Genomic DNA, 144179 nt, shown 5'->3' with positions numbered 1-144179 from the left:
TTCGGCTGGGTCTTGTTCTGCAGCTCCTAGGGTGACTCGTGCCCCCAAACAGCTCGTTCCTTTGGCAAGGTCGATAGCTAATGCTCCACTTCACGAGGTCCCATAGTTCAGCTGGTCTTCTGCTGTTTTGGTTGCAACTTACAAGGGCCTTTGCACGGGCGTGGCAAAGGTCTCAGCAGAGGAGCCCATGTTTGTTGTTTGTCCCCTACTGTTACAGCTCTGGTTCGTTGTGGTGCCTCAGGAGGGTATGTTATATCATTTGTTTTACTTATTGTTACATGCCTTCAGAACTGTACGATTTTGCGGTTAATATTTTTTTCGTTATGCAGCCTTCTTGGGTCGGCGTGCAGACGAGGAAGTCGTACCATGACTTCGGGGGAAAGTTCGACGCTCTTGTGGACACGGACGTGAGGTGGACTCCGTACACTGCAGCCGATATTTACGCCCGGGCACAGAGCGGTCTTTCTTCCTTATACCTGCGAGACCATGAGTACTGGATGACAAGGAAGCCGATCCTTTGCGACATCCACGTCAAGGAGTACCACGTCAACCGGGTCATGAGGTAGTTCGGTGTCTACCAGCAGACCCCGGTCCCGATTGTGCACTTAGTCGAGCCCCACGTCCGCAGGTATGGAATATATAGTTCTTCTAACAATTCATCTTTTTTTATAACGTACCATTTAGCGTTGATTCGCTAAATATTTGCATTGTAGGTGGACACGTCAGGGGAAGCCATCAGGCTTGCTGTGGGTCGACAAGGTCCGTCCTTACGTCGACACCTGGGCCGCGGCCCTCGACGATGTCGTTTTCGAGGATCGGCCGAACAGCGACGAGGCGTTCGCGGACTACCTACAGTGGTACCTGCCGAGGATGCGCACACGTGTTGTGCACGTTCCACCAGAGGCTCGGATCGAGGCCGCAGCAGTCTCCCAGACATACCCCTTAGTTCGAGACCAGAACTTTGCCATAGCGGTACGTTTCTCTAATTGATTTCGCATTCTACAAAACAGATTTTTGCTTTTCTTACCGTTACTAAATGCCGTTTTTTTTCTTTTCTGCTATTCCATTTTTTGGGTTTCAACTAATTCGTAGTCGTATATGTTTGCATATTCGTATTCATGTACGTTTGCGTATTCACATTCTAGCACATCTGCGTATTCGTATATATTTGTATCTAGCATAAAATTGAATACCTTTATTATAATTACATAAACTTGAAATATTATATGTACCTCTAATATAAATATGTTAATAATAAACTCGGGATTCATAATATATTTCCAAGTCGTCGTGCACATAAGTTTTGTCCAACAAATTTTTACAAGATACTAAGGGTCTTTAGGCGCCTCATCATCGCTGGTGTCCTTATTCGGATCCGCTCGACCCACACTTATCCTAGGATTCGCGTAAAATTCTCCAGTTGGATTGATGACCTCATCTAGGAGGAATCCACAGATTGATTCTTGAATTGCTTTGATTCTTTCCGGTTGGACGAGGGCATTCTCCATGCAAGAAATCTGTCAAGTGCAAACACCAATATTTTGAATTAGTACCTAGACGGAACTAAATGCAAGTAATTGTTAGTAATGTTGTTCTACATATATTTAATTCATTTTGTGATATCGAGCTGCGGCAGCAAAAATCCATCATGTAGTCACAAATGTAGTAGCCACATAGGTTGTTTCCTTCCGCCTGTCTCAAAATCTACACACACACACATACATATATTGATGTGCGATATGAAATATTGATGTTGATTAAAGAAACGACAGTAGATGTGCGATATGTATTCGTACTGGCCAGTTAGTTGTGAATTCTATCGGGGCTGGAGGTGACGATATTCCTATATGTTTTTGGAGGAAGCGAGCCCATGCTTTTTGGATGATGTTTATGAGGTCTTGGTAATAATATGTTGGCTTCCTCAAGGAGTCGTACACCCGAACTCGGCATCTATCGATCTCGATAATAAGAAGGATCCAGTGAAACCTGTTTCATGCACGCGCGCGCGCGCGCGCACACACACACACACACACACACACACACACATATATATATATATATAATAAATGTTGGATATATATACACATATATACAGTGAAGTCAAGAAAAAAGATAAAGAACTCACTCGAAGTTGTATGGAAGCAGAATGAATTGACAAGTATTCTGCTTATGCAAGGCCCTGAGTATGTTGTTTTCGGTCCGATTAGGCCATTTCCTAACACTCTCCTCATGTATATTAAATGGGTCTATGAAGCCGACGTGATATATCCCTTTTCTCTGGCATTCTTGAACCTTCATCCTACACGATTAAAAATGAAGGAAGAGGATGAGAAAACACATAATTAGTAGAGCTATGGTACTATATACAAATGATAGGGCGAAGTACACTTACATACAAAATACACAAAGGAGAGACTTGTCTAGGGCGTCTTGATGGTACAGATCATAAAGATTTTCAAAATAAATCCATATGTCATCCAACCCCCGATGGAAATGCCTATCTTCTATTTGGGCACGAAAACATACATCCTTTGATGCACTTGCTTTCATATACCATGCATGCAACTCACGCATCCTAGTTGGTAGCGTCGGAATCAACTCTTCCCACATAAGAGGTTCCCCCAACACGAAAGGTTTTTTATTTGCCCCTGGGTGAACCTCGATTGGAGCCTCTTCGAGCAGCTAAGCTTTTGTGAGGCCGCTTTCCAGCACAAACTGAGTAGTAGCTGCATCCTGGTCGAAGAGGACTTTGAGCGGGGGTATCGATTGCTTTGACTGTTGTTCGAGCTGGGGAACTTGATTGCGCAGGTGGTTTCTTGGCTTCTCCCCGGACTTTGTGATCTGGCGGTCGTAGTCCGATAGAGGTGCGCTGTACTTCGGTTGGAGTAAAGATCTGAAGTATTTCTTATCTGCCTCTGACCATTGATGCACCGGTGGAGGCTTTTTTGGCACAAAATGAGCTCTGACTTGCTCGCGCACAGTTTCTTCCAATTCCTCCTGTGTCTTATGGTATGCTAACTTCGGTGGTGGAGGCTTTTTTTCTTCTTTTGGGGGTGTTCCTCTTCTTATGAGGCGGCGCGACCTTTGTGCTCTTCCTCACCTTCGGAGGCGGTGGCGGTGGGACCGAAGGCTTTGCGCTCTCCTTCTTCGCCTTTCGAGGCGGTGACGGTGGGACCCAAGGCCCTGAGCTGGCACTTGAGTCCCTTGCATCATCGGGAGCCGGACTAGGACTCTTTTCTGCTGCCGGTGCTGAGCTTGGAGCCGGACTAGGACTCCTTTGTGGTGCCGATGGTGATCTCGGAGCTGGACTGGGACTCTTATGTGCTGCCGGTGGTGATCTCGGAGCTGGACTCTGACTGGGACCTCTTTGGGCTGCTGATGTATCGGTAAATTGTATCCTAGAGGCCAATTGTATGTACCGCTTGTTCCAACAGATCAACTTGTGCACAGCGTGTCCGAGTTCCTCTTCTCCATCGTCTCCAGGGATCTCGAGGTCGAGGTCTTCCCATCCTGGCTCGACTCAATCGACCATGACCCTAGCATATCCTTCTGGAATTGGCCTGCCATGAATTGTCCCACCTTGGACAGGAACTTCAGCAATGCCGTGCGCGACCAGTTTTATCTTTTTCCTATGCTGATACAAAAGCTCGCAGGGTGTCCTCACAGTGATGTCATCCACCGGGTAATGTTCTGACTCGTCCGCAACCACTGTGGGTTGACCTCCGGCTGGGTGCTCCGTGGAAGTGACGCTGCTACGGCGTTGCGAGCCGGGGCTGCTCTCCAAATTGGTGGCTGATCTGGCTTCTTGTTGGTGTGCCTGGCTACTACCTGCCATTACCCCTTCAATTGAAGCTATCCTCTGTTCCAGGGCACGCATCTTATCTTCCTGTTTAGCCTTTTTCCTGGATCTGCTTCGATAGGTCTCAATGTCAGCACTGAAGCCATGCTTCCATGGAACTACACCCATACCTCGCACACGTCCTGTGTGTTCCGGTGTCCCGAGAGCGTATGTCAGCTCATCTTTCTCTCTGTCCGGCTTGAAACTGCCTTCGGACACGACCTTTAGTGCCTCATCCAGCCTGTTGGTCGCTTCTCTTATGGCGTCGCTACTAATAAGCGAGCCATCTTCCGGGTTTAGGGAGCCTCCATGAGCGTAGAAGAAATGCTTTGCTCGCTGTGGCCAGTCAAAATTCGCCGGTACGATTCCCCTCGCAGTGAGGTCGTCTTCCATTTTCTGCCATTTGGGGATCGCCGTCGAATAACCTCCTTGCCCAAGATGATGAAAGTGTATCTTCTTGCTCGCGTTCTCTTCGGCTTGTGCTATCCTTTTATCACTGGTCTCGGACAGTTTAGACTGCACAAATGCATCACAAAATGGACGTTGGTTCTTGAAGTGCTTCTCGAAGTCTGGCACGCGGCCCTTCTTTATGTAGTCTTTGTTCAAGTTCTTCTTGAACGTCTGGAAAGAAATAGCCATCTTCTTCATGACCCAATCCTTAAAGATTTTTTCTTTGTCCTCTGGGAAACTGAAGTGTTGTTTGACATCTGCCCATAGCATTTGCTTCTCTGTTCCAGGGACGATGTTAGCATCATTATCTGTGCTTTTGGTTTTCTTCCAGAGCTTGAAGCTAATGGGGATGTTCTCCCTGACATAACATCCGCACTGATTCACCACAGTCATCTTATCCCCCTTGGGAGACTTGGGTTCCCCATCCGGGTGCCACGAGGTGATCGTGGTACAGCCCTCCATCTTTTTCTTCGAGCCTCGTTTACGTTTTGAGCTCTTCGTTCCGGAAGCCAGAAATTATATATATGTATGTATATATATGTATATATATATATATATATATATAACTACACGTTTGCGATACATAAGTATGTCATATTCTGTGATCGAATTCCATATACCTCGGGGTTGTCATCTTCCACATGCATTTCTTCCCTAGTTTCGGCATCGCCATCACCAGTATCATTGAGATACTAGCTGCCATCATCCTCGTTTTGTTCCTCTTGGAAAGACCCTGCGGCCTCGGTGCCTGCCTGGATCATTTCATGGAGGACGTACTCGTCTTCGAATTCATGTTGAAAGGGATCCATCTCGATCACTATGCAAACATATATAATACGCGGAGTTGCGTGTGATACATGGAGTTATAAATGACGTGGCGTTGTTGTATGGAATTACACGAATTAAACCAACACAAAAAGATAAATTTAGAATTTAAATTTACAAGCTGAATACATCATGAAGTGACACACAATCCAACAACAACAAAATTTACATAAAATATGAAAATTATGTAAACTCATATATAAGTTAAATACATCATAATGCAACAACATGAAAATTATTAAACTCATATATAAGTACATCATATTTTCAACAATAAGTACATGATTCTATGATTTTCCATGTTTGTCCAACAAATTTCAACAATAAAAACATGATTCTACGATTTTCCATCTAATTTCTATGATTTTCCATCTAATTTCTACGATTTTTCATGATTCTCTAACAATTTTCAAAAACAAGTAAATGATTTTATGATTTTCCATAGATTTTCTATGATTTTATAGAAAGTCATACAATTTTTGCATAAATTTCTATAACATTCAAATATTTTCTACAATTGCCTATAGTTTTTCTATCATTTTCTACAATTTCCTAACTATTTCCTACAATTTTCTACAATTTTCTAACTACTTCCTATAATTTTCTACAATTCCCAAACTATTTCCTATAATTTTCTACAATTTTCTATCTAATTCTCTAATTTTCTACCTATTTCATATCTAATTACAACTATTTCTAAAATAATAAAAAATGCTGACATTAGCACTGAGCAGTGCTGACGTCAGCAAAGGGCTTACGTCAGCCCGCGTGTTCTCCTGGCCGGCGGGTCGGGCGGCGGTGTGCGGTGGCCGGCGCGGGTCGGGGCAGGTCAGGGAGGCGGTGGCGGTCGAGCTCGGGCCGGGGAGGCAGTAGGGCGGCGCGGCGGCGGTCGAGGTCGGGCGCCGGCGACGGGCGGCGTGCGGTCGGCGTCCAGGGGGCCGGGGCGGCGTGGTCAGCTGGTCGGCGTCGAGGTCCGGCGCGGGACGACTGCGCTTCGTCGGTCGCGGGACGGCGGCAGTCTTGGACGGCGGCGGCGGCGTCGCGCGGGACAGCAGGTGACGACGGCGGCCGGCGACGTCGACGAGAGCGAGAGAAATCGAGAGGGGACTGAAATCGATCTAAGTCCCAGGCTATTTATAGGGAGGGCAGTTTAGTACCAGTCCGTGGCTTCGCCCGGTACTAAATTGGCTCCTAGGCCATTTAGTACCGGGCGCAACCAAGGCCCGGTACTAAATTGGTAACTTTAGTACCGGGCCAAGGTCCTGCCCCGGTACTAAAGTGCTCCCACTGGCGGAAAGTTTTCGTGGAGACAGGTTAGTACCGGGCCAAGGTCTTGCCCGGTACTAAACCTCCTAAATTATTTATTTCCACCAATTATTTTATTTACGAAATATGCATTTCTATTGTGTAATAAATTGGCAAAGGCATTAAAAAATAGAATGATATAATATTTTGAACATGCAAAACTTTTGTAGGGCACTTTGCATCTTGGAAAATTTTATTGGGTACTTTGCATCTTGGAAAATTATAGAAAATTATTTTATTTACTTTTTAATTGTTTTTGGTGTGTAACATATTTAAAAAAATCATATAAATGCTAATATATGTTACTTATTTATTTAAAAAAATAGGAAAATTACACTAAACGAGTAATCAATACATTGGTAAACAATACTAATCTATATTTTATATGATGACAAAATACAAATAAATATTACAAAGATCACTTCATTAAATGATAATAAAATAAAACATAATGGATACACAATACTATGACTCAACATTATTTAATGGAACATTTACAATTTTCTTTTTGACGAACGTCCCTTGGTCGTGATCGCGACGTAAATAAGGAGTGTCATCTTTGGCTAACAAGATGCTTGGGTCAACATCAACCGAGAGCGGAGGACGGTCATCAAACTGAACAAAGTCTTCTGACTTGTCCGAAATATCCTCAACTCCAATGATTTTTTTGTTTTCCTGGAAGAACTATGTAGCGTTTTGGCTCGTCATCGGACTTGACTGAATTTTTCCTAGGCTTGCTTGACATGTCCTTCACGTAGAACACCTGTGCGACATCCTTGGCTAGGACGAATGGTTCGTCTTTATATCCAATTTTTTTGAAGTCCACAATTGTCATCCCATACCGGTCTATCGTTATGCCGTCTCCAGCTCGGTTCACCCATTGGCACCGAAACAAAGAAATCATCAAAGGCCCATATTCTAGTTCCCATATCTCCTCTATGACTCTGAAGTAGCTATCCTTGTTTCCATCATTGCCTATTGCGTCTATACGCACACCACTATTTTGGTTGGTGCTCTTTTTGTCTTGAGCTCTTGTGTAAAATGTATACCCATTAATCTCGTACCCTTGGTACTGCATGATTGTCATTGATGGGCCCCTTGCCAGCCATTGAAGTTGCTCTGAAATTGTGCCGTCACCCATCAACTTTGCTCTAAGCCAAACAGCAAAGTTATCAATGTGATGCCTAGTAATCTAGGCCTCAGGCTTCCCTGGGTTTTCAGACCTTACGATATTCATGTGCTCATCTATATATGGAGCCACGAGGGATGAATTTTGTAGAACTGTGAAGTTTGCTTTGCGGATTTCACTCTCTGGGATGTGCATATTAGATTTCTTCCCTAGTATGCCATTTCTCTTCAATCTCCCCTCGTGGCGTGACATGGGGACCCCTATTGGATTAATATCATCAATAAAGTCAACACAAAACTCAATGATCTCCTCTATTCCATAGCCCTTGGCGATACAACCTTCTGGTCGAGAACGATTGCGAACATACTTCTTAAGAACTGACATGTATCTCTCGAAAGGGAACATGTTGTGCGGGAATAGAAGTCCCAGAATATTTATCTCTTTGACAATATGAACCAAGAGATGTGTCATAATATTAAAGAACGAATGTGGAAACACCATCTCAAAGCTGACAATGCATTACATAACATCATTCTGTAGTTGTATGAGCTTCTTCGGATCGATTGCCTTCTGTGAAATTTCATTGAGGAAAGCACATAACTTCACGATTGCCAATCTAACATTCTCCGGTAGAATACCCCTCACAACTGGAAGTAATTGTGTCATCAGGACATGACAGTCATGAGACTTTAAATTTGTGAACTTTTTTCCTTCATATTTAATCTTCCTTGTATATTTGACGAGTACCCGGACGGTAACTTTATAATGTTCAAGCAATCAAACATGCTTTGCTTCTCCTCTTTACTGAGAGTGTAGCTAGCAGGACGTAAATAGTGTTGTCCCATCTATCTCTTCTCAGGTTGAAGATCTTCTCATTGTTTCATTTCTTTCAGGTCGCGTCTTGCTTCGAGTGTATCTTTTCCCTGACCATAAGTACCAAGGAAATCTTGTACATTCACGCAAAGATTCTTTGTCAGGTGCATGGCGTCAATTGCGTTGCGGACCTCCAAGACTTCCCAATAAGGTAGCTCCCACAATATAGACTTCTTCTTCCACATCGGTGCATGACCATTTTCATCATTCAGAACTGGTTGGCTGTCGCGACCCTTTCCGAACACTACATGAACATCCTTTATCATCGAAAAAACACGTTTTCCGTCACGAAGCATAGGCTTAGCACGAGTTTGCGGTTCCCCTTTGAAATGTTTCCCTTTTCTTCTCAAGGGGTGTTTGAGGGGAAGAAATCGACGATGGCCAATATAGACGACCTTCCGAGAATTTTTCAGGTACAAGCTGTCGGTTTCATCTAAGCAATGAGTGCAGGCATGATATCCCTTGTTCGACTGTCCGGAAAGATTGCTAAGTGCAGGCCAATCATTGATGGTTACGAAAAGCAATCCTCAGATGTCGAAATTCTCTTGTTTGTACTCGTCCCACACACGTACACCTTCTGGGTTCCACAACAATAAAAGCTCATCAACCAACGGTCTTAGGTACACATCAATATCATTGCCAGGTTGTTTGGGGCCTTGGATAAGTGCCGGCATCAATATATACTTCCTCTTCATGCATAGCCAAGAAGGAAGGTTAAACATACAAAGAGTCACAGGCCATGTACTGTGACTGCTCCCCCACTCACCGAATGGATTCATTCCATCTGTACTTAAACCAAACCTTATGTTCCTTGGGTCCCTATCAAAATCTAGGAATTGTCTATCCATTTTTCTCCCCTGAGACCCATCTGCAGGGTGTCTCATCAGCTGATCTTGCTTACGCTCTTCTTTGTGGCACCGCATCAACTTAGCGTTTGTTTTGTTTCTGAACAAGTGCTTCAAGCGTGGTATTATCGGAAAATACCACATCACCTTAGCCGGTATTTTTTTTCCTTGCGGGCTCACCGTCGACATCACCAGGATCATTTTGCCTGATCTTATACCGCTTTGCGTCACAGACAGGACATGCATCCAGTTCCTCGTATTCACCGCGATAGAGGATTCAATCGTTAGGACATGCGTGAATCTTCTGTACGTCCAACCCAAGAGGGCAAACAACCTTGTTTGCTTCGTAAGTTGTCGGGGGCAGTTCGTTCCCCTCTGGAAGCATCTTCCTTACAAGTCTTAGTAGCTCCTCAAATCCCTTATCTGAAACACCATTAGCTTCCTTCCACTGCAGCATTTTCAGTGTGGTGCCCAATTTTTTTAACCCTTGATTGATATCTGGATACAACATTTTCTTGTAATCCTCCAATATCTTCTCAAACTTCTTTGACTCCTTCAACGTTTCAGCATCTCTGTGTGCATCGACTAAAACCTGACCTAGTTCGTCAGGTGGTTGTTGTTCTTCTGCAGCATTTGCTTCTGCCTCATACATTGGTTCATCTTCAAATACACCCGCTTTATACAAGTGAGCCCAGTCTGGGATGTTATCATCATCATTATTTTCTTCATTGTCTGCCATCGGAACTCCAGGTTCACCGTGCTTGGTCCAAAGAGTATAGTTATCCATGAAACCCTTTTCAAAAAGGTGGACATGTAGAGTATGTCTTCTTGAGAACTTCTTTTGATTTCTGCAAATGCGACATGGACAGAACATGAAACCTTTCGACAACTTGTAGGCCTCAGCAGCATCGAGGAAAGTTTTAAGATCGTTAATCCAATCCATTGTGCAATGATGGTCGTACATCCATTGTCGATCCATCTACAAATAATATATTCTCGTTGGATAAGCAATTTCATTAAGTGAAAAAAAAACTTCACAATTTTGTAATAACAAATATTTTAATTACATCCAACACAATTTATTCCACAATACATACATAAATTCCACAACACATACATTCCACAACGATCACCTCCACCGGCGCCACTCCCTCCAGCTGCTTAAGCCATATTTTACTGGAAAACACTATTATTTTTTACAACATTATAAATTCTTACAATTACAATAAAATCTGAATAAATTAATTAAAATAAATCACATTAATTTGTAAATTGATTGAAAAAACTCTTACAATTACAATGTAAATATGTACATCATTATATCCTCATATTCGAATTGCACAGGTACTTACAATGAAGTCTGAAATGTAATGAAATTAGAGTTGCTATTAAGGCATTAGTCATCATTGTGTGTCGTGCTATGTCACAGCTCTGTCTAAACCCTTATTCTTCGTCGGTCCTGACTTCACCCTAACTACATAATGAAGGGTCTAGAAAGAGCTGTGATAGAGCAGGCACAATGTGACTAATGCCCCAATAGCAACACTACTTCGTTTACATTTCACACTTGCTGGTAAGTGTCTGTGAACTACAATGCAAAATCACATTAATTCTCAATCAGAAAAACCTGAATAAATTAATTGAAAGAAATCTCTAATTATTGAAATAAATCTTTATAACTTCTAATTATTTTGACACCCTTCAGTTCCAGGAGAACACTCTTTTTTTCAATATCCAGAAATCATCTAGAAGAAAAAAAACTTTATTACGGAAAATATATATGTCGGTAACCTCGACCCTGCGGTGATGACACTGCTTTTCGGGGGGACACGGTGCGGTACAAGTACATCACTAATAGGCCAGTCACAACACCAATATTTATAGTTGATAGGAACACAACACTTGGCACAGGCAGCATGCTCATTGATATGCTCTCAATGCAACAACGGCCACGCTGACTGCGCCAAATGCTATGTTCGGATCAACCGCAAATGCTGGTGTTGTGACTAGTCCATTGGCGACGTCCTTATAGCGCATCGTGTATCCCCGAAATGTAGTGCCATTACCGTTGAATAGAGATTAACGACGTATATTTATTTCGAAATAAAGATTTTTTAAGCTTCTAGATGGTTTCAATGTGAACCTGGCTAAATACATCACTAAAGAGTCAAAATAATCCATTCATAATACAAAAAATTCTATTATACTTTTTTTAATAATTCATTATAAAAAAATTACTTTCCATATATGGTCGTATATACAAGTAAATCACATGAACTCTCTAAACTCATTACAAAAATTTCCACTGTCCACGTACATATACTCATCTCATTCGAAAAATTAAAAAATATACTACGATCATTTCTAATATATAGAAAATGATTGAAAAATACCTCTATAAATTATCCACATTCAACATAACCAATAAACCTACTACCACATTCAAATCATCGGTTCTATATATTTCAAATCATTGCATAAATCAAAGAAATGCTCATTGTCACTATTTCTATAAATCTCAAATTTCTCTAACTATGGAGCATAAAATGAAGCATGAAGACTATCAAAGAGGAGATGATGAAGTTGCAAACCTTTGGCGCACTTGAATGAGCGCAAATATCACCAAAAAAAGAATCAAATGGCGGCACCACTCTAATATGAGAGAAGAAACCGAGCTCGAGCTAGCTCTCTGATGAAATGGGCGCTGGCTTGGCTCGGGGATGAAGAAGGCCCGATATATAATGGGAGCATTAGTACCGGCTGGAGCCACCAGCCGGTACTAGCGGTACTAAATGGTCACAAGCCGTTGCAGGTGGCTGTCGGAGACACACTTTAGTGCCGGTTGGAGCCATCAGCTGGTACTAATCGGCTCCCATAGTTACTGTTCATTTGTCCCGGTACTAAATTTGTACGTTATTACCGGCCGAAACCGTGACCGGTACTAACGGCCGCGGACGAATGTGCGTTTTTCCAGTAGTGTTTCTTAATGGCTCCACTGCTCAAGATGATGTACTTACACTTCTAATCAATTAACTGAGCATGATTATCTGCAGGAGTATTTCCGCCATTATTGCAAAGAATGTGATTGCTTGTTCCATCTGCTGAGCTGCTGGATGACCCAAGCGGTAGCCCCCGCCCCCCCGGCCCCGCACCCTTCGAAGACCCGGGGCACCCACACTGTATGAAAAAAATCGAATTGTGGAGGTGAAAAAACAAACTCAGTACATCGTTTTTTTAGCTCGGTTGGCAACTCGCCAGTGCGCGAGGCTGCCGGCCCGTGTTCGACTCCCATCGGGGGCAATGATGGTGTCGCACCGGGAACAATGTTCCCACGGTACTGTAGTATGTGTGATGTGTGTTGCAGTATGGTGCGTTCTGAGATTTCTTTTTAGACAGTCTCGTCTGCGTGGGCGCTTAAAATCTTTCATGACTCCCAGTACTCTGGGTGTTTTAAAAAATAAAAAAAACTCAGTACATAGTGAAAAGGGAACCGTAAATGTCAGACTCAAACTCAACGCGTTGAACCGAGCCGAGTAAAATATGCGCTGCCGCACGGCGAGGACATGCTCAAGACAGAAGCTGAGGTCCAGGATTACACAAGAGCTGACACGTAGACAGAGAAATATTTTCTTAACTGATTTTATATCTCCTCTATTTGGGTGGTGGGTCCATTGTATGAAAGGCCCTGTTTGGTTTCAAGTAGGACAAGTATCATAAAAATTTTGACCAATAATTAGAAATACTAAATAAAAATAATTTTTCAAAACTAACTTCACAACTCTGTGCTACTTCGCGAGACGAACCTAATGAGGTCTTTGACCGCACGATTAGAGGACGGTTACTGTAGCATCATTGTAGCCAATCATCGATTAATTACTGTCATTAGATTCGTCGTGAAAAGTTATACCCATCCGTGAAAAAGTTTTGCAAATAAATTTCGTTTAATACTCCATGCATGTGAGATTCTTTTCTCGGGAATCGTGTGCGATATGTGTGATAGGGAAACCAAACAGGCCCAAAGCTCACACTCCTGTCACCGAACCTTCCGACACGTTTTTTATTGGAAAGTTTGTCTGTGCCACATCCTTAAACGGTGATTTTGTACACAGCACACTCTATTCTTTAATTTTGTGCACAACACACTGTGATTTTGTGTTTTTGTCTCCAACACACCGCAACACATAAAAGGACTTCTTTGCCCTTGCAAAAACCGAGCCCACCCGTCAGCTTTCTCCCTCTCCTCCTTCCTCCTTCCCCTATGAACAAGGCGCGGCGCGCGGGGCTTCGGTAGGAGCGGCGCGCGGCGAGGCAGGCGAGGTGAGCACGGCGCTCGGCGAGGCAGGCCCCTGGCGGCCTCCAGCGAGCCGCAGGGCTGCGCCGCCCCTCTGATCCCTCTCCCCACGAGGCACGCCGGCCTTGGAGCTCGCCGGGGCAGTGGGTGGACGGAAGACGGCCCGCTCCATCCCCCTTCGCCGGCGGCGGATGGCTGCCCGGGGTGTCGGCAAAGCTCGGCGCGGCGTGCAGGGCCCCTTTCTGCGGCACCAGCGAGCGCATGGCCACGAGCGCATCGCCCCTCCTCTGCTCCTCACCCCTCCGCTCCCTCGTGTGCTGGAAGCCGGAGCTGGAGCGCGCGCACGCCGGCCTCGGTGGCGAAGCAGGAGGCCCGCACGCCGGCCGCCGGGCGGAGCTGGAGCAGGCGAGCCGGCGCAGCTCCGGATCTCACCCTCCCCGCAGTGGCCGCCCGAGGGAGGCCAGCAGCGGCGTGTGGGCGTACACTCACCTATGCTCAGGCGCGGGGCAGGCGTCCCCGGGCGGTGCAGCTGGCAGCGGCGGCGCTAGCCCCCTACGCAGCTGGGTGCGGCCCTTGCCTGCTAGCAGGTCAACGCCCTGCAGCAGCAGGGTGCTGCCCACGCGGGCGAGTGGCGGCCTGCCATTGGCTGCGTGGATCTGCGGGCGGCAGCGTGAACGGAGCCGCCTCGGCTGCTCCGCCGCGCCCGGAGCAGGGGCAGTCCGAAGGAGGTGAGGGAGAGAGCTGACGAGTGAGTCCAGTTTTTGAGAGGGCAAATAAGATTTTTTATGTGCTGCGGTGTATTGGAGACAAAAATACAAAATCACAATATGCTGTGCATAAAATTAAAGAATTAAGTGTGTTGTGCACAAAATCACTATTTAAGGATGTGCCACAGACAACTTTCTCTTTTTTATTTGGCAGACCAAAATCGATTTTTAACACTGGACCTGCACAAGATATTTGAGGGCCGAAGTTGCTCCGTCAGAGAGCAATAGTGCAATACACCACATTAATTTGCTGACACCGATACCCCCACCCAACTCCCTCGATGAGTCATCTTCATCTGGTGCGAATGCATGCTCAGCTGGCCAACTCAACATGCACTATTTTTTTTACTTGATTTTGTCTACCGTGTTTGTTTTGGTTGGAGTAGAGCAGGGCCACGTAGCTAGCCGAGTAATAATATAGTACTCCGTCAAGTGCTGGTGGGCGTATTGAAAAGTCGCAAAGCTGCGCACTAGCGTAAGATGGGTTTTAAATCTTGAAAGAGTCCTACGTGATTACACCCAAAGTTAATTTAAAACACGAGAATGGTAAAGAGTCCTAGCTAGTTACAATGGAAGTTATAGATACTTTGAGTCACCGCTATAAAAAAATTTTTGTTAAACTAAACTAGAATATTCTTCTACGTAATTAACTTAAAATGAAAAATAAACTACCGATTCTACGTGTATACACAATCACATGATATCGGATTTACTCAGCTCATCTAGAAAATACTGTCGAATACCTACTTGCATCCTTAGTCTTGGTGTAAAAAAGCAAAAATCAGGCCGATTCAAAGCAAGTGACCCGGTTAACAATGTCACTATACACACCAAGGAGCAAGGAAGCTACTCATCACGTCGTCAATGGACCGTGCAACCTTTCCTAGTTTCCTAGCTCCTTCGTTTGCCACTGGTACTATCAATCTATAAATTATTACAACATTCCGGAATATAGTTGGGTATGAATGCAACAGTAACCTTGGTATTGTCGAGTGTTGACCCCTCGAAAGGACAACAATCTTCATTTGAAAGCAGTGAACTGGGACAAGTTGACTTTTCGTCGTCTCATGGAGTATGACGAGTGAATTCTGCACTAGAATCTTCTCTGGCACGATCTGAAGAACCATATTGATCGAGTCAAACCAATCCGACGGCCTACATCACCCCTCGCTTGCCTCTTTTCTCAGCCAGCCCGCCCCCGCACGAACGACAAAGCCGAAGCAGCAAAGCTTTCCTTCTACTTGCCAACCTCTTCGCCGTTCACAAACTCCCCGTCTCCTCGATCGGCGGCCGCCATGGGTGGCCTCAAGCTCCGGCGCCTCGCGTCCAGCTTGCTCTCCCAGGGCCCAGCAGCCTCCCCGGGCTCGGCAGCCGACGCGCACCAGGCGGTGGCCCGCGCGACGGCGCACCACCCTTCCACGGCCCCGCCGTCCGCGCACCACATGGACGCGCTCCTCGCCTTCGGCCGGGGCTCGCGCCTCTCCGCCGCGGCGCTCGCAGCGGCCTTCGTCGACCGCCTCCGCGCCGCGGCGTCGGGGCAGGGGGACGCCGCCGTGGCGCTCAAGTGCCTTGTCGCGCTCCGGGTCCTCCTCGCGCGCGGCGCCTTCATCCTCCGCGACCAGCTCCTCGCCGCGCTGCTCCGGCACCCGGCGTCAGGGCGCAACCCGCTCGCGCTCGCGGCGTTCCCGCTCGGCCGTTCCTCCTTCGCCGCCGCGTCGTGGGTCCGGTTCTCCGCGCGCCTCCTCGAGCTCGTGCTCCTCCTCCCCGACGACGCCTCCGCCGACGCCGAGTACCTCATCGCGCTCCCCAACCCGCACCTCATCGCCGAGCTCGCCGTCTTCGTGGCCGTCGCCGACGCCGTCCGCCAGGCCCCGCCGCCCCCGTCGTCGGGCCCGCATCCCAACGCGCTCATCTGGGAGGCCGTCCGGCTCGCCGAGGAGGACCGCGTCGCGGCGGAGCGGAACATAGCCGCCCGGGTCAAGGAGATGGGCGAGCGCCTCGACACGCTGTCCCTGGCCGACGCGGTCGAGCTGGTGTGCGTGCTGCGGCGGGTGGAGGAGGGTTCCGCCCCGGCCCCGGAGTGGAAGTGGGCGGGGCTGGACGAGGGCGTCGTGGGCGCGGCGCGGCGGCTCCGCGAGAGAGCGGACGGGGTGGTGCTGCGGAGAACGGTGGAAGAGAGGCGCCTGGTGCGGAGGGACTCAGGTGGCAGCGCGTCCGCGCGCGTCCTCGTGCCGGCGCGCGCCGGCCGCGGCGGCGGCGACGGCGTCCGGTTCGGATCCACACGGTGGGCTGGCACAGTTTCTGCATGCCGGTAGGCAATGTATATGTTTGCAGTTTGCTTGGTGCAAGTATCTTGTAGCTGTAGTGCTCTAGAATCAGTATTTCTGAATTTGAAGTTTTGGCAAGTCTTTTGCTGTGTCGCGGTGTTTGTTTGCTTGTTTGATCGGAAAAGCAGTGGTGTAAATATCATGCGAAACACGATCGAATTGATGTGCTTGTTGATACAAGATGATTGCGCGATTAATTAAACAAAAAAAAATCAGTTCGTTCTTGCTCACTTGTGTTTTCTGAAGGTGAAAGCCCATCAAGACGGAACCATTACTAGAGGCTGAGGTGTCGATATCTTCCACTAGACGCGCGTTGCAAGCCGCCAGCAATTTAACATCCTCATCGATGTCCACCTGCCTGCCTTATCTAAGATATCATATGATCTTTATTAATTTAGGATCTGGTGGCACTTGCGTATCCACGGAACTTTGACTTTGTTGCGCAGCGCTGGTATAGTCGAGTGTCCACGTCGGTAGATGTTCGGGAATCATGAGCTTTTGCGCGCTTCAATTTGGTGACAAGTCTTCGTTGTAAACCATAGACGTCGACGCAACCTCTACGGATCCATTCTTATATAGTTCACGCGACCTCGATGCCTAATTCTAAATATAAAAATACGTTTTTGCAAATCTCTAGAGCATATGGAACTCCTACTGCAATTTAAAAATACGTTTTTGCAAATCTCTAGAACATATGGAACTCCTACTGCTCCCTCTCTTAAGTTAAACTTGGCAAACTTTGTAGAAAAAAATAATAACATTTATAATACCAAATTTGTTTCATTAAATCCACCCTAAAGTATATGTTTATAATGCATATGTTATTGAATAGTATAGTTGTTGCTATATTTTCATAGATTTGATCAAAGTGAGTTAAGTTTAACTTACGATAAATCTAATACATGTAATTAAAAATGGGGGGCAGCAGTAGTTTAATTTAGCGACTTTGTATGCACATTGTGGCGTGATAGATCTGTACTTTGCTGCTACCATTAACCACTAAAATGACACCTTGTTTACATACTAACTAGGCGTATGGCCCGCACATTTGCGTGGCAAGTATTGAAAGTTCAAAAATTTGCATGTCGTTGTATCATCACTATTTTTTAAAAAAATTATGCTATTTGTTACCATACATCACCCTATTCATTATCGTAAATTATATCTTATTATTGGTTAAAACAATTCAAATATGATCTAACTATAATAACAATTTGATTTGTTGAGTTTTAATAATATTATGCATATAATTATTCTTATTTTATTTTTATTTTGATTGATTGTTGTTAGTTTTAATTTTTATTAATAGTATGTTTGTAATAGATCCATAGCTAAATGGTTTTTTATATTTATTTTTTCATAATGGCATTGGTGGATGATTTTTAATTAGTCACACCAGTATTTTAGTCTAATTTTTATCGTAATGGCAGTGGTCCATCATCCTAGTTGAGATCACACTATTAAGAAAGAACTAGACAAAGAGACACACTAGTAAGATCAACTTCTAGTCAACAAGCAAGCAAAGGAAACAACAACAAGTATGATAAAAACTGAATTTAAATGCTTGAAAGAAATAAGTGAGGACACGAGACAACCAAATTTTTTCCCGTGGTATCGAGGAGTTGACGCGCCCCCTAATCCACGTTGGAGCACCCACAAAGGGTTGCACTCCCTTGCATCACGAAGAGCAAGTGATCACTAAGAATGCTCCTTCTCCATCTCCGGAATTGCGAGTTTCACACCGTGTACAATCTCCTTGACTTGGGGCTCCCACAAACTCTAAGAGCTCACCAAGAGCCTCCGATCATCAAGACCGTCTAGGTGCCGTCAAACACCAAGAGTAACAAGTTCCTAAGCCTTCACTTGACTCTCACTAAGTTGGCCCTGAGGTCAAGCACACTTGCCACTCTCAAAAGGATGAATTTTTGATGAAATTGATGAATCTCAAGCTCTGGATTTGTTCTCTCAGCACAAGGGTGCCCTCAGGTGTTCACTGTGTCCAAAAGCATCTCAAATGATCCGGGGAACCACCTTATATAGGGTAGAGAGCCTCCCCTAGCCATTACTAACTTTTTGTAGAAAGTTAGTAGGCGTCGGATCTTCCGATGATGGTGCATCAGATCTTCCGGTCACTCTTACCGCAAATCGTAGCCGTTATAGGTTTGGAAAGTAATGGGTCTGCGTCATCAGTCCGACGGCTTAGACCGGTGGGGCGTCGGATCGTCCGGTGCTTAAGAGATTGCGAGAAACCCCAAAACATGCTCTCTGAGTGAAAGTCCAGAGGTTAGTCCGACGGACTTCGGAACTTCCGGTGCTATAGGCATTTTCAAGACCTGAGAAGCATGCTCTCTGTGTGAAAATCCGATCATTAATCCGTGGCTTTTATTTGGGGAGTTGGACTTTGCGGTGGTACTGAGTTATCCAATTGAATTCCAATTTCACTGAAAATTAGCCCGGTGCTAAGGCATCGGACTTTCCGGTCATGTGGTCATCTGATGGTCCGATGGCCCACCGGAATTTCCTATGGTACTAATTTTTCTATTTTCTGCCCCTTTTGACTTGGATTTGATTCGTTCTTCGATTCTTTCTTCTTCCAAGTGTTCCTCTGGGTTCTTCGGGCTATCTTGAGCTGAACTTGAGCAAGTGTGCATGATTTCTAAGGCCAACTCAAATCGGATCAAGCTACTAACTCATGAACCCCTCTTTATAGAATGGTCACGAACTAAAAACTATAAAACCTGAACTAAATCAAGTGTCCTTCATCTCTTTGTGACACTAGAATCTAGAAAGATCCTTAATCTTGGAAATTTGAGTCTGTGGCTCGTTGATCATGAATTTTGAGCGTCTCCTTTCATATTTCATATGCGACTTAACCGGTATAAGATAATTCCTTCAAAACAATCATTAGTCACATATGGTTGCCACTAATCACCGAAACTTATCATAGAGCATCTATCGGCCTAGATGCTTTCAACTACTCGCACAGGGGCATTTTCAGGTAAAAAAATGATTATGCATTTGCAACAATAGGGACTCATTTTTTACTGAAAAACAAGTATCAGTGGGGCAGGGCTTCACCTTGAGCGCGTGGTTGATCTCCTGGTTGGTGGCGTTGCCCCAGAGCAGCAATATGTCAAAACTTATTGCTTGCTTGATGTTCAACTTGATAAGCTTTACCGACTTTCTTCACCCGGGACCGCACTCTCCCCACAAAGCAAACATAGCTTTTTATCAAGCTCAATCTTTTCCTCCTCATCCTGCCCCTCATCATACTCCACCTCCAGTTGCAGAGGAAAGCCTAGGGCCACTAGGGCCATGGCCCTAGGCGTTGGGATGTATTTCCTGTACTATAACTACTATAGATGTATAGGCCCAGCTAGCCCATCATCTCTACTGAGTGGCCCTAGGCTTGGCCCAAGCCTAGCTCCGCCCCTATCCACCTCCATCTCCTCAGTGGTGGACTCCACCACAAATCCACCCTCCTCAGTATATGGAAGAGTTGGAACATATGAAGCAATGTTTTTTTTGCGGGTATATGAAGCAATGTTAATATTTCTATTGTAGTAAGAGGATTCAAAATGTCTCGCTGGATATACATTCCGTCTTATATGTGTTTTTTGAACTCCCAGATATGAATAAAGCCTGTTGTTCCTCCTGTCGCCAGACACATTGTTGTAATATCCTGCATAAAAAACAACCTTGTCATATAGGCAGATTACTGTTAACAATAAAGTAATGAAACATGCTAGTTTTTACTTCTAGTTGTAACAAATAGCTGTGTAGTCAGCTCCTTTAGCACTGATATGGAGAAGTCCTATAAAAAAATGCCTATATCCTAAAGAGAAACTAAATGTTTTTTTTAAAAAGAATGAACATGTATAGAACAATAGAAAGAAATGTACCTGATGATTGAATTTCATGGATCTGACTTCACCAAAAGTCAAGTTCATCTTACGTGAGCAGATTGGAGTCCACATAAAGTTCATTTTCTCTTTTCAGATCCCTAGGTTTTCCATAGGCAACAAAGGTGTCACCCGATCTCCCACTTGTGACAAGTCTAGCTTTCCTGAAGTTTAAGACTTTTAGTAGATGTTTAATATATAATATGACAATATAAAAATCTTGAGTATCAGGTAGCTTGACTACTGAAAATGATATACACAATAGAACACACATCATCCAAGGAAATCTGAGATACTGGAATATACAGATTCTATGTTGAGGTCTATAGAGCTGAGAGCATATAACTATTGAAGCTACTAGAAGCCATCTGTATTATTATAATATTAATATATACCGATATTTTTAGTAACATAAAGGTCCACCCCACTTTGTGTGCTATTCATAACCCTACAAAACTACAGTGTGGATGGAACAGGGTTAGCTAACCCAAGGTAACCTATCATTCAGGATATTTCCACGAGTTATAAAAAATTATCGGTGCAAATGATATATGAGCTCACGACCCCAGATTGTGCTAAATTCTAGAGAATCAGATAATATAAGAGTCGTTGAAACTTGACTTAATAGGAAAAAATCAGACAGCCAGGAAAGTAACACCTTGTAAATTTCAAGGTTCAAAATAAACTAATGGTTACCATATCTAACAATCATGTTTTAGTCCCTATTATAAAATGTTATTAAAGGATAGAATGCATCCCATACAAAATGAAGCATTGCTAAATATAAATAGTAGCTAGCTAGCTAGCTAGTTAGATAGGGCAACAAAATAAATAAAAGATGGGTGACTGACCATTTTTTTCTTTTTTTTTCAAAACGAGGCTCATCCCCAATTTTATTACCAGAAATGGAATTACAAAGTTATGCATGTTCAGAAACAGGTGGGGGAAGGAACCAAGATGGGGGAGCAAAGCCTAAACTGTTTTCTAGCCTTGACTTTCAAGCTAGAAGAGAGCCGAGACAGACCATAAAACCCAGAGTTTCTATGTGAGGGTCAGCCAGTGACAAAACAATACTTTTAAGAGAGGAAAAACACCAAAAGGACACAACCCCAAAGGTAACCACAGCGCCCACAGGACCTATCAGCAACTTTCCCTCTTTTTACTTTCGCAGCATTAGCCTTCCTGCTCATCTTGTTCTTCAGGCGGTGGAAGCAGCATCCCCATAGGTGGGCTCCGAGCTTGTTGTGCTAGCACCTTGTGGGCACAAGTCAGCAGAGTCTTACCCCTTCCAGCAGCCTCCCTTGGAAGTCCGAGGTGTAAAGGTCTGCCCAATAATTCATGAAAGCACATCAGTGTAGCAAAATCTCGGCCGGATGCCGAGTGAGTTTGGCATCAAAAACTGCTTTATTGCGACACTTCCATATGGCCCAGCACACAGCTGCAAACCCGAAGTGATAAACATTTTGCCCATCGGGCAGCCACTTCTTAATCCACAGTTTATACTGCCGACAATCTCTTGGAATGTTGTTTGAACCAAGGCATTGTCCAATCATAGCGCACAGCTACTGTACACTGAAAAAAGAGATGATCAATTGATTCTAACTGATCACAGAACTTGCAGGAGGGATCCCCTATCCACTTCCACCTAATCATGTTATCCTTTGTAAGGATATCACCTTTTTCCAGCAACCAAGTAAATATCTTTATTTTGTAAGATAGTTTTGACTTCCAGATGTGATTGAAATTATTATTCTCACCAGCACTAGACAAATGATTATATACACATTTCGTGGTGAAAATCTTTTTACGGCTCCAACTACATGAAACAAAGTCATCTCGTGCCTCAAAGTTAAAAGAAAATGTCATTTCGACAATCCTCATCCAATCCTCAAACAAAGAGGGAGGGAGCCATCTGCTAAAGTTCAAACGGCCATTTCTAGTCCACATTTCCTGTACTGTTACCTGTTTGTTTTTGCATAAGTCATAGAGCACAGGATGTTCATTACAAATTGACTTTCCCATTATCCAGCTATCTTCCCAGAAAAGAGTCTTTTTCCCATTTCTTGTGTGGATTCGTCTCCCTCTCAGATAGATCATTCTGATTTTCAGTAGGTCTGTCCAAGTGGGTGAGTCATCTCGTATGTGTTTCACAGAACTAATAAGCCTTCCCTTCAAATATTTGGCTTTAATTATATCCTGCCATAGTCCATCTTCATTCTCCAATCTCCGCCAACATTTGCAAAGCAGGCTAATGTTCATATTGAATATGTCCTTCACACCTAGTCCTCCTTTTTTCTTACTTTTGCAAATTATTTCCCACATTACAAGATGATATTTTCTTTTAGTCCCTCCAATATTCTTCTCTGCTTATCCAATTTAGCAACAATAGTTTTGGGGAGAAGATAGATTGACATATGATAAATAAAGGAGTTAGATAGGCTAGAATTGATTAGCGTTGTTCTACCAGCAATGGATAAGGAACTTCCTCTCCAGGTAGATAACTTCTTTTCATTTTTGTCAATTAGTGGAGTCCAGTCACACACACATGCAGCTTACTAGGGCTCACTGGTACACCCAGGTATTTAATGGGAAACCTGCCCATTTGGCAGTTAAACAGTTCTGCGTATTGCATATATTTCTCTTCGTCCCCATTGATCAAAAGAACTTCACTCTTAGAGAAATTTATTTTGAGAATAGACATCATTTCGTATAGATAAAGGAGAAGCTCCATGTTTCTTGCAGTATCAATATTATCTTTGATACAGACAATTGTGTCGTCAGCGTAGTGGAGAATAGCCACACCTTTATCAATCAGATTATATGCCAAACCACAAATTAGATTATTTTGTTGAGCTTTTCTGACCATCCTAGCCAGCAATCAACAACTAAATTAAACAGGATAGGGGAGAGTGGGACCCCTATCTAACTCCTTTGTGACTAACAAAATATGGACCACAAAGATTATTGATCTCCACACAAACAGTCCCACCTGTGACCACTTATTTAATCCAGGCACACCATTTGTCATTGAATTGTCTCATTCTTAGGTTTTCAAAAAGAAATTCCCAACATACCTTGTCATAAGCTTTCTCAAAGTCCAACTTCAACACAACCCCACACATATTTCTTTTTTTTGTCTCATGTAGCACATCATGCAGAGCCATAATCCCTGACATAATATTCCTACCCTTCATAAAAGCAGTTTGCGTAGGTAGAATGAGTTTCTCTACAACAGTCTCCAATCTCAGTATAAGAACCTTAGTTATCCATTTATAGATGCAATTCAGTAAGCATATGGGTCTATATTGCTGAATTTTTTCAGCATCCAGCACCTTTGGCAAAAGAGTAATAATGTCATAATTATGTCTGCTCACATCTAACTCCAACCTATAAAACTCATCAAACATTTGCACGATGTCATCTTTTACTATTTCCCAACAACTTTGAAAGAATTCAACAGGCATGCTGTCAGGGCCAACAGCCTTATTTTTTTCCATTTGGAATAGAGCTGCTTTGATTTCTTCTTCAAAGAAAGGACATGTCAAAAAGTCATTACCCCCTCGTCTACTAATTCTCCGGGATCCCATAAATCCCCATCCAAAGAAAAAGCAACTTCCTCAGGACCAAAGAGATTCTTATAGAACTCAGTGGCATGGTTTAGCAAGTTGCTGATGGGTGATTGACCATGATGCGGAAAATGACATAAGATCTAAACGCCACTTCATATTCTTCCCCATCACGAGTTGATGTTCATTGATACTAGTAAATGTGACCTGTAAATCTTTTTCCTTCATGAATTTCCAACACTTCCAATGATTGTTACTGTAGAATCATTAAAATTACTATATATTGTAATTAGCATGTTGCAACATTAGCTAACCATAAAAAATAGATTAGTACCTAGTATAAAGAGCATTGGCTGTTAGTTTTGTAATTAAAACAACATAAACCAGAAAGGCACCGTATACTATGGAAACCAAACCTCCTATGCAAACTTTGGAAACTCCAATCAACACCATAGGATCCTCATCCAAGGGCTATGGGTAGAGGTGGGAACATTTTGCAATTAAGCTCCCGCCACGCCCCCACCTTGACGTGCGCGTTTTGCACTAAGCCCCCTCCATCCGATTCCGTCAGTGCCGTCACGCCTCCTCCATTCGTTCTGCTCCACCCAGGATGTGTCGCCCCTGTCCATGCCAGCCTTAGGGCTGCTCCGCCAGCCTCCAGCAGCATCGGCCTTCAGCAGCTCCGCAGGCCTCCAACACCAGCACTGTCGGCCTCCATCTCCATCAGCGCCATCGCCCTTCGTTCTGCCTGGAGTCGCTGCCCTCCTTCTCAAACAAAGACACTGCCCTAGAGGTAGAAGCGAGGCCGCCGCCCTAGGCTAGAAGCGAGGCCGCCGCCGCCCTAGTGCATCTCGCTCGATCGTCAGGTGCGTGTCAGTGCACTCCGCATGTCGATCTCACGTGACACAGGCACTAGTCGATTACGGTCGAGGGTGCTTGCTCCCGTGGCCGTGTTGCTTCCCGTAGGCCTGCACGACTCCATCCGTTCGAGCCTGCGATGGAGGCCGGCAACCCCTTGGACACCGGCGACCCCATGGAGTCCTGCCAAGGTTTGGCTCCCCAGTTTGTGATGGAGTCCGACGTCGCCATGGAGTCCGGCATTGCCATGGAGTCCGGCACACCCGACCTCGTTTCCCTGTTTGCACGCACGAACGCGAACTTCTATGGTGGTAGTGCCAGCCCTTCCTTCATGCCATCGTTCCTTTCTCCTATCTGATCATTACTAACATGCAAGCATGCATGCAGTGGATGATCAAGCTGCAGCCGCCCTTGATTTTGCGCGGGATCATGCTGTCCTGACTGTCGGCACGGGAGTTGGAGCCCACCATGTACATCCAAGCACACCACAACATTTGAGTAGATGAGTAAGTTGCAATATTGTTATCTTCATTGAACAGTTCAATATTTCCTTTTCAGCTTAATACAATGCCAGGCAAGGACTGCTTTTGTTATGTAATCAGATTTTATAGCTATGTTGCCCCTGATCATAAAATTTACAATATAGTTCTGTTGAACTACTTCTGCCTGGTTTGTTGCTCATTCAATTTTACACTTCTGTAGGTTTCTTCTACAAGTGACACAACCAACACAAATTCCAAAGAACATTTGAAGCCAAAAATTGGATTGATCTTTGATACACTCAAAGATGTGGAGAAATTCTACAAGTCATATGCACATGAAGTTGGTATCTCTGTTCGTGTTGGTCAGCACAAGAAGAAGGGAAATGAGGAAATATTATTCAAGAGGCATTATTGTTCAAGGGAAGGGTACAGAAAGGAGAACATAACAAACGTTAGTGATGAATCTGGGAAAAAAAGAAAGACACATAATGTGATGGAAACCAGATGTGGATGCCAGGCACATATTGTTGTCAAGCTTGGCAGCGACCAGAAGTATCGAATAGTTTCAATGGTTGAGGAGCACAACCATGGTTTCGTGTCGCCAGATAAGAGGCACTTGCTAAGATCCAACTGTAGAGTCAGTGAGAGGGCTAAGAGTAAATTGTTCAATTGTCATAAGGCTAGCATTGGCACCTCACAGGTATATCGACTTCTCCATGTCAGTGGGGGTGGTTTTGAGAATGTTGGGTGCATAAAGAGGGATTTGCAAAACTATTACCGTGACCTCAGAACCAAAATCAAGGATGCAGATGCACAAATGTTTGTGGCACAACTCGAGCGAAAGAAGGAAGTTAATCCTGCCTTCTTTTATGACTTTATGGTGGATGAACAAGGACGACTTGTTCGTGTATTTTGGGCAAATGCTTTATGCAGGACGAACATAGTGTTTTTGGGGATGTGGTTTCGGTAGATGCAACATATACCACCAACCAGTATAACATGAAATTTGTGCCATTTACTGGAGTCAATCATCACTTGCAAAGTGTTTTCCTTGGGGCAGCATTCTTAGCAGATGAAAAGATCGAGTCATATGTATGGTTGTTGGCGACCTTTCTTAAGGCTATGGGTGGAGTAGCACCTCATCTAATCACAATAGATGAAGATGCGAGTATGAAAGCTACTATTGCTCAGATTCTACCAAATACAATTCATAGACTTTGCATGTGGCATATCATGGAAAAGGTTCCTGAGAAGGTCGGGCCTTCAATAAGAGAAGATGAAAAGTTTTGGGAAAGACTAAACAAGTGTGTTTGGGGGACCAAGAATTCAGAAGAATTTGTGTCACAATGGAATTCTATCATGGACTAATGGAAAATCATTGGTTTTCCACTAGGTTTGCCATTTGCGAATCATGGATTCCGGTATACTTTTTGGACATACCTCTAGCAGGAATGCTTAGGACTACATCACGATCGGAGAGTGAAAATTCTTTTTTTAACTGTTTCATTCATAGGAAGTTGACCTTGGTTGAGTTCTGGCTAAGGTTTGACACAGCTTTGGAATGTCAGCGCCAAGAGGAGTTGAAAGCCGACAATGCAAGTCTTCACACCACTCCTAAATGGATGACACCTTGGGCCATGGAGAAGCAATGTAGTGTCATATATACACATGAAGTTCTTAGTAAATTTTAGGAACAAATCGTACTTGCAAGAGACCATTGCATTATTCAAAGTATTTCAAAGTGTGAAGATATAAAATGTTTCACCATCAGCAGCCTATCTGGAAAAGATCGAGTTGTTCGGATGAACAAGACAAACATGTTTGGTATCTTCTCTGGTCCTGTAAATTATATGAGCCCTATGGCATCCCCTGTCGTCATAACATACAAGTTCTTCACGCCGAGAAGCAAAATGAGGTACCATTGAATTATATTATGAAGAGATGGGAGAAAAGATGTAAAAGGTGTGTACTATATGTTTTTTGTTTCTATGGCCGTTTTGTTTGCTTCTGTATAGCTCACTTCATGAGCTCTTAATTTTTATAAGGAACTATTCTTTGATGAGGAAGGTAACCTACTAGATGAAAAATCTAAGGATCCTTTGGAGGTGGCAATGCGGAAAAAGATTTCAGAATCATGCAACAAGTTTGGAGATCTTATCCAAATGGCCAAGAACTCTGAACAAAGGGATGGACTTTTTTATTCTAATTTATCCAACTTAGTAGAACCTCTCCAAAATATCACGCCTGCTATGATAGTTGATAAACAGGATGAGTATGAATCTTTCTTGGGTAATAAGATTCCAACTGAAGTCGATATACATCCACCCAACGATATCAAGTCGAAAGGGAGATGCAAAAGAATTAGGAAGAGCAAGGAAAAGAAGGTTAAAAATAAACAGAAGTGTCAGAAATGTAAGCAAGTAGTGGATCATGATGCACGCAATTGCCCAAACAATGTTGTTGGCTGATATTTGTTCTTTGTTGAAAGGATCAATGGTTCAGATCAAATATTTTATTTATCAACATTGTTCATCTTGTACTGCCTTCTTATGGTCATGTTTGAGATATACTATGTAATTCCTACTGTTTGTTTATTGCCATAGGATTTCCCGTGTTCTACCCATTTTCTTTTGTGATGCGTCTTTGCAAAATGTTATATGGAGTCCAAAACTAATCTATTACATGTTCTGTGCACCAATCAGTCAAAACTACTTGGACCCTGGCATCATATCAGTTTGTTAACTTAGCTAAGTCCTTTTGGTCCATGCCTTAAGTTGGCTATGGGAGACTGTTGCGTTCAGTTACAACTGATGCTGACAGCAAGCAACTTTGCTTTCAGACACTTAAGCAAGTCCTTTAGATTGTTAATTTTTTGCATGCTGGCTGCCAGCCTCATCTACTGGAGTCCTCTGATCAAACAATGTTTATTATGATAATAAGAACGTATTGCTCCTCATATTCTGATTTGGAGTTGTACTTTCATTTAGTTTTAGTTTACTCAATGCTCTGCAGACAACGAGCAACCAACACAGCAGACATCCAGTGGCACAGCAGGTTCTTCAATGCACGGCAGCTCAGGTGGCCGCTGCTGCGAGCGCCCTCGGCCAGAGCGGCCAGCGCCAAATCACGGCGGGCGGCCCCGAGATGGACGCCGGGCAGCAGGTTGTTGGTATTTGTTAATGCAAACAGATAAATCCGCAAGCGCACAGATACTGCTGTAGCTTTCACCCGGACTATTCCAAGGTATCGATTTCCACGGGGAACGAGAAGTGAACTAGAAAGGGGCCAAGGTCATCCAAAGAGAAGGTAGAAAGAATGTTTTGTAGGAAGAGAGGGTCTCCTAAGGTATTCCTGGGATTACCAGATGCTAAAGGGTCAGCCTCACTAAACTTCACTTACTTCAGTGCGACGGTTCCTTTCAGATCCTTGAAAGACTGGGAAATGGTGATCGGGGTCAGGCCGCCAACAACCCTACGAAAACAGCAACCCGAACATGGTGGAATACAAAGGCCTGGTCGGAGCTGTCACCTCCGGGGCTACCACAACTATCCGTGGGGTTGGGCGCAAACTCAGGTAAGCACAAGCCTAGACACCACGTCTATGCTGATGATTACTACTCTAACCCGGTACCTGGACTAGAGCACTCAGTCGAGCGGAATTCCCGTAAGTGAAATAAAACAAGAACTGAATTTAGTCAAATAATAAGCTCAGAAATACCGAATGATAACCTGGATGCAACTCGAGTTGAAGCAGATCCGTAGAGGTACAAAAGCTGAGGAGGTTCTGACAAGCCCGACTCCTCCTCCTCTCTTCTACTCTCACTCTCCTCCTCTTTTCTAAATATACAACTAGGTAGAGAACACCTAGAGGGACACTACTACAAGGATATGATGGAGAATTAAAGCTCAAGTGTAGGTGTGTGTTGTGAGGGGTGAGGGAGTGCTCCTTTTATAGCCTTGGAGGTCGGTTCCCGCCATCCCATTACATGGAAACATTGCAAACTGACTTCTAAAGGATAGGAACAATCTTCCTGCCAAGTTGCACCTGGACGGGACCCAGGGGGTTCTGCCGATCCCCCCTTGCAGCTTCTCGCCACCGTCTTCGTGTGGGTCACTGCTAGGTGGGTCCCTTTGTCAAGTACGTCAGTGCCGGGGCTTGGATGGTCGGTTTGCTCTGTAAAGTGGGCCTCTTTTAATTGTGTAACGCAGAACAGGATCTTCTGTGTGTTTCTTCTGTGTTCACTTATGTTTTTCCTTGTATTTCACTCGTGAGTGTCTGCAAGTCACAATTCATCAAAACTCGTGGAATTGATTAGCTATAAGCCCTACAACTAAGTTTGGTGAATGGAAAGTTATGAAATGCTGCAGAAGTTGACGGTCTAATTTTGCATTTAAGGACCGTCAACATAGGTCCATGGCGGCGGCGGTCAGTGCACCTCTAGGGTGGCGGCTGTGTTCGAGAAGGAGGGCGGCGGCTCCAGGCAGAACGAAGGGTGGCGGCGCTGATGGAGAAGGAGGCCAACGACACTGGTGTTGGAGGCCAGCGGAGCTGCTGGAGGCCGGCGGAGCAGCCCTAGGGCCGGCATGGACAGGCGCGACACATCCTGGGCGGAGCGGAACGGACAGAGGAGGCGTGATGGCGCTGACGGAATCGGATGGAGGGGGCTCAGTGCAAAACGCGCACGTCAGGGTGGGGGGAGTGGCGGGCGCTTAATTGCAAAATGTTCCCACCTCTACCCATAGCCCTTGGATGAGGATCCTGTGGTGTTGATTGGAGTTTCCAAAGTTTGCATAGGAGGTCTGGTTTCCATAGGATACGATGCCAACTAGGAAAATGGATTAGACTCCCTTACTGTAGTGAAATTAGTGCGCTAATTGGCTTGCTAAATGATAATGCATTAACATCACTTTCGTAGTTACTGCAAACCATAATGAAATAAGAGTAGAGAATGTAAAACATAGGTGTTGCTCACACTGACATATGTAGTATCTTTGATATTTATGTAAATGTATGTCTTACAAAGTGCGTAAAATATTATAGCCATCATCTTGTATCCCCCACATCTGGATGGCAATGTGAAGAAAACTTAGCATGTGAAGAAAACATAGAACTCTATTTTTACTTCAAATTGATAGAAGCCTTTTCTACAGCCAAGATTACTGATCATAGAAGCCTTGTCACAAGAAGCGAAGAAACAATTCTCAGAAGGCTCTTCTTGTAGAGAAATTACTGATCCATTGGGGATTCCCTCACAATTTCTTTCATACAAATCAACTAGTGAACCATCCGATACAAATCTTTCAGACAAATCCATCAGTGAACCATCTGGTATAAATCTGAAGAATTTAAGAGTTGCTGTGTGAAAAAAAGAGCACACCATGACTTTACCACCTGATATCCAGGCCAATGATGAAAGTCTGAGTTTAGACTGAAAATAAAGAAAGAATTAATTTATATATGGGAGCATTAGGATACAAACAAACTTGAGGAGAAAATATTCACCTGAAACTCATATTTCACCTGAAAATGTAGATGATGTTATAAATGGAAGTTGTGAGTTTTCTATTCATACCATCAATTGGATTTGTTAAACATGCAAGCCTTTACCATTCGGATGCCATCTTAGGCATGAATCAGGTCTATATGGTCTGTGTTGTATGATCTAAATGAGCATTTAAACACAAACAGACTAAAAACACAATGTTTTTATGTTTGCAGTATAGGAGGGGGGTTGTGGAAAGGAGAGGGGGAGGAATTTCTTACAATGGTGGTCCATCTCATGGTTGTTCTCGGGTAATAATAGATGTGCAAGGCAAAACTTGAAATACATGCTAATATTGCTTTGCGTCTTTGGCCCTGCACATGGCAGGCCTTGGATTCCATTCTAAATCATAGATTACCAGGGGAGGACCATCTTGTTCTGCCTAATATGGTAGGTTGATGTTGTGATATGGTAATATTTATTTCTCCTATATATTTATTTCTATGTTTTCTTTTCTTTTCTTTTGACTTTGTTTAACTCATATGTATATCCTATCTATATGTATATATATTGATATATTTATTTGTTTATTTTATTTTTGTCTTCCTTTACTCTCCGTTTTCGCTTTTCTAAATCTCATGTGGGTATATTTTTTATCTTTTGTATGTTAATATGTTCATACCTATTTTTTCCCTTTTCTTTTATTTTATTATCAATTAACCTTATGTTTCACTAATAAAGTTTTCTATTCTTCTTTTATTTGTTTCTAATAATACTTGAATTTTTTATCAGGTACTTAATTGATCTCTATTTATAATTTGTAGTATGTGTTGATATCATATTCTTTATTTTAATTCGATTCTAACAAATATTTACTCTGTTATATTATTTGGAGTTAAAAAATCATTGGTTAGAACACATTTTCAAACTAATTTGATCATTTTTTTAGATTAATATTTTCGGTGATTTTGACTAATTTGTTCGTAATATTCATAGGATTAAATGTTCATGATGTTTAATATTTTGTTCGTTGTATATTATTATTTGATCAGTGTGCTTAAATTTTTTATCCCCAAGATCCAAAATTAATTATGTAGTATTAAAAATATTTTTAGTATTATATAAACTATGGTTCAGTCATAATATAATTTCGGTTATATATTTCAAAATTTATTATATTTTTAGTTTGGAACCCCTTTACAGGTGGGTAATGTCATCAATTTGTCTTCACCTGCATGCATGTATCTTTCTTCTTGCGGGAGGACTACTGGCGATACTATTTTAGCCAATCAAGTTTGTGTGATCGATGAATTAAATAGGCTATGCATCTATTGGTTGGGCTGACAACCCATTAAGTTGTGCATAAAAAGATACTCTTCGGGTGACGGTTGTTGGTTCTATGACCTCTTGCGATATACTATAACCACACTCCGCTCCAGTACGATTGATGACTTGGAGATTTCCAGAGGCAGATTCAAGTTCCATACTGAAATGCCATCAGTTAGACAGAACATAGCAGGGATCTATGCACAGTCGGAAGTCAGACTTCTATTCTATAGCAGCGTGGTGCGTGCTCAGCTAGCGTGTTAGATTTCTTTGTTCCGGTAAATACAAATAAGTCACTTGTTTCAGTCAGGTCAGATAACATTTCCATCGTTTTTTTCTCAAGAAAAGAGAGAACAATTTTCAAATACAAAAATAATCAGCATCATCAACAGCTGTACCAGCATGTATAAACTAAGAAGGACAACATGCTGTTCTAGGAGGACTAAAATGATCTGGGACAACTGTGGATGATAATCCAGGCGGCTACTAAAATGATCTGGGAAAGATGTTAATGATAATCCAGGCGGCTACTAAAATGATCTGGGAAAGATGTTAATGATAATCCAGGCGGCTGTTGGGTTTATAATTTACAATTGAAGGCAATAGTATATTAGCTCTAGAGTGATCTAAATGGTATGTATTAGTTCTTTGCGGTGTTTCCCTAATATTCAGAGGCTGAGGTTCACTTGGAGATGCTCCATCTCTGCATCCGGCTACTAGCTTTCAGTGCCTGCAAAACTAAACCTCTTAGGCAAGCCAGGAAAGCAGAATCATCCGAAGGTTCAAAAATCTTGTCTAGCAAAATGATTTGATAGATCAATGTTGTAGAAGAGAACCAAACCTCTGCATTCCAGTCGCGGCGTAGGGTGATATATGCAAGGATTAGAGTTTGCACCGCCGTGCCACTGATCATTCCAACCCACATTCCCTGCAGAATTGACAACCTAAATAAATGTGGAAATAGCATGCTATTAGTCATCCATGCACTTTGAAGACTTACAAGGACCCCATAGTGGAAACCCCAAGCTAGAAGAACACCGAAAGGGACACCGATCAAGTAGTAACTCCCGATGTTCACATAGGCAACTAGTGCTTGCCACCCTGAGCCAACAGCAACTCCTGCAAATTTAGCAACCAAGAATCATATGTAACTGTTTTCTTTTGGAAATTGACAGGGTGAGAACCTATTGAAGAAATTTTGCTGCACATCATTTGTCAGGTTTGGACGAAAATACCAGAGAGCACAGGTTGGATTCCATTGAGGAGAATGGTGAGGGCCAGTAGGACAGAAAGGCTGTCCACTGCTTGGATCACAGCCTCGCTTGTGGTGAACATTATCGCGAGTTTATCATGGAGAATCAATGCAAGAAAACTAATGAAGAGGCTGATTATGAAGGATGTAGTTGTCGATACGATTGTCGCAAATCTTGCTCCTTTTCCATTGGACGCACCAAGCTCATTTGCTACTCTCACCCTAGTAAAGAATTTGAGGATGCTCAGTTACTTAATTTAATTCTTTCAGAATAGCTAGAGTCAAGCCATTCGGTTTTTTACCCTGTGCCTGCTAAGAATCCCATATGAATCATAAGCTCCCATCCAGCCAAGCTCATGCTGTTCAACGAGGATAACAAATAATTTTGTCACACTTTTTATTATTCCTTATAGTTTTATCAATGAGAGAGGTTTCTTTGAAAGAAAATAATTGTGACTTGTGAGAGATGACGGGCGTACCAGATAGACAATGCATCCACAGCTAATTCGGCGTTCTTCATGTACCCTGTGAGGAAAATCAATACCCGGTAGTACCAGTTCTCCAAGCTACATGCAGTAAAGCAAACAATGCCACACAGAAAAAGGTCACTTTTGGCATGCTCTATCTTATCTTACTATTAGTAATTGGAGGCTCCTTTAACACCTCCACGTGAAGCCACCTAGAATTCTAGGTGGGTGCTCTAAAAAAATAGAGAAATCCTAGAAATTCTCAAAAAAATTAGAAACATTCGGCCATCAATCCAACAACTCTAATCATAATAGTCATCATTAGATTTGTTATCTTTCCTAATAAATTACCACCTCTGACATTATGAAACAGCATAAAGTAAACCCCTAAACATGTATCTAAATTACTCACCTCTGTTATTAAAAAAAATCTAAAGTAACCCCTTAATCTTAGTGTAAATTACCCATATGCTATTATAAAAATAGTGCAAATAACTCCATAAATTTACATATAAATTATCAAATTATATCATTATTAAAAATTAAAGTAACCCCAAAATCTTAATCGAAACTATAAATTATAAAACAAAATATTAAAGTGCATCAATATAAAATTCTAAATTACTAGTTTTATCATTATTAATATGTTATTTATATTATTGTTTACTACACATGATATTTGTCACCATGTATGTATTCGTATATGATAGAAAAGATAAAATACTAATTCACAAACAAATAGATCAATTAAATATATACCAAATACATATGGAGGTGTGATCCAAAATGAAATTTATTATGACTAGATAATAATAAATATATATTCTAAAAAATGTGTTAGAATATTTAATAGATAAAAGAGGATGTGAGATAAATAATTATAATTATTAGCTCTAATTAGTCGAGACGAGAGAACCGAGAGCTGTATAGAAAAATGAGAACACACTCACCGATTCACGACCGAACTAGTTGTTCAAACTAACTAACGTATACATACCACAGCATAACACCCGATGCCGCGGACAACTTGACGAAGTCCTTCAGGTCCACGAATGCCAACGCAGAGAAAAGGAGCGGAGCCAGGATTGAAACATAGAGGGGGCTAATTTACTAATGCTGATAATTAGGAGGGGCCACATCTTGTTAATGAGCAACATTAGCAATGAAATTAGGGGAGTTTATGTGTAGTTACACCAACGTTAGGGGAGCCATGGCCCCTACCCGCCCCCTTGTCTCCGCCCCTGCAGAGAACCCCTTCCACGTCTCCGGGCACCCACCGCCGAGAGCGTAGGCGAGCAGCAGACCCGTGATGAGAGCCCAGGAGATGTTGATCGCCATCGCGGCACCCACGACCCCGAGCTGGAAGTACCGCACCAGCAGCCAGGTCGCCGCGACGTGTACCGGGAACCCTATGGCCGCGGCCGCTGCCGTGACCCAGTTCTTGAGCTGGGATTGCAGGAACTTGTTGAGCGGCAAGAGGATGGCCGTGGTGAAGTGCTGCGGGAGCATGTACATGCTGACCAGCCCCGCCTCGAGCGATAGCTCGGCGGTCTGACCCAGCGCGACGAGCAGCTGCGCGCTGAAGATGAATGTCGGAGCTAGGAGCACGGCGAAGGCAGGAGGATGAGCCATGAGCGCTGCAAGTAGACGCCGAGCATGTGGTACTGCTTCGCACCGTAGGCTTAGCCGCACAACGTCTCAAGTGCGCTTGCCATGCCAAGCTGAGAAATGGCAAACATAAGACACAGATGATTTTTTTACCACATAATATATGTATAATGGGTAAATCTATTATTTATTTTTAGAACAAATCACAATTTCCAAGTGGCTGGAATTTTGTTACTTTTAGCTATTTTCTTGAAAAAATTTGCAATGCCATGTTACTCTGGAATATTGCAGTTTGGAGGTATACTTATAGTTTAAGGTAATGGATATGTAAGTAATTTTTGATACATTTAAATATTTTAAAACACTTTTTATTTGCGGCATTTTTTTTGGAAAAATCCATCAGGTTTTAATGTACCATCCTAAGAGGAATGTTTCCCAAGAGTTACATAAAACGATTTAGGTAGAATGTTCCTAAAAAATAGAGGCATCAGATTTGCAGTGTTCAAATCTAAGAAAAAATGTTTCATTACAGAAATAAAATGGTCCAAAAAATGTTCCAATTTATTTCACTTGTTCAAACTGTCGGATTTTAATCCAATGGTTAGCAAAGTGACATATTTTACTCGTAAAATCTGTCAGCTGCTGATAGATAGATAGCCCCTTAATTTTTTTTCGAAGTATGATAATACAATTCTTTTTTGGAAACACATAATTTCTTCTAGTACTTCTTACCTTGGGCAACTAATGCGTAAAAGCAGCTAAGTTATCTATACTTAAATCAAAAGTTATTTTGATATTGTAAATAACTTTAAAAAAACTACTTTGCATATATATATATATATACATATATATATGTATGTATGTACAAGTTTTTCTTGAAAAATAGATTCATAATTTCATCAATTTATTAGATCTTATAAGCAAATCCTGTTGGAAAATAGTGACCAACATCACACATAAAAAACAGTCGAAAGTAAATACGCTAAATATTTTTGAGCAATGGAATCCTATTTTATTTACTGCATCCCACAATTTTACATGGTTCTTAGGCCTCATAGACTTCCTGACTGTTCCCAACACGCCAACGGGTCACTAAACCTACGGCAGACTGCTCCCATTCAATAGTGAAAAAAGATGGCTGATTTTAACTGATTCAATAATGTTCCATGAGAGAGAATAAGCTGAAATAAACCAAAATAAACCAAAAGCAGCCAAGCCGAATAGGTATGAAACTATCAAGTTCATGGCAGTCTGAAACAAAAACTAGAGCTGGATGGCTTTCTGTCCCCGAGAAGTCAACGCCATCGTGGGAGTGAGGTCCATGCCCATCCTGGAGGCAACTCTCGCAACTTAAAAGGGACCAAGGCGTACCAAGAAGCCAAAGCTGAGGCCACTGACGACGGTGTTGGCGATGGAGAAGGCTGCGAGCTCGCGGTCGCCGAGGTGGCCGACGAAGGCCTGGCTGATCACGCCCATGGTGTAGAGCGCCAGGCGCATGAACACGGCCGGGCCGACGACCTGCCACAGCTTCTTGGACTCCTCCCACACCTGCCTGGACAGCCCCCCCCCCCCCCCCCCCCCCCCCCCCCCCCCCGCAGCTCGGCCGGGACAATGAGCGGGACGTCGCTCTGGTGGCCCTCCATGTTCCGGAGCTAGCCAATGCTTGCTAGCTTAGCCACAGCGACATATTGGTGGGGGGAAGGGTACTTCGTGCGCGGCGAAAGCATGGATGACGGCTTCGAGCCCCATTTGTTTGCAGCGCTGCTGAAGCACGATGGGCAATAGGTTATTGGGATGCCAGAACGGCACCTGTAGTATCTAATTTGTAGGTCATTTCTTGGTATATGATCTAAAAACAAATTGAAATGATCGAGGTCCAAGAAGAGGGTTGAATTGTGATTTTTTCAAATTTCTACATAGTCCTTAACCTAGACTAGTATTGTCCAATCTACAAATTTGAAACCTAATCACTAGAGTACGCTAGCAAAAGGTCCTTAGGTAGGTAAACACACTATCATGATCATTTAGTCTGGATGGAGGCACACTAGCAAGATCAAAACCTAAGCAAGAGATCACACTACCATGCAAGTTTTCCTAGTCAACCTACAAGCAATCAAAAGCAAGAACAACAACAAAAGAATTTAATTGCTTGAAATAAAAGTAATAGACACGAGACAACCGGAATTTTTTCGTGGTATCGAGGAGTTGACGCTCCCACCTAATCCACGTTAGAGCACCCACACAAGGGTATATCTCCCTTGCTTCACCTAGGAACAAGTGATCACTAAGAATGCTTCTTCTCCATCTTCGGAACGGCGAGCTTCACACCGTGTACAAGTTTCTTGTCTTGGGGCTCCCACAAACTCCAAGAGCTCACCAAGAACCTCCCGATCACCGAGACCGGCTAGGTGCCGTCAAACACCAAGAGTAACAAGCTCCTAAGCCTTCACTTGATCTACACTCAGTTGGCCCTAGCTCAAACACACTTGCTACACTTGCAAAGGTTGAATTCTTCAAGGTTGAAGTACAATCAATGTACTAGACCTTCACTCTTTTGCTCAAAGCACTTTCTCTTCTTCTCAATGGTGGCCTCAGGTGTTCAATGTGTCAAAGGCAGTTCAAATGAGCCAGGGGTGCCCTTATATAGAGTGGAGAGGGTCACATAGCCGTTGGAAGTCCACTGTAGAAAAATCGTGACTATCGGAAGAACCGACGGGTAAGAAATTGAAGGCATCGGTCCAACCGGTCTCTCTGTGTCCAAATAATAGCCGTTGGGGGTTCTGACATAGTATCCAGGCTTGCGTCATTGCACCGGTGCATGATCCGTAGGGGCATCGGTTCAACCGGTGCTAAAGAGGTTCACTGATCAACTCAAACAAGCTTTCTGGAACATAGTACATCCAATGCACCGGTGGTTAATTCTGAAGCGTCGGTTCAACCGGTGCTAAAGACGAGTTGAGGTCCACCAAACATGCTCTCTGGAACAAAGTACATCTAATGTACCGGTGCTTTGCTTGGGACCATCGGTTCAACCGGTGATATAGAGTGACTTGACTTGATTTCAGCTTGCTTCCAAGAGAGATAGACCGACAGGGTGTCGGAACTTCCGCCAAGCATCGGATGCTCCGATGATAGGGGCATCGGTTAAACCGGTGCTGCTGTTTTTCTTCATTTTCAACTGAATTGACATGGATTCAAATGTAACTTCGATTGTTTCTTCTTCCAAGTGTTGTGTTGACTTCTATTGACCATATTGGGCTGTTTTTGAGCAAGTGTGCAAGATATCTAAGGCCAACTCAATTTTGGTCAAGCTACTAACTCACGAACCCCTCTTAATAGTACGGTCAAGAACTAGAAACTATAAAACTTAGCTAAATCAAGTGTCATTCATCTCCTTGTGACACTTGAGACTAAAAAGATCCTTAATCTTTCAAATTTAGTCCTTGCCACGCATGATTGTTTTGAATTGAGGAGTCTCCTTTCATATTTCATATGAGACTAATCCAATCATTAATTTTTTCTTCAAAACACACGTTAGTCGCATACGGTTGTCATTAATCACCGAAACTTACCATTAGCATCTATCGGCCTAGATGCCCTTCACAAATCAAGGACGCCCGACGTTACTAGTTCTTTTTATTTGATCTTCATTGTACGCTAAGTCGTCGTCTCGCTCAACGAGCGAGCGGGCAGGAGGGTCGTTGCAGACTTGCAGGTTTAGGTCCAACTGCCCAGTAGGAAGAAAAGTAGCTTTGTTGCCCAGCTGTGCCGGGCCGGTAAATTTTTCCAGCCTCTCCCCGCAGCCCATCCTGGCATCTATCCTGCATCCATCCATTAAAGCACCAAATAAGTTTATCTAAAGCCACCAAACAAAATGCACCCCACTGAGATAGATGGGAAGCACTTCACCCATCAAATTGTACCCAGATTTCCTACTCCATTGAAATCGATGGCTCAAAATTCAACTACCTAAACATCAACGCCATCAAACGGTCCACGTTATATGGATCCGCGGCTTCAATGCTCCATCCCGCGTCCACCCGCGGACCGGCGGACGCAACATCTCTCCAGCCAATGTTCGAACCCCAGCGAACGCAACTAAAAAATTTTTCCTCCCGCGCGCGTCTCCCGAACGAGGGATTATATGTAGTGGAAACTAGGTAATAGATGGGAACCTGGAAACTACCACCGTGGACCATTAGATTGAAAATGAACGGTACAACTACTCGATGATACATTTTGCAATTAGACGCCTGCACCAGCAACAGCTTCTGCTCTTACACCCCTCCGTCGACTCCCAAATGTGCCGCCAGCCCCAGCCTCAATCCCTTGCAAGCCAAGCCATCGCCGTGACAAACGGTGGAGCTCGATCTTGGCGGCGGCAGTTACCAGCTCCGGCCAGCTGCTCTGCTGGTATTCTTCGAACCTTCTCCCCATCTTCTCCATTTGGTTTGCAGGGTGTAGCACTAATGATCTCGGATTTCCCCTCGATTGCAGATGGGCAGGGATTTGGCGCGGTGCAGCGGAGGTCTCCTGTAGCAGGGTGAGAATGTTGGATTCCTGAAAAGGGACTTGCAGAATTACCATAGTGCTTTGAGGGTTTTAATAAAGTCATCAGATGCTCTGATGTTTGTTGATCAGTTGAGTAGAAAGAGCCTTGCAAACCCATGTTTTTATTTCGACTATGTTGTGGATGACCAAGGCAGGTTGGTCCATGTATTCTGGGCTGATGCGACCTGTAGGAAAAATTATGCTCACTTTGGTGAGCTTGTCTCTTTTGACTCTACATACAACACTAATGAGTATGGCATGATTTTTACACCCTTCACTGGTGTGAATCACCACAAGAATAGTGTATTGTTTGGCGCCGCAATGTTATCAAATGAAAAGACTGAGTCATATATTTGGTTGTTTCATACATTTCTGAAAGCAATGGGAGGTGTTGCGCCTAAGCTCATTATTACTGATGAGGCAGCAAGCATAAAGCTTGCAATACAAGATGTTTTTACTACAACTGTTCATAGGTTATGCATGTGGCATATTTTGATGAAAATTGTTGACAAGGTTGGACCGACATTGAAAGAAGATGAAGAATTCCACCAACGTTTGAGCTGGTGTGTTTGGTCCTCCGAGACACCAATAGAATTTGAGGAAAGATGGGGACATATTGTGACCAAGTATGAGCTGCATGGAAATGAATGGTTCACAACAAAGTTTGAACAACGAAAATCATGGGTGCCAGCTTTTTTCAATGACATATATTTGTCAGGTTTTCTGAGGACCACCTCAAGGTCAGAGAGTGAAAATTCTTTCTTCTCTCGTCTGATTGGGTGGAAACTTTCTTTGGTAGAGTTTTGGCTGAGGTTTGATGGAGCTATTGAAGAACAACGGTACAAGGAGCTTGAAATGGATAATGTTACCCTTCACACAACCTGTAATCTAAAGACAGAATGGGGGATAGAGAAGCATGGCAGTGAGGTTTTCACCCATGAAGTTTTCAAGGAGTTTCAGATAGAAGTGATTGCTGCTAGGGACCATTGCCTAATTGATACTGTGCAACAAGACGGTGATGTCAAAATAACTGGTATCATTGAAGATTCTCGGAGACCAAGAGTTGTACACTACAACAGGTCAACCATGGTTGCAACATGCTCCTGTATGCTGTTTGAAACACATGGCATACCATGTCGCCATATCATTCCTGTTCTAAGAGGTGCCAAGCTTAATGAACTCCCAAGTTATTATTTATTGGAAAGGTTTATGCAGGGATGCAAGAAAACACAAGTGTTTGATGCAGATGGCACCTTGTTGGAAGAAAACACTAGCAATAAGAATGATCCAGAGACATAGAAATTGCTTTCAGAGATTTGTAACCAAATGGAAAAACTAGTCCTGGAAGCTAAGCAATCATCTATAGCTATGCGTCTGTTAAGGGATGAATTAATTGCAGTTGGGAAGAAACTCAAGGAGATGGTTGCAGGAAAAGAAGGAAGCCAGGTGGAGGAGTATGAGTCATACCTTGGTTGCTCTATTCCAAATAGAATTGACATCCTCCCACCAAGTGATACACGTTCTAGGGGTAAGATCAAGAGAATCAAAGGGCGTCATGATAAGGGGGCGCAACAAAACAAGAATGAGAAGAAAAAGAAAAATCAAAGGATGCCACGTATGTGCAAGACATGCAAGCAAGTTGTGATACATGATTCCCGTAACTGCCCAAACAAAGCACCACAACAATGATACAAGGTACCTGATCATATAATTCTCAAACAATCGTCTTTGATGTCATGATAGAAATCAAGACTTTTACAAAGTATGCTAAAAATAGCATTTATAAAGTCAAACTGGAACATTTATATGTTTGTATTTTAGGAAGTTGTTATGGGCACATATTTTGACTTTTGAGGATACAATTTTCATGTTGACCACGCTTCTCACATGTTGCTACTGAAGTGCATATTTATTTTTGTTTTGCAGCTAGTTTTCTGGAAGAGTAGAAAGAACCCTTTTATGTGAAGACGACTTTGGCCTGACAAAGATCTTTGCTGGAGGAGTCATGTTGCTGTTGAAGTAGATGCTTGGAACCGTTGCTTGTAATAGCCCGATTGATTGAAGCAGGGTTATATTCTATTTTATATTCTATTTGTTTGATTCCTAGTAGAAGTAGATTTAACTATGTGGTAATCTGGACAGTGCTGTTGATTCAGATTGAACCTTGGTAGTTACAGCTGTAATTTGAATAGAGTGAATGAACATATTTGACAAGATTAAAATAATCCATATTTCAGAGTATCTTGTTTCCAGAATTACGTTTGCCGTGTTGAAACTGATGGATCAGTTTCTTTGTATTGGATGGTGAAATTGACTGCAAAGGATACTAGGTTCTTTTCACAAGTAAATTAGGGTATACAATTAAGATGATAAATTGTATTACATATCAAGGAAATGACACACTTTACATAGAGATGTATCCCTTAAATATTATTCATCATGGTAACATCATGCTCTCTCAGTAGGTTCTATAATAATGCACAACTAAATTGGTGCCTTTAAGACTGCAGCTGTACAGATTGGATCATTTCAACTCTTATAGATCATTCACATTGGTAACATGTTCAAAAGACAGGAGACTAGAGGATTAATATTACACATGGTGTTTATGCAACCTTTGGGCAGCACACAGTGCATACAAATAATCAAGCGTGCATGCCGTTCTGACTACTACTTTTAGCAAGTGCACAAGAATGGTCATGGTCCAACTTATCGAGTAGTAGTGCAGCACGCATTACTCTTCAATTATCCTTCCCTATTGAACTTGCCAAAATCTGCTAAGTACAGTAGCGAGTAAGCAGCCCAAAGGAACTTGGATACTCCACAGCAGCAACAGTAGCAATTTTTTCACCTAGTTCGATCAAAATATGTTGAAAACCTACAAGTATAACAATGTAATCAGTTATTTTGAACTGTTCAGGAGATAAAAAAGGCTGTCAATAGCTTAATTCTCCCTGCTCTCGTTATTTAAGTAAATAGCAAGTAGCAGCTTCTTGGTGGAATTTTGAGTAGCAAACATATGGCTGTAACTAAAATATGAACTTACAGGCCAACACCTCTACAACAAAAGATGGTTGTCTTCAACACAAACATATGCTTCACCTACTTAAGCCTTATTTTATCAGCCATATTTTGTTCTAAGGGCGATAAATTCTATCGGCCGTATCTTGCTTCTTCCTCAAACTGGTAACGAAACAATTTGCTTAAGCCTTCATACTTGCTCCGCTTGCTGTTCCATGGACTCCTTCTTGCGCATTTGTTGCAACCTTCTCTTTTGGGTGTGAGACAAGCCTGAGGGACACCACCTCGGCTGTAAATATTGATTATCTTGCTTCATATCTTTCTCACCATCTTGGTTGCACGTAGGTTTGCTTTTGACTAGATTATCGTTAACAACAATCGGTCTTTGAGAAGCACCATAACTTGGATATGTCGAAAAATATTGAATGAAGTATAGATGCATATGCATTCTACTATAATCCAAAAGTGTGTAATAGTAAGGATATGACCAAAACAATGGAGCAACCGGCTCACCAAATAAATATGGCGCAAAAGCATTATTATCTTGTTGCACATGAGAAGCCGATTGCTCACGATGCTCCGATGATGAATTTATATCTTTAGCTTGATCTGGTCGCTTCTTCTGTTTCTAAGTAGCTCCTTTCTCCTCATACTTGGCCAAGAGTTGCTTGAAACTCCGCCTTTTCTTTTTGGCGTTTCTGGAATTTTTTTCCAGAGCTCTCAGAATGACTGGTCAGACCGGTCTGTACAGACCCGGCACCTTTTTGTTGCTTGTGCCCCCCGAGCGCTGAACTTCCGGATGGACCGGTCAGACAGGTCATCAGACCGGTCAGGCCGGTCTGTACAGACCTGGCGCCCTTTTTCTGATCTTGCCCCCCGAGTGTTGAACTTTTTTACAAGGCTTCGAGAGATTTCTTCTTCTGTTCAGATCTTGGTTCACCAATGACCACATTCTTCCCCTTTGTTGATTCGGCTTGATTTGGCCGAATTAAAAACTTATGATTATGTAATTCAATAGTATGCACAGAGAAAGGATTGTTATCAATTTGCATATGTGGAACAATCAATCGTCCTTCATTAACGGCCAATTGAATTTGCCTTCTAAACACATTGCAATCATTGGTTGCATGAGAGAAAAAATTATGCCATTTGCAATAAGCATGCCGCTTTAATTCCTCAAGCGGAGGAATAGCATGAGACAATTTGATGTATCCTAATTTGGTTAACTCATCAAATATGCGATCACATTTGGATACATCAAAAGTAAACTTAATATTATCTTGCCGATTTTTCTGAATTGGCTTGAGAGAACCACAAGTGCAAGATTTATTATTAGAAGGCCAAGTAAATTCAGCAGCATAAACATTATTGCCTTCATCGTCCGAACAATTTAATTCACAACCAAGAACATAAACAAGACAATTAGGCTTTTCATTGGACTTTTGCAAATTTCTAGCCTCTTTAGCCCGCCTTTCATTAACCAGAGCCTGTTGCAAAATTTGACTAACATCTAGAAATTTTTGTCCATCTAGCTTTTCTTTATGAAAATCAAGTAAACCAGCAAAAGTTAGATCAGCCAAATCTCTATCAGAAATTATTAAACTATAGCATCGGTTTCTAATACTTCTAAATCTTCTAATATATTCAGCAACACCTTTATGTATCATTTGTTTAACCGATATAAGATGTGACAATTTCAATTTAGTTTCAACATTAAAGAAATAATTATGGAATTTCTGCTCTAAATCAGCCCATGTGCGAACTGAATTGTGTGGCAATGAAATAAACCAAGTAAATGCAGCACCCGATAGAAACTAATGAAATAATCTCAATTTGTAAATATCACTAGTACTAGCTTCACCACATTGTATAATAAATTGGCCGATATGCTCTAATGTAGTTCTACTATCATCACCAGTGAATTTAACAAATTCAGAAATTTTAAAACCATGTGGATATGCAACATGCTCATATTCTTCAGGGTATGGTTTTTTATATGATCGGCATCTTCCTTTTGGATCTATACCAAAAGTTTGTCTAAAGATTTTAATCACTTCATCTTTAATGTTGCTAGATCCAAAATCATCGGCCATAGGCCGATTTACAATAGGTGTGCCATGATGTTGAGCAAAGTTCAGCGGTGTAGAATGCTGCAACGAACTTGCTGCTCCATACGGCACATTTGCATGAGGTGCTGAATTATAATTAACTCGGTTATGCTGGTTAGCCGAATTAATCACTAAAGCATTATTAGTTGGACTTTTGCAATTAGCTGAATTATTTGTTGGCTTATCGGTATTAGATGTAGATGTATTAATATCACTACCGATATATTTCATACCAAGATGTGATTCTATTCAGCTAAAGTGGTTATCAAACATGCTATGAATATTTTGACCCACAAAATCCAACTTATTATTCACATGAGGAGAAACACACTATCTATAACATTAGCTATTTCAGAATTATGAACAGACTATTCGTTCTCATCGAATTTTACCTCAAACTGTGAAGCATCGAAGGCGTCATCCGTTGTGACCTTCCCTTGACGGTCGATGGAAAAGTGCGAGATGTACTGCTTCATGGGTTCTTCCACCAGCTTCTGGATCTCCTTCTCCTTTTCTTCTCTGATATTCTGTCGGATGCCAACAAGAACCTTCTGATAATCGGCCGAAAGTTGTTGAACAGTGGGCCTCTGGATGTTGGTGGCATCAACATCACTAGGTTTAGGAATTTTACCTGTCATTGTAGCCGATTGATTCTTCCCCAGCGGAGTCGCCAAAAAGTATGTTGACGCAAATCACGGCCAACACACGGACGCACTCGAACGTGCCTCGAGCAGAGCCGCGCGTTGCAGCGCCGCCGCACAGACCGGTCTCAAGGAGCGGTCAGACCGGTCGCCGCCGGCGAGGTTGGTGACGAAGCCTACGAACATTAGCCCGGGAAGACCCGTCAGGGCAGGCGCACGCAGGGTTGTTCTAGGGTCGGCAGGCCACCTAGAACACCATCAATCGACGTAGAGACGAAAGAGGAACAGCAAATAGTAGATTGGAAAAGTTAGGACAAGATAAAATAAAAAGATAAAAGTTGTAGTGTTTGATCGATTGATACAACTCAATCGGTCGTGACCCTTTATATTTATAGGGTGGGGTGGACTTATCTCGCAAAGAAATCTTTTCCAAATCTAAATCTACAAGAGTTCTAATTGTACTCGGATTTTATATAGACCGGTCAGACCGGTCGGCGCTTTGCCGGATTCCAACCGGGGTCGACCGGTCAGACTATTTACGAGCACCAGTCAGACCGGTCTAGCCTATTCTATATCAATTTTGATCGTCAACACCACCAACCAGCAAGAGATCGCGTTCTCGCGTCCGGCCAGGCTAGGCGGGGCAGCCACCGCGCCGCCGGAGCATACCATCCCCTCAGCTCAACTCAATCCGCCGAACGGGTCCGGGCTCGCCGGCCGGTTCCACCCTCCCATGGCTTTTGCGGCTTGGCTCCGAGTCTCGGCCGGGTCAGAATGGTCACCACTACACAGCAGTAGCATCAACGGTGAAGCATGGCTCTCCCGGCAGCTGGTGCAGCGCACAGGCCCCTATAGTCCACAATTACTTCTCAATTTGCATCCAACCTACCCACATTTACTGATGTTAAAAATGAACTAAAATAACCCTATAGATATATAACAAAATTACCCAAGTTTGCTATTTCTACAAAACCATAGGTAACCCCATATGCTTCTACATTATCCATTTCTATCATCTATTATCTTATTATTTGACCAATAAATAGAGCCTCCACGTTAGCTTTTAAGGTCTAAAAATTCTCAAAATAAGATAAATTTAAATTACCCACCACTGACATTATAACAAATTTGTCAAAAATACTCCTTATCTTATTAGCCAGGCTCACTGCAACCAATGTACGTAACGTCAGGCATATGAATACGTTAATCGCAGAATATAAAAATTTTGTGCAGGATTATTAATATCAAATATCAACTGCTACAGGAATCGGACAAATTACGTCATCATCACGTTTCAATATGTTTCCATAAATGAGACAGATTTACTTTCTTTGAAAAAAAATCTAAACAGAATCCATACGAGAAAAACTAGTTACCCACATTCGCTCTCAAGACCTAGAAATTCCCGCATTAATCGAATAAAATAAGAGAAATTTAAATTACCCACCATTGTCACTATAATAAAATTAGTCAAAAATACCCCTTATCTTATTATCTAGGCTCACCGCAACCAATGTACATAACATGTGGCACATGAATACGTTAATCGTAGAATATAAAAATTTTGTACACCGGTGGATTGTTAATATCAAATATCAACGGCTACAGGAATCGACAAATTACGTCATCATCACGTCTAAATATGTTTCCACAAATGAGAGAGATTTAGGTTTTTTGAAAGAAAAAAAACTAAACAGAATCCATACAAGGAAAACAGGTCGACATCATCATCATGTTCAGGGGACTGGAGGAGGGGTGGGGACTGGAGGAGGGGAGGTGGCAGTCAGAGGAGGAGCCGAGAGGATATGGGAGGGGATGGAGTTTAGCAATGGGGAGGCGAGGAGGAGATTCAGGGAGAGGATAAGATTGGAACTTGGGATAAAATAAATGGAGAGGGAGAGAATAATATGGGGTGATGTTCGCATCACTGTCGGTTATCATCGTCGGATTGTGTTACGAACCGGCGGTAATTTCTATCATACCTATCAGAGTGGATCCTATTACGACCTGATGGCGATGACTGCTATCACTGTCGGTTTGAAATGGAACTGGCTGTCGGTGTTTACTGCCAAGCCTGCTCAGGGATACCCTTAGCAGTAGGATTGTAGATAGGGATCGACTGCTCTGGAACTCGATGGTGCAAGGAACACAAAGATTTAGACAGCTTCGGACCGCGAGTTGTGTAATACCCTACGTCATGTATGGTTGTTTGTATTGCCCTTAGGTATTGATGTTTTGAGGGGGTCCTTGCCCACCCTTATATATCCGGGGGGACAGGATTAAATGGAAAGTCCTAGCCGAGTACAGTTGGAATCCTACTCCAACACAATCGGGTAGTTTCCTTGTACTGTAGCTAGTTCTACACCTATTCGGGTAGTTACAAGAGAGGTAAGGTACATCCATAAGTTATCCCTTACTCTAGAACATTCTGTGCCTATAAGCAGTCCCGCTGCCCCGAGTCTGACACTGGCGGTGATAGAATATCACCGCCGGGTCAAACTGAACCCGCGGTGATTGAGGCGTTTGGGATAAGGTGCTTTGTAGTAGTGAATAGGCTCTTCTAAAGATTCCCAATATAGATGACCTAACTACACTTGAGGAAATTCAATGATTACCATTGCAAAAAAATAGGGGGTATTAATTGGGACAGCTAAGGAACATGAATGAGACTGCTGATAGTTAAAAGAATTAGAAATCTCAGAAATGTTACAGGAAAGAATGCTTGCTGGACCAAACAAATGACATTCCTCACACCTGCTTGCCGCATCCAGATTCCCGACTATGCTTCCTCGCCGCACGTGCTGGGCCCGCTCGCCGCATGTTACAGCACCCGCTCAGCACACAAGCCTTCTCGCCCGCAAACCAGCCTGCCATTTGCACTGCCGGATTGAGAATCAGAAACAACACTACTGTATGCCAACGGGATATGGTACTAGAAGAAAAGGACAAATCGATGCCAACAAGATAAGGTAATAGAAGACAATGACAAATGGAACGGGAAAAATATAAGATTGATAAGGTTATTAAGGTCATTTCTCAATCTCATGTAAACTGTCCACACTATTTTATAACATTTAAGAGTTTACACATTCCCTCAATAAACAACTTTGTATACTAATTTTATCTACAAAATGTCAACACAAACTAAAATTCAAAAATTACACGTAAAACTAGTTTGTACTCAAAGCTTAAAAAGCACAAAGTTACAATATAAAATAAAGGATGTAACCTTATAACATATCAAATGCGCGGGTGGCTCACCTAGTTATTCATATATAAAAGACTAACAAAAAATAAAAATATATATTTATGCGTCAATGTGCTAACCAAAAAAATATGTCGTTTTCATATATTTATGCATCACTGCACTAACCAAAAAAGTAATTCACAAATAAAATTGTTGTGGTGCGGCACAGCTAGCATCGTTTTCTCTACTTCTTTCTCATATGTACACAGTTATACTTCCTCCTTTCCAAATTATTTTTTTTGACATAAACTTTCTAAATTATATGGTATTTTAGGTTTTGTAGGTACATGGTTTTTATATGCATTTCGTTATACACTATATCTAAATACATCGTAAAAATTATGTACATAGAAAAGTTTAACTAATCTATAATTTTAAACGGAGGGAATACATAAGAAGAGAACTCTACTGATTTCACGCTATCTTGTTTTGACGTCTCCACAGTTCCTAGAAATCTTGTAGCAACTGGTGCACTACTTAATATTTGCTCTTTCCTGAGAAGTTGCCTTAGTGCAACTGGCTAGTGTCCTCACGCATAACGATATATGCTAGAGTTAGAGTCTGCACGATTGTGCCAACGATCATTCCAACCCAAATTCCCTACACAAAACATGTCAAGCTTAGTTAGTGCATAATGCATATGAATACAATGTTGTTCAGCAATGCACTATATGAAGATTCATACTTGGACCCCATGGTGGAAACCCCATCCTAGCAGAAAACCAAAAGGAACACCAATCAAGTAGTAGTTCTCAATGTTTACATAAGCAACCAGCGCCTGCCACCCTGAACCAACAGCAACTCCTGAAAATATAACAGCCAGGAAATCAAGACGTTTTCTTCAGGAAAAATGTTGACAGGAGCCAGGAGGGATGACCTAGTGAAGGAATTGACCAGCATGCATATTGTTTTAGAAGCCTACAACATTTGTGGCATTTTAAAAGTCATCGTGTACCGGATAGCATAGGTTGGATTCCATTGAGGAGGAAATTAGGGCCTGGACTCTTGATACCATGCGTATTGGTTTCTCTCCAGCGCCACTTGTGAAGCATGTAGAGTCATAGGGACGTCCCGCTCATCTCCGAGCTGCCGGAGAAGACGGGAGGAGGCAGTGATAGACCAATTAACTAGCCGCTCCAAACTCGTTTGGTTAATGTCTGGCCGCTGAATCACGCTGGGCAATATGTTAATGCGATATGACTTAAGATTACCTACTATATTTAGTTGTATTATAATTCATCTATCACTTTTATGACCATGACCTTGACTTATGGATCCGTCACATTTTAGTTTCCCCCTCATCCGCTGTGCTTGATCCTGATTGATGTAGGAAGCCGGCAAATTCTTTTGCTATAGAGGGGAGTGGTCTCCAGAATGAGCGGATGATCGGTTGGCATCCGTACCAGATCCAGATGTGGCAGCTTGTTGTGGGACGGCATAGAAGAAGGATGAGATAGTGGGGGCCGATGAAAGAAGATGTTGTTACAAAGCAGAGCAGAGGAATTGGATTGGACTCTAACGGCTAGTCTGTTCATACTCGCTCCGTTCCAGAACATACATCGCTTTGATTTTTCTAGATTCACAGATTTAGATTTTTAGTATCAACTAGATGTATAAATATATTTAGATACATATCTACGAATATAAAAAAAGCTGCCGAAAACATGTGATAAGAGAGACGAAGATATAAACTACAACTAATTGCTGCCGATAGGCTCCTAGCTCACTTGGTGCTACTCCATTGCCGCACTCTGTTACCAGCTTTCAGCGCCTGCAAAACTGAAAAACATCAGGAGATGTTGCAACACAAAGGAAAAGTGATAAAAAGCCACCATGATGAGTCATCCCAAGATTACTCATATATTATGCAATAAAATGATTTGATGGCTCAAAGTTAACTGATAGAACTGACGAACCTCTTCATTCCAATCACATCGAAGGGTGATAAATGCCAGGATTAGAGTCTGCATCATTGTGCCGCCGATCATTCCAGCCCATATTCCCTGCAGAAATGGCCAACTAAATAAGTATAGACCACAAAATAACACACCCTATTGTTCAGCAATGTTTTTTTTTTTTTGCTGCAAAGTCATACAGGAACCCCGTAGTTGAAACCCCATCCTAGCAGAACACCAAGAGGAACACCGATCAAGTAGTAACTTCCGATGTTAACATAAGCAACCACTCCTTGCCAGCCTGATCCAATAGCTACTCCTGGAAATGTAACACTCGAGAAAGTTACATTATGACCATATCGGAAGAAAAATAGCAAGAGAAAATTAAAAGCAGTGAAGAAATCGCTCTCCCAAATTCTCCATCTTGCAACCATGCATGCCACCAAGTATTGTTGCGTTTCAGGGAACGTACCGGAGAGCACAGGTTGGATCCCGTTGAGGAGAATGGTGAGCGCGAGCAGAACGGAGATGTGATCAACCGCGTCGATCACGGCCTGGCTTGACGAGAAGATTATCGCGAGTTTGTCGTGGAAAATCAGGGCGAGCAAACTAACGAAGAGGCTGATCAGAAAGGACGTAGTCGTGGACACGATCGTGGCAAACTTTGCACCTTGTCCATTGGCCGCGCCAAGCTCATTAGCTACCCTCACCCTAGTAAACGTAACAATAAAAGGGAAATCGTTAAGGGATATCCATTAATTTGTGGGTGTTGTTTGATAACATTTGGATTATGTCATTCAGTTGCTTACCCAGTGCCTGCTAAAAATCCCATATGGATCATCATCTCCCAGCTAGTCAAACTCATACTGTCCAAGCAAAAGGGGAAAAATGAATAGTTAGACTTTGTGAGATTCATTATACTTATGCTATCAACCATTGTGAGATTATAGTTCTTCCTGAAAAGAAAACTGCTGAGAGATTGTCAGTTTACCAGATAGACAATGCATCCACAGATAGCTCGGCGTTCTTCATGAAACCCGTGAGGAAAACCAATATCCGGTAGTACCAATTCTCCAAGCTGTAGAAGAGAAGAAAAAAATGCAGTCTAAAGTTGTCACAGATTGTGATACGAAGCATTTAGCAGAGTGCCGGAACTACTGTACTAGAGACCATCAAAGATATGATATGAGAATTTGAGAATAGAGACACGCCCAAACACAATGCACTAGTACATACCACACCATGACACCCGAGGACGCGGACAAGGCGACGAACTCCTTCAAGCCCACGAACGCCGACGTCGAGAACCCGGTCCACGTCTCCGGACACCCGCCGCCGAGCGCGTAGGTGAGCAGCAGCGCCGCGAAGGCCACCCAGGACAGGTTGAACGCCATGGCCACGCCGAAGATCCCGAGCCCGAGGCAGCTCACCAGCAGCCACGTGGTGGCGACGTGCACGGCGAACACCGCCGCCGCCGCGGCCGCGGTGACCCAGTTCTTGCGCTGGCACTGCAGGAACGTAACGACCGGCAGGAGGACGGCGTACATGAAGTGCGACGGCAGGAAGCGCAGGCTGACGGAGCCCGCCTCGCGCGACAGCTCGGCGGACTGGCCCAGCGCGGCGAGCAGCTGCCCGCTGAAGACGTACATCGGGGAGAGGAGGACGGCGAAGGAGAGGAGGATGAGCCACGAGCGCTGCATGTAGATGCCCAGCATGTGGTGCTGCTTCGCCCCGTAGGCCTGGCCGCAGAGCGTCTCCAGGGCGCTCGCCATGCCGAGCTGAGATGAGACAGCACTGCAGTTAGTGCCATCCCTTACTGCGGAGTATTATGATTTGTAAGATACAAGGAAATTCTTGCGTTTTGAATCCGTTTGGTATTATTGGAATTCGATAGACAAGATTTTTAAATCCTTGCTTGCGACTACTGTCTACTGCATTTTTACGGCCACAAATCAATCCTATTTATAACAATCGTACTATTACTTGTAAAATGGAGGTTTGTTTTGAAGTCCCATGTAAAGTCATCTAGGATTCTAAATCGATGTCCTAAAAATAAAAAAATTCTAGAAATTCTCATAAAAAATCAGAAATACACAGCCATCAATACGACATCTCTAATCATTAGTCATTTGATTTATCTATATTTTCTAATAAATTAAACACATCTGATATTATGAAAATAAACTAAAGTAACCTCCTAAACATGCATCTAAATTACCCACCTCCGCTATTAATAATATTGTAAAAAAATTTAAAGCAACCCTTTAATCATCATGTAAATTATCCACCTATTCCATTATAAAAATAATGCAAATAACCTCCTAAATTTGCATATAGACTATCCAATTTTTTTCACTATTAAAAGTTAAATTAACCCCTAAATCTAAATTTGAATTATATAATTATAACAAATATTAAAGTGCACCAATATAAAATTCTAAATTATTATTTCTATTATTATAATATATTATTTGTGTTATCTTTTATATAAAATACTACTCACAGTATGTGTCATCATATATTCATATATGATGGAAGAGATAAGAATACTAATTCACTAACAAAGGATTGAGTTAAATATATATATTAAATGCACATGGAGGTGTGATGCAAAATAGAATCTATCAGAACTAGATAATGGTTAGGATATTTAATAGATGAAAGAGAACATGAAATAGATAATTATAATAAGGAAAAAGTTCAGTCTGCACTCTTGAACTATCATAAAAATTGTATTTTCAACCTTCAACTACAAAATCTGAAAATGGAGACCATCCAACTATAGAAACCGGACAAGTTTGGCCTTAGGATAGTTTCAAAGGTGATTTTTCATTTTGTGAAAATTTAAAATATTCAAATTAAAACTAAAAAATTCATAAGCAATCATTTTAAATTAAAAAAATATGAAACTAGTACCAAATTTTTTCTAAAAATGTAACCTGCCTACTGGCACTCTACTCCTCAATTATTTGGATCCAATTTTTTAATATTTTTATAATTTATTTGCTTGTAGTTATGCATATTATTTGAAATAAATAAGACTGGCCACATTTGTAGAAAAAATTGGTACAATTTCATTTTTTGGTTTCATATGAATTAGTTTTGATTTTTTTAGATTTAAGTATAATTTTTAAATTTTATAAAATACAAAACTATTTTCAAAACCATCCTAAGAGCCAAAGTTGTCTAGTTTTGATAGTTGGATGGCATTCATTATCTGGTTTTGTAGTTGAAGGTTGAAAATCCAACATTTATGATAGTTTAAAAATATAAATTGGATTTTTTTTCTCTTATAATATTAATTCTAATTAATTTGGGAGCAAAGGTTGATAGTCTAGCTACTCCGAATTACTTGTGCAAGCCGTGCATACTCCGAATTATTAGTAGGCGGTGGAAGCACAGGAGGTTGAAGCGCCCCGACCCGAAGATCAAGGCTAAACCATGTATTAATTATCGAATAAGGTCTCTGGCATAATACATGTTACATCAAGTGGAGTCCAGAGTCATACAGAGCTTTATTTAACACGTACATGAGGAGTAAAGTGACAACACAAAGCTACACAGAACAATCATAGGATAACAACTAGCATAACGACATACAGGACTAGCTCTTCATCCATCACGGCTCCACTCGATCAGCTTGGGTGCGGACACGATCTACTCGTAGTCTTCCGGCACAAAGTCTAGATCCTCTGGAGGAAAATCAACAGGGGTGAGTACAAAAGTACTCAGCAAGCTCCACCTCACCCTACGGGAGGGGACTGACATGCACGACACATAACAAGCACATTCTACTAACAATGCAACTAATGGTATGCAACCCCTTCCTAACACAACCCACAATAGGTAGCTCACTAGTTGTCAGGACCACACCGTAGCCTGTCCATACCGTGGACACGGACCATTCGAATGGATTATACACTCTGCAGAGGTCGTACACTGTACCCACAAGCTCGACTGCCCGAACGGACAACCGACATAGCCGACACCCAGCCGTGGTCACGCCCCAGCCCGGCCGCACAACCCTCGGGCCCTGACCCCAATGGTCTATGCCCGTAAACCATCCCTGCGACCGTCAGGCTAACCAGTGGGATTAGGCTAAGTCCGGCCCATACCGGAACCTGTGGTCGTACTAAAGTAAGCTAGGTGAGATGTCAAAACAACTCGGTCCTTATGGTTCACCAGGGCAGCAACCATTTCTCAACATGTCAACTCGAGCCTACCACCACGGTAGCACTCAGCTGCCAGTCTACCACCACGGTAGCGCCGGCTCCAGCATACCCAGCTGCCCTAGCCTCAGCCAAAACCCTTCATATCCTAGTCTCAACTCTGGATATGCATAACTACTCATATGCATGTATGAGCACACTCAATCACTCAAGTACCGGTATATGTAATCGATCCTAAACCAGGGCTACAACTAGACGTCCTCACATGGATGCAACCGCTCACGTAGGGGTCGATGAAACTTGCCTTCGCTTTCGTACGTGTCGGCGGCGGCGGCTTCCTGCTCGCGGTACGGGTCTTCTAGTTCCTTGGCAGGCTCCTCCTCGGTCACTCCGTGATCTACGAGTGAAAACGGCACAACCGGCAAACAAACACAAGCAAGCAATAAGCTCAAATGGAGATGAAAATAGGAGGAATAGATAATATATGATTTGAGGAGAGTTTAGAAAAAAGAGCTACGTAAAAAGGAGTTGATATGAAGGAGATATTGAGTTTTTGGTTGGTAGAATGATTTGGATTAAGTGCTCACGGCCTGGTGGGTGTTTTGGGCTTTTGTTGTGGAGTTAATGGTCGGGAGAGCTGCCTGCCATCTCACCTTGGCGCGGAACAGCTCGAGGAAGAGGACCAATTGTTGGAGCTTCGTCTCGTGAGTGAGCTGGGCTCGGAAGAAGTGGTTCAGCTGGCGGAGTGAAGAGGCTCGGTGTGCTTGGGCTGGTGACGGGGCTCGTCACGGCCTTGCTCCTTTTATAGGCGAGGAGAGCAGCGGCGTCGCGCAAGGACGGGCGACGGCGTGGGCTGCGGCAGCTCGTCGTCAACGCGAACAGTGGCAGCACTGAAGGCGCGAGCGCCCAGGCGGCAAAGCCGGCGAGGGCGCTGCAGCGGCGTGGGCGAGGTAGGGACGCGAGAGTGGGCGACACGGCGTGATGCCGGCGGCAGTGCGCGGTCCCGTCGTGGGGCCGGCGTGTCGCGCGTGCGCGAGTGAGAGCGAGCGGGTGAGGCGGTTCGGCGGAAAAATCTCGGCCGGCACTGTGCGTGGCGACCCCGATTTTTAGGGAGGTGAGTGCTGCCATGACGGGTCTTTTCAAGGTCAATGGTGTGGGTACTCTGTGGCTTCCAGGAAATGATGAAGTTATGGCAAAGGAGGTAGATGCTGTCATGATTGTCTGGAAATTATGGCATGGTACGTTGACTCGAGAGGCTTTTATGGAAAGAGACAAGATGATTTTTGTCGTAGGTGCAAGCATGCGTATGCTGGTTACTGGAGGGAATGAATGTACTAACACAAGGCAAGAGTATAAAATAGTTTACCTAGTAGTTATGTAATACCTCATATAATATTAGTATTATTTTACGTTACTAGTTTAATTGTAACATAAGTTTTATTTTAGTGATTGTTGGAAATTGAGGTGGCCCTACTAAGTTGAGGATCTACACCAACTCACTTCAGAGTCGGTCAGCATCTAGTTACTTAGTGTACCGGGTCCTTTTGACGGCAGGGCCGCCTTTTGCTTCCGGGAGGCAGAGCCTACCAACAGATGAAGCTGGCTTCCGGGTGGCAGAGCCAACCTTCGATGAAGCCCAGACCCTTTTGTGATCCCGGGTGGCAGAGCCAACCTTCGATAGATCACAACTTATACACTAAGTACTTAAACTTAACCGGGAGACTAACACTTATAAAGACACTTACCTTATTGGAGCAACAAAGGAACACACCTAGCACACTCTACCTATGCTCACTTCTACCATGCCCTTGGATGTGTGTGGGATGGAGTGGAGTAGTATGGCATGGCAAGGGGTGGCACTCTCCTTATATAGGCACCCATACCCTCTTGGATGAGTGACACATGTCACACTCTAGGAGGTTCCCTACAAATATCTAAGTTCCCTACAAATATCTAATTCTAGAAAATTCTAAATGTTTACCATGACAAGAAAATATCCAAGCTTCTTGTCTTCTTATGATTCTTGTGAAACATTCTAGAACCTTGTCATGGTGAACAAAATTACGCCATGGTTTATTCATATTTTTATAGAACCTTCTAGAAGTTTGCATTATAAATTTCAACACTCCCCCTTAATCGTGATGAAAACTGGGATGTTACAAACCTACCCCACTTAGGTTGAATCTCGTCCTCGAGATTCAGCTTCACCACTAAAGAGACTGGGAAACTCGGCTCGGAGCGCGTCTTCTCTCTCCCAAGTTGCTTCTGCTTCCGAATGCCTGCTCCACTGAACTCGGCAAATCCTGACTTCTGAGTTGCGGGTTCTTCGCGTCACAGTGTCCAGAATTTTTACTGGTACCTCTTGATATCTGAGATCATCCTGCAGGTCGATTGTCTCTGGGGCCACTTGTTCTTCTGGTACTCGCAGGCACTTTCTGAGTTGGGACACATGGAATACATCATGTACATCTGACATCTCTGCTGGCAACTGAAGTTTATAGGCTATCGCTCCCACTTTCTTGATAATTGGGAAAGGTCCAATGTAACGTGGAGCCAACTTTCCTCGTACCTGGAATCTGCGTGTGCCGCGAATTGGGGAAACTTTAAGGTACACATAGTCTAAAACTTCGAAGGTGAGAGTATGTCTTCTTTTATCGGCATAACTTTTCTGGCGGGATTGAGCTGCCTTTAGATTCTCTCTGATTTCTGCTATCTTGTCTTCTGCTTCTTTAATAAAATCTGGGCCCTCAATAATGCGGTCATCGACTTCGGTCCACATGAGAGGTGTGCGACACTTCCTCCCGTAGAGGGCTTCAAACGGCGACATCTTTAAGCTTGACTGGTAGCTGTTGTTGTAAGAGAACTCTGCATATGGCAAACTGTCTTCCCAATATTTGCCATAAGTAAGAACACAGGCTCTTAGCATGTCTTCAAGGATCTGATTAACTCTTTCGGTCTGGCCATCAGTCTGAGGATGATAGGCTGAACTGAAGTCCAACTTTGTACCGAGTGCTTCATGTAACCTGCTCCAGAATCTCGAAGTGAACTGGGTGCCTCTATCTGACACAATCCTCTTAGGTACTCCATGCAACTTCACAATACGCTCAATATATAATTTGGCTAATCTATCACCTCCATAAGTGGTACGCACTGGGATGAAGTGTGCCACTTTAGTGAGTCGATCAACAATTACCCAAACTGAGTCATGACCACTCTGGGTTCTTGGTAGACCGGTGATAAAATCCATACTAACTTCATCCCACTTCCATACTGGGATCGGCAACGGCTGGAGTAATCCACTGGGCTTCTGATGCTCTGCCTTGACCCTTTTGCACACATCACAATGAGCGACGAATCGAGCGATATCCCCCTTCATACCATTCCACCAATACTTCTCCTTAAGGTCCAGGTACATTTTCGTAGTGCCAGGGTGAATGGAATAGGCTGAGTTATGGACTTCATCCAAGATGGTCCTGCGGAAATGACCTTGCTTAGGCACACATAATCTCTTCTTGAACCACAAGACTCCGTCTTTATCTACTCTGAAATCTGGGGCTTTACCTTCACTATTGCGACCTTTAATCCATACCAATCTTTTATCCTCCATCTGAGCCTCCTTTATCTGGTCATCCAGGACGGGATGGACACTAAGGTTATAGTTGCAAGAGCGGCGTACAACCCTTAGGTTCAACTTCCTCATTTCTTCACTCAGTTCTGGGGCTTGTGTGACTAAGTGATGGCAATATGCTTTACGACTGAGCGCATCAGCCACCACATTAGCCTTTCCAGGGTGGTAATGAATTTCCAAATCATAGTCTTTGATCAACTCCAACCATCTTCTCTGTCTAAGGTTGAGGTCTGACTGGGTGAAAATGTACTTCAGGCTCTTGTGATCCGTGTAGATTTCACACTTATTCCCAATCAGATAATGTCTCCAAATCTTGAGGGCATGCACTACTGCAGCTAATTCCAAGTCATGGGTGGGGTAGTTCTGCTCATGTGTTCTCAACTGTCTTGAGGCATAAGCTACAACTCTTCCTTCTTGCATAAGTACACAACCCAATCCTTGTCGGGATGCGTCGCAATAAACGACAAAGCTCTTCTGATTATCCGGCAAGACTAGCACTGGGGCAGAAGTTAGTCCCCTCTTCAACTCTTGAAAGCTTCTCTCGCAAGCTTCAGACCAAACAAACTTCGTGTCCTTCCGGAGTAACTCAGTCATAGGCCGGGCTATCTTAGAGAAACTTTCGATGAATCTCCGGTAATAGCCGGCTAATCCCAAGAAACTCCTGATCTCCAAGGCTGAGGTTGGTTGCTTCCATTCTGATACTGCCTTGACCTTTTCTGGATCCACTTCAACACCTTCAGCTGTTAAGACATGACCCAGAAAACTGACTCTCTGCAGCCAGAATTCACACTTGCTAAACTTGGCATACAACTGGTGTTTTCTGAGCTTTCCTAGCACAATTCTGAGATGTTGTCCATGCTCCTCAGCACTCTTAGAGTAGACCAGTATGTCATCTATGAATACCACGACGAACCGATCTAACTCTTCCATAAACACCTTATTCATGAGGGTCATGAAAAAGGCAGGGGCATTGGTCAGACCAAAAGGCATCACTGTGAACTCATACTGGCCATAACGGGTCCTGAAGGCTGTCTTGGAGATGTCCTCTTGTCGCACTCTGAGCTGATGATAACCTGACCTTAGATCTATCTTGGAGAAGAACTTAGCTCCCTTCAGCTGATCAAACAGGTCATCAATCCGAGGCAGAGGTTACTTGTTCTTGATGGTGACTGCATTCAGATCACAGTAGTCCACACAAAGTCTCATGCTTCCATCTTTCTTCTTCACAAAGAGCACTGGGGCTCCCCACGGAGAAGCAGCGGGTCTAATAAATCCCTTTTGTTGAAGCTCTTCAAGCTGCTTCTTCAACTCGGCAAGCTCTGGGGCTGCTAACCGATAGGCATTCTTTACTATAGGCTTAGTTCCAGGGACTAAGTCAATAGTGAACTCTACATCTCTTTCTGGAGGCATATCGGGTAATTCATCTGGGAACACATCTGCGAACTCCCAAACTACTGGCACCTCTTCTGGGGATTCTGCTTGAATGTGGTTCACCATGGAGTCTGACAGGCTAAGCTGGATTTGGCATGTGACTGTTAACCCTTGGCGGTTGGTGACTGTCACTGCTCTCTCAGCACAGGCTACGTTTCCGCGGTGCTTGGTGAGCCAGTCCATACCGAGTATGACATCTATCCCTTTGGAAGTAAGGACTACTAGGTCGGCAAGGAATACTACCCCACTTAGGTTTATAGGGATATCTAAGACACCTAAGTGGCAAGGTATATGACCTCCAGGGGAATGGGTTATTAGTGGCCTCTTAAGGGCTATAGTAGGTATATCATGCTTTTACACAAAGTGGGAGGAGATAAAGGAATGCGATGCTCCAAAATCAAAAAGCACTGAGGCTAGAGCTGATTGGACCAGAAACTCACCGAGAATCACTCCTGGTGCATCCTCTGCTTCTTCAGCATTCACATGATTCACTTTTGCCTTGCCGAAGGACTGTTGCTGGCTCTTAGCTGGTGTTGCACGGTTGGCTCCAGTCGGCTGTTTTGGTCCTTGAACGGAGTTGGAGAAAATAGAAGGGGCGGGCTGATTGAGATACGGACAGTTGGTCTTGTAGTGTCCGGCTTCGCGGCAGTGGAAACAGGTCTTCACATTGGTCACTTGACTTCCACCCGACGGTTGGGTGCGTAAGGTGTTCTGGGTCTTCATAACAGGTGCTGATTGGGCTGGCTTCTGGAAAGAACCGGGGTGCGCTTTGAATGAAAAGGTACCCTGGCTCCTCGGGCCTGAGTGAGCCAGATACTGGGTCCTCTGAAACTTCTCCAACTGCTGGGGTTTCTTGCTTTCAAATCAACGTTTGCGCTCACCGAGTTCCGCCTTCCTGTTTCTCTCAGTGGTGATAGCCCTGTTGACCATAGCATTAAAGTCACTGTGGGTGGTGACTTCAACCAAGGTCCTGATTTCAGGGTTAAGCCCACCAAGGAAAGCTTCTTGCTTCTTCTCGTCATCATTGATATCCTCTGGTGCATAACGAGACAACTCTGTGAACTTATGAAGATACTCTGTCACAGTCATACCACCTTGACAAAGCTTCCTGAACTCATCCCTCTTGAGCTTCATAACACTGCTGGGAATGTGATGTTCTCTGAAGATCTTGACAAAGTCAGCCCATACCATCTCATTAGCGTTTTCATTTATTTCTCGGTAACTCTGCCACCAAGCAAGGGCTGGTCCCTTTAACTGTTGTACTGCGAGCAAAACCTTGTCTCTATCATCTGCATGGACCACTTCAAGCTTCATTTCAATTTCTCGCAGCCAATCATCTGCCTCAATAGGGTTATCAGATCCTCCAAACTTAGGTGGCTGCAAGCGGTTGAAATCTGCAATTCTGCTGCCATTGCCATTATGTTGCATTGCAGGTCTATTGTTGCCAAGATTGCCTTGAGCTTGAGCTGTGAGAGTGGTCACAAGAACTTGGAGGAGTTGGTTCTGCTGCTGTATTATGGCTGCCAGATCAATGGGTGCTGGGGCACGGGGAGGTAGCGGCGGTAGGTGTTCATTTTCTGGTGCTTCTGGGGCTACATTCAGAGGGGCTTGGTTTCTCGGGTTGACCTCGTCACCGTCTTCCTGAGCATGGAGTCCCTAGACTCGGCTCGAGCGACGAGACATCTACGGTCAAGGAGGGCAAGATTAGGTGACTCCCCTAGTATAATGCTGGGGTAGATTTGTATATATAATAGCACACAACACAAACGAATCATTCAAGCACCACACAAGCATTCATTCAAACAAGCAGGGATACATGACACGACGGATTACAATAACGCGGCTCGACTTTTAAGGGTCGGCCGGGACGACTCGACTACTGAACCCTACAACACGGTCTTCGGGGTCACTGTTTCCGGGATCTCGGGGAGACGCGGGAGGCGTGGGTGGCACTGATTCACAAATCCTCCTGCGTGGTTGGGACGAGGAACACAGCGGAATTCCTTCTAGGATTAGCGGCTCCACGGCAGTCCTAGGATGGCGTTCCTTGCGCTTGGCACGGTCCACTAGGTAGACACCCCTAAGGAGCTGACTGTGGCGATCTGCCTGCTCCCTAAGGTTCTCTTCGGCCATGGCAAGGCGGCTTTCAGCTTCGGCTGCTCGGGCTTCTGCCTGGGCTACGGCCAGTTTAGCCCTACGCCAACGGGACTCCGCTTCCTCAGCATGCTGGATTAAATCTCTCACACGCTGATGCAGTTGGTCGCACAAATCGTCGAGGCTAAGCAAATAGCCAGACATAGCGACAACTGTGGGGTTCTTCTCTGTCCCTGCGGGGCTCTCCAGGTTGCGGATCCTCGCCGCCCAAGCAGGACGGTTTCGATCCAGCGGGGGAAAGTACTTCATGGGAGTGGAACCCAAGTGCCATTCAAACATCTGGCACAGGTACCGCAGCGCCTTGCGAGCTGCAAGTTGAATGGTGTCAGGCATACGGGCTCCAGTGGCGGTGACGCTCCAAGGTTGCATCTCCAAGTACTTGTCACTGGCACCAATATGGATAGTGACCTCACAACTTTCGGTGCCATGCTCCACAAACTCGCGACCCACGTACTCCAGTCGTTCGGGAATACCAAGTCGCACCGTGGCAGCATAAAGCACCCTGGGGAATCCATCTTCGTTGATGCAGTAGGTGGTGGTCCAGTCATCTGCCATCTGATTTTCAAGGGTAGGGTTAGCATAACAAGGATAAAGTTTAAGGAGTAATATATTTTCAAGGATTGACCATCCTAGGGCTCCTACGGTCATCGTTTACTACCAGTTCACGTCCTACAGCCAAGCATTGCTCTGATACCACCTGAAGCGCCCCGACCGGAAGATCAAGGCTAAACCATGTATTAATTACCGAATAAGGTCTCCGGCATAATACATGTTACATAAAGTGGAGTCCAGAGTCATACAGAGCTTTATTTAACACGTACATGAGGAGTAAAGTGACAACACAAAGCTGCACAGAACAATCATAGGATAACAACTAGCATAACGACATACAGGACTAGCTCTTCATCCATCACGGCTCCACTCGATCAGCTTGGATGCGGACACGATCTACTCGTAGTCTTCCGGCACAAAGTCTGGATCCTCTGGAGGAAAATCAACAGGGGTGAGTACAAAAGTACTCAGCAAGCTCCACCTCACCCTACGGGAGGGGACTGACATGCACGACACATAATAAGCACATTCTACTAACAATGCAACTAATGGTATGCAACCCCTTCCCAACACAACCCACAATAGGTAGCTCACTAGTTGTCAGGACCACACCGTAGCCTGTCCATACCGTGGACACGGACCATTCGAATGGATTATACACTCTGCAGAGGTCGTACACTGTACCCACAAGCTCGACTGCCCGAACGGACAATCGACATAGCCGACACCCAGCCGTGGTCACGCCCCAGCCCGGCCGCACAACCCTCGGGCCCTGACCCCAATGGTCTATGCCCGTAAACCATCCCTGCGACCGTCAGGCTAACCAGTGGGATTAGGCTAAGTCCGGCCCATACCGGAACCTGTGGTCGTACTAAAGTAAGCTAGGTGAGATGTCAAAACAACTCGGTCCTTATGGTTCACCAGGGCAGCAACCATTCCTCAACATGTCAACTCGAGCCTACCACCACGATAGCACTCACCTGCCAGTCTACCACCACGGTAGCGCCTGCTCCAGCATACCCAGCTGCCCTAGCCTCAGCCAAAACCCTTCATATCCTAGTCTCAACTCTGGATATGCATAACTACTCATATGTATGTATGAGCACACTCAATCACTCAAGTACCGGTATATGTAATTGATCCTAAACCAGGGCTACAACTAGACGTCCTCACATGGATGCAACCGCTCACGTAGGGGTCGATGAAACTTGCCTTCGCTTTCGTACGCGGCGGCGGCGGCGGCTTCCTGCTTGCGGTACGGGTCTTCTGGTTCCTTGGCAGGCTCCTCCTCGGTCACTCCGTGATCTACGAGCGAAAACGGCACAACCGGCAAACAAACACAAGCAAGCAATAAGCTCAAATGGAGATGAAAATAGGAGGAATAGATAATATATGATTTGAGGAGAGTTTAGGAAAAAGAGCTACGTAAAAAAGAGTTGATATGAAGGAGATATTGAGTTTTTGGTTGGTAGAATGATTTGGATTAAGTGCTCACGGCCTGGTGGGTGTTTTGGGCTTTTGTTGTTGAGTTAATGGTCGGGAGAGCTGCCTGCCATCTCACCTTGGCGCGGAACAGCTCGAGGAAGAGGACCAATTGTTGGAGCTTCGTCTCGTGAGTGAGCTGGGCTCGGAAGAAGTGGTTCAGCTGGCGGAGTGAAGAGGCTCGGTGTGCTTGGGCTGGTGACGGGGCTCGTCACGGACTTGCTCCTTTTATAGGCGAGGAGAGCAGCAGCGGCGTCACGCAAGGACGGGCGACGGCGTGGGCTGCGGCAGCTCGTCGTCAACGCGAACAGTGGCAGCACTGAAGGCGCGAGCGCCGAGGCGGCAAAGCCGGCGAGGGCGCTGCAGCGGCGTGGGCGAGGTAGGGACGCGGGAGTGGGCGACACGGCGTGATGCCGGCGGCAGTGCGCGGTCCCGTCGTGGGAGCGGCGTGTCGCGCGTGCGTGAGTGAGAGCGAGCGGGTGAGGCGGTTCGGCGGAAAAATCTCGGCCGGCACTGTGCGTGGCGACCCCGATTATTAGGGAGGTGAGTGCTGCCATGACGGGTCTTTTCAAGGTCAATGGTGTGGGTACTCTGTGGCTTCCAGGGAACGATGAAGTTATGGCAAAAGAGATAGGTGCTGTCATGATTGTCTGGAAATTATGGCATGGTACGTTGACTCGAGAGGCTTTTATGGAAAGAGACGAGATGATTTTTGTCGTAGGTGCAAGCATGCGTATGCTGGTTACTGGATGGAATGAATGTACTAACACAAGGCAAGAGTATAAAATAGTTTACCTAGTAGTTATGTAATACCGCATATAATGTTAGTATTATTTTACGTTACTAGTTTAATTGCAACATAAGTTTTATTTTAGTTATTGTTGGAAATTGAGGTGGCCCTACTAAGTTGAGGATCTACACCAACTCACTTCAGAGTCGGTCAGCATCTAGTTACTTAGTGTACCGGGTCCTTTTGACGGCAGGGCCGCCTTTTGCTTCCGGGAGACAGAGCCTACCAACAGATGAAGCTGGCTTCCGGGTGGCAGAGCCAACCTTCGATGAAGCCCAGACCCTTTTGTGATCCCGGGTGGCAGAGCCAACATTCGATGGATCACAACTTATACACTAAGTACTTAAACTTAACCGGGAGACTAACACTTATAAAGACACTTATCTTATTGGAGCAACAAAGGAACACACCTAGCACACTCTACCTATGCTCACTTCTACCATGCCCTTGGATGTGTGTGGGATGGAGTGGAGTAGTATGGCATGGCAAGGGGTGACACCCTCCTTATATAGGCACACATACCCTCTTGGATGAGTGACACATGTCACACTCTAGGAGGTTCCCTACAAATATCTAAGTTCCCTACAAATATCTAATTCTAGAAAATTCTAAATGTTTACCATGACAAGAAAATATCCAAGCTTCTTGTCTTCTTATGATTCTTGTGGAACATTCTAGAACTTTGTCATGGTGAACAAAATTACGCCATGGTTTATTCATATTTTTATAGAACCTTCTAGAAGTTTGTATTATAAATTTCAACACTCCCCCTTAATCGTGATGAAAACTGAGATGTTACAGAGGTGATACGATACGCAAAGTTGAGAAGATGCGGCTTGGCTAAGCCTAGCTCCGTGGAAACGGCTGCTACTCTCGTTTCCACTGAGCGAGGCCAACGACCTCTCACTGCACAGCTAGGGGCAGGCTAAAGGGGCTTGTACAGGCATCCAAATGCGATTTAAGGCTTTGTTTAGTTGGTGAACATTTTTCTATAATATCCATCACATCGAATCTTCGGACACATGTATGGAGCATTAAATGTAGTTGAAAAAAATAACTAATTACATAGTCTAACTGATTAGCATGAGATAAATCTTTTAAACTTAATTAGTTCATAATTTGATATTATTTGTCAAGTAACAACGAAATGTGCTACAGTACTAAAACCCAAAAAATTTTCCCAACTAAACACACTCTTAGGTGGCTACCGGAAGCCTAGTTGGAGGTTGGCCACCCAACCAAACAAATCCTTAATATAGAATAGTGAGTCAAAATGTCAAATGTATGTTGGTCTCCCTTCCACTCCATTGTCTAAAAAAAATATGACAGCATGCTTCCCAGAGAGGCCAACGCCTCCATTGCATTGGACACCGGAGAGAGGTCAACGACGGATGGGTGTGGATCCAAGGCCGTACCAAGAGAGAGAGAGAGGCGCACGCACCAGCATGGCGAAGTTGAAGCCGTCGACCACGGTGTTGGCCATGGCGAAGGCGGCGAGGTCGAGGTCGCCGAGGTGGCCGGCGAAGGACTGGCTGACGATGTTCATGGAGGAGAACACCAGGTTTATGAACACCGCCGGGCCGACGACCTCCCCCAGCTTCTTGGACTCCTCCCACACCTCCTCCGCCAGGCGCCGTCCTCCGCCCCTCTTCTCCGGCGGCGGGATCCTCGGGAGCAGCGGCGCCGCGCTCTGACCCTCCATGCCGGCCCGCGGGGAATGAGGCCGCTCGCAGTCGAATCAGCCGCCCGGCTAGATCGAGGCTTAATCGCCACGTATATATGAGGCGCTGTTGTAGTATATGCTGGAGGGAGAGGGACGGGCCGGAGCGCACGACCGAGCAAGCAACTCACTAATGCTCGACCGCCACGACCCCGTCTGCGCTTGGCCATTAGATATTGCTGGCGGCATGCGTGCCGCACACGCTGAGCAAAGCAATACTCCTACTCCGCAGGATTTTACTCCCCACCCCCCACCCCGATCGATCAGGTTCGTGATGGGTGCCTGCAGCTCGTTGAGTTTGAGCCGCACATGGCATGTCTCTGGCTGCCAAGGTTAACCAAACCGGTGGGAACCGGTCCGGTTTGACCGGTTACCGGTCAAACCGGTCCGGTCCGGTTCCGGTTCCGGCCGGTACCTAACCGGCCAAAATTCAAATTTTAAATTTGAATTCAAAAAATGAAAAATTCCCAAAAAATTCCTAAAAATACTTCAAGCTGTGATGAATCTAATGGTGTCAAATTTTCTCAAAAATTCATTCATTTAGTATAGTTTGTGGGAATTTAAAGTTAAATCAAAAAAGAAAAAGAAAAAAATGGACCGGCCCATGAAGGCCCACCGATCAAACCGGTCAAACCGGCGGGTAAACCGGTCAAACCGGTCGGTAAACCGGTAAAACCGGCCGGTAAACCGGTTGCACGGGAGCTTTTGAATTTCAAACCGGTCAAACCGACCGGTAAACCGGTAAAACCGGCCGGTAAACCGGTCGGAACCGGTTGCACGGGAAAATTTGAATTTATTTGAATTTGGATTTGAATTCAACCGGTTTCCACCGGTAACCGGTCAAACCGGTCCGGTAAACCGGAACCGGAGCCCGGCGGTTACCGGAAACCGGTTGGGAAATAAAACCCTGCTGGCTGCTCGGCGCCGCTACGGGGGATTGCGGGTGGGCCTCCTCGCGCACGAGGACCACGCGTGCCAGCGGCGACCCTCATCGTCTGGACCCGTGGAGTGGAGGCGGCCGAGCCCCGCCCTGCGACCGCGACACGCCGGGGGATTGCGATCGCGATACCGCCAGCAAGTCTAGTCCGGCCCCACCGCCCCTCGCGCTCCCACGCACGGGCACGTCGCCCACTGGCGCCGGCGCCTCGGGCTCGCGGTCACGGACGCGCGCCGAATCGGCATGGTCCGCGGAGGTCAGGATATTGTCCGTTTGCCCACTGTTTGTTCCGTCTAGTATCGCGTCTGAATTGGGAAATTAGGGAGATGCCTGACTGGCTGACTATGACGTCTCTTTTCTATACTATAATTAATAAATATAATATATACAAATTATAAAGTTAAAAGAATTGAAACCATTCTCATCAAGATTAGATCCACCGTACTCTCACGGAGGCTTCACTCGTCGGTCCGGAAGGTTTAACCAAATAAGATTACGAAAAATATTTTCACCTTACCTAAATGTGAAAATACTTTTAACCAAACCCTTCTACAAATCCACATGGCATACCCACACTTTACATGCCATTAAACCCCTGAATTTTGGATCAAGCGCTTTTTTATAAGTAGTCGCCACAATTTACTTTCCAAAGGTCTATTGACCATGTTTTTATGGAAAGCAAATTGATTGGCCGGCTGGCTACCTAAACCACTGGCGCCACTGTTCTCCAAGCCACCAGCAGCCCACGTCGTTTCGTCGCTGCACCCTGCTAGAGTTAATGTTAGAGCATCATTAAGAGGATAGCTAAAAGGGACCGTATCCTATGGAAACCAATCCTCTTGTGTAAACTTTGGAAACCCCAATCAAAGCCACAAGATCCTCATCCAAGGGCTCTCTCTAGAGATGGATTCGTTTAGCACTTAAACCCTTCCACCAGCCAAACTAATCACACTTTTCTGGAAACCCCCCTGCACAACATCCCCTCCAGCGCCCAGCCCCCCTCGCACTTGCCCTGTTTCTCCCCAAAAGTCCGCCGCCCCGACCTCGGCCCTCTGCCTGTGGTGCTCCGCCGCCTCCCACCGGCGGCGAGCTCCGCCGGCCGCCGGCCGTCGCCCGTCACGGGGAGCCGCCCATGGAGGTCCACGGGCCCTCGGCCGTCAGGAGGACGCCGCCCCTGGAGGTCTAGGGCCCCTCACCCAACAAGGGATGCCGCCCCTGGAGGTCCAGGCCCGTCGCCCAACACGGGGCGCCGGCCATGGAGGTACGCGGCCCCGCGCCCGTCAACGCGCTCCTGAACGGTCACTGCAAGGAGGGGGAGCCGCTCAGGGCGTTCGCGCTGCTCATGGAGATGTGCGGCGACGAGCGCGGCTACTCGCCGGATATGATCAGCTTCGAGGCGGCCGACCGCGCGCTGGACACGCTGGCGGGGGCCTGTGCCGGCGGTGCGCGACGGACGTCTTGGCGCTGGGCGACGTCGGGAGGTGTTCGCGAACCTGGTGGCGTCCGGGCACGAGCCGGTGTCGTACATGTACTGCCTGATGGCGCTGGCGCGCGGCGGCGAGGTGGACGCGGCCGTGGCGCTGTTGGAGGAGATGGTGCGCCGGGGGTACATCCTGCGGAAGCGCGCTTACACGGATGTGGTGCGCGCGCTCTGCGACCGGGGCCAGGCCCGCGACGTGATGCGGGTGCTTGTGCTAGTGATGATCGTGCGGGACTTCGTGCCGGGGCGGAACGCGTTCGACGCGCTGCTGGGCGAGCTCGGCCGGCAGGGGCGGTGGACCGACGCCATGGCCGTGTACGCCGCCGCCGTGAAGCGCAGCGTGGTGGTCTCGTGGAAGCACCTCAGCAGGGAGGAGCCTGTCCGGGTGGGGGTCTCGCAGTGACCGCTGCCCCACCGCTTCCTAGGATCACACCATCTCTGCCACCAGGGCGTGTGTCCAGATTCCGTTGCCGGCGTCGGTCTGTGATCCGCCCATCGAGGTCCGCCGGCCCTTGCCCAAGTCGCTCCGCTTGCTTTGTGCTGGAGGGGGATGTTGTGTGGGGGGTTTTCCAGGAAAGTGTGATTACATTGGTTAATGGTGGGAGGGTTTAAGTGCTAAACGAATCCATCTGTAAAGGGAGCTCTTGGATGAGGATCATGTGGCTTTGATTGTGGTTTCCAAAGTTTGCATAAGAGAGTTGGTTTCCATAGGATATGGTGCCTAGCTAAAAATCCTAACTAAATGAAGAGGTAAAAGACAAGGTAAAAAAATAAAAAAAAGCTTCTCAAAGGATAAGGGAACCAACAATCTCTCCAAATTGACTCTCAAAATCACCTCAACCACCCCCTCACACTCCTCCTCGGTGTCTGGCGAGACCGCGCCACCGCGGGACCTCACGGCGAGGGCGAGGGAGACTCCATGCAGGTCCACCATGCGACTCATCCTTTCTCGCCTGCTCTCCCACTTGCTCCACAGCAGTCTCCCCGGGCCCCGGCCCTGGCCAAGAAGACGCCTGCGGGGTAGGACCGCAGGCGCATCCGCAGATGGCCTTTACGGGTGGTGCCACACCGCCATGAGGGGACTCACCGGCCACCACACTGCGCCGCCTGGCCATGCTGGCCTAGGGTTGCTCATGGAGAGAGGGAAGCAAAGGAGGCGGAGGTGGAGAAGAGGAAATGGGAGGCGCCATGGAGGATGGGGCGCCACCGGCCTGCTGTGGATCTAGAGGAGGCAATGGCTGTCGTAGGTGCTTGCGGTGAAGAGAGAGGAAGGAGGGAGAAGGGGCTGTGCCATTGTAGTGGATGGAGAAGGACCAGAGGCTGTTGTGTGGTGCTCTGTGCACACCATGGGAAGAGAGGAGCAGAGGAGGTGTCGTGGGAGAGGATGACAAGTAGGACGAGGATGGTGCGCACGAGGGTGGGAGGTTGTGCAGGAACAAGGATCGTGAGTACGCATATGGCGAGGGCGTACGGCTCGGCAAAGATGCCGATGGAGCGGACTGATATGGCGAGCTGGATGGATTAGCGAGGGAATGTCTAAGCGGTTGGATGCCTGTTTTTCCTAATTTTTTTTATCTATTCAGATCGGTTACATAGGCTATTGGAGTTGCTCTTAATCCAGTCTCCTTGTAGCCTCTTTGTAGCAAAGGCTCCATGTGGTTAGTAATTACAGTCCATTAGATGTTCTGTGTTATCACTCAACTTATCCTATAATGTTTTCCATGGCTCTACGGGATTCGGGCGTTCTCGAAAAATAGTTCCTAATTGAAGTTTTGAATGTTAAGGGAAGGAACTTGACTGGGTATATAGTTTACGAGCTCATGAGAATGTGGGATGGTCAGCCATTCCAGCGAATGCTCCATGTGGTTAATAATAGAGTTCATTAGATATTCAGTGTTATCACTCAACTTGTTCTTTACTGATATTTTTTCCATTGCTCTATAGGATCCAGGTGCCTCAGAAAATGGTTCCTAACTGAAGCTTTGAAATGTTATTTTAATGAAAGCGCCGACAACATCCTAGAAGATATAAGAGATGTTGTCTTCTCTATAAGGAACATGGATGTTGAAAAGTATTTTTAAGTTTCATGTATTGTCGTGCTCACATGTAATAATGGTATCTGTTATCTACTTATCTACATATATAGATACATAGACTTACATCAAAGACATATTTGATCTCTATTATATGCAAACATATAAATAGAATGGAAACTTATTTACTTGATAATATTTTCTATCTTACTATTACTAATTGGAGGCTCCTTTGAAGTCTTCACATGAAACCTCCTAGAATCCTAGGTAGACACTCTAAAAAATAGAGAAATCATATAAATTCTCGCAAAAATCAGAAACATCTAGCCATCAATCTAACAACACTAATTATAATAGCCTTCGGATCTGTTATCTTTTCTTATAAATTACCCACCTCTGCCATTATGAAAATAGACTAAAGAACCCCCTAAATATGCATCTAAATTACCCACATATGCTATTATAAAAAATCTAAAGTAACACCCTAATCTTCGTGTAAATTACCCACCTATGCCATTATAATACAAATATCCCCCTAAATTTTCATATAAATTATCTAATTATACCATTATTAGAAGTTAAATTACTCCTAAATCTGAATTTAAATTATATAATTATAATAAAATAATAAAGTATCAATATAAAAATCTAAATTACAATTTTTATCATTACTAATATTATTGTTTATATAAAAATACTACCCATGATGTGTCACCATGTATTTATGTATGATGGAAGAGATAAGACTACTAATTCACAAACAAATAGTTCAACTAAATATATATATCAAATATATGTGGAGATGGGATGCAAAATAAAATCTATTGTAACTAAATAATGATAAATATATATTTTAGAGTATGTGTTAGAATATTTAATTGATGAAAAAGAGCGTGAGATACATAATTATAATTATTGACCTCATTCTTATATTAATTTTAATTAGCCCATGCGGGAGCACGGGTTGTTAGGCTAGTATAGATAATACATATACAGAAAAGCTTGCCAAACAAAAGACTTTTTGTTCAATTGTATGTTGGAATATATAAATATAGCGACAATAGTACAAGTGATTTAGTTGTTTTAGTAGAATTTAGTTATTTTAGTATTCGTTCGATGTAACCCAACGTTGCTTTATATAATCAATTTTAAGTCTTATATTATTTTAAAATATAATTATTCTTTAAACATCTCCACTGTCACGTGCAACGTGCATCTCCACGGTCCATTCAGACGCCTGAAACAATTCCCGCCGGTCAACGGAGCTTATTACTTTCATCCCAGGAGCGCGCGACGCTCCCGAAGCCCGACGCATCGTTGCATCCGCCGCCCGTCCGCGGCGAACGCCCACCTGTGTTTTACCTTCCAATATCAGGAGGAAAACGACGCTCTTCCCGGCTCCGATTCCAAAGATCAAGCTTGACTAGAGACTTGTTGTCTTGTTGGGATCTCAATCCAGCAGTGTTCTTCACCCTCTCAAGTCTCGTCACGATCCGTGCACCTGTTCCAGTTCGCTAGGCCCGGCCGGCCGGGCGGTCAAATGGAGCAGCCCATTTTCTTGCTGTTGTGGCGGCGTCGGACGAGGCTGCAGAGTGCAGCAGGCGGCGGGCCTAGCTGATAAGAAGCGAGCCGCGGCGTGGCATGATCCTGAATCGTGACGACAACCAAAGCGGGGCGACGGGCAATTTGTGAAGCCACCGTGGATAGATTCCGTAGCCTACCAGGGCAGACAGACCAAAGAACCAATTCAGGCAAGCGACCGCAGCCATGGACGTGGAAGCGCGCAAGGACTCGTCGGTAACGCGCGGCAAGCTGACGCGCCGCCTTCTGGCGGCGCTCAACTGCGGGATGCTGGCATTGGGCACCACGGCCGGGCCGCTCCTCACCCGCCTCTACTACGACAAGGGCGGCGACCGGGAGTGGCTCTCGGCGTGGCTCCAGTCCGGCGGCTGGCCGCTGCTGCTGGTCCCCGTGGCGGCTTCCTACGCCGCCCGCCGCGCGCGCGACCGGGCCGCCCCGCTCCTGCTCGCCCCGCCGCGCGTGCTGCTCGCCGCCGCGGGGCTCGGCGTCGCCACGGGCGCCGACAACTTCATCTACGCGTACAGCCTCCGGTACCTCCCCGTGTCCACCTCCGCAATCCTCATCTCTACGCAGCTCGTGTTCACGGTGTTCTTCGCGTTCCTCATCGTGCGCCAGCGGCTGACGGCGGCGACCGTGAACGCCGTGGCGCTGCTGACGGCGGGCGCCGCCGTGCTGGGCCTGCACGTCTCGTCCGACCGCCCCGCGGGGGCCACCAGGGCGCAGTACCTGATGGGCTTCGCCCTCACCCTCGGCGCCGCGGCGCTGTACGGGCTCATCCTGCCGCTGGTCGAGCTCGCGTACAGGCGGGCCGCCGCGGGAGGCGGCAGCGCCCGCGCCGTGACGTACGCGCTGGTGATGGAGATGCAGCTGGTGATGGGCTTCTGCGCCACCGTGTTCTGCACCGTCGGCATGGTCGTCAACAAGGACTTCCAGGTGCGTGCCCATGCCATCAAGTGTCGCACACGTGCTCTGAATTTTTTTTTTTTTTAGGAAACGTGCTCTGAAATGAGTTGATCCGATCCTCCGGGGCTGCGAAGCTCCTGCCGCGCGTTTTGCAAATGGGCTTCTTCAGGGTAGCTAAGCTTTGATGGGCCGCAAGTGTGGCATCCCGGGTTTTCTTTGGTGCTGCATTGCGTGCGATGATGATGAACCTCTCTGAATCTCTGAGGTGCCCTTTCCTATTCCTGAAGCCCAGCCAGTGTTTGACTTTTTCCACCCATAACGACACTGTCGCTACTTCTGCCTGCCGACGGCCGTGGTCAGCACAGCTGCTCAATAATTTGTTGGCCAGAGTTTCTGGTTGGCTGCTGGCCTGCCTGCCTGCTGTATGTTCACAATGGCATAGGGTAGAGCACAAGAGCTCGCGCCATTCCTGCACTACTGCATTGGTTATGACGTGAGCATGCACGTGCATTAATAATTACATGATGATATTTTTTTAATTACACAGTAAAACTCAGACACTCACAACACATGTACAAACACCTCTATGAATATACGTATGCAAACCTTAACCCTATGAGCACCTTCAAAAATTGAACAGGCAAGTTCTCTAGATTGACGAAGTCACCACAGACGTAGCGATACGAACATCGTCTATCACTAAAAGCACAACATCATTAAATTCTAAAATATTCGTGTGAGTCCTGCAATCCTGACATGATCACACTCAGCCCATAATTGACCGAGACTTGAAGCTATCATTTAGTCCGTCGAATATGAAGTTAGACAGCCGCTCAAAAAAAGTGAATATGAAGTTAGACAGTTAGTCAAGACAGCCAGCAACCCCTTTGGGCTCTTCCAGCAGCCATCCTGATCCGGCCTCCGTCTCCATCCGCTCGCTTTCAGGAACAATTCCGTCTTGTAGCTAGATGAGATTTTCCTTGGCTGGCTGGCGTCACCGTTACATCCAAATCCCAAAGCCTAGACGTAGATTGGTAGTGCTAGGCGGCTTCCGAAGTCCGAACCGAGCCGCCGCAGCACGACGGCCGTAGGCAGTATGGACATGGAAGCCCGCAACGGCTCGCCGCCGGCGGCGCGCAGCAACCAGACGATGGAGCACCTCCTGATGGCGCTCAACTCCGTGCTGCTCGGCGTCGGCGCAACGGGCGGGCAGCTCCTCAGCCGCCTCTACTACAACAAGGGCGGCCACCGTCAATGGCTCTCGGCGTGGCTCCAGACGGGCAGCTGGCCGCTGCTGCTGGCCCCCCTGGCGGCTTCCTACGCCCGCCGCCGCGCGCGCGACCGGGGCGCCCCGGCCCTGCTCGCCCCGCCGCGCGTCCTGCTGGCGGCCGCGGGCCGGGCTCGACCTGATGACGGGCGTCGACTACTTCCTCTACGCCTGGGGGCTCGAGTTCCTGCCCGTGTCCACCTCCGCGATCCTCATCTCGACGCAGCTCATCTTCACGGTGCTCTTCGCGTACCTCCTCGTGGGGCAGCGGCTGGCGCCGGCGGCCGTGAACGCCGTGGCGCTGCTGACGGTGGGCGCCGTCCTGCTGGGGCTGCGCGCCTCGGGCGACCGCCCCGCGGGCCTCGCCGCGCATCGCTACTGGCTGGGCTTCGCGCTCACCCTCGCCGCCGCGGCGGTGTACGGGGTGTTCATGCCGCTGGTCGAGCTCGCCTACCGGTACTGCGCCGCGCGCGGCGGGCGGGCCGGCCTGACGCACGCGGTGGCGATGGAGCTGCAGCTGGTGATCGGGATCGTCGCCACCGCGTTCTGCACCGTCGGCATGGTCGTCAACAGGGACTTCCAGGTACGTGTCGCTCGCGTCTACGTACGCCCACGTATATGGTACGTCCGTGCTATTGGAACGTGACGGGGAGCGCATAGCGTGCATGGGTGCGCCACGTGTTGAGCTGTCGATTCTAGAGCGATTGCAGTTTGCTGTCCCGTGCGTGAAGTAGGTTCGCCCCATACATTCGGCCACACCTCATCACCCGCCCGGAGCGGCAAATCTCGTGTCCTGCACTCCTGCTCTGCGCGGCGTGGGCCCGGCCGAGGGTGTCCATTCCTCCAGCTGCGCCCCCATTCTTCCTCCATCCCACCCCTTGCTCCCCCGCTTGTTGCTCAACTCCGGCGGCACCTCCGCCGTCTCCGTCTCCGCCGCCGCCGACTCTAATCTTGCTCGTCGTCACCGACATCTAGCAATTCGAAACCCTAAGGTCCGCCACCTTGACCACCACCTTAGCCACCGGCGACATCACCGGCGCCCCGCGGCCGCTCTGTCCACCTCCCACCCCTCCCTGGCCACCCCCTCGCTCCCCCTCTCCTAGCTCAGCGGCAACTGCTCCACCCGCTTCCCTTCCCCACTCTCGTAGCTCGTCGGCAGTCGCGCCCCTTCTACGATGCGTTGCCTACCACTTACGAGCGCAATAGATAAAATTGGCGGCCCGACCTCCCTGCCCACACGACGCGACCGTGCAGCCTCCGCTTTTTCTTTGTTAAGCATCACAAAATTTTTATGAATTCGAGAGGATTAAATCAGCTGTTCCATCAGCCACTCTGAGATATAGTCAAACCAAAACTGGGAGTGTTCAAAGACCGAACCCATACAGGCACATGCACAGATATGAGCCACTGAATTTGCATCCCCACGTGCCCATGCAACTTCTTACCCATGCAACTCTAAAAACATCAAATAACTCTGTGCAGTCTTCGCTTGTGTAGCCGCCGATCGATGTGCACGGCTTCGCGCCACTAAATAGAAAAATAAGGAAAGGGTGTACCGTGGTGTACGAATTACTAGTACTCGCGACATTGGAAGAACCAGTCAAAGCCCATTGACAAGTGCCCATTGATTGATGGCATCCCAGCGCCAAGGGACCCCGCTTCGTCCGCGTTCTCGGGAACCAGTCCCCGTCGTCTCTCTTCTTCGCGCGGCTCTCCTCAAGTCCTTTCGGGCTTGTCACTTCGTGGTTCGCTGATTGCAATTTCGCACCCGGGCTGCCACAATTTTAGATTTTGGGGTATATAAATACCCCAATCTCATATTCAAGATTGCATAACAACTAGCAATAACCCTCAATTCTAATATATAATAGAGGGGACCCTAGAGATCCTCTAGAAATGGTGAGTGAAGAAGGAATTTTGGAGACTTCTCTAAAATAAAAGGTGAAATAGATGGTCTGCTGGAGTGTATTTTTTATTTAACTCTCTAAACTTGAGGTAGAGGGCCTCCGCAGTGGATAGCGATTTCACCGACGATTGTCCAACGTGGATGAAAGAGACGGTTAAAAATTAACTAGCTAGCGAGTACCTCGTCGCTTATCTCGCACGGCTTCCGAAGAATTCAAACACTCTGCTCATCCGGGTCCACTCGCACCAGCAGCTCAGAGAGTTCAGTTTCTTTTGTATTTTATTCTTCCAAAAACCAGATCAGTTAGCGAGATGGGCCGCTCTGTTGGGGACGGCCTTAGCTGGAGTTGCTCTGACGGTGCCTTCCGACACTGATGGTAGCCAGCCAGAGAACATGCGGTCTGCACACGATGCACGCGGCGCGAAGCACGTTTGGTGCGGTTAGTTGGATACGGTGTGCATGAGCCAGGCTGCCCGATGTGGAGTTGCAGAGACACCTCACACCATTGATGGATGGATACCGACAGGCTATGTTAAGAAACTGCATGCAAGCATCTTACAGGTTTAATGCCTTCAAATCATACACGTCGAGTAGATTAGCAAATTCCTTTCTTTGTCCACACGGCCCAGATGACATGCGACGTCTAAGGCTCAAATTGGATCTATGGATTAATTTAGATCTAAAATTTAGCCCATTAAGTGATACATCAAAATTTAAGGAAAAAAGAACATTTCTACATTTCCTTGTGTTCCATCTAAAATTTAGTCCATATATCCAAATAAGCATGGATTAACGTTTAGTGGCTTCTAGGTGATCCAAACAGGATCTAAAATGATAAAAAAATATACTACACGTTAGCCACGCTGTTTGTACAGATCAACTTGCAAGTTTTTCTATTGCAGGAGGTGCAGTGTAATAGGAACCTGTACAAAGAAAACTAGACGCACAAGCTCAATCATACTGCGATCCCGTGAGTGGTGTGGTCTTGACAGTAAGTCCCACTTACTATGCTAGGGAGTGGGATGATTATGCTAGGCAGGCGTCACCGTCACCACCGTCGCATCCAAAATTAAGCCTAGCTAGTGCTAGTTTCCATAATATAAACCTACCACGAAGCGGACGCAAACCATCCTGTACGTACGTCTAAGTGCGAAGCACAGGCACGGCTCGCCGCAGCACGAGCGTGTTACCATGGACGTGGAGGCGCGGAACGACTCGCCACCCGCGCGCCGCAACAAGGCGATGCACCACCTCATGGTGGCGCTCAACTGCGCGATGCTCGGGATCGGCATCACGGGCGGCCAGCTCCTCAGCCGCCTCTACTACAACGAGGGCGGCCACCGGCAGTGGCTCGCCGCGTGGTTGCAGACCGGCGGCTGGTCCCCGCGGCGGCGTCCTACGCCGGCCGCCGCGCGTCCTGCTGGGCGCCGCGGGGATCGGCATCCTCATCGGCGCCGACGACTTCATCTACGCCTACGGGCTGGAGTTTGCGCCCGTGTCCACCTCCGCGATCCTCATCTCGACGCAGCTCGCCTTCACGGTGTTCTTCGCGTTCCTCATCGTGCGGCAGCGGCTCACGCCGGCGACCGTGAACGCCGTGGCGCTCCTGTCGGCGGGCGCCGTCATGCTGGGCCTGCACCACTGCTGGAGAAAAGCACATCAGTGCCGGTCACAGAACGGCTTAGTGCCGGTCCCTGTGGCCGGCACTAAATGGCCGGCACTAACGTGACAGACGTTAGTGCCGGCTACTCTGACCGGCACTAACGTGCGTATGTTAGTGCCGGTCCGTAATACCAGCCGGCACTAACGTGCCCAAACCCGCCTGAGTCCTGACAGCAAGGTTAGTGCCGGCTGGTATAACTAGCCGGCACTAAATGTTTTTTCTTCTTTATGTTTTTTTAAGTTCGTTTTTATACGTATGGCTATGCGTATTTCTACCGTATGTGACTACATAGTCGTACTATTTGCATTGCACAGTATTATTAGAACAACATATTACACTAATATTATATATATATTTGTCATGTATGGAACACTTAGGAGTTCAAAAGTACATGAGATATTACAAATTATTGCGCACATCAACTATAATAACGTATCAGCTTCCTCGTCGTCGGATCTTCTTGGGCGACGCTTAGACGGAGATCGCCATGAAATTCGCCCTTAGGATTTATGACTTCATCGAGTAGAAATCCGCATATAGCTTCTTGAATTGCCCTGATCCGAGCGATTTCAATGAGTTCTTCTTTCATCCGCCAACACTGTCACAATTTTCGATAAAAACATGAGAATAAAAAATAATGAATTAAAATAATGAGCAGATGTGATTGTGCTCACGTACATTGAATGCCTCCACTGTCATTTGCCCTTTTTCACTTGCAAAAGAGTTGATCCACTCGCATACGTAGTATCCACATAAGTTGTTTCCTTGGCCCTGTCTCCAACACTATGGACAAATGTGAGTTACGATATAGAATTTTTCTGATGTTTATTGCGAATGACATTAGTAGCGAGAGTATATTCATACCGGAAAATCAGTCACCCAATGAAGAGGCTCGATTTCACCTATGGGCAAGCCTATGTGTTTGTGGAGGTAGCGACTCCATGCAGTATTTACCACCTCGATGATATCTTGGTACTTTGATTTATCTTGCCTTAACGAGTCGTACACCAAGACCTTGTGCTCCTCAATCCGAATACAAAGCAATATCCAATGAAAGCTGTGCATATACATACGCATAACCAATTAATGTTGATTATAATAGTTATTAAACAGTATTATTAATACGAAGGGATTGAAAAAAAAGGCTAACAAACAACGACTCACTGATGGTTGTATGGCAAGAGAATGAAGGGACACATGCTATTCTTACGCTAGCGATTTAGCGCTAGCGATTTCTCGTGTATAATATCGGGGTCGAAGAACCCGACGTTATGGAAGTTCTTCTTTCGGCAAATTTGAATTTTTGACCTACGGGACACAAGAAAAACAGGGATCAGTCACACAAGGCTAAAATAATTAAACGAGAGACAATACTTACATGCACCATACACTGACGAGGGACTTGTGAAGGGCATCTTGATGGTATAAATCGTAGAGTGATGCAAACTCGATATATACATCATCTGCCCCCGCCAGAAATGCTCATCTTTAATCCGAGCCGGGAACATCTCTAATTTACTAGCTTTAGATTGCACGGCATACCATTTGTGTAACTCGGCCATTCTCGTTGGTAGGAATGGTAGCAACTCTGGCCATATCAAAGGTTCACCAAGTACAAACTTTTTCCTGCCGCGGGCATTCTGTAGGGCCTCCGCAAGCACGCGGGCATTCTGTAGGGCCTCCGCAAGTAATTGAGCCATTGTTAGATCAGTTTGCAATATCATCCCAGCCATGGTCAACGGATCTCTTGATTCATCGGGACAGTCTTCATGCGGCACTATCAACGGAGGGATCGATTGTTTGGACTGCTCTCCGAGCTGGGGAACGGTCTTTGCATTAATCAGCCGATTCTTGGGGTTGCTGTAGCACTTTCTGATCTGCCGATCATAATCCGACTCTCTTTCTTTCTCCTTGGTGGGATCTTTAATGAAGTGTTTAACAAAGTGTGCCTTTGCAACCGGATCTATTTCTGGCTTCTTGTTCGCAGCCTCCCTCAGTAGCTTGCGCTTCAGCAAGAAGGTTTGAAACGATTCTTCTGCCTCTTCCTCTTCTGGAGCCTTCTTTTTCTTCTTTCTTTGCTGCTTTTGAGATGGCTGGACCGAAGGTACCGTGTAAGCCTTCTGTCGCTGACTCTGATTCTGTTGTGCGGCTGGTGATGATGCCGGAATTGGCTCGCTTTGTGCGGCTGGTGATGGCGGATCCATGCTGGGGTCCCGTGCAGGCGGTGGAGAAGGTGGGCCAACACTAGGATTCCTGTCAGCTGGCGTTGGTGATCTTTGCCTTGAGCACCGAGCGGAATCTGTGTCTGCTTGCACCAATCTTATGTCGCACTTTGGCCACGCGATCCATGTGTGTACGACATGTTGTAGTTCTGTTTCTTCAGGACTTATAGGGATCGGGAGGTCCATGTCTTCCCAGCGTTCTTCAGTAATTCGGTCAACAAAGACTCTGGCGAATCCTTCAGGAATCGGCTGGCAATGTATTGTCCCGCCCTCTTCTTGGACTTCCGCATAACCCTCAGCACAAACTTTGAGCTTTTTCCCATAAAGAACCAGAAGCTCACATTGGGTCCTAACGGTGATGTCGTCAATGGGGTCCCTCGGCCTGTCGGCACCCAAATTAGGGTGCTCCGTGGAAGCAACACTGCTACGACGCTGAGAAGGGGGGCTGATCTCCACATTGGCAGCTGGTTGGTCCGAGCGTTGCCCAACTGCTGCCTCAAGTGACATTATCCGGTTTTCTAGGCTATGGATCTTCTCAGCCACTACTGCCTTGCTTCTGCATCGGCTTCGGTAGGTTTCGAGATCTCCGGAAAAGCCATATTTCCATGGAACTACGCCCACGCCTCGGGTCCGTCCAGTGTGTTCCGCATTCCCACGAGCGTAAGTCAGCTCGTCATTCTCTCTGTTGGGCTGGAAGGTTCCTTCTTCGGTACGCCTCATTGCGTCCTCGAGTCTTTGGGCAGCCTCTCTTAGTACGTCGCTAGTCACAAACATTCCAATGTCGGGGTCTAGTGTGCCTCCATGAGCATAGAAGTAATACCTTGCTCGTTTGGGCCAACTCAAGGTTTGCGGTACGATTCCTTTTACAATTAAATCATTTTCCATCTTTTCGTATTTTGGAATGAGCATAGAAGTAAGTTAGTGCCGGCTAGCATTCCCAGCCGGCACTAACGTGTCTTTTGACCGTTGTGGCAGACGGGCTGACCGTTGGGGGATGGCACGTTAGTGCCGGCTGGAGTTTCTAGCCGGCACTAACGTGCCCGTTTTGTACGGTTCATGCACGTTAGTGCCGGCTCCTATTTGACCGGCACTAATGTGCTGGTACCAATGTACCATTCTCCAACAGTGCACGTGTCCTCGGACCGCGGCCCGGGCGTCACCAGGGGTCAGTACTGGCTGGGCTTCGTGCTCACGCTCGGCGCCGCCGCGCTGTACGGGTTGATCATGCCGCTCGTCGAGCTCGCGTACAGGCACGCCGCGGAAGGCGGTTCCGCCCTGACGTACGCGCTGGTGGTGGAGATGCAGCTGGTGATGGGGCTCGTCGCCACCGCGTTCTGCACCGTCGGCATGATCGTCAACAACGACTTCCAGGTGCGCGCGTGCCACACGTGTTTGCCTATTTGCTGCTGCTGCTGCGATGACCTGATGAGCCCACCAAGCACATGCATGCATCGGACAATTAATATTGGAGGATCCGATCGCTACGTTCTGTGCTCGGTAATGGAGCTAGGATGCAAGTCGTACGTCTACACTTCAGGGGCTTTGTAGTTTAATTCGTTGCCCAGTGAAGTGGGTGTTCAACCGGTGTTCGGTGTTCGGTGTCCGGCGATCACGTACACCTCACCTGATTGGGATATCTCCTGCCCTCCTCGCTTAGCCTCCGATCCGGCGCGGTAGCTGCCGCTTCGTATAGGCTTCAAAAGGGAGATGCATATATAAAACATATTGAGAGGCAGTGGAGGCCTGCTCCTTGGTGTGATGAGTGATTGCCAACACGTGGAGTGGACTAACTGTGTGTAGTCGCGACTCTGTGGAGAATGCGCCAGTTCTTGGTTTGTGGTGTACAGGTACACGGATGGCGCGGTGGCAGCGAAATGGTTTGGACAAGAGCGAGGCGCGTGCCGATGGACCATGCGGCGGCGTTGCGGTGGCAGGGTGCTCGATGACCATGCGGAGGCGGGAGACCTTGCGGTGGCGTTGGAGGCCCGACCGGATGACCGCGCGGTGGAGAAGGGCGGCCCAGATGCTTGGGCCACTGCTGGGCCGCGTTGCGATCCACTCCTGGCGCCAAGGCGGGACGGCGTGGAGTTTGTTGGTAGCTCGCGAAAAACCAACGGCGGGGATGCGTCGACGTCGGCCAAGTCGGACAGAGACGTCGATGGCGTCAGGGATGACGAAGGCGCTAGGGTTCCGGCGGGAGGTCGGACACGTGGCGACATCGGGCTTGGCGGGTGTGCCCGGAAACATCGCGCGGGAAGGTTTCGCGGTTCCTCCAAAACCGCACCCGAACTCGGTTTCGGCAGTTTTCCCAAAACTGCCCCCGTGAAGATTTCAGAAGGACGCGTGGCGACATCAGAGGAATTGCGTCGGGTCGAAGCAAAGTTCTCCAAGTCGTCGCAGCCGTTAGATGGACTTCAATGTATCTTTTCCGGTTTTGCCCCTAATGGCCTTCTAGTTTATTTCTAGCCTTAGGGGTAGTTTAGTCTTTAGGTGGAGACTTGCAGGGAAAGGAAAAGGGAGGCACTTGGAGTAGGGGGCGTGGGCTGGCAACAAAGTGGCGCCCCTCCTCTCCCTGGCTATGCGTGCTGGACAAGAGGGGCAGCAAGCTAGGCGCCACCCCTTCCTTCTCCTCCCTGTCTCTCTATGTTCCTCTCCCTCTCCTTCTCTAAAGTAAGGTTCTAGGGTTGAATTCTTGAGTCTTGTAAGGAGATTTTCGTGGGAAAGGAGGCCCTTCCCTCCTTGTGCCCTCCGGGGAGTTGAATTTGTTTCAATCTCATATACTTCGTTCTTTGTTTCGCAACGATTTTCGATTTTGTTTGTTTGATCATGAAGTCTGGGATTGGCATGGTTTCTTGAGCTCTTTGACTTGATTCTAGTCCCTACTGCCTAGCATAAAACCTCTAGGAATCACGAGCTCCTTGAAAACCAAGTTTTTGAGCTTTTCGGTCTATAGAGAAAACCCCGTTCTTGATTGCCAAATCTTCGATTCCTTCCAAACCATGGATTGACTCGTTGATTCATTCCGTGGGTTTGTTCTCAAGACCCTTGTGATCCTTCCTGCGTAGTTTGGTATGATTTGAACTCATTTTGATCCGCGATTCATCGAGTTCTGGATTGAGCCAAGAAAAACAGAGTTTCTGGGCTTGGGGTGAACGTTCTCCTTTCACCGGTTAAACCGACGCCTCAAACATGGCGCATCGGTTCAACCGGTGAGTAGGAGCATCGAGGGTTATGGTCTTTGGGGTTTTCTGCAGTTGCACCGGTGCATTGTTTTCAACTTGCATCGGATTAACCGGCGCTACTACGAGATTTTCAGTTTTGGGCGTTTGACCGACGGGGACAATTTTCCCTTCACCGGTTTAACCGGTGTTCAGTCAAATTCTTTGTACTGCCTCTCTGGACAACTGCACCGGTGTAATGGAGTTGATTTCATCGAATGAACCGGTGCTCAGTAGTCCATTTTGAGTCGTTTTGTAGTGTCTCTGGACAACTGCACCGACGTCAGTTTGTGATTTTGTCGGTTAAACCGACGCAGGTTCACCGGTTGAACCGACACAGTTCTAAACCTTGCGCCGGATCAACCGGCGCTCGCTGTTCACCTTCTGCCGGCTCTGTATCACCGGATAGACTTACGTACTCAAGTTGTATACGTCGATTCAACCGGTGATAGTATACCGTGATGTTATCGAGCTGATTTCGTGTGTTTGCTTCCGCGTTCGATTTCACTTGTTCCTAAGGTTTTTAGTGTTCGTGTAGCTCTTCTATAGCTACTCTGCACTACGCCTAGGACTCTAGGGTTGGGGTGCACTTTTGGATCTTGAGCCGAAGTTTTTGATTGCGATAATTTTCGAAGGCTCCTATTCACCCCCCCTCTGGTCGCATTTCTCGGTCCTACAATTGGTATCAGAGCTGAGACGGTTTCTCTATAGCCTTCTCCGGTTCGAAACCGTTGTGCGACCATGGGTTCACCGGGCAAACCCCCGATTTTCGATGGAACCGATTATGACTATTGGAAGGTGCGCATGCGTGCATATCTCTTGAGTCTAGGTTCCGAAGTCTGGGAGATTTGCGTGGACCCTGACTACGTGAACCTTGCAGTCCGCATGACCGAACTTCAGGTCAGGAGACATGAGGTTAACAGCAACGCGTACAATGCTCTCATTGCTTGTCTTGCTCGCCCTGAGTTCAATCGCGTCAGCGACCTTCTCACAGCCCGGGAGATTTGTACACGGTTGGCCAACTTCCATGAAGGAACCAACCATGTCAAGTCTAGGCTGTATGAGACTCACCGGCGGGAGTATGAGAACTTTTCTCAGTTGTCCGGTGAGAGCATCGACACCATGTTCAGTCGTTTCCAGTCGATTGTGAACAAGGTGCGTGCGAACCAGTCACAGGGCACCCAGGCCTACTCCGATCATGAGAAGGCTATGAAGCTTCTCTATGCTCTTGATCGCAAGGTCTGGGAGGTGAAGGTCCAGACTATCATAGAGTCTGCTGTCTATGAGACTCTCACCATGGATGAGCTGTTCAGCAAGCTCAAGGCTTCGGAGGTGGAGAAGCTCTCTCGAGCTAAGATGGAAGGCAATCATGCTGATGCCTCCGCCTCCAAGTCTATGGCCCTGGTAGGCACCTCTGGAGCTAACTCTGACCCTTCTCTTGGAGGCTTTTGCTTGTCTTCTCTTGTGTCTGTTACAGATGAGCAGTTGGAGGTGCTGGGAAACGAGGAGCTTGCGCTGATCATTCACAAGTTCCAGCACGCCTTCAACAACAGACAAGCATGAGCGAAGACCTGCTTCAACTGCGGCAAGACCGGCCACTTTGCCGCCGAGTGCCCCAAGAAGAAGAGCTCCAGGGAGGAGGACGACCGCTCCAGGCACGAGGAGTACCGCGAGCACCGCCACAAGCACAAGAGTGGGCACTCCCACAAGAAGAATGGCGGACGCTCCAAGCGGCACCACGAGCGGAAGAAGAAGAATGTCGGCAAGTACAAGAACAAGCAGGCGTTCGTCGCCTAGAGCGATGATCACTCTCACTCCTCCACCAGCCAGAGTTCGACGTCTTCGTCCTCTTCTAGCTCTAGCGACTCCGACTCACACCACCGCGGCGAGAAGAAGTGGAGCACCAAGAAGAATGCCACGGAAGGCTTCGCCGGCCTTTGCCTCCAACTGGGAAGGCGGCCGATTTCTGCACCATGGCCATCGACTCCGACGCCGACGGAACTTCTTCCACCACTGCAGAGCCTTCACCTCAGCCAGAGCCAAGCTCTGAGGTACGTCCTGAGCACCCCACTCCTGAGGAGTTGGAGGATCTTTACACTGCTCTAGATAATCAGGACTTGATCATTAAGGATGCAAAGAGGCAGTTTAGAGCTTTGAGACAGGAGCTGAAGGAAGCTAAGCTAGCTCTAGAAATTGCTCAGTCTGCATCTATTGTGGAGGATTGTGTTGAGGAGGATGAGTGCAGTCAGTGCATCGGGTTGATGTCTGACCTGTCCGAGCTTAGGAGCAAGTATGATGAGAACTTGCTCAAGCTCGAGGAGGGCAAGAAGGCCTTGGATGAGCTCAAGTCTCGGCCTACCCTCTTGGGTGCTTGTAAGGAGTGCCCAGCGTTTAGAGAAGAGCTTAAGGAGAAGAATGCTGCTTTGAGAAAGTTGGAGAAATCCGCAGTCCCTAGCTCTTGCTCTGCTGATTGTACTATGTGCCCAAGCCTGATCTCTGAGCTTGAGGAGGCACGGAAGGACAAGACCCAGATGGAGGAGGAGAACTCCCACCTTCGGGAGATTCTCAGTTGGGTGTCCGCCCGTGAGCCTCAGTTGGGCATGATGGTTCAGCAGTTTAAGCGTCCTGATGGTGTTGGGGTTGGTTTTGCTTTTACTCCTGCTGACTTTGTCCAACCCTATGGCAAGATTGGTGAGATGCTTGAGCCGAGTGTGGGTGCACTTTCTTCTTCCACAGCTCCACCAGTTCCTAAGCCAGCACCAGTTAAGGATGGAATCCTCACTGAGCCATCAAAAGCTCCACCTAAGAATCCAGTGTGGGTTCCCAAGCCTAACCATCTCAAGAACCGACTGGATACACTACCTCCTAGTGGCAAGCCTATACCTAAGCCCAAGGTGACGACTCAGCCCCCCAGAGTGCCTCAGAGAGCCCCAGCTCCTACACCACGGCCTACACACAGGAGAGAGACTTACCAGTGTGAGTGGTGCGAAAGGGAGGGTCACTTGGCAGAATTTTGCTTTCGGAGGATGAGGTTTGAGCGCAGGCAGCCTGAGAGGCGCGCTCCGGAGATGTTCCACCAGCCTATGGGAGGACACGCTCCAGCTCGACGTGGATAGAGGCGGGATGCCAGGCCACGTCGTGTAGGTGGAGGAGGGGGAGGCGGTCGTGGATACCGCGCTCCTGGTGGTGGTTTTATCGGCCCTGTTCCACACCGTGCCTTCGGTGGTGATCAGCGTGGCCGAGGCTTTGGTGGCGGAGGCGCACCACGTTTTTCTCAGCGTGGTGGTCGCCAGCTATAGTTTTCGTTTGAGGATTCTTACCCTGCTTTCGAGCATATGGCACGACACTGGTTTGCTTCATTCTGTGCTAACCCCAGTGTCGGGCCATTTGCCCGCTCTTTTTCCTCTTACTGAGCAGGACACTCGAGGCCTGGAGGACATATGGCTCATGGACTCTGGTTGTTTGCGCCACATGACCGGGAGTCATAGATGGTTCTCCAGCCTCACCCCGACGAAGGACAAAGAGTACAGTGTCGGGCCATTTGCCCACTCTTTTTCCTCTTACTGAGCAGGACACTCGAGGCCTGGAGGACATATGGCTCATGGACTCCGGTTGTTCGCGCCACATGACCGGGAGTCACAGATGGTTCTCCAGCCTCACCCCGACAAAGGACAAAGAGTACATCGTCTTCGGGGATAATAGCAGAGGAAAGGTATGTGGAGTTGGCGCTATTCGGATTTCAGATGACTTCACCTTGAGAGAAGTTGCTCTTGTTGATAAGTTGGGTTTTAATCTGCTCTCTGTTTCGCAACTTCTTGATGATGGGTTTGAAGTGAGTTTCAAGAGAGGTTGCTCGCGTGTTCTTGATTCCAGAGGGGAGTTTGTGTGCGGCATTGTTCCTCTTGGCCGTGTGTTTCGCATTGACTTTTCTGGATCTTCTTCTAGCACTTCTCACTGTCTGGTGACGGGTCAGTCTTCTGAGCTCTGGAAGTGGCATAGGAGGCTTGGTCACTTGAGTTTTGACCTACTAGTTAGGCTCAGCTCACTTGATTTGATCCGAGGATTGCCCTAGCTCAAGTTGGACAAGGACATTGTTTGTCACCCGTGTCGTCACGGGAAGATTGTTTCCCTTCCGCACCCACCTGTGAATCAAGTGATGACATCACATCCAGGCGAGCTTCTTCACATGGACACCGTTGGTCCTGCTCGTGTGCGCTCTGTCGGTGGGAAATGGTACATTCTTGTGATCGTGGACGACTTCTTGCGATACTCTTGGGTTTTCTTCTTGGAGACTAAGGATGAGGCTTTTCAGTACTTTCGAGACCTTGCTTTGAGGTTACAGAATGAGCTTCCACATGCCATGAGGGCTATTCGCAGTGATAATGGTACTTAATTTAAGAACGCTCGTTTTGATGACTTCTGTCGTGGTTTTGGTCTTGATCACCAGTACTCCTCTCCTTATGTTCCTCCACAGAATGGCGTGGTTGAACGCAAGAACCGGACCCTAGTGGAGATGGCCAGGACGATGCTCGATGAGCATAGGACTCCTAGGCGTTTTTGGGCCGAGGCGATCAACACCGCATGCTATGTTGCCAACCGCATCTTTCTTCGCTCTTTCATGAAGAAGACTCCTTATGAGTTGCGGTTTGGTCGACAACCCAGGGTATCCCACCTGCGTGCTTTTGGTTGTAGATGCTTTGTTTTGAAGGAGGGTAATCTTGATAAGTTCGAGTCTAGGAGCTCTGATGGCATTCTTCTTGGCTACGCTCTTCAATCTAGAGGCTATCGGGTTCTTATTCTTGAGACTAACCAGATCGTCGAAACTTGTAATGTAACCTTCGACGAGTCCACTCCTTCTTTGTCTGCCTCTGTGGAGTGTGCAGGTGGTGATGAGTTTGGCCAGGACATCTTCGAGGATGAGGATGAGCCTGAGGCCTTTGAGGGTGATGGTGGTGTCCCTGCGCCGGCTGCAGGCCCACTTCCTGGAGATTCGTGTTCTGACGACGATGGCGGCCCGCTCCCCACAGCTTCGACTACGGCCGATCCACGTCCAGCTCAAGGTTCTTCCTCCGGGACCCATGTTGAGGGCGGTGGCGAGGCGACTTCGTCAAGAGAAGCACCACGACACATTCAGCGTCGTCATCCACCTCAACAAATGTTAGGTGACCTCAACGAGCGAACCACGAGGTCTAAGGTAACAAGTATCGCTGGCTTTGCTCATTCAGCGTTTGTTGCCTCCTTTGAGCCCAAAGATATTGGACATGCTTTATCTGATTCTAACTGGGTCAATGCCATGCATGAGGAGCTAGAAAATTTGAGCGAAACCAAGTCTGGGTCCTTGTAGAGCCTCCACCAGATTGCCACCCTATAGGTACCAAATGGGTTTTCAAGAACAAACAGGGTGAGGATGGGATGGTTGTGAGGAACAAGGCTAGGTTAGTAGCTCAGGGTTACAGCCAGCAGGAGGGGATAGATTATGAGGAGACCTTTGCACCTGTAGCTCGTTTAGAGGCCATCAGGATCTTTTTAGCCTTTGCAGCTTCGAAGGGGTTCAAGCTGTATCAGATGGATGTTAAGAGTGTCTTTTTGAATGGGTTTATAGAGGAGGAGGTCTATGTGAAGCAGCCTCCTGGCTTTGAGAGTCCCAAGTTTCCAGACCGAGTCTTCAAGCTTCAGAAGGCTTTGTATGGTCTGAAGCAAGCCCCTAGAGCCTGGTATGCGAGGTTGAGAGCCTTTTTGCTTAAACAAGGGTGTGTCATGGGATCGGTAGATAAGACACTGTTTCTCCTCAGGCGTGGTACTGATTTTCTGTTGGTTCAGATTTACGTGGATGATATCATCTTTGGTGGCTCCTCTCACTCTCTTGTTTCTAGCTTTTCTGATGATATGAGCAGGGAGTTTGAGATGTCGATGATGGGTGAGCTTCAGTTCTTCCTCGGGTTGCACATCAAGCAAACCCGGGATGGCACCTTCGTCCACCAGGCCAAGTACACCAAGGACATGCTCAAGAAATTCGACTTCGGGGATCTCAGTCCCATGCCGACTCCGATGAGCACTTCTACGGCGTTGGATGAGGACACTGAAGGTGTGGCTGTGGACCAGAAGGAGTACAGGAGCATGATCGGCTCGCTCCTGTACCTGACGGCCACCAGACCCGACATCCAGTTCGCGGCCTGTCTCTGCGCGAGGTTCCAGGCTTCTCCGCGCACTTCTCACAGGAACGCTGTGAAAAGAATTTTCAGGTACCTTCAATACACTCCTGAGTTTGGCTTATGGTACTCTGCTTCCTCTTCTCTTGCGTTGGTTGGCTTTTCTGATGCTGATCATGGTGGGTGTCGGATTGATCGCAAGTCGACTTCAGGCACCTGTCAGTTTCTTGGAACTTCTCTTGTGTCTTGGTCTGCCCGCAAGCAAACTAGTGTAGCTCTTTCCACCACAGAAGCCGAATACATAGCTGCTGCCAGTTGCTGCTCCCAGATCCTTTGGATGAGACACACTCTCAGCGATTTTGGCCTAACCTATGGCAGAGTTCCCATTTTCATTGACAGCACCTCAGCCATTAGCTTAGCCAAGAACCCCGTCCTACACTCTCGCTCCAAGCATATAGATGTGAGGTTCCACTTCCTGAGAGATCACTATGAGAAGGGTGATGTCGAGCTGACCCATGTGTCCACTGATAATCAAGTAGCCGACATCTTGACCAAGCCCCTAGAACAAGCCACCTATGCTCACTTGCGGGGAGAGCTTGGCGTGTGCTACCCATTTTGAGTTGGGTAGTTGTTTTTGTAGTTTAGGATTTGTTTTTCCTTCTTTTTGCTTTTTCTTGCATTTTGTGTACATACCATCTTGCATTGCATTTGCTCATATGCATTACACTTGCACTAAGCTTCTCATGTATGATATCTGCATTTGCTTGTGCCTTGTGCTATGCTATGAGTTGTATATATGCTTTGACCATGAGTAGCTAGCTCCTTTGAATATGTTGTATATTGGCTCTGAGCTTAGCTATTTTATTCTTTGAAAATCATAAAACATGGTCACCTTTTGGATCTGCTACTAGCATGTGTAGGCTTGTATGCTTTTGCTATCTTGTTTCATGTTTAGTGGCTAGGTCCTTTGCTATCACATGCAACAAGATGCCCTCTTTTGCTTCGTGTTGGAATGTATTAATTGGACTCTAATTTCAAAAATTCAACTCTTGCTTTGCTCTGAGTGAAAAGATCCAGGTCGGATTGCTTGCACCACTGATCTTGTACTGAGACTGCTCCTTTGGAGAACTTGGACAAGGCGGTGGATGACTGAGAGTGTTGTCTTAAGCTTCTGATGGTCATTGACCTAGGCTTGGCACATTCGCTAAGTTAAGCACTTGCAAGTTTTCAACCCCTGGCACCAATTCTTTATGTTTGAGAATTTGAGAGTTTTTCAATTGGTTTCAAGGTTACTTGAGTGGCAGTTGCTGTGATATGCTTTGGGTAGCTCACCTGTATGTTCTTGCTAGCACTAGCATGCTTGCTTACCTTCTAGTATGCTAAGTCCTTTATGGTGATGCTTTTCTTTTACAAATGACAAATGCTTGCTCATGATCTGTATAGATATATTCTTATGAGCTTCTCCATGCATTGTCTTTGTATATGCACCCTCATATGCCGTGCTGTTTCGACCCTTGCAAATGCTTATGTTCTGTACCTGGAAGCTTTTAGGCATGCATGCACTGCACTTCATGGCATATTTTCAGGGGGAGCATCTAGGCAGGGGGAGTTTCCTTGACGTGTGCCTTGTCAACAAGGGGGAGAGAATGTTGTTTTGTGTCTCACCTTAGGGGTTAGGGGGAGAATTTCTTGATCCTTGTCCTAAGGGGGAGAGATTGTTTATTTGGTCTCAGGGAGAGATTCAGACTTTGAGTGTGCACACATCGGGGGAGAGTTGCATAGTGAGGGGGAGCTGCATTTCAGGGGGGAGTTTTGAGCTTTTTCATACTCTTTACTGGTTGCATTGAGCTTTGCCTCTTTCTGGAGGGACCAGCTTTGCACATGCTTGGCTGTGTTGAGCCCTGCCTCCTTCTTGAGGGGTCAAGCATGTTTTGGAGTCAGTGCGTCGAGCCGTTGCCCTTGTCTTAGGGGCTGACTCTTTTGGCTTTACTATCTCCAAGTGATCTTTTCTGGCTTTCATTCGCCTTTGATCACTTGAGTTAGCTCTCTTTGTATTCTATTTCTTTTTGGTTATCTCTTTCTTTCACCAGTGCCCGTGTGGGGTGTGGTGTTGACAATGCACTCATCAAGGGGGAGATTGAGAGGCAGTGGAGGCCTGCTCCTTGGTGTGATGAGTGATTGCCAACACATGGAGTGGACTAACTGTGTATAGTCGCGACTCTGTGGAGAATGCGCTAGTTCTTGGTCTGTGGTGTGCAGGTACACGGATGGCGCGGTGGCAGCGAGATGGTTTGGACAAGACTGAGGCGCGTGCCGATGGACCATGCAGCGGCGTTGCGGTGGCAGGGTGCTCGATGACCATGCGGAGGCGGGAGACCTTGCGGTGGCATTGGAGGCCCGACCGGATGACCGTGCGGTGGAGAAGGGCGGCCCAGATGCTTGGGCCACTGCTAGGCCGCGTTGCGATCCACTCCTGGCGCCAAGGCGGGACGGCGTGGAGTTTGTTGGTAGCTCGCGAAAAACCAACGACGGGGATGCGTCGACATCGGCCAAGTCAGACAGAGACGGCGATGGCGTCAGGGATGACGAAGGCGCTAGGGTTCCGGCGGGAGGTCGGACACGTGGTGACATCGGGCTTGGCGGGTGTGCCCGGAAACATCGCGCGGGAAGGTTTCACGGTTCCTCCAAAACCGCACCCGAACTCGGTTTCGGCAGTTTTCCCAAAACTGCCCCGTGAAGATTCTAGAAGGACGCGTGGCGACATCAGAGGAATTGCGTCGGGTCGAAGCAAAGTTCTCCAAGTCGTCGCAGCCGTCAGATGGACTTCAATGTATCTTTTCCGGTTTTGCCCCTAAGGGCCTTCTAGTTTATTTCTAGCCTTAGGGGTAGTTTAGTCTTTAGGTGGAGACTTGCAGGGAAAGGAAAAGGGAGGCACCTGGAGTAGGGGGCGTGGGCTGGCAACAAAGTGGCGCCCCTCCTCTCCCTGGCTGTGTGTGCTGGACAAGAGGGGCAGCAAGCCAGGCGCCACCCCTTCCTTCTCCTCCCTGTCTCTCTGTGTTCCTCTCCCTCTCCTTCTCTAAGGTAAGGTTCTAGGTATGAATTATTGAGTCTTGTAAGGAGATTTTCGTGGGAAAGGAGGCCCTTCCCTCCTTGTGCCCTCCGGGGAGTTGAATTTGTTTCAATCTCATATACTTCGTGCTTTGTTTCGCAACGATTTTCGATTTCGTTTGTTTGATCATGAAGTCTGGGATTGGCATGGTTTCTTGAGCTCTTTGACTTGATTCTAGTCCCTACTGCCTAGCGCAAAACCTCTTGGAATCACGAGCTCCTTGAAAACCAAGTTTTTGAGCTTTTCGGTCTATAGAGAAAACCCCGTTCTTGATTGCCAAATCTTCGATTCCTTCCAAACCATGGATTGACTCGTTGATTCATTCCGTGGGTTTGTTCTCAAGACCCTTGTGATCCTTCCTGCGTAGTTTGGTATGATTTGAACTCGTTTGGATCCGCGATTCATCGAGTTCTGGATTGAGCCAAGAAAAATAGAGTTTCTGGGCTCGGGGTGAACGTTCTCCTTTCACCGGTTAAACCGACGCCTCAAACATGGCGCATCGGTTCAACCGGTGAGTAGGAGCATCGAGGGTTAGTGTCTTTGGGGTTTTCTGCAGTTGCTCCGGTGCATTGTTTTCAACTTACATCGGATTAACCGGCGCTACTACGAGATTTTCGGTTTTGGGCGTTTGACCGACGGGGTCAATTTTCCCTTCACCGGTTTAACCGGTGTTCAGTCAAATTCTTTGTACTGCCTCTCTGGACAACTGCACCGGCGTAATGGAGTTGATTTCATCGGATGAACCGGTGCTCAGTAGTCCATTTTGAGTCGTTTTGTAGTGTCTCTGGACAACTGCACCGACGTCAGTTTGTGATTTTGTCGGTTAAACTGACGCAGGTTCACCGGTTGAACCGACACAGTTCTAAACCTTGCGTCGGATCAACCGGTGCTCGCTGTTCACCTGCTACCGGCTCTGTATCACCGGATTGACCTACGAACTCAAGTTGTATACGTCGATTCAACCGGTGATAGTATACCGTGCTGTTATCGAGCTGATTTCGTGTGTTTGCTTCCGCGTTCGATTTCACTTGTTCCTAAGGTTTTTAGTGTTCGTGTAGCTCTTCTATAGCTACTCTGCACTACGCCTAGGACTCTAGGGTTGGGGTGCGCTTTTGGATCTTGAGCCGAAGTTTTCGATTGCGATAATTTTCGAAGGCTCCCATTCACTCCCCCTCTGGTCGCATTTCTCGGTCCTACACATATTTCTCAATATAATCTTTTCAATCAAATTAAAGGACCACATAATCCCTTCAATCAAACTTAGAAGGCCGACATGCTTTCTTCTACCTCCGATCGTGTCTCTACCGGTTTGCCCCCAAAAAAAAAACATGGAGGGGAGAAGCAGGACCTGTTCATGCCCAATGAGGCCAATGTTTCCTAGACACTCCTCCCAGCTAATGGTTCTCAGCTGCTTAGCCTTCTCACCACCTGCTTAGCCTTCTCACCACCAAGCCACTCATACTCTGCTTTATCTGCCGGCCTGCGCCCCTCTAAACCTGAGATAGAGAAACTCTAGTAGATAGAATCGCGATCATTATGACGCCATTATTGATTGAGAGGCTCTCATTTCCGGATGACCGGACCGTAGGAAAGCTCTAGAAAGGAGAAAGGCATTACTCTCTGATAGAGGTGTGTAACGGTGGTAATTGGAAAGGTACATGAAGGTATCTTTCCTATTTTGATAAAATATCAAGATACCGCGAGAGGTATCTTTCCTATTTTGGTAAAATATCGAAAGATACCGTGAGAGATATCTTTCCTATTTTGGCATGGGTCCTACCTATTTTGGTAGAATTGATATTTTTTTTATGTACCTCTTGGTACCTCTTATATCTTAGCCGTCGATTTCAGCCTAATGGACCATCCTTATTTATTTCAACCATTGTAAATTTCCTCTGATAACAAATATGAGTGGTTCAGAGTATCTACACGGTCCTAATAAGTCAACCATCTATTTCAATAAAACACTTTTTTTAAATAAAATATTACGTGGATCTATTAGCGTTAACACTATATATCTTGCAATACTATTTAGACTTTTAGTTATCCATGGTTAAAATGGTAAAAAACTTAAGACCGTTTATATTTGTGATTGGAGTAAGCCCAACATTATTTTATGTTAATGCAATCATCCAGACCAGCCCACCAATAATTTCCCGTTCCGTACGGGGCGGAACGGGCGGAAAATCTTGTTTTCTTGGCCGAATGCGTACCCACAAGGCACAACAGACTGGATGGGTTATTGAGGAACTAATCGTAAACGGCCTCCGCATGCTAATTGGGCTGGGTCCTACTAGTGGGCCTCCACTATGTAGTTGACGGGCTGCATGCTCAAGAAATAAGAGTTGCGGACTCCAGACGTACGGACAAGTAGATTTTCTTGTTAAATAAATATAATTTTTTTTATTTATATTAGGTTTATCTTAAGTTAAGTTAAGTAAATTTTAATTAAACTTATAGAAATAAATAATAATATTTACGATACCAAATTATTTTTATTGCATTCACCATGAAGTCTATGTTGATATAGTGCATATGTTCGATGGTATAGTTGTTGCTATATTTTTCTGTAGACTAGATCAAAGTTAATCAAATTTGATTTAAGATAAATCTAATATGATATATTGAAAAATGGAGGAAGTAACACCATATTATAATTAACGCCGGACGTTCCAAGCGCTGAAATGCGCAAACCGGAATGGACGGTACTCGATCCACTCCTGTCGCCCATAAGCAACCCATATATATAAGTTACCCTATGCGGCGAGATGCCGACGGTGTGCATTCCCGCCGCGCTGTGCTCCTCCGGGCGTTGAGGCCCTTCCGACCTGTGGTTTGCGGGTCCGCTAGGTAAGGTGGGCTTCTGGTTGCGAATTTGCGATGGTTTTCGAAACGTCCTTTTCCGGCGTCCGATCCGGGCATCCTGCAAGGCATTTTAACGTTCGTGCAGTGCAGGCCATCGTCATCACTGGTTCTGTCGCCGCGCCAGCTCCATGACCACCCTCATCAGAACTGTAATAAAGCAAGCGGCTAATTCATCACTGTATCGTAGTGCTCGCCGATTAGCATCGGACGTTGACTGCCACTCGATTCCGAGGGCAGCAACCTGTCAAGGGCTACCCAGCCTACCAGCAAATCCACCGGCGACGAGAGGCCCCAAGATCGTCTGGATTGCTGAGGGCTAAGAGCCAAGGACATATTCTTTGGCTAGCTCGTGCGTCCTCGCTTCTTATCTTCTTCAAGCGTACTCCTCTTTGCTACTATTATATTTAGTAAAACTTTGACTAGGACTTCTGAGATCCCGTTCCATTACACATCCTAGCCCTTGGATTTACTTTTGAGATTGATGAATTGTGGATAGAGCCAAAACGTAGTACTCTCCTATCTCTCTTTTAAGGTTGGGTTGGCAGGTAGAGAAAAGAGAGTCCAATGAAAGTTGAAACTACTTTTAGATAAGCAATGGGACAGTCGAGTTCAAGGGTGTCACCTTTTTTTTCATATGATGCAAAGGGTTCACACGCGCCACCAACTCAACTGAAATATTTGATATTTATATATACGCAACTAATAGACAGCACCACCCTTAAAATCAAGTCTTATAGATACATAATTAATCCCTAGAGATACATAAATATTTGAAACTAATGCTAAAGTTCTTAAAGTATTTTTTTTTGTAATATATACTCCCTCCATATCCTATGAAAAGTGCAATCCCGTGTTGGAAAAAAAATCCCACAAAGAGAGCAATCTTAGATATTGGATCTCAACTACCTATCTAATTAATTGATTAGATCGATATGCATACCAAAACTAACAGCATGTGGCAAACAAATGAGGGTATAAAAATCTTTTCGGTGCAACACTAATCTATCTGGAAAAAATAGAATTATTTTTAGACGTATTTATAAATGAATTAGAATAGAATTATTTTATGGATCGCATATGTAGTATATGTATGCATACGAATCGGTGGATAATTTGCACGTTAGTTATATACGTAGACCGGAATACTTATATGTTGTAGTTGAATTTCGTACATAGTTTGTATAGATTATTGAATAATGTAGTGAAATAAAGAGTATGACTGCATAAGTATTCGTTGATGCACAGATATATCGAGCAAGATGTAGTTTCAAGTTTTTTTTGGTGACTACAGTGTTTTGTATGGACCAAATAGAGTAGATTTGTCAGCATTTAACTGCACATCTAGCGGTATAGATAAACCTCTAGAGAGGAGTTTCGGATCCATATACAAGTGGCTGCAGCGTGGTTTCCGGGTTGATCCGGAGACCCATCTGATGACCGTGCACGGTCTTGTGAATTGGGTGGTAGACGGTGAGCAATGGGAATTGATGATGATACACAACACTGCAGAGTGGCAGAAGTACATGCAAGCAGCTCTAGAGCGTGGGTGGCCTCTGGCCATTCTTGTTCAGACTCGAGAGAAGCCACAACCGCAAACCCAACATGGTGAAGATAAAGCCACTACGAGTAGACAAGGAGACCCCAATTATGTTGAGGAAGATGAGTCAGAACAGATAGAGAACCAAAACATCGAATCACAGGGTCTTGCTCACGAGGGAGAGAGGATACAAAGCATCGTGGAGGAGATGGAGGCAGAAGACCAAGCCGCAATGGACATGGAAGAAGATGACTGGTCATCTGATGATGAGCAGTACGCATTGCCAAAAGAGTGGAAAGAGTATGGTTTTGGCAATCCTGTGGTAGTGGACGTACGTCATCAGGAATGGGAGTACAGAGGGAATGAGGTAGTGCAGGGTGCTACATATCCCACCATTGATGCTGTGAAAGATGCTGTGAAACTCTGGGCAGTATCTCTAAAGAGAGAATTCAGAGTCGTGAAGTCTGGCCGAAAAGAATACGAGGTGAAGTGTGTGAATGATGGTTGTCCATGGCGTGTGCACGCATTCAAGGGCAAATGGAAATCCAATTGGAAATGTTCTATTGTGACAGAGCATACTTGTTTCACGTCCGAAGTTCAGCCTTCGCATCGCAATGTATCATCTAAGTTTGTTGTAAAGCATATTTATGGGTTGATTATGGACAACCTTAATTATGAGCCAAAAATGATTGTTCGATACATTGAACAAACTTACCAGTACAACATTGGTTATATGAAGGCATGGCGGGCCAAACAAAAGGTGTTTGAGATGCGGTTTGGCACGTACGAGGCATCCTATGATAACCTACCTCAAATGTTATCCTATGTTGTTGCTAGAAACCCTGGAAGTTTCTATGACACTTACCTCGTGCCAACCGTGAGGAGGGGACAAAGCTTTCTGCTTCGAGCCTTCTTTTGCCTAGGTGCATGTGTGAGAGCTTTTCAGTATTGTCTTCTGGTTTTATGCATTGATGGGACATTTTTGACTGGAAGGTACAAAGGGCAGATACTCACCGCAATCGGGGTAGACTGCAACCACCAAATAGTACCGGTCGCCTTTGCATTTGTTGAGAATGAGAACACAGAAAGTTGGTATTGGTTCCTTGAACGAGTGAAGATTCATGTTGTTGCTGCCCGTCCAGATGTGTGCCTTATAAGTGATAGGCACGCAGGTCTGCTACAAGCAATTATGAAATTACAAGTCGGAAATGGAACAACGTCTCCATTATGGCCAGATGTGCAAAACAGGTGGTGCATTAGGCATATAGGTGTAAACTTCTTTGACCACTTCAAGAACAAGGAACTAAAGGACTTGTTCAAGAGGTTGTGCACTCAGAATCAGCAGAGAAAATTTAATGCTTTGTGGTAGATGCTTGATCATCTAACTGCGGAGCAAGTGAAGGCAAGGGCAGCAGGAACCAGCAATAGCCAGTCTGCAGATGCAACGGCTTCTTTGGAGAAGCCATTTTCGCACTGGATTCGAGGTGCACCGAAGGAGAAATGGTCATTCCTTTATGATACAAACAGAATGCGGTACGATATCCAGACAACAAACCACGCAGAGTGTTTCAATATGGTTATGCGATGTTGTCGTGGCTTTCCTCTCATGGGAATTGTTGAGTTCATCATGTATGGATGCATGAAGTATTTTAGAGAGCGATACATGGCTGCAACCATAAACAAGAGCAACCCCCAAATTCAGTTTTGCACAAGAGTGACACAATATATGCAAGACAAGATAGCAAAGGCCAGACAGCACCGCGTCCTATCGACGGGTACAAGGGAGCATAGATTTGAGGTGCTATGCAAGGATAGAACTGGTCGTGGCATCCGTAGAGATAGGGTGGTGCAAGAAAGTTTAATTAGAGCAGATGGCACTGCCCGCTGCACCTGCATGAAGCCAAAGTTATTGCATTTGCCCTGTTCGCACGTCATTGCCGTTTGTGCAGAATCTGGGTTGCAGCCAGGAGTATTTGTGTCACCCTATTTCAGCAAGGAGGCAGCTACATCCACTTGGGGACATGAAATATACGGGATTGGCATAGTTGGACCCTTTATTACGGACCGGGAGGTTAAGACTTATGTTCCTAATCCAGCCGCTAAGAAAGGCAAAGGCCGTCGTCAGACGCATCGTATAAGAAATGGTATGGACGAGTCCGAGTCAAGCAAGGCACAAAAGCGTTGCAGCCAATGTGGAGCATTGGGTCACAACTACAAAAGGTGTCCTCAGAATGCAATTCATGGTGATGCAGACGCTGGTCCTTCTGGAAATCCAACAGATGGAGCACCTCCTACGTTCAGACCATCATTGCCGAGAATTACTCGTGGAAGGCACTCGGTGTCGTGATTCAAGGCATTGTAAGTTCATTCTGTCGACTCGGTGCTGTTGCTTGGTGGCACAATCCAAAACATATAAGGCGTTATATTGTTGAATGTGTTTCTATACGTATGTTTACCTTTGTACTAATCGTGCAACCCTATTTGAATGTTTTAATGCAGGTATGGGCTTGTTGCTAGACCCTGTTATCGACACGAGCCACCGGTCTTTCGCCGCAGCAGTTCAGCGCCGAGCCCTTGAAGTGCTATGACCGCGTCCACCAGGAGAGGTCATCTCTATACACCAAGATTGGGTTGCAAGGTATGTATTTAAATTTTATATGTTAGTTCATGTATTTACTATTTTATTTTGTAATATTTGTATTCACTTTTCTTCATTTGTTCCATTGTTTTAGGTTACGTGAGTGCGGTCTACTGACTCTGGGCCATCTTATGGAGGGTGGGATTGTGAAGCTCGACCGATCCCTCCTGACGGCGCTAGTGGATAGATGGAGGCCGGAGACTCACACGTTCCACCTCCCATGTGGGGAGATGACTCCGATGCTGCAGGACGTGGCCTACCTACTGGGTCTCCCTATCATCGGTGATGCCGTAGGTCCGCGCGTGGTGCCGGCTTCGTGGAAGGATGGCCTGGAGGAGCGCTTTGCTCCGGTACAGCGCGTGGCAGCAGCAGGACCGATCAACCCGCACCTGCGAGCCGCAGGTCCTTCGAAGACCTGGTTGCTACAATTTACAGTACGTATTTTGATTCATCTTTACACTATGTTTTTAAAATTCATATGTTTCATTGTGAGTTTAAATCGTACATCATATTTGTGTATGCAGCCTACCCAATTGGATGCGGATGCGGACGAGTATAGTGTGACCAGATCGCTGGAGGCGTACCTGCTATGGTTATTTGGTTACATTATATTCAACAACACCCATGGCAACTCCATCGACAGGATCCTACTTCCGTACGCACGAGAGATTATGGATGCAGAGGATGACTTACCGCCCTATAGCTGGGGTTCGGCGGTATCGGCGGCCACCTACCGTGGACTCTGCGACGGGTGCAGTAAGACCGATGGTGAGGCTATTCTCTCGGGGTGCCCACTCCTGCTTCAGATTTGGTCGTACGAGAGGATAGTGGTTGGTCGCCCTATCGTGAGCCAGGAGCCATACCACGACATCGTGTACGGCGATGATGAGGAGGGTTGGCCCACGATGGGTACCCTCTAGAACTGGCGTCAGGTACGTTCGCGGAAACTCTACTTCTGTCTTGGTTAGTTACTCGATACATGAAGCTCATTATTAATTTCACCTTTTCGATGTGCAGAGATCTTGGGCGCATGCCCAGGTTAGACGCGCATATCCTGAGTTCGTGTCGGAGCTGGATATGCTGACGCCAGAGGACGTTATCTGGGAGCCATACACCCCAGAGGCGGTGGCGACACGTGCACCTTTAGGCTTGTCTCCACACTGCTCTGCGAATGCGGGCATGTGGCTTACTACAGCCGTCGTTGTTTACGACATCGCGGTTGAGGCGTATTGCCCGCACAGAGTCATGAGACAGTTTGGACAGCGACAGGAGTTTCCAGTGGCCACGGCTTTGGACCGAGTCGATTGGCACAACCATAGGTAATTATGAATGCACTTGTATTATTCAATCGTATCAAATCTAACGATTTTTCGTCTACCACGTTTGTAGGTTGTCGAGGAGTAGCATGCCGTGCTCAGCCGTTTGGCTCACCATGATGTAGCCGTGGTTGGAGCAATGTGACGATGCAGATGAGAACGTGGTCGAGCCGACGGGACCACACACAGACAGCTCTTTCAGGGCTTACCTCACCTGGTACTTGCCTCGGACCCGGGCTCGTTTGGTCTTTCCTGACACGAACCCGCAGCCACACCAGGCGAGTCTTCGGGATGGCTACGCCTAGCACCACGTGGAGGCACTAGCTGGAGCGGTGAGTCTCTTCATAGTGTTTGCGAATGGATTCAAATTCATAATATTATTCAGCATGCAAGTAAATTTTCCATTACTAAAATGAATGCAGTTTCGACTTTGTAACATGATGGAGGCGAACTGCTCTGCTTACCTGACGAGGGTGGATCACGGTTCCCCTATGACCTAGGTTGAGCAGAGAGATGCATGATCCAGACACCGTGACCACTTGCGTATAGTACTTCATGATTTCGGTAGCCGTGTGGACTATGAAGAGAGGCAAGGATCGTCCCAGGCCTCGACGTCCTTCCCGTGTCCGGCGATGACGCACGAGCCAACCTCCCAGCCAGATCAGGGACACCAGTGGAACACTACTGCAGGTAACGTGGATACTGAATTTAAATAATATCAGTTCTTGCTATACTTTTACTAATCGACACAAACAGGATTCGGTCCCTCTTCTTCCTTCGGCCATACTGGCCATTGGGGCCAACAAGGATCCCACTTCGTCCCACAGCAGGGGATGGGAATGTTTGGAGGGACACCGCCAGTTGGGGGACCGTACCCAGGGATGGGACCGCCGCCATCAACACTAGCCTACCCAGGTTAGCTTATGATTCATATGTCATTTTCTACATGTACAAGTGAACTACAATAGTGTACGCTGACGTGCAAGTTTTTTATGCATAGGATTCTATCCAGATGCGGGCGTCGGACCTTCTTCCTCATCACAACCTGGTACATAACACTCTCAATTTTTTCACAAAGTTAAGACGCAACATATGTTGGTTCACATTTACATATTACGCAGGGTTCGTCTCAAACACGTTCGTTCTAGATAGCGGTGGCTTCAACTTAGAAGACCTCGACAACTTCACTTCCCACTCACCCACGGAGCAAGGTGACCCCGATGTCTTGGGCTCTTCACAGCTAGGAGGAGCACCACTTGGTTACTCTCAGCAGCAGACACCGCATCCTTCTTTGCGTCCTCAGCGACAACTGAGGTCTCTAGATCGTCACACCTACTCGCAGGGCCATGTCCATGCCCAGCAGAGGGCGAAGAGGGTCCGACACCGTCGGGGTGGCTAGATATGACTTATGTTTGTATCTCGTATGTTTCTTTGTAATGACATAGTGGCCAAACATTTATGTCTTATGGTAGCAACGATGTTGTCTTCTCGTTGTTATTAACTACTTTTCATGTATACGCCTCTGTTCTCTCGCACATTTTCCATTACGTACGAATTATAGACATTGAAACCATAAACTAACATTTATTTATACACAACAAATGCAAACTTCCATGTTCAGTACAACACATATCATATATCATGTCATGAAATCATCTACATCGTCATCCGAGTTCTCATAGGGTGGTGCTGCACGAGAGTTTGAAGACTTGGACGAATCTCCGGTTCTCTGATCATATCTTGGAGGCCAAGGTTTGGGAGGCATAAAATCATCATCGTCGTCATCCCAGTTAACACAAGATGGTGCTGAAGGTGGTGCGTTACGACTGGACGAACCTCTGGTTCCCTGATCAGGTCTTGGAGGCCAAGGTTTGGGGGGCATGAAATCATCATCGTCGTCCCAGGTAACACAAGATGGTGCTGCACGTGGTCGAGTACGACTGGACAAACCTCCGGTTCGCTGATCGGGTCTTGGAGGCTATGGTTTGGGTGGCATAAAGTCATCTTGGTCGTCGTCGAGGTTAACAGAAGTTCGTGATGCAGGTGGTGCAGTATGACTTGATGACTTTCGGATCTCTGTTCATGCGGACGCAAAGTTGTATTACCCGACGATCTTCGGCACCTCCTTCGTCTAGTTTGACGCATAGGGCCACCGAAGATTAATACCAATTTACGGAAATTGGGTATTGATTTGTTAATCAACTCCGTGTCCTCAGGAAAATCCTTGCATATAAATACAGAATAATATTATAGTTTCAAAAAAATGAATTAAAACAATTTAAAGATTAGATCTGAATGAAAGTTACCTTAATGTGTATCTCATACACATCTGGCCGCATCCATATCTTAGCAGTACTTTCTAAGAATCCTATAACATTAGGATGATTCGCAAGTTCACATATACGCATGTATACCTTACGGCGTTCTAGCAGGTGTCCCTTTAGATCTTGCGTTGTAATACCATGAAACAGTGTGCAAACTTGAAACCCTAATACTTTGGCCATAACCATCTCTATCGTACCATCCGCAAGTGGATCCAACTTCTTTCTAAGCACAAATTTTTTCACGATATCAAGTATTATAGTAGATTTCTCTTCGGTCCAGAAAAAACCTCCAAAATTGGAGGCAGCCATGGCGAATTGCTGAAATAACAATAGCTACTATTATTCTAAGATTACGATCCAATATTTCAATATATAAAGATTACTTCTACTCTGATTCATAAGAAAATCACAATGAAAGGTCAAACGTTAATACCTGCAGATCACAGATGCGCACTCCGGCAGGGCTTCGCCGATTTCCTTCTTCTCCCCTCTCTTCTTTTTTCTATTTTTTTCTGGAATTTTTGAGAATAGAATGAGGGGTGAGAGAGGAGGGGGAGTTTAAATAGGGCAGCCATGCCCTGTCGCCCGTTGGGGGGGCGACCGGCCCCCGTCGCCCCAGGGGCGGGCGACCGGTGCCCCCCGCCCCGGCCCTACCTGCCCCCGCGCCATTTAGCAGTTTGCACCCTGTCGCCCGTAGGGGGGGGGGGCGACCGGTGCCCGGTCGCCCGGGCAACAGGCGGTACAGGCGGTACGGGGGTATATTTGTAATTTATCCAAACGGGCATATATTTTTGATTTTTTTTAAATATAGAAATGAAAAAAAACGCCGGAAAGGACGGGCTGACGGTTCGTCTAATCTGGGCCTTGCATTCATTTCCATGGCGCAGATTTACATCAGTAAAATTCTTGACGTAGAGAGATCCAGAGAGAAAAAGGACGCGAACCTGTCCATTTTCATCCAAAGGAATCGGTTATTATTGATGATGGTGCGTGTGCGAGGACGAGTCCATGACAAAGACCATGGCTGGAAAGACAAACAAACCAAACCAAACCAGCCCATCCGCGGAATGCTTCCACTTTTGATGGTCATGTCGTAGCGTCTTCTCAGCACTTTGATCTGGATGCTTTGTACCGCTGTACGTATAAAAGCTATGTTAATTAGTGTGGAAAGTTGAAACTTAGCGAAGTTTCCAACTTTTGATCCTGAACTAACAGTATGCAAGGTTGGCATTGTCCCTAGGAGAAAATGAGTACCTAGTTGACTGGTTGGTGAAATGGTGATGATCATTGTTGCCCAACGAATCATCCACCGTTCCGAATTTTGAAGGACTAGAGGACTGCCCTCGTTCCCCAGCAATGGTGGATAGCATACAAAAGGACGGGACACCAGTTCGCACTAGGAGCCAGGGGCATCTCCATTAGGGATTGGCCAGCTGGGTAGTGCCATACACTGCCGTCAGCGGAAGGTGACGTGGATCGTCAAGAAAGCAAGGGCCACTAAACGATTGGTCAGCTGGGTAGGGCAAGGTTACTATTTCCTAGCATAGCACAAACCAAACAGGACCAATATGAAGCGACTCCCCTCAATAGATTCTGGTCAGCAATGATTGATCGTTGGTGCCTGACAGATGCAAGAGTTTCACCCATCATCACACTTGGCGCTTCAACTTTGCGTCTCCCTGATACAAAGTAGTTCGTAATCAACACTTTTTTTGGTTAATTTTCAAAAAGATGGCGCGTGAGAGATTTAATTTTACAAGTATAAAAAAACTCATGCTTTTGCGAACACACTTTATGTTTTCTCTTTATGTTATTTGTGCTTATCTTTTGTGCACGGCTGCATGATGAAGATTGAAGCCCTCATTGAGCTAGGGAGCTTATTCACGACAAGTACTCGTGCTGGAATTTGTTGTTAACTATGAAGTCTGAACTGATCACTGAACGTCTGAACCAGCTCTGCTCCGCGTGTTTTGCCTGAGCAAATCTGCTGTCGTCCGTGCGTGCAAGCGATCCCGAGGGAGGCGAAGCACTTCGAGCTGGGGGAGGCCCGGTACTACACGGTGCTCGTGTGGTCGGCGGTGCTGTGGCAGTTCTTCTTCCTGGGCGCCGTTGGGGTCATCTTCTGCGTGCACACGCTGCTGGCGGGCATCCTCATCGCGGTGTTCATCCCGGTCACGGAGGTGGCCGCCGTCATCTTCCTGCACGAGAAGTTCAGCAGCGAGAAGGGCGTGGCGCTGGTGCTCTCGCTCTGGGGCCTCGCGTCCTACTCCTACGGCGAGTGGAGCGAGGCCAGGGCCAAGAAGAAGACGCCCGAGGCCGCCGCGGAGGCCCAGGCCCCGTGAGAGTCGCGCGCTTGCAACTGTCGACGATGGTGATGAGAGACGCTCTGATGATCTCTTCCCGTTGTACTCTCTGTGTATGCTGTGTGGTTTGGGGCCGTGTCGATGGATGGAGTCGTCGCCACCTGCAACTGTGGGATGGTCAGCATTTCTCAGTCCTCCAGTTGAGTTGGGTGGGTAAATGGTAATACTGTGCTGCATGGTGCATGGAGGTGCCATACTAATACTGCACCTTACGTCAAATTGCTCGCGGCGAAAGGTTCGGGCGGTTGAGATGGCTAGTCCGGTCCGGTAGCATCGCGCTCCCAGCAGGTCCCGAGTTCGAATCTCATTAGAAGCGAATTTCAGGCTGCTGGGAGAAAAAAACCCTCTCGCTGTGCTCGCCGCAAGGCTTGACCCTCTCGGGCATGGGCCAGGGTTCGGGGGGTTTCTCTACCCGGTTAGCCGGTTAGGCTTCCTCTTAACGAAAAAACGGTGGGGTCCGTTTCACACCCCCGGGTAGAGTTTTTTTAAAAATTGCTCGCGACAATTTGAAGTGGTAGCAAAGAGATCGCCGCACTTTGTAACCCGATCCCGGGTATTATATTGTCTGAACAAATACAAAATTTCTCTCCATGCTCGTTGCTGTTCTCCTACAGATAATTACACTGATATAAAAGAAGTAATTCTGTGGATGAAAGATGATTCTCTTTGATTCTCTTGCATAAATTTTTAAAATAAGAATAAAGAACCACTCACATAATAAGGGGAAGCTACTTTTTCCGGCTTCCAGCCTCTTAATTCATTTAAGAGAATCACTTTGCAAAACACTACAAGAAATGTGGTGATCTATGACGAAAATTTTATGACATTTTAATGGAGCGTCACAATTGCATACAATCTATGACGAATTTGAAGGTATGGACCCTAGGCCCAGAACTTTATGACGTTTTATTGAATTCGTCGTAATTGAGCCCACAAAATATGACGTTTTTACATTAATGTCATAGAAATCATCATAGTTATTTATGTTTTAATATTGATGTGTAATATTGATGCTATATTTTGCAAGCTACTTTCATGGCGTGCCTTAATTAGTTATTTAAAAAATAGAAAACTAAACTTTTTGTAGAACAAGTGGCAATTTTAATTCACTAATGTTATAGAAACTACCATAATTCACACAATTTCATGGTGATATAAAAATATGTTATAGAAAACAAGGGCCGAGCTCTTTTTCACTTGTGTGTGGGCCGATCCCTCTCTCCTCTTGTTGTCATGCGCCAATTGTGTGTGGGCCGATCCCTCTCTCCCCTTGTTGTCATGCGCAATTGTGTGTGGGCCGATCCCTCTCTCCCCTTGTTGTCTTGCGCCAAAAGCCCAGACGCAGGGGGAAAATGCGCCAGCGGAGGGGAAAAAAAACAAACTCAAAGGGGAGAGCCAGGAGGAGAATCGAACCCAGATCTCAGCAAACACAGAAGCTACCGCCCTTCCACTAGGCTGCGCCTAAACTTCTGCAAGGAAATGAAAAGATAAGACAAAACTAATTGTATTTATCAAAGGTCAATATATTAAAAATTGTCATAGTTCTTTTGGCCTTTCTATCAAGTATATAGCACAAAATTTTATATACACAATATATTAACAAAAGAAATGGAGATGGAAAATGCTACACTTATATATATTGTCATAGTCCTTTTGGCCTTTCTATCAAATATACGACGTTTCAACAAATTCTTCATCATGATTAAAGATTGTTATTGCGTAGAAAAAACTCCACCTATATATATTCTCACAAAAAAAATATTGTTGATCCGCTTCCTGCCGCATGTGCCAGCGATTAAAAGAAAAAATGGCCACAAACTCCCGCCGTACATGCGCTTGTGGTAAAAGGGGGGAAAAGCAGTCCAGGAAATAATATAAAAAAAAGAATTGCAGCCTCCCACCTGCGCTTGTGGTAAAAGAAAAAAAATGGTATGGATGACATAGGCATCGAACGTAACAACACCTTGTATATTGAAGAGATAGGAGCCTAACCAGCTCCACCAGACAACTTCATCTGTGTTGTGTCATAGTATTAAATTTTTTATAGACAAAAACACATGCCGCAAAAAAGCTACAATAAAGAAAGCAAATTATTTCTATTGGCATTTGGGAAAAAAACTTAACCGTGACGCTCAAAAAGGGGAGGAAAAAAGCTACAATAAACAAAGCAAATTATTTCTATTGGTATTTGGAAAAAAAACTTAACCGTGATGCTCAAAAAGGGGGGAACAAAAAGGAAAACACGTACCAAGCTGGAGTCGAACCAAGACAGCAAATCTGAAGGAGCAAAGGATTAACCATTGAGTTACTACTTCATTTGGTTGAAGTCGAAGCGTTAAAATATTTTTTATACACGGTGGAGCTAAATTTGGAAAAAAAAGAGAGGTGTTTTGAATGGCGGGGATTCGAACCCGGGTCACCGGTACAAGACATCGTCGCCCTACCACTGCGCCAATCACCAATTTGTGTTTATGGAGGATAATAAAATATTTATATATTATTATTTACACGTGGCCCTGCAATCAAGAACACATGTGCGATTCATCTTTTTCTTTTTAATCCGGAATTAAATTTTGTTGTTGGTATTTCTCCCTCATAATAACTCCAAATTTGATGATTCTTGTTTCTGAATTTTTATAAAATCAAGAACTTTCATCTATGGCATATTTTTGTATGTAAATTATTATTTATCATAACTTTTCTATATAGCAAGTTTTCTTCTAACCAAGTACAAAATAGAAAATAACTTTTTGGCATAGCAATGACCAATGTAACTTCATATTTTCTAACAATATGGGGAAAATGAGGTTGTGTCCGGGTTCAAGGTGCATATGAGTTTAAAAATGTTATGAGGTATTCAAAACTCAAAGTTTAGCTTGAGTTATAAGAAACTAGACGAGGCATGTATCATTTTGTGAACAATATATGGTCTCACTTTACTAATACTATACAAGTTTTTTTATGGTGAGCTTATGGACCAAAAACATGTTACTATGTTAATTTGTAGATTTTTTTACCAAATTTAGATATTATTGTAATTATTATGCGGTAATTTGGAGAAAGAAGTTTGATTTGTCCATAGAATACAATTGAATTTTTCATATATCTCGAGAAAATTGACTAAACTGTAACATATGAGACTAAATATAGTTTTTGTAGGTTTTTTTAATCCTATGAGATGCACATGTAATTCAATTTGGAATTAATTTCGATAACCATGTAGAAATTCATTTAACTTATAGAAAATAGTAAATAAATTCTAACAAATTTGAAACTTCTGCAACACAATTTATCTCTAGGCTGTTACACATTAAAAATAAATTTGTATATATAACATAATTATTTTTATAGTTTACTTCACCGTGGTCCATAAAATAAAAAAGAAAAATTAGAACGTTAAACGGGCCAAAAAACACAGACAGACCTGTTTTTCACTAATGCCCAACTTCTCTTAGCCATCCATCTTCGATCTAATGCCCAACTTCTCTTAGCCATCCATCTTCGATCCAACGCCTGAGCTGCATCAATCATCCAATAAATATCCTCCACTTCCAAACCCTACTCGCTTCTCCTCGCCTGAGCTGCATCAATCATCCAATAAATATCCTCCACTTCCAAACCCTACTCGCTTCTCCTCGCCCTCCCACATCTCACCTCAGACGCGCCGCCGCTCTTCTCGCCTCAGATGCGCCGCCGCCCTCCTCGCCTCTCCCTGTCCCGTCCCCAACTGGCACTTCTCCGGCCTCCACACCTATCCCTCTCTTTCTCCTCAGATCTGCGCGCTGCTCCCTCTCGCTCGTCCAGGGCCGCGGCCACCGTCTCGCTTGACCTCGTCGCCGCTGCGCAGGTGCTTGGACCCAGCTCGGGCACTCCTTCCTGCGGGCGGCGGTGCGTGGATCTAGAGGAGGCGCGGCCTCAGGTGAAGTGCACGGATCAAGAGCAGGCGGTGCTTCTTTCTCTCCTGCTCGGAGCGGATCGAGTCCGCGGGGTTCTTCCTCGGCAATTCAAGCTCGACTTCCAGCGGCGCGGGCTTCCCCCACCGACGACGGCGTGGTTGTCGCGGGCTGGGCGGCCGCTTCTTCCTCCCCAGCGTCACATCTCCTCCACTCCGTCCATGGCTTCTTCCCCTACCTCCAGAAGACCACCTGCTCCATGTGCGATACGCCGCTGGCCGCATTCGCAAGTGCAAGATCCGGTCTCTCTCTCTCTCTCTCTCTCTCTCTCATCCGTTCTCTCTCTGCTAGATCTACCTCGTTTTCTATTTCTCTCTGCGTGTTGCTGGATTTGCCCTGATTATTCACTGGTTTTGTGTTTCAAACCCAATTTATTCAGGCACTTTCTCTGATTCACTCCTTTGGAAATGTTCCTAGCAATTAGTAGTTAAGCCATTGGATTATATGCCTGTTTCATTGTACGAGTTTCCAATGCATCTAAATACCCTTCTTGTCTGCTTCCACTGTCGAGGGTCAAGTGATGAGTATAAACTGCAATAATATCATGGGAGTAATACTCTTACGATACTTCTTTATTACTAATTTGTTTACTACTAAGCCGAAGCCTTGCAATTTGTTTACTACTTGTTTAATACTAATTGTACAGTAGGAAACGATATTTTTTGCGTGTGGAGGTAGAAATTTCAGCCTTTACTTGTGTTATTCGTGAAGCCTCACTTGGGAAGTTTGGGATTGTTTCGATCAGTTGGTTCCTATGACCGGCATAAACCTGGTATTTGTGTATAGTTATATGTTTCTTGCTGTTGTGAACAAGTTAGTTTGGAACAAATTTGGCTGGTGTGGCTACTAGATTTGATCAGTCTACTAGAGTTATAAAAGGAAAACTGATGCTTGCTTCTAGAGTTTGGATCATGAGTTCTGGGATATTTCGGCATACTAGCCCCTGCACATATGAATATAGTTTACCTCTGTTTCTGTACCATGAAATCGAGTAGTAAAAAAGCTTTGGGTGCAACTTCAAAGAGGGACAGTACTATATCTTATGTACAAATTTGTTTCGATCCCATAACTGAATATTTGGACATGTATTATCCTAGTATTCAGCATTGTTATTCTTGACACAAGTCTTACATGTTTGGGGAAGCATATGCACCTTGACTGATATTAAAGCGCAATAGATCCCCCTGAACTGTTTATTCACATATTTGTAAACCTTTGATAAATACAATTGCTTTTGTCTTATATTTTCATTTCCTTGCAGAAGTTGGTCTGAGCATTATAAACATAGATATGACTCATGCTAGCATTGCAGTTTCTTTTGACAACCAAATAGCGTTTCAGTTTCTTTTGACTCCCTAGTATCATGGTTATCATCAGTAGAAAATTTCCCATATTTACAATATGGAAACAGAGTTTATCCTGCAACATAGAATCAATTGTTTAAATATTTTGGTTGAATACATAGTCTATCCTATCCTCTTAGCACAGTTATGTTGTGTGTTTTCCTTAATCCAGAGTTTGAACTAAATGGCCTGTCTGGATTTCTTAGAGAGCTGACCATAGCTTATAATTATGTGCTTGAGGCCATGTGCAGATGGAGCAAAGGTTGTGCAGGAGCAAGTGATGAGAATGGCTGGTCATCACACAGGGAAGAAAGATAATTTGATTTCTAATTGATCGTTGTTTATGTGAAGTGAGGCTAGTACTCGCACTGCAATATTGTTTTCATGAGTTTTTTTGTTTATTTATTTTATCCTAATGTGGTCTAGTATAAACTAAATTTTTGCTGAGATAAATTGGCAATAAGCAAATATTTCTTTGCACAGTTTTTTATTGCATTAGCATGCAGCAATTTTGATTTGGTAAATAAAGTCAACTGGTGCTCGATGATTGTCCTAATAAGCTGTAGCTATCCTGTGCAGTGTATTGTTTGTGACCTACAAGCTGATAAGAGCCTTTGAGTCTGTCATACATCAAGATAAGTTTCTGATCTCTTATAATAACAGTCATACCATGTTTGTAATAAGAAATCATTAATTGTAGCTATCTATCCTTAAACTTTGCTATACCAATTTTTTAGAACTTCGGATTAGAGGTGTTCTCAACTGCTATTTTGCTAGACTGAAAGTACTAGTGCTAGGAGGACCAGTTAGATATCTATCTGAAAATAGAGTTCTTGTTAGATGGATGCACTGCCTGATGAGGTATTATATACATGTGCTGTACTGCAGATTTTGTACTCTACTAATCTGTAGAGAACATGGATAGATATAGAAATGTAAGATCTGAATATGCAAGACCTTAGTATCCTCATAATACCATATGAAATTTACCATGTACATTTGCATCTGAACTTTATAATATATATGTGCAGGTACAATATGGTTGTGGATGTGAATGAGATGGCCGTCAAGCATACATGCAAATTTCTGCTAGGTCAGAGATGAAAAAGCAAGTTGTGTTGGAGGCGCAGCTTGAGCATTTGCTGTGTCAAAATGGACCGAGCAAAGCGTCATGGTGGTATGTTAGCTTTTGGTGGAACTAAGCTTTTGCAGGAACCAAACTTGTGTTTGTAATTCTGCTGAAACCTATCTTTTTTTTGTTTCTGATGCTACAATGGACGGCAAGTGATACTAGATGAAAAAAAATGTATGTGATCTGTTGTTTTAATGCAATGCTGAATGGAAACGTGATTCATGTGATGCTATTATTTTTGTGCTGGGATTTTTGTTTCGATAAATGGGTGGAAAAAATGGGATGAATTGGTGGGCCAAATTTTTATTTGGGCTGTATATAGTGTTGATTTTGGTTAGCTGGAAATTAATGGTGGGTTGAGAAATATTTGGCCCAAGTCTGTGGACCAGGCTAAATTGGGCCCATTCACAAATGGGCCGTGGTGCTGATGTCACCTGCCACGTCAGCAACCATGTCATCGGCCACGTTAATTTACACGTCATCATTGCTATCCACGTCATCACCATGTCAGCAGCCATGTTATCCTCCATGTCATCAATGTGTGACATGGCAATAGAACCTGTGATGAAAATTATACTGTTCGTGACGTTAATTTTCGTCATAGAAAATGGGCTTGGGTTGGGCTTCAGGGGCCCGGAGACATTCCATGACGGTTTTAAAATATCATGGATCAAGCAATCTATGACGAAAATTTAAGGAACGTCACGAGGTGTGATCTGTGACGCTCAATACATGATGTTATTTGAGATCGTCATAGATACTATTTTATGACAGTTTTTTAGTGATCTGTGACGAAATTCAATTGTCATGGATCACTAGATTTTTTGTAGTGAAATCAGCAGAGAATCACATCTCTTTAAAAAAAAGCTGTCTGTGCATGTTGTGTGGTTTGTGGCCGTGTCGCCACCTGCAACTCTGGGATGCTATGCATTTTCTCTGTACAGTTGAGTTAGGTGGGTAAATGGCACTCCCTCCTTTCCAAATTATAAATCATTCCAAAAATCTTTGCTCCATGGTGCATGGAGATGCCATACTAGTACTGTACCATACATCAAACTGCTCGCTACAACTTGAAGTCGTAGCAAAGAGATCGGTGCACTTTGTAATTATATTGTCTGAACATTTGTCTCCGTGCTCGTTGCTGTTCTTCTACAAATAATTACAATGATTTAAGAGAAGTAATTCTGTGGCCGAAAGATAATCCCCTTTGATTCTCTAGCATAAACTTTTAAAATGAGAATGGAGAACCACTCACAGAATAAGGAGAAGGTACGGTTTCTAGCCTCTTAGTTCATTTGAGAGAATCACTTCGCAGAATCAGTAGAGAATGATATATTTTTTAGAAAAGCTGTTTGGCAGAGCTTGATTCAGCAGAGAATCAGCTCTGAGAGCTATATCAAATGCACCCTTAATGGCACACGAAAGTAATAGGAACCTAAGACTACTTCTAAAGATATCGTTTGGTGCGGCTCCGTGAAGAGGAGCTCCTCGTTGCAGCAAATGGCATTATGCAGCACTGATGGAAACTATAACAGGGAGCTGAAATAGTTCTCAAGATTAATACTGATGGGGCATTCAAAGAGAAGGAAAAGGCAGGCTCAGGGGGATTCATCATCAGAGATAGCTTAGGAGAAGTGATACTTGCAGGTGTAACAAATGTCACGCCGGTCTGGGATGCGCTGATGGCTGAAGCTTGGGCGTGCAAGTTCGGATTAGAAGCAGCCGTTTGCCAAGGAATTTCAAATATAGTGCTGGAAATGGATAGCGCAATTCTGAAAGGCGCTCTCACTTCAGATGATCGAGATTTGGCGCCGGAAGGTGCTTTCATTGGGGGCCTGCGGGAGTTTATTCTTGATAATTTTGCCTCTGTGCAGATTAGTAATGTTTCCCGATCATGTAACTCTGTGGCGCATGCTATAGCCAAGGTGGGCTTGAGTTGGGACCCGGGACAAGCCGTTGTTTGGCGAGACTCCCTCCTTGATTTTGTAACTGCTGCTGCTCCTCGCGATTTGGCTGAGCAGATGATTAATATAACCGAGGCCTGAGGGCCTGTGGAGTCTCAAAAAAAAAAAGGCAAAGACATCCTTGAACTCTTGGCAAAAAGTCAACTTCGTCCTCGTACTTTCCCACAGGCCAAATTAATCCTCCAACTGTTAGTTTTGGGGTTTGTTACGTCCTTTAGCCCGTTTTGCCGTCCACGCCGTCAGTTTAGTGCCGACGGGCCGCACGAAAATACCAAACTGACCCTGTTTTTTCCAGCCCCAACCCCATCCGTCCGCATCCTACCGCTTTGCCGCCGATCCTGGGCGCCAGCACCGACGGCAGGCCAGTCCTCCATGCTCGCCGCAGCAGCCCCATGCGCAGAATGAAAACAAAATCAATTCGTAGCCTAGTTGTGGTAGATCCCGCTACGAGTGCACACAAACGAACAAAACAAACATGGAAAAGATCTTTCTTCTTTAAGTAAGACCATACATGCAACCCGCGATTATTCTGCTGCACAGCAGCGACGCGACGGGAGCTGCATGCACGACCGCGCGGCGAGCAAGTCAGTGCCGGGCTCCCGCATGCCTTATCTGGTCAACGAACACTTGGACGCCGCGGTCCGACGATCCGCCGCCGCGCAACGCTGCTCGCGCCTTCTCCTTCCAGCCGGCCGCCCGTCGCGCCATCGCCGCGGCCTCGAACCCGCCCATCGCCTCCTCGACGCGCTCGCGCAGGGCGTCCCTTGTCAGCGGCGTCGGAGCGCGGACGCCGACACGGTGCACGTCCACCAGGAACCTCGCGTTGATGCGCTGGTCGGACCACCTCGGGGAAGTGACGACCGGGCTGCTGCGGCGAGCAGAGCGGCGGGCGGAGCGGCGACCAGAGCAGTGGGAGGGAGCGGCGGGAGGAGCTCTGGCCCCTGCCGAGGCGCCGCCGAGGATGGAGGACCGGCCTGCCGTCGGTGCTGGTGCCCAGGATCCGCGGCGAAGCAGTAGGATGCGGGCGGATGGGGTTGGGGCTGGAAAGAACAGGGTCAGTTTGGTATTTTCATGCGGCCCGTCAGCACTGAACTAACAGCTTGGACGGCAAAACGGGTCGAAGGACGTAACAGACCCTAAAACCAACAGTTGGAGGACTAATTTGGTATGTGGAAAAGTACAATGACGAAGTTAACCCTTTGACAAGTGTTCAGGGATGTCTTTGTCTATTTTGCAAAAAAAAAAACAGGAAAGGAGGCGAAACTAAAGAACTGGCTCCGCCGGCTCCGGCTTTACTACCGCAGTAGTGCTACGGACGAACTATTTGGGGGTAAAGCCGCATCACATACAAAATATAATATAGTGATGGTTAGTTATGATAGCGTGGTGTACCTATCTTTGGTTAATTTAGTAGCTTTATTCTTAAATTAATATTAATTTTGTGTTTATCTTAGTGAATACTCCCTTCGTTCCAAATTATAAGTCTTTCCAAAACTTTTGTAGAATCAACTTTTTTCAATTTTGAACAAATTTATATAACAAAATAATAACATTTATAATATCAATTAAGAATCATTAGATTCTTTATTAGCTATGTTTTCATAGTATACCTATTTGATGTCATAAATTTTTGTGTTTTTTTCTCTATAATTTTGGTCAAACTTTGAGATGGTTTGACCCTCCCAAATTCTTGGAATGCTTTATAATTTGGAACGGAGAGAATATTATATTATCTTATTGAATATCTCATCTATTATCTTATTATTTGACCAACAAACAGCGTCTCCATGTTCGCTCTCAAGGCATAGAAATTCCCACGTTAATAAAAAAATAAAAAAAATAAAAATTACCCACCACTGCCATTATGATAAAAATTAGCCTAAAATACCCTGTGCCTAAATAAAAATCACCCACCAATGTCATTATGAAAGATTAAATATAAAATATCAATTAGCTATGTATCAATTACAAACATATACAATTAATAAAAACTAAAGCTAACAACAATCAATCAAAATAAAACATAAAATAATTATTAAAGCTCAACAAATCAAATTGTTATTACAGATAGATCATATTTGAATTGTTTTAACCAACAATAAGATATAATTTACGATAATGAACAAGGTGATGTATGATAAAAATAGTATAATTTTTAAGTAAGGATAGAACGACATGCGAATTTTTAAATTTTTAATACTAGCCGCGTGTCGGTGTCCAGACCTCACGGCCTGGCGCCAACTAATGATCGATGCTGCGTGATCCTCACCCTAGATGGTTGATGCAAGAGGTAACACAGTAACACACGAATTTATCCTGGTTCCAGCCGCGGGGCCGTACGTCCAGCAGGAGTGTGCGAGTGCACCGTACTATCTTGCACCGGAGTGCCTGTAGTAGGAGTACAAGCGAGGCGAGAGAGGGAGGAAAGCTCCCAAGTCTCTGCTAAGTGATTGAGGCGAATGCCAATATCTCGCTCTGGAGAGCGGGGTGTGTGTGTTCTGCGGGATGAGTTGAGCGTGTGGCCATGAAGATGAAGGTGCCCGCCTCCCCTTTTTATAGACACAAGGAGGGGCGGAGTACATGTACGGGGAGATCAGAAGTCGTCGCTTTCTCCCCGAATCGGGGGGGGGGGAGCAGTGGTCGTTCACTGTGGGAAGTACACTGTGACACGTTGGAGAGTAAGGCACCGGGCGTGGCAGTTGTCTTGGGCGGCTCCCTGCTCTTGCGGAGATCGCGCCGGCGTCCTGATGGCTCCTGTGGGCGTCGTGGTGGTCGCTGTGGAGGGTACCGTGTACCGTCCTCCATGCGTGACATGGCGGCGTGCCGAGGGTCTTGCGGGCGGGAGTCTTGCTCTGGTCAAAACTCGAGCTGCGTTCGAGGTTCGCGCCCATGCTGGTCAAGGGTCCTATAGAGGAGAAAGTACGAGGGATAGGCAGCACAGTGGCAGGAGCAGTGCCGGACACGTCTGCACAGGGCGCCGCAGGTTCCTACAGTGTCGAAATAGTGCTGGGAATGGCGGAACAGTGACCGGAATTGGTGGACGGGACTCCAGTCACAACTGCTATGTGGCATGGTGGCCTGACGCCGTCTGACTCCGCACTCTACGGTGGAGTGGTTGGCATTTAATGCTTTTGTCAGACGGGCCGGTGAGCAGATGGGTTGCTAGTTCCATCTGCCGAGGGGTAGCCTCGAGCGAGACGAAGTTAGCTTGCTCTCCCGAGGGCAGGTCCGCCACCCTCGAGCGAGGCGGAGATGTGGTGCGCTGTCGAAGGTCTCGGCGGAGAGGCCTCGAGCGAAGCGGAGTTTGCTCGGCGGGTTCGAGGGGGGGCCTCGAATGGGTCGTACTGCGGAGCTGGGCTGTGAGCTGAGTGCGAATTGGGCCTCTTCAGAATCTGGAGAGGATTTGGGTGCTGGGGGGAGAGTTTGAGCTACTCCATGTTATTTGGGTGCAGAGCGACGACGGAGTTGTCATCATTGGCTTCTCTTCCTCTCCAGGATCGCCGTCGAGTAGTCCTTCTTTCCCTTCGGATCGGAGGAGGACTGTTCATCTTGGTTCATCATGAGTGTGGAGTATGACAAGGCAATTGACGTTGTGGGCCCGATTGCCTAATCATGTTTTGTGTTTTTGAGGGCGGTTTAGTCCCTGAATTAGGGTGCCCCTAATTATGGTATCTGACACTAGCCTCCAAGCCTTTGGAGGAATGAGTATCAGTCCTGCAGAGGCTTTATCCCTCGGAGTTGTGACTCGGATGCTAACCGTTGGGATTTGGTTCTTCGAATGTGTGAAATTCCTTCCGCGGGGGGCGCATCAGCGCACCCGCGGGTGTATCCCCCGAGGCCTTAGAGGAGTGCTAGCACTCGTCCAAGGGCTGTAGACGTTGCTTCGCATGATCGATCGGGCGAGGCAACCACTCAACGTTCTTTCCAGGCGGCCTCGGCGTTCCTTTCAACCGGCCTCGGCATTTTTTGGTGCTGATACGGCGGCCCGCGGCCCCTTTGACCAATCCGGAAGGTGTGTTGAACACGCAAGGGAGTCTGTTGATCATGCGAGGGGGGATTTGAATGGCACGTAGGATTTCACAATTGACGGCAATCGATTTACTCGAGGATACGGCCTTAGCCGCAGCGTGCGAGGAACCCCCGAGCCTTGGCCTATGTGAAGGTGTTCAAGGGAACCCTCGACTTAGTGTTACGACTCTCGTCGCCCTTTCGCAGGGAGGAGGGGTGAAGCGCGCCATGCTACCCATGCCCGGGCCGCGAGCCATGGTTGCTTCAGTAAGCTGTTAGCGGGTAGTTCATGTGGACGTCCGTGCCCCGTTCGATAAGGGCCGGCTCGTGGTCCATGGACACGTCACATAAAGCGCTCGCAAAGGTTCGCTAGGCGGGGCTCGGACCCATTAGATAGGGTGCGAGGGCTCGATGCTCTCCCTCGATGGGATCCCCCTGCTAGGCACCCTCGGCTGGCCTTGAACACTGTGTAGGATGTCTCGAACTCCACGTTCGAGGGTAGCTTGTACGGCACATCCATGCAGTCCCTGACTCTGGTGATCTGGGGCACCCGTCGAACCCTCGGCGAGTCCAGGCTTCGAACCCTTGATCAGTAAGGCCTCGGAACAAGATTCCTTCGATTGTAAGGAACCTCCAGGGGGAATATTCCGTCACAGTCCGCAAACGGCGCGGAGTCGTGGGTCGCGCGCGGGTCTCCCACTGGTGGTGGGTGACGTGGCCCGGTGCGTGCGGTACGGGCGCGCCTTTTTAGGCGGCAGCCTCGGGTAGGAGGAGCGGCGTGGGCGGCGACTGGCCGATGGGACGGCGCTACAGTGCCGCCGCCCCTGTGTCGGTTACCGCACCGTGATAATTACTACACGTGCGCGTGGGAGGTTTCTCAAGCGTGGGGCCCAGCTATCAGTGACCGAGAAATCTACTGCATTTAATGCGGCGGATCCGGGGCCACTGTGGAGAATCCGCCCGTCGCGGAGATAAAAGAAAGAGAGGGGGGATCGGTTCGGCTCACTGTTGACAGTCCTTAAGTTAGAAATAGAACCGTCAACTCTTGCATATTTTCGTAATATTTGATCACCAAACTTAGTTGTAGGGCTTAATTCTAACAAGTTCCACGAGCTTTGGTGAATTATGATCTGCAGGCACCCACTGGTGAAATATGATGAAAACACAAGTGAACGCAGACAAAACACACAGAAGATTCCATCCCGTGTTTCACCTTCCAAATGGGCCCATTTGACAGAAAAAACTGATGAACAAAGCCCCGGCACCGACATACAAAAGTTGGGGGCCCACCTGGCAGTGTCCAGAACGAAAGGCGGTGCGAGAGGCAGCGCCCGGGGGTCGGCCGAACCACAGGGTCGGCCGAACCCTTTCTGGCACCAACCGGCCTCATCTTTGGCGGGAAACTTGATCCTATCCTCTCCAAGGCGGTGCACTATGTTTCCCTCACCCCCTTTAACACACACCATTCAAGAGTAGAAGTAGTGCCACATTGCAAAGGCGACGCGCTAGTTCGCTAGTGCTAGAATAAAGGAGGAGAGTGAGGAGTAGTTTGGGGAAGCGCCGGGCCTGTCGGTGTTCTTCTCCAAGCTGTACCTCTACGGATATTGGCTTCTTTCATAGTAAAGTAAGTTGGTATTTGTGATTCTCTATTCTTGCATAGTACTTATCTTTGAGTGAGATCAGTTTTCTTACTCGTGGGTTCGTCGCACTGTATTTATACAGAGTGCTGTAGTTTGCTATGGGGTACCAAATATAGTTAGACTACGGTAGTAATCAGTAGTTTAGAAGTGGTGTCTAGGCTAAGGGTTACCTTCGTTTTCCTTATATCCCACGGTCTGTGAGGTACTCCACAGGTGGTGACAGCCATGTTGGTCCTTAGTAGCCCTCCATGTTCGGATATAGCGTAGAGCCGTTGGCCGGAGTCTCCTGACCATTTCAGGGGTAAGTCGGTGCCCGAAGCGAGTATCCAGCCCGAGAGTTCGACCTTAACTCATCTAAGTACTACCTCAGGAATCCTCTCTATCCTCGCCCCTTATCTTGGTGTGTCCTTGGACTGACTTAGTTGGAAGTTAGTACACACGTTCCCTGTGGATACGATAACCCTTGAATACTCACAGGTGAAAGCTACAATGGTATCCGTGCGCTTGCGGATTTATTCGTAGTCGTTAAAATATCCAACAAGCTTTCTGGCGCTGTTGCCGGGGAACAGTTGTTGTATCTCTCTTCGAACCTAGTTGGTCCTCGTATCTTATCTTTTCAAAAAAAAACTCTTATCCTTTGTTTTTCCTTATCTTCTATCCTCACCCCTTTTATAATGGAGCAGCCATCTGTCCTAAGCTTCTCTGCTCCTAAGGGCGAGCTCTTAGAGCCTCCGCAATCCAAGCATCCAGCTCCGCCGTGACCTTATCGCTATGGTTCAGAAACTATCCTTTTCCGGGTTAGATAGCGAAAACCCTTACCATCATCTGTGGGAGTTTGAGCAAGTGTGTTCATGTTGCGCCAACGCTGGCATGTCACACGATACTCTCAAGTGGAAGTTTTTTTCCCTTTTCTCTTGTCGAAAGGGCGAAACAATGGTACACGCATACCGTAGGAAGCATGAACAGAAGCTGGGATGAACTGAGGGACAAGTTTTGTCTTTCATTTTCCCCCCAATCCCGTATCGTCGCCATACGAAGGGATATCCTCTGCTTTCAGCAAAATGAGAAGGAAACCATAGGTGCGGCCTGGGCCAGGTTTTCACTTCTTCTAATATCTGGCCCTAACTTGTCAATATCCGATCATGTGTTGCTTCAACATTTTTACATCGGGCTCGACATGGAATCCGCCCTTTACCTTGACATTGCCGCCGGATGATCCTTTTCTCATAAGACTCCATCCGAAGGTAGGGAAATCCTAGATCGTATCACAGAAAACACCTCCTTCGTTGCTAACGTCGGATCCTCCCAAGAAGAACATACTTCAAGCCATGAGGACACTCTAGCAGCTGAATCAGATCTTTCACCTCCCACAACACAAGATTCGGCTCTATAACCCTCTTCTGAACCACAGGCTCCGGAGGAAGAAGAAATTCAACCTTCAGAGCTCCCTTTCGAGTTCGAGGATGGTCTTTTCGAAGATTTCGGAAACACCTTGAACTATCTCTGCACGAGGAAGCCGCCGGTTCCCATCCCGTCCACAGATCCTATAGAAGCCACATTCCTTAGGCAAAATGTCAAGAAGGTAACGGCCATCATGGCCGACGAATGGTCAAGGGAGACAAAGCTGTCACCGAAAGTTCTCCGGATCAGCTCCCCTCCATCAACCATTCCTTGTACCATAAGAGGAACCCCGGTAGATATCCTCTACAGTCCTACCGTCGGAGCCAACATCATCTCCAGCGAATGCGCATTCCAACTCTTGTGAGATGAGCCGTTGGTACAAACCGACAAAACCTTCCAGACTTTCTCTAGAAAAATTCTAGAAGGAATTGGAATTTTGCAGAACGTGACTGTCAAGCACGAAAACATCGATGTGATCCTTGATTTTCATGTTTTCAATGTCCAAGACTTCGATCTCATGATCGGGCACCCCATTGAGAAATTGCTTATGGATGCCCCGACTCAAGGTAAACTCGATGTCCGTCTAGGGAAGGAAACCTTCTCGGTCCAAATCTCCAGACCAGCAAACTCCTTGGCCGAACCTTCCCTTGACTCTGAACCAATCATGGTGGTGACGGGAATTCTCCCTTTTGACTCACCAGAATCCCTCCTTGAAAAAGATGCAGAAAAGTTCATCGAGGAGGTTGATGATCCCACTAAACCCATAGATGTATCCGAGTTTGTGTCTCCCCCTAGACCTCCGATCGAGTTGAAAACTTTACCCGCAGGCCTCCGTTACACCTTCCTCCACGGCGATTCTCAGTCTCCCTTGATCATTAGCGACAAACTTTCGGAAGAAGAATCAGCGAGACTAATCACCGTCCTATAGAAACATAGAACCGTTATGGGACATTCCCTTGAAGATCTAAAGGGAATTAGTCCAACTCTTTGTACCCATCGCATCCCCTTGGATCCAGCTTTCACACCTTCTAGGGAACCTCAAAGGAGGTTGAACAATGCGATGAGGGAAGTCGTTAAGAAGGAGGTCCTGAAACTCCTGCACGCCGGGGTTATCTACCCCGTGCCGTATAGCGAGTGGGTTAGCCTCGTTCAGGTTGTGCCTAAGAAGGGAGGGTTGACGATTGTTCCTAATGAGAAGAATGAGTTGATCGCTCAACGTCTCCCCACCGGGTGGAGGATGTGCATAGATTATAGGAAACTCAATAAGGCTACAAAGAAGGATCATTTCCCTCTGCTCTTCATTGATGAAATGTTGGAGCGGCTCACAAACCATTCCTTTTTCTGTTTCCTTGATGGGTATTCCGGTTATCACCAAATCCGCATCCATCCCAATGACCAAAGTAAGACCACGTTCACATGCCCTTATGGAACGTATGCCTATCATAGGATGTCGTTCGGGTTGTGTAATGCACCCGCTTCATTCCAAAGGTGCATGATGTTTATTTTCTCAGACATGATTGAGCAGATCATGGAAGTTTTCATGGACGATTTCTCCATCTATGGAAAAACCTTTGATCATTGTCTTGAGAATTTAGATAAGGTCTTACAATGATGCGCGGAGAAAGACTTGGTGCTTAATTAGGAAAAGTGCCATTTCATGGTCCGCGAGGGCATTGACTTAGGGCACCGTGTTTCTGAACGTGGGATAGAGGTGGATCGAGCCAAGATTGAAGTTATAGAAAAGCTTCCACCTCCTGTTAATGTCAAGGGAATCCCTAGTTTTATAGGCCATGCTGGGTTCTATCGATGTTTCATCAAAGACTTTTCTCACATCGCTAGACCCCTCACGAGCCTCTTAGCTAAGGATGCACCCTTTGACTTTACTAATGATTGCCTTGATGCCTTTCACACCCTCAAGAACTCCTTGCCATTGTCTTCGCTATCGACAAGTTTAGATCTTACTTAGTAGGAGAAAGATTGTTGTTTACACTGATCATGCTGCTTTGAAATATTTGCTCACTAAGAAAGATGCTAAACCTCGCTTGATACGTTAGATCCTTCTACTCCAAGAATTTGATATTGAAATAAAAGATAAAAAGGGAGTAGAAAACTCTGTTGCAGATCATTTGTCGCGTATGCATTTCACTAACATGCAGGAGCTACCGATAAATGACTTCCTCCAGGATGACATGCTCTTGAAGGTAATAGACGTCACACCCTGGTATGCAGATATTGTGAATTTTATGGTTGCAGGGTATGTACCACCTGGGGAAAACAAGAAGAAGCTAGTCTACGAAAGTAGACGCCACCTATGGGACGATCCGTACCTCTACAGAGTTTGTGCTGATGGCTTGCTAAGAAGATGTGTACCCACAGTCGAAGGAATGAGAATCATTGAGAAATGTCATGCGGCACAATATGGGGGACACTATGGTGTATACCGTACTCAGGCCAAGATCTGGCAAAGCGGATTCTTTTGGCCAACCATGTATGAAGACACCAAAGACTTCATCCGGAAATACCGAAGATGCCAGCACCATGGAGGAATCACTGCAAGAGATGCAATGCCCCTACAAAACAACCTCCATGTAGAATTATTTGATGTTTGGGGCATTGACTTCATGGGACCATTCCCAAAGTCCTATGACAGCGAATACATCCTCGTGGCAATCGACTATGTGTCAAAGTGGGTAGAAGCAATGCCCTGCCGTGCTGCTGATGCCAAGCATGCTCGAAGGATGTTCCACGAGGTCATCTTCCCTCGTTTTGGAACACCAAGGATGGTGATAAGTGACAGAGGGTCTCACTTCATTGATAAGACCTTCCGAAACTTCCTAAAAGAGATTGGTGCAGAGCACGACATTGCAACTCCATATCACCCCCAAACCAATGGTCAAGCAGAGACATCAGACAAACAATTCAAGAACATTCTGCAAAAGACTATACAGGAGATGGGGAAAATCATGGAAGACGAAGCTACCCGATGAGCTTTGGGCATATCGGACTGCATACAAAACACCATTGGGCATGTCACCCTATCAGCTAGTATATGGGAAGACATGCCACTTGCCTGTTGAGCTAGAACACAGGGCACACTGGGCAATCCGGAAATTCAACATGGACTTTAAGAAAGCCGGAATGCTCAGGAAGCAACAGCTATCAGAGCTGGAAGAATGGAGGGACAAAGCATACCACAGTGCCAAAATCTACAAAGAGAAGACAAAGAAGTGGCATGACCAAAGGATCAAGCACAAGGAGTTCAAGCCAGCAGATAATGTATTGCTCTTTAATTCCAGGGTTAAGCTATTCGGACATGGCAAGCTTCGTAGCAAATGGGAAGGACCGTACACCGTCGTCCATGTTGCGTCACATGGAGCAATCACTCTCCAAGATGATGGATGTAGGACTTTCAAGGTAAATGGCCATCGTCTGAAAAATTTTCTAGAACCCGACAATAAAGAGTATGATGTGATCAACTTCATTGAAGAAACCTAGCCGTAAAATAAAAAAATTAATAAATAAATAAAATTGGCTAGACAACCCTTATCCTCCTAGGTTCCTTTTGTTTTGCTTTGTCCTCTAATGAAATGCAGGAAAAAAAAAGTGTGTGTGGGGGGGGGGGGTCGCTTGACCCCCAGATCGTCTACACAGCACGAAGGTATGCAACCAAAAGCCTCACACTCCTTGGTTCCTGAGTTTGAATGAGTTTTAAAACTGATCCTTTAAATCAAGCTCAAATAAAATGAATCAACATGGCCCTCTTGCTCTACATACTTTCTATGGTTGGCTTGCATATGTTTTATTCCTTACTTATCATCTTGATTCTTGTGAACAAATATCTTTAGGACCACATGCTCATCTAAGTAGTTGATGTGTGTAATATGGTTTGATGACATGATCTTCGCTCTTAATGTTTAAGTACTTGGGAAAATATATTTCAAAAAAAAAAACTTGCTAAGCTCCTCTTTGATTTGCCAAAGTCCTACCAGAGCCATATAATTAATTACCTTGAAAGCATTATACATATGGTGCTTGTCTTTGCATTGAGCATTGTCAAATTATTGTGACCCTTGGAAGAATTCTTTTCATGCTTTCATAATCAAGATTCACGTGCACACTATATATCCCCTTGCTATGCTTCCATAAGAAGTTAGCATTTTACCACCTTTTACATCCCACAAAATAAAAACTCCACATTATGTGATGGTTTCTCTCTCCATCTTTTGTTACAAAAGAGACATGGGCTATAAAAAAAAGAGAAGTAAAAAAAATGGACACATGAAGGTCCAAACATACAAAAAAAAGAAAAAAAAAGTGTTGGACACATGAAGGTCCATGAAAAAAAAGAGTCAAGAAAAAAAGATAGCCATGCTCTCAAAAAGAATTTACAAACGGAGAGAGACCACACAAAAGGAGTTTCCATACACCATATATCATCCACTATATCTATACATGTGCACATCTTGATCTGATTGCATGACTAGTTTTCCTCTTTGGATCTGGTTTTTGACTTTGCAATACATGTGATGCAAGTATGCCTTTTACTTCATACCTACCTTAAGCTCCACATATGGCCATCATTAGAAGTAGGATGAAGAATATAGGAAAGTCAAATACCTTGGTAAGGACTTATACACCTTGAGTGATCTGAGAGTATCAAATGAGGAGCTAAGCAAGATTTATTTTTGAAAACTCTTTGAAAAATCCCAAGCTACTTAACATGTAGAGTTGAGGTGACTTGATTCATGACCATTCCACTCCTCAACTACCCAAGATGGCATGATAGACACTTCAAAGTTCACAAGTGCAAGGTGAGATTTGGAATATCTCTTATGCTCGCTTCATACCTTTGGAAGTTATATTTCACCTTAGTCCTTTCTTCTTCACTCGAGGCGAGCAAAGGCTAAGTGTGGGGGTGTTGTTGACGGTCATTAAGTCAGAAATAGAACTGTCAACTCTTGCATCTTTTCATAATATTTGATCACCAAACTTAGTTGTAGGGCTTAATTCTAACAAGTTCCACGAGCTTTGGTGAATTATGATCTGCAGGCACCCACTGGTGAAATATGATGAAAACACAAGTGAACGCAGAGAAAAACACACAGAACATCCCATCCTACGTTTCACCTTCAAAATGGGCCCATTTGACAGAAAAAACTGGCGAACAAAGCCCCGGCACCGACATACACAAGTTGGGGGCCCACCTGGTAGTGTCCAGAACGAAAGACGGTGCGAGAGGCGGCGCCCGGGGGTCGGCCGAACCATAGGCGGTGCACTATGTTTCCATATTTATTGGGGGCGGGAACTGACCTCTAGCACTATATAAAGGGTCTCCCTCACCCCCTCTAACACACACCATTCAAGAGTAGAAGTAGTGCCACATTGCAAAGGCGACGCGCTAGTTCGCTAGTGCTAGAATAAAGGAGGAGAGTAAGGAGTAGTTCGGGGAAGCACCGGGCATGTCGGTGTTCTTCTCCAAGGTGTACCTCTACGAATATCAGCTTCTTTCATAGTAAAGTAAGTTGGTATTTGTGATTCTCTATTCTTGCATAGTACTTATCTTTGAGTGAGATCAGTTCTCTTACTCGCGGGTTCGTCGCTCTATATTTATACAGAGTGCTGTAGTTTGCTATGGGGTACCAAATGTAGTTAGACTACGGTAGTAATCAGTGGTTTAGACGTGGTATCTAGGCTAAGGGTTACCTTCATTTGCCTTATATCCCACGGTCTGTGAGGTAGTCCACAGGTGGTGACAGCCTTGTTGGTCCTTAGTAGCCCTCCACGTTCGGATATAGCGTAGAGCCGTTGGCCGGAGTCTCCTGACCATTTCAGGGGTAAGCCGGTGCCCGAAGCGAGTATCCAGCCCGAGAGTTCGACCTTAACACATCTAAGTACTGCCTCAGGAATCCTCTCTATCCTCGCCACTTATCTTGGTGTGTCCTTGGACCGACTCAGTTGGAAGTTAGTACACACACGTTCCCTGTGGATACGATAACCCTTGAATACTCATGGGTGAAAGCTACAACGGTATCCATGTGCTAGCGGATTTATTCACAGTCGTTAAAATACCCAACACTCACCTTGCCATTTGCTTTGGCCTTCCCCGGCTCCTCTGCTTCCCCAGCATTAGAGCCTAGAGCCAAGGAGTGAGAGGAAGAAGAGGAAGAAGAGGAGCGAGCGCACCTTTGCCTTGTTTGAGTCTTTCCCCATCCTCCCTCAGTCGAAGAGATGGCGCAACTAGCTGATCCAGCACCATGGGGAAGGTCCACCGTCGACGCGGCGGTCCTGGAGTCTCTAGTCGCCGAGGGGCCCTTGCGGCCGAACACCGACCTATCTCGACCGGTGTGGATCGCCCCAACATCGGAGGAGAGGGAGCCGAAGCACTCGAGCGGCTACGTCGTGAGCCTCGTGCAGCTGCACGAGCAGGGATTCGGTGTCCCCGCCGGTCGATTCATCCGCGCACTCTGCTACCACTACAAGGTGGAGCTGCACAACTTTGCCCCCAACTCTATCTCGCAGGCGGCGGTCTTCATCACTGTTTGCGAGGGCTACTTGGGGATGGAGGCGCACTGGGAGCTATGGCAGCACCTGTTCCGCGGGCAGCTCTACACCGAGCATGTTCAAGGCCAGCTGAGGAGAGCCGCCCGCGCCAGTGGCCTCACGCTTCAAGTGCGTGAGAAGAGGGGGAATCTGTACATCCCCTGCAAGATGACAATGAACAACGCCGGGTGGAGCCGAGGGTGGTTCTACCTGCGCAATGATGACGGGCGGCTCCCAGCGTACACCGGCAAGATCCTGTGGGAGAAGCTGGACGCGTGGGGGTGGGGGGTGTCGCCCCCTGAGCAGCAGGCCAAGCTCATGAGGGCGCTCTCCCGCGACACCACCACCCAGAGGGCGAAGTGCGCGGTGGCGAACTTCCCCTCCGACCTCGAGGACCTCTGGAGTATCAAGATGCGCCCCGAGGAGGGGTACATCCAACTGGTAGGTTTGGCTTTCGATTGTTGTCGGTTTTGTGCTGCTTCTCCTTCCCATTCCTTATCCTTGTCGCCTTCATAGGGACTGACCCACACCGGGTACGTCTCAAAGCCCCCTCTTCCCGAGGTCCGCACCGCAAACCGCTTGTGTGGGCTGGAGGAGAAGAAGAGGAAGGACGAGGCGAGGGCGACCGCCCTCAGGAAGAGACTAAGGAAGGAGGCCCATGAGAAGGAGAACAAGAGGCAGGAGAGGGAGGGCCTCTCATCGCAGACCACGCCCGAGTCCACCCTGGAGGAAAGCTCCTCGTCCGGTGGGGTGGACTTCTCGGAGTCCGAGGACCTCGAGATAGAGACGGCCGGAAGCCCTCCGCCGGTCCAGCAACGGGCCAGGGTCGAGGCCTCGACGTTGGCGGCGGGCGAGAAAAAGCCCGCGCCAGTGACGATTGAGGAGATGCCCGCACCGAGGGCGGATAGGAGGTCGCCCACATCAGTGGCGAGCTGAAGATTGCCCACACCGACGGTGGGCCGAAGGTCGCCCGCGCCGGTGGCAGGCAGGAGATTGCCCGCGCCGGCGGGCAGTATAACACCCGCGCCAGCGGCCGCGATGGGCGGGTGGACGTCTTCGTCTGTGACATAAGCGGGCAGCAGGACGTTCGCGGTGAGCGCGGGGACCCTCGGGCAGACAGCCCCGAGGGTACAAGCTGGTCGAGGGGCGACGTCCTCGGACCAGCCGGCCAGAGGTGATGGCGTGCTGCGAGCCCAGAGGAGTGGCTCGGGCATTCGCAAACTGGGCGCCATGTCGAGGTGAGTAGTCTTACGCGCTCTTCGTGTTCATCGTTCTATCCCTTGGTTATTGCTGATCTTGGCTTTCTCTCCTGTTCTGCCCAGCCATAAGGCCGCTACCCGGGACACGGCCCCGCTCGTGCCGTCCAAGGTCCTCAAGTCTGGGACAAGCGCCACGCCATGCTCGGCGGCGCAGCCCCCGACCGGAGGGCCTCAGGCGCTAGAGGCGGCTGCCGTGAAGCTCCGGGAGGCGCTGGCCCGAGGAGCCCAGGGGGTTCGGCCGTAGATGGGCACGAGCGACGTCGGCTAGAGCAGCGCAACAGCGGCTGCTCGGTCGGACGCCGAGGAGGAGGCCGGCCGAGGCAGCGAGGGGCACGCTGGCCGGCCGGATGCCGAAGACGAAACCGGCCATGGCGGCACAAAAGACGCCGCCTAGCCGGGAAATGGAGATGATGCGGGCCGAGACGACACAGTTGACGCCGCCCGGCCAGGAGCTAGAGAAGGAGAGACTGGCGGGATGCATCGGAGCACCCCGCCAGCCAGACAGAGGGGGTGGTCCTCATCCCTGAGACCTCGAGGGCCGGGGACGAGGGTGCCACGGCAGCGGCGATGGTGCAGACGGCGCCCGCGGTGGATGTGCCGACGGAGGAGATGCCGGCGGCGGCTGCACTGGCGGAAGCAACGCCAGGGGCGGGGGCGTCAGTGGTGATGGAGACATCGGCGGAGAACCCCTGGGAGGTCGTCGTCGCCGCCGCCACCGCCGCGTCCGCATCTGAGGGTGACCTTGACACCTGGCGGCCCAGGAGACCCGTGCGCGAGGGGACTTGGGCGATGGTTGTTGACGATCCCTAAGTGCAAAATTTATGCCGTCAACTCCTGCATAACGACATGAAGAATGAACATCAACAGTAGTGGTAGGAGTTATTACTAACGAATTCCACGAGTTTTGGTGATTCTTGGTTTGCAGGCACACAAGTCGGGAATAACATGAAAACACGTAGAAGACACAACAAAAATATACAAAACATTGCAGCCTATGTTACACATCCAAAAGAGGCCCATTTGACATAGAAATTTGACATACAAAGCCCCGACACCGACATACACAAGTTGGGGGCCCACCTGGCAGTGTCCAGGACAGAAGGCGGCGCGAGAGGCGCCACTCATGGGCTGGCCGAACCATAGGGTCGGCCGGCCCCATGTCGGCGTCGTTCGGCCTCATCTTTGGCGGGAAGATCGTCCTTATCCTCCTGAAGGCGGTGCCCGGTGTTTCCATATTTAATTCTGGCGGGAACCGACCTTCTTGGGCTATAAAAGGGTGCCTCCCTCACCCCTCACCCCTCACAACACACACCACCAAGGAGCAACACCTCCATTCCAAGATGTAGTAGAGTAGTACTAGTTGGAGTTGGGAGTTAGGGAGAGTAGTACAAGGTTTCGGAAGAGTCCTCGGCGGTCTGGCATCTTGGCCCCTTTTGTAAGACTCAAGTGCTTTATCTTATTCTTCTCTATTTACTGAAATGTCTTCATGGTTATCTATTTCATTCCTAGTGCGTTAGTTAAGCATGGTTAAGTGTAGTGTTTATATTTTTTGGCACGGAATCTCCGTTCGACCGAATACTCTGGTTGTCATATGTGGCTAGAGTAGTAATCGATAGTGTAGACGTGGTGTCTATACTATCGGTTAGCTGAGGTTGCGCCCAACCCCACGGATAGTTGTGGTAGCCCTGGAGGTGACAGCTCCGACTAGGCCTTTGTATTCCACCACGTTCGGGTTGGTGTTTTTGTAGGGTTGTTGGCGGCCTGACACCGATCACCCCTTCCCAGTCTTTTCGAGGATTGGAAAGGTACCGTCGCCCCCGATGTGCCAAGGTGTGATCGCTGTGTTTGACTTTTACTTAGTTGACCCCTTTGGTGTGAATTAGAGTAGAACCACAGTAATGGAGAAGTAAATATGAACCTTGACCTCTCTCGTTGGCCTCCTAGCTTTGCTTGTCTGCTCTGCTATCTTATCATGGAGTTCTCCTGTGTGTGTCACTTATATAAAACTCCTATTCCTTCTTATACCCCATAATAATCTAGTCGGTATACGAGCTAGCAGTTACGTGATGGCTATTTATCAACTTCTTTAACCATTGCTTCCCTGCGGATAAATACGATACCCTGGAATACTCTAAGGTGAAAACTACAGCGGCATCCGTTCGCTTGCGGATTTATCTGTTTGCGTTAACAAATGCCAACAAGCTTTCTGGCGCCGTTGCCGGGGAAGCAATTGGCGTAAAGATTTTGATATTTACCTTGATATCTTCTAGCCTAGTTTACCACTAGCTTTTGTGGACATACAAAAAAAAGGTGTATCTTTACGAGCCCAGGGTGCCTAATCTTTCATGAATAATCAAACCACCACCATGCCATCTCATAGATAGGTACATATGTATACACACTAACTCTATGTAGGTGGAGAGAAGATCGCCGTCATGAGAAAATAAGACCATCATATGTGATGGAACGACTACATTGCATCACTCACAATTCAATCATAAATTGTGAGTGATGAATCGATCGAGGTAAGAGAACCAATCCAAAAACATTTGATTCCCAAGTTTATTTTCACCACTGCATGTTTTTAATTCATCATATATCTAGTGCTTTCCTCGGGTGGCTCCTAGTCTTTGAGCTATTTTCGGGCGCCATGCCTAGTCTAGGTAGATGACAATTTTATTGTTATCTATCTATTCGATGCTCCTAGTCTAGCTTTGTAGTAGAAGAATGTTAAACGGGACCATCTCGGCATCATATGTTGGCTATGCTAGTCGGTATGGTGTTTTCGCTTGATGGTCGATGCTACGAGCAAAAGCTGAAGCCTAGATCTTTAGGCATCTCATCACTCATTTAATTTCTTTTACTAAAACCATGGCATGTTTGTTTAAATACATTCATTCACCCCTTTTGCATTGTTTTGCATATAAAAATGGTTCTCTAATCCTTCGTTCAATGTTCGCACAGCCATTTGAATCAATCTCAAATTTGTCATTTTCATGCTACCCTCTTTCTATTCTAGTATGCTTCGATTTGGGAGTACTGCACATACTACCATAGGCTTTTAAATTAAGCATGGTACTTGGGTTAAAAGCCTATCTTAATCAAATTGGACATGGAGTTTAATTTGATTAATTGAACCAAAGCTGCTAGTATAGACTTTGAATGCATGCCTGGACTAACCCCTGCAGGAATTTCTCAAAACCATAAGGGTAAGTCTTTTGAGATGAATTCAAATGGAGGTAGATCAAAATTCATTTGGTGTGCTTTGAATGAAACCTTGATAAAAAAAATTATTATGCACCCGCCAAGCCAAAAACCACATAAAAAAATCACGATGGCATGACGGAGGCAAGAAGTGCAATGATCCAGATCCTCATCTCCGGGACTGGATAACGAGCATTCAAGCTAAATCCAAACGGAGAAGTCTTGCTCAACAGACTTAAAATGGTAAGCCCTTGCCGAAGGTAAATCGGTAGTTATCAAACTTCTGATGCATTCTTAACTTCAAATCTTTTTGGAAATGCATCAATATATTTGAAAAAAAATCTTCATCCTTTAAAAATAAAAAAATGATAATAAAATAAAAAAAATAAACTAGTTTAGAATAAAACAATAACCTCCCTTATCCCCCATAATAATAAACTTAATCTTGGTGCTAGACAAGTTTCCTTCGGGTATTCTTTGCCACTAACAATTACAGGAATGAAGGACGAACGATGTCTAGGATCATGGGTGCAGTAATTCACGTTACGGAGAAGCTTTAACATCCGCCCTTGGTTTTTAGTTTCAAATGACATAAAAATCAAGTGTGGGGGAACCCGACCCTACTATGCCATCTCGTGGGCACGTTGGTTTGCACTCCATTTTTCTCACCCATGTTTTGCTCCTACAAGTTTGATTATGCCTAAAAGTGTCACCCTTGATAATCAAACTTACAACATGAAATAAAATCTTGCCAAACTATGAACTTGACTTTATAAAGATTGACCAGTATAAACTTTATTCCTAGTTCATACACTTGTTACTTGTGGATATATCTCTATTAGGAAAACATGTCAACTAAGTTTTTGTGAAATGAGATATGGTAGGACTAAAGAAATCCTATCTTTTCTATGTAAGCTCTTAGAGATTTACCTTTTTTGATAAAACATAAAATCAATAGCCTTACTTCTCCTCATTGGTGAAAATTCCTACCAAGGCCAAATATGTTTTATGATATAAACTTTCCACATATGCAACTTGTTTACTCTTTGAGCTTTGTCAAATTGTTGTGACCCTTAGTGAGATTCATTTCATACTCCCATGATCAAGATCATGTACACATCCACTACCACATGCTACACTTCTACACTGGAAGTTAGCAATATATTCACTCATACATCCACTGAATAAAAACTCCATGTCACCGTATGACATCTCTCTCATAAAGTTAGACAAAGGTTATGGGGCTATGCAAAAAAGGGAATAAAAGATGCATACCCAAAGAAGGTATGCCACATGCTTCGGCGTGTTCAAAATAAAAGATGCATACCCAAATAAGGTATGCCACATGCCCACAAGGCATGTCAAAAAGAGAGAGAGAGAGAGAGAGAGAGAGAGAGAGAGAGAGAGAGAGAGAGAGAGAGAGAAGAGAAAAAGATAGCCCCTATCCAAAGAAAAAGAAAAAGAAACAAGAGGGAGATGATTCATACAAAGGAGTTCATCCACCATCCACCAAAAATATATTACCACACACTTACTGTAACACCCGGTTTATAAAAGGACATAAACCGAGCAATCATATACGTGCCAGGATCAAGTCACACATATATACAACAGAATGAATAGTATATCACAGCACATATCACGTAAAAAGATATAATATAGCGAGTACGAAAGTTATTTATTACATAAATGACAAAATGTCTGATACAAAGTATGCGGAAGCGTAAAAAAACAGGTACGGAACTCTCGGAAGCTGGGCACCACAGGGACGTCGACTGGGAGACGAACGCCTAGAAGTCCTCGTACTCCTGGTAGCTCCGGGTGAACTCCTCCGCGTCGCCGGGAACTGAGCAGCATTAGGGTGTCCCTAAAGAGAACAAGAGGAAAAGAGTAGAGTAGGCAAGAGTGAGTACACAACTTGTACTCAACAAGTATAACACAAACTATGAGGCTCTAAGGTTGGCTAACTCAACTGCATTAGCTTTGATCTAGGCAAAATTTTATTAAAGCTATTTACTACAAGTTGATGAGTTACCATGCCCCAGTTACATAGTAATTAATTAGAATTAATTATGATACTACTGAGAACCATACCAAACCAAGCCACCCGGGGAACCCCCCTAATCAAAGGAAGATAACCCCACTAATCAAAAGGAGGATCTGGGCCGCTCATGACCGTGAGCACGGCTAGTATACCAGTTTTACACTCTGTAGAGGTTCTGCGCCAGCAATGGCGAGGCAGAGGTCGGGGTGCGGTGGCGGTGAGGGCGTGGAGAGGTGGGTGCGCAGGGGCATCACGGGTTGGTTTAAAGGTAGCAGGGCGGGGATTGCTGTGTGGAGCAGCGGGAAGGGATCCCGTGATCTCGCTGGTGATCTCAGGCAGGCTCGACGCGTGGAGGAGAGACTGGGCCGCGACGTTTGGGCCGGTGCGGGAGTGGGCCGACCGGTGCGGGAGTGGAAGAGGGCGCGCGCTGGGCTGAGCAGGGAAAAGTGAGGGAGTGGGCCGCCGGGGAAAGGGAAGGAGATTCGCGGGCTGGGCTGCTGGCTCCTGGTGTGGGCCGTGGAGAGAGGAAGGACGCAGGCTGGGTTGGGTTCTGGTGGGCTGCTGGGTGGGTTTCTTTTCCTTTTCCTTCTCCTTTTCTAACTCAACTCAAACTAACTTAAATCTAATTGAATTCAAATTCAAATTTGAATTCAAAACTCCTATGCATTCAAACAAAATAAAACCATGCACCAGCATGAATGCAACAACAAGTTTAAACCTAGAAAAAATTTAATTACTTGTGAAAGAAAATTAATTTAAATGCAAGGCTAAGCATATAAACCTTAGAAAATTAAATAAAGCTAATTAAATTTATTATTAATTGCTGAAATTTAAATTAGGGTGTTACAAATCCTACCCCCTTACAGGAATCTCATCCCGAGATTCTGGGCTGGCTAGCAAAGAGAAACAAGGATGGGATTAAGCTCTACGCACACCTGGTATCACCTGCTGCTGATCCTAATCATTCTGGGCTCCCTGCTTGGAGTAGTTCCCGGAAATAAGGTGGGCCTCGTCACTACTGGTATACGGGATTGGTGAAAGGTCCTGGACTGGTGCTACCGGTGACAAGCAATTCTGTGGACAACTTTTGACATAATGACCTTTTTGCCTGCATTGGTAGCACATGCGGCGGCGGTGAATGGCGCTACTTGGTTGACCTCCCTGTGAACTTAACATCCCATCTTGCATTATTTCTGATGCTTGCTTTTTGGACTCCTTGCGACCGCGTGGCTGAATCACATTCATAGTGATAGTCAACCCATCAACATAATCATAGAGTGCATGGTTCTTGACCTGTGTATCTCTAGAGCACTCAGGGTCCTTTCTCTTCTGGATGGTCTATAGCTCATCGACCGATGGGGAGTCAAGGAAAAGGGAATCCTCTGCTAGCTGCTCTTGATGAGACATCTTTCTCTTTGTACTGGAGAACAACCTCTGGTTCCTCCTAGTTGTGGCTTCATCTTCAGTCGCACGAACTTGACGACAAGGAACGCTATAGAATTGGCAACACGGCCAAGCTTTCGTACCATTTTTCGGTTGCTATGTTGTTTGCGAAGACTGATCTTGTACCATTATCGGCTGCTCCATGGAAACTGTTGCATGAACACCATCACCCATTGCACTGTCTCCAAGGCCTTTTTGTTCTGCCGACATCTGAGCTGGGATAAAAGGAAGCATAGATTGGTAAGGTCAAAGAAGAGAGAAAACCCCACTATGTAAGGTTCTATCTTATTTAGACAACACTGCCCATGCATCACTGCTGCTAACTCCAGATGGGTGTTGCATAAATCCGAAAAAGGGAACTATAGCATAACTCTTCTACCTCGTCTGAGAGATTCTCAAATTCTCCTGTACTATCTATAGGCCGGGGTGTCACACTTACACATCTTGATCAAGGTTTATGACTTGTTTATCCTTTGGATCCGGTTTTTGACTTAGCAAAATATGAGAAGCAAGTTTGCTTTTATACCTCCATACCTACAGCTCCACCAAAAAGAAGCCATAGGAGTAGGATTGAAAAGAAAGGCAGATTATCAAAGCCTTGGTGAGGTTGAAAACACCATTGAGGGATTTGAGAATACCATTTGAGGAGAAGTTCAAGCTATGTTTTCATTTGAAAAAAAATCATAAAAACTCCAAGTATGCTTCATAGTTGGGTAGTGATGCCTCGGTGTCTAAACCATTCCACTTCTCAACCGCTCGAGGAGACATGGTAGACACTTCAAAAATCCACAGGTACGAGGAATGACATGGTATAACTTTTATGCTAGCATCACATCTTTTGAAGTCATGCTTCATTGTTACATATGACTTTGCTCGAGGACGAGCAAAGATTAAGTGTGGGGGAACTTGTTGACGGTCCTTAAGTGCAAAATTTATGCCGTCAACTCCTGCATAAAGACATGAAGAATGAACATCAACAATAGTGGTAGGAGTTATTACTAACGAATTCCACGAGTTTTGGTGATTCTTGGTTTGCAGGCACACAAGTCGGGAATAACATGAAAACACGCAGAAGACACAACAGAAATATACAAAACATTGCAGCCTGCGTTACACATCCAAAAGAGGCCCATTTGACATAGAAAACTGACGTACAAAGCCCCGCCACCGACATACACAGGTTGGGGGCCCACCTGGCAGTGTCCAGGATGAAAGGCGGCACGAGAGGCGCCACTCATGGGCCGGCCGAACCACAGGGTCGTCCGGCCCCATGTCAATGCCGTTCGGCCTCATCTTTGGCGGGTAGATTGTCCTTATCCTCCTAAAGGCGGTGCCTAGTGTTTCCATATTTAATTCTGGCGGGAACCGACCTTCTTGGGCTATAAAAGGGGGCCTCCCTCACCCCTGACAACACACACCACCAAGGAGCAACACCACCATTCCAAGATGTAGTAGAGTAATACTTGTTGGAGTTGGGAGTTAGGGAGAGTATTGCAAGGTTTCAGAAGAGTCCTCGGAGGTCTGGCATCTCGGCCCCTTTGTAAGACTCAAGTGCTTTATCTTATTCTTCTCTATTTAGTGAAATGTCTTCATGGTTATCTATTTCATTCTTAGTGCGTTAGTTAAGCATGGTTAAGTGTAGTGTTTATATTTTTTGGCACGGGATCTCCGTTCTACCGAATACTCTGGTTGTCATATGTGGCTAGAGTAGTAATCGATAGAGTAGACGTGGTTTCTATACTATCGGTTACCTGAGGTTGCCCCCAACCCCACGGATAGTTGTGGTAGCCCCGGAGGTGACAGCTCCGACCAGGCCTTTGTATTCCACCACATTCGGGTTGGTGTTTTCGTAGGGTTGTTGGCGGCCTGACACCGATCACCCCTTCCCAGTCTTTTCGATGATTGGAAAGGTACCATCGCCCCCGATGTGCCAAGGTGTGATCGCTGTGTTTGACTTTTACTTAATTGACCCCTTTGGTGTGAATTAGAGTAGAACCACAATAATGGAGAAGTAAATATGAACCTTGACATCTCTCGTTGGCCTCCTAGCTTTGCTTGTCTGCTCTGCTATCTTATCATGGAGTTCTCCTGTGTGTGTCACTTATATAAAACTCCTATTCCTTCTTATACCCCATAATAATCTAGTCGGTATACGAGCTAGCAGTTACGTGATGGCTATTTATCAACTTCTTTAACCATTGCTTCCCTGAGGATAAATACGATACCCTGGAATACTCTAAGGTGAAAGCTACAGCGGCATCCGTTCGCTTGCGGATTTATCTATTTGCGTTAACAAATGCCAACAATGGTCTAGCCTGGGATCCCCCCGACATTCGACCGCAACGAGCGGACGGAGATCGAGGCCTAGGAGGGCTATGACCAAACCAACTATGACATCAAGCGCGTCCTCGCATTCGCCCTAGACATCCATCGGGGGTTCCACCTCCAAACCGGCAATGTAAGTAATTGTCCTGCAACTTGTCCCATTGTGTTTTTGAGGTTTTAGCTCACGTCCTTCCACTTGTAGTGGCTGAAGCAAATGTCGCGCAACAAGAGCGATGAGCTGGCCCACCAGTTCCCAGGGCGTACTGGCTCGAGGAAGACAACGCCCGTCTGCTCGCGCAGATAGGTGAAGTCAACGCCCAGGTGTCTGAGCTGGAGGAGCGGGACCACGTGCGGGAGGAGGAGCTCGCCCAAGCCCCCCGCGAGCGTGACACGCAGAGAGCCGCAACCGATCATAAGGCCCAGGAGGTCGAGGCGCAAGCGGCCGACCTGCGGCAAACTGCGGCGGTGCTGGAGCGGAGGGACAAGGTGCTCGAGGCGAAGGAGGCCGAGCTCCAGGGCAAGAAGGCGACTGTCATGACGCTCACTGAGGCCCTCGTGCAGAAGGACGTCGCCCTCGCAGCACAGGAGGTGGCCGCTCGGGACGCAGAGGCCGCCCTCAAGGAGAAGGAGGCCTCTTTGTCCACGCTCCAGGAGCAAGCGTGTCGGTACCCTACAACTGGGGTACCCACTCCTACTGTGCCAAGACTCGCGTAGTTATCCGTAACTACGCCCTAAGGAGCTGAGCAGCCGGACTCCTGGGTTCCGACTCCATCTCACCGGACCAACGGTCCCGGACCCGCTTCCCGTTCGGGGACGGGTCCGGTGTCACCACGTGTCCCAGAGGTGGAAATGCTCAGCACCTGTGGCCGCGGACCCGGATCCCCGCAGGTGGGTCCGGGACCTCCACGTGCCATCCGGACTCCCGCAGGTGGGTCCGGGACCTCCACGTGCCATCCGGACCCCCCGTGAGCTCTCGGCTCAGCTAGCTACTCGGGAGGGGTCCGGAGCCACCACGTGTCGCGCAGACGCGGGCGCGGGCGCAAGCCTTCCGCTGGAAGCTCCCTCACCCACCCGCATTAAGTGCGAGTGGTTGAGGCAGGCTCTGCTGCCGCTGGGCACGGGGCAGCTTTTGTCAGTCCACACTGTGGATCGCCAGTTACCGAGGCGGCTCGTCAGTTACCAAGGCAAGCACTAAAGACGCAGCGCCGCGCCCATGGGCGACGAGTCATGATGACCAGCTACTGACTGGAGCAACAGTGCACGCTGCTACAGTGGACTGAGTCAGTAGTTCGGCGCTTCATCATGACCTCGACGCGCGGCTGCAGAGGCTGGACTCTACTCTGACAGGACAGCTCAAGACCATCCCTGGTCAGAAGCTACGCACGGAGGCCGACGACAAGATCTCCGGATCTGAGGCATTGAAGGCCAAAATGTAGTTTATAATACATCGCCGGGTCCACATGTCGGGGCCCCGCTCAGTGTACGTGCTCCCCTTGGACATATAAAAGGGAGAGCACGCCCGCTAGACCGTAGGGAGACGGATCCATACAGACTCAAGCTCTCGCACCTCCTCACGCTTGTGGGAAGGCAATACAACACACAGTGGATGTAGGGTATTACGCTCCGGCGGCCCGAACCACTCTAAATCCTGCTGTGTTTCTTGTGTTCTGGAGGGAGATCGATCTAAGACTAGCTACCCCCTGAGTACACACCCTCTGGGCTAGGGCGGGTGCCTTCCGCCACCCGGCCGTGGTTTGCAGCACCACGACATTTGGCGCGCCAGGTAGGGGCTTCTAGCTAGTCGCAGTTCGTCTCTTGCCCATCTCCATGGCTCGGGTGGTTGAGCACTCCCACCACCACGACGACGTGGAGATGACGGAGGGTGTGGCGTCATCCGCGCCACACGCCTCGCCTTCCTGCGCCAGGGGCAGCCGTGCCCGTGGAGCAGCCACCGTTGGCAGCGGCGCGCGCTGCACGTCGGCAAGAGTCAGGGCGCCCGTCAAGGGCCCCCTCACAAGCTGCGAGCGGCGGAGCGACAAATCCCAGCTCGCAGCATACCTCACTCATGTGAGGAAGCCCGCTCCGGCGGAAAGCCGACTCCGGTCGCACCAAGCCCGCTCCGGCGGAAAGCCGACTCCGGTCGCACGAAGCCCGCTCCGGCGGGAAGCCGACTCCGGTCGCACCAAGCCCGCTCCGGCGGAAAGCCGACTCCGGTCGCACGAAGCCCGCTCCGGCGGAAAGCCGACTCCGGTCGCACCCCCGACTCTACATCTCTGTAAGTCCTACCCTTAGAGACCCAGCAGAGAATAAAGCCTTTTCCTTTGTAACTAGGTAGTACTTCCGTGTGGTCCAGTCCGGTGAGCCTCCCTCGTGGAGGGGTCCGGACCTCTGCGAACCAGGTTCAGGGAAGCGTACTCACCCTCCGGGGAGGTCCGGAGCCGTGTAGCCGCTTAGCCTGGTTCCGTACCCTAAGCCTGCATGCTCTACCTCCCTAGGGCGAGTACCGTAGTACCTAAGACTGGGGGCCCGGAGGTCCGGACAGCTCCGGCCTCATAAACCTGTGTTCTGGCTTACATCGCACATCTCATGTACATCTAGTTATAAAGGAAAAAGTTTATTCTCAGTTCGCCTCTAAGGATGTTACATTCCAATTTCAATTTACGCATTCTGTTTGCGCTAACCCCCACGTGGCTTCTTACTCTTGTGCGGTGATTGTGGTCCGAATTGAGTTGGCTAGTTAGTGACTTAGCTCGAGACCCCTCATGGAAGAGAGGGGTTCGGACCCCTGGGAACCTGCAGGTTCAGGGAAGCGCACTCATTCTCCGGGGAGGTCCGGAGCCGTGTAGCCGCTTAGCCTGGTTCCGTACCCTAAGCCTGCACGCACCACCTCCTGTGAATGAGTGCCGTAGTACCTAGGACTGGGAACCTGGAGGTCCGGACTTTCTCTTAACCTAAAGGCCGGCCCCTTGAGCTCCGTTCACTGAACTTAGCTGTCTATCTCAAAGGATTACAGCCAACAGGATTTGGGACCCGTGGGCACGGTACTAAGCATCTACCTTGAGTCATGTGCAGGTCCAAACGTGATGATGCAGCAGGTGACCCAAAGGATGGACGATGCAGGGCAAGACCCTTGCGGCGCGCACCGCTGGGCGCTAGAAGCAGCCAAGTTGCTCACAGTAGTGGCCCCACCTGCGGGTTCGTTGCCTCTCCCGAGGCGGGCCCGGGGGCCTCTGTCGGTACCCTACAACTGGGGTACCCACTCCTACTGTGCCAAGACTCGCGTAGTTATCCGTAACTACGCCCTAAGGAGCTGAGCAGCCGGACTCCTGGGTTCCGACTCCATCTCACCGGACCAACGGTCCCGGACCCGCTTCCCGTTCGGGGACGGGTCCGGTGTCACCACGTGTCCCAGAGGTGGAAATGCTCAGCACCTGTGGCCGCGGACCCGGATCCCCGCAGGTGGGTCCGGGACCTCCACGTGCCATCCGGACTCCCGCAGGTGGGTCCGGGACCTCCACGTGCCATCCGGACCCCCCGTGAGCTCTCGGCTCAGCTAGCTACTCGGGAGGGGTCCGGAGCCACCACGTGTCGCGCAGACGCGGGCGCGGGCGCAAGCCTTCCGCTGGAAGCTCCCTCACCCACCCGCATTAAGTGCGAGTGGTTGAGGCAGGCTCTGCTGCCGCTGGGCACGGGGCAGCTTTTGTCAGTCCACACTGTGGATCGCCAGTTACCGAGGCGGCTCGTCAGTTACCAAGGCAAGCACTAAAGACGCAGCGCCGCGCCCATGGGCGACGAGTCATGATGACCAGCTACTGACTGGAGCAACAGTGCACGCTGCTACAGTGGACTGAGTCAGTAGTTCGGCGCTTCATCATGACCTCGACGCGCGGCTGCAGAGGCTGGACTCTACTCTGACAGGACAGCTCAAGACCATCCCTGGTCAGAAGCTACGCACGGAGGCCGACGACAAGATCTCCGGATCTGAGGCATTGAAGGCCAAAATGTAGTTTATAATACATCGCCGGGTCCACATGTCGGGGCCCCGCTCAGTGTACGTGCTCCCCTTGGACATATAAAAGGGAGAGCACGCCCGCTAGACCGTAGGGAGACGGATCCATACAGACTCAAGCTCTCGCACCTCCTCACGCTTGTGGGAAGGCAATACAACACACAGTGGATGTAGGGTATTACGCTCCGGCGGCCCGAACCACTCTAAATCCTGCTGTGTTTCTTGTGTTCTGGAGGGAGATCGATCTAAGACTAGCTACCCCCTGAGTACACACCCTCTGGGCTAGGGCGGGTGCCTTCCGCCACCCGGCCGTGGTTTGCAGCACCACGACATTTTAGGGGTACCCACAGCCGGGTGGCGGAGCGCACCCGCCTATTCCCAGTGAGGGAGTACTCGGGGAAGTACTAGGCGATGGGGCTGGATCTTCGCTGAGACAAGGACTCAAGAACACTCGATTTAGAGTGGTTCGGGCCGCCGGAGCGTAATACCCTACGTCCACTGGGAGATGTATTGTCTTGGTTGTGTGAATGAACCTATCCTCTGCTGGCCTTGGCTCTTGCCCAGCCTGAGGTTTTCTAGCGGCGCTCCCTCCTTTTATAGATCAAGGGGGAGCGGATACATAGGACGTCGATGCCCCGACAGGTGGGCCCAACGTGAATGCGGCTACAGTGGTAGCGAATCTTTCCTTCGATATGCGTACTGCTGCTCTCCTGTCACAGGGGTCTTCTCTTGTTCCGTCAGCTAGGTGCCCGTTGGAGTAGCGTAGCTTGCGGCGTGGCCTGCTGAGGCTATTATGTAGCGTCATAATGGGTGAAGCCGAGCCGTCGTATCCGACTGTTACGGCAGACTGGCAGACGCGGCATGGGCGGCGCCATCGGCTCCACTGCCTTGGTAATACGCGATCAATAGTGCCCCCTGGTCAGTCAAACGCCTCGGCTTCCACTATATCAAAGTGGATGTCCACCTACTGCAATGAATGCGAAGGTAGGTGGACCTCAATATGGAGACCAAGGACTTCATACACGTGTCGGCCCCGGACCGCCCTGAGGCGGGGCGTCCAAACTTTCCCTTCGAGAGGGGTCCGGTTGCTATCCAGGACCCTATGAGGGGTCCGGGACCCCGCGGGGGTCTGGATTCCTTGGGAGGTCCGGAGCCCTGGCTGCTTGCGCTTGAGCGCCTGTTTTTCCTGGGACACGTGGCGTTCCCAGACCTTCCCCGGCCGCAGAACAGGTCCGGACCTTTGTCGGGAGGACAGGACTTCGGACTGCAGGGGTCCGGCTGTTTGGTTGTAGTCAAGGATGACTACTAAGGCTCTTGCCTAGTCACAGCAAGAGGGGGTACCCCAGTCCTGGGGTACCGACAGTGGCCCCCGGGCCCACCTCGGGAGAGGTATGAACCCGCGGGTGGGGCCACCACCGTGA

General features: G+C 46.7%; 5 protein-coding genes, 2 long non-coding RNA genes, 1 other non-coding gene and 3 pseudogenes across 9 annotated transcripts; 8 read left to right on the top strand and 3 right to left on the bottom strand.

Annotated features, from left to right (window-relative positions):
• The first annotated feature begins 15060 nt into the window (after positions 1-15060).
• Positions 15061-16830, top strand: LOC120660951 (putative clathrin assembly protein At4g40080). Its single transcript, XM_039939610.1, has one exon. It carries the CDS (start codon positions 15619-15621, stop codon positions 16636-16638), a length of 1020 nt encoding a protein of 339 aa, XP_039795544.1. The 5' UTR covers positions 15061-15618; the 3' UTR covers positions 16639-16830.
• Positions 16831-32545: 15715 nt separating this feature from the next.
• Positions 32546-45911, bottom strand: LOC120662707 (annotated as a pseudogene).
• Positions 45912-50706: 4795 nt separating this feature from the next.
• LOC120660949 (protein DETOXIFICATION 27-like) lies at positions 50707-67121 on the bottom strand. Its single transcript, XM_039939609.1, has 8 exons — positions 66704-67121; positions 52293-52834; positions 52048-52134; positions 51866-51922; positions 51529-51767; positions 51257-51375; positions 51078-51164; positions 50707-50932 (listed from the first exon to the last, which is right to left on the bottom strand). The coding sequence occupies exons 1-8, from the start codon at positions 66962-66964 to the stop codon at positions 50885-50887; spliced, it is 1440 nt and encodes a 479-aa protein (XP_039795543.1). The 5' UTR covers positions 66965-67121; the 3' UTR covers positions 50707-50884.
• Positions 67122-73199: 6078 nt separating this feature from the next.
• Positions 73200-74430, top strand: LOC120662706 (purine permease 3-like). The gene is made up of 2 exons (XM_039941800.1): positions 73200-73946; positions 74359-74430. The coding sequence occupies exons 1-2, from the start codon at positions 73200-73202 to the stop codon at positions 74428-74430; spliced, it is 819 nt and encodes a 272-aa protein (XP_039797734.1).
• A 499-nt stretch (positions 74431-74929) lies between these two features.
• LOC120658880 lies at positions 74930-77041 on the top strand (annotated as a pseudogene).
• A 201-nt stretch (positions 77042-77242) lies between these two features.
• On the top strand, positions 77243-82919 carry LOC120660947 (annotated as a pseudogene).
• Positions 82920-96885: 13966 nt separating this feature from the next.
• LOC120660946 lies at positions 96886-103292 on the top strand. Of its 2 annotated transcripts, XR_005669768.1 has the most exons (9): positions 96886-100490; positions 100585-100924; positions 101015-101422; positions 101508-101809; positions 101880-102138; positions 102229-102496; positions 102563-102721; positions 102807-102854; positions 102928-103292. XR_005669768.1 is itself a non-coding variant. In XM_039939608.1 (4 exons), the coding sequence occupies exons 1-4, from the start codon at positions 102439-102441 to the stop codon at positions 103203-103205; spliced, it is 543 nt and encodes a 180-aa protein (XP_039795542.1). In that variant the 5' UTR covers positions 102334-102438; the 3' UTR covers positions 103206-103292. The 2 variants fall into 2 exon arrangements, 1 of the variants encoding a protein (XP_039795542.1); XM_039939608.1 differs by lacking the exons at positions 96886-100490; positions 100585-100924; positions 101015-101422; positions 101508-101809; positions 101880-102138 and having other exon boundaries at positions 102334-102496.
• A 78-nt stretch (positions 103293-103370) lies between these two features.
• Positions 103371-104653, bottom strand: LOC120660948. The gene is made up of 3 exons (XR_005669769.1): positions 104564-104653; positions 104113-104448; positions 103371-104029 (listed from the first exon to the last, which is right to left on the bottom strand). It is a non-coding gene; the product is annotated as an uncharacterized LOC120660948 (long non-coding RNA).
• A 355-nt stretch (positions 104654-105008) lies between these two features.
• Positions 105009-106997, top strand: LOC120662704 (purine permease 3-like). The gene is made up of 2 exons (XM_039941799.1): positions 105009-105100; positions 106085-106997. The coding sequence occupies exons 1-2, from the start codon at positions 105009-105011 to the stop codon at positions 106470-106472; spliced, it is 480 nt and encodes a 159-aa protein (XP_039797733.1). The 3' UTR covers positions 106473-106997.
• A 3082-nt stretch (positions 106998-110079) lies between these two features.
• LOC120660945 lies at positions 110080-113143 on the top strand. Its single transcript, XR_005669767.1, has 2 exons — positions 110080-110688; positions 112041-113143. It is a non-coding gene; the product is annotated as an uncharacterized LOC120660945 (long non-coding RNA).
• LOC120663156 lies at positions 110957-111038 on the top strand. Its single transcript, XR_005670379.1, has one exon. It is a non-coding gene; the product is annotated as a small nucleolar RNA Z199 (small nucleolar RNA).
• Positions 113144-144179: the final 31036 nt, after the last annotated feature.

Source organism: Panicum virgatum, chromosome 2N (assembly GCF_016808335.1).
Source record: "Panicum virgatum strain AP13 chromosome 2N, P.virgatum_v5, whole genome shotgun sequence".
Lineage (NCBI taxonomy): Eukaryota > Viridiplantae > Streptophyta > Magnoliopsida > Poales > Poaceae > Panicum > Panicum virgatum.
Note: the sequence above shows the minus strand (reverse complement) of the source record. Positions and strands in the feature narration are given on the sequence as shown.

Excerpts from the sequence above, each read along its gene's own strand:
- LOC120660951 (XM_039939610.1), top strand. The coding sequence starts at position 15,619 with ATGGGTGGCCTCAAGCTCCGGCGCCTCGCGTCCAGCTTGCTCTCCCAG.
- LOC120662704 (XM_039941799.1), top strand. The coding sequence starts at position 105,009 with ATGGCGCAGATTTACATCAGTAAAATTCTTGACGTAGAGAGATCCAGA. Across the intron at positions 105,101-106,084 it reads ATTTTCATCCAAAGGAATCG|CTCTGCTCCGCGTGTTTTGC; the intron begins GTTATTATTGAT and ends CGTCTGAACCAG.
- LOC120660946 (XM_039939608.1), top strand. The coding sequence starts at position 102,439 with ATGACGCACGAGCCAACCTCCCAGCCAGATCAGGGACACCAGTGGAAC. Across the intron at positions 102,497-102,562 it reads CCAGTGGAACACTACTGCAG|GATTCGGTCCCTCTTCTTCC; the intron begins GTAACGTGGATA and ends CGACACAAACAG. Across the intron at positions 102,855-102,927 it reads TTCTTCCTCATCACAACCTG|GGTTCGTCTCAAACACGTTC; the intron begins GTACATAACACT and ends CATATTACGCAG.
- LOC120662706 (XM_039941800.1), top strand. The coding sequence starts at position 73,200 with ATGGACGTGGAAGCGCGCAAGGACTCGTCGGTAACGCGCGGCAAGCTG. Across the intron at positions 73,947-74,358 it reads TCGTCAACAAGGACTTCCAG|GGTAGAGCACAAGAGCTCGC; the intron begins GTGCGTGCCCAT and ends ACAATGGCATAG.
- LOC120660949 (XM_039939609.1), bottom strand. The coding sequence starts at position 66,964 with ATGGAGGGTCAGAGCGCGGCGCCGCTGCTCCCGAGGATCCCGCCGCCG. Across the intron at positions 51,923-52,047 it reads GTGGATGCATTGTCTATCTG|TATGAGTTTGACTAGCTGGG; the intron begins GTAAACTGACAA and ends TTGCTTGGACAG. Across the intron at positions 51,165-51,256 it reads GTTTCAACTACGGGGTTCCT|GGAATATGGGCTGGAATGAT; the intron begins GTATGACTTTGC and ends CCATTTCTGCAG.